Source organism: Phyllosticta citriasiana, assembly GCF_038021145.1.
Source record: "Phyllosticta citriasiana strain CBS 120426 chromosome Unknown IWZ02scaffold_1, whole genome shotgun sequence".
Taxonomy (NCBI): Eukaryota; Fungi; Ascomycota; class Dothideomycetes; order Botryosphaeriales; family Phyllostictaceae; genus Phyllosticta; species Phyllosticta citriasiana.
In genome coordinates, this window is record NW_027117278.1 from 286,724 (window position 1) to 406,784 (window position 120,061).

At 56.3% G+C, this 120,061-nt stretch overlaps 40 protein-coding genes across 40 annotated transcripts; 23 read left to right on the forward strand and 17 right to left on the reverse strand.

Moving 5' to 3' along the window:
- Window positions 1-997: 997 nt before the first annotated feature.
- IWZ02DRAFT_438291 (uncharacterized protein) lies at window positions 998-1,462 on the forward strand (the record flags this gene model as incomplete). Its single annotated transcript, XM_066766718.1, has 1 exon — window positions 998-1,462. A coding segment is annotated over one exon (307 nt), but the record flags the coding sequence as incomplete, so codon positions are not given.
- A 2,404-nt stretch (window positions 1,463-3,866) lies between these two features.
- On the forward strand, window positions 3,867-4,493 carry IWZ02DRAFT_428860 (uncharacterized protein; the record flags this gene model as incomplete). Its single annotated transcript, XM_066765945.1, has 1 exon — window positions 3,867-4,493. The coding sequence occupies one exon, from the start codon at window positions 3,867-3,869 to the stop codon at window positions 4,491-4,493; it is 627 nt and encodes a 208-aa protein (XP_066626749.1).
- A 1,943-nt stretch (window positions 4,494-6,436) lies between these two features.
- On the forward strand, window positions 6,437-7,801 carry IWZ02DRAFT_438295 (putative nascent polypeptide-associated complex subunit). The gene is made up of 4 exons (XM_066766719.1): window positions 6,437-6,552; window positions 6,667-6,748; window positions 6,962-7,135; window positions 7,210-7,801. The coding sequence occupies exons 2-4, from the start codon at window positions 6,703-6,705 to the stop codon at window positions 7,461-7,463; spliced, it is 474 nt and encodes a 157-aa protein (XP_066626750.1). The 5' UTR covers window positions 6,437-6,552; window positions 6,667-6,702; the 3' UTR covers window positions 7,464-7,801.
- A 114-nt stretch (window positions 7,802-7,915) lies between these two features.
- Window positions 7,916-11,587, forward strand: IWZ02DRAFT_438299 (uncharacterized protein). Its single transcript, XM_066766720.1, has 6 exons — window positions 7,916-8,063; window positions 8,116-10,170; window positions 10,218-10,290; window positions 10,339-10,466; window positions 10,511-11,121; window positions 11,183-11,587. The coding sequence occupies exons 1-6, from the start codon at window positions 7,947-7,949 to the stop codon at window positions 11,550-11,552; spliced, it is 3,354 nt and encodes a 1,117-aa protein (XP_066626751.1). The 5' UTR covers window positions 7,916-7,946; the 3' UTR covers window positions 11,553-11,587.
- A 1,780-nt stretch (window positions 11,588-13,367) lies between these two features.
- On the reverse strand, window positions 13,368-15,191 carry IWZ02DRAFT_369927 (uncharacterized protein; the record flags this gene model as incomplete). The annotated part of the gene is made up of 1 exon (XM_066764468.1): window positions 13,368-15,191. A coding segment is annotated over one exon (1,824 nt), but the record flags the coding sequence as incomplete, so codon positions are not given.
- Window positions 15,192-16,493: 1,302 nt separating this feature from the next.
- IWZ02DRAFT_438305 (Ser-Thr-rich glycosyl-phosphatidyl-inositol-anchored membrane family-domain-containing protein) lies at window positions 16,494-18,296 on the reverse strand. The gene is made up of 4 exons (XM_066766721.1): window positions 17,812-18,296; window positions 17,513-17,756; window positions 17,117-17,462; window positions 16,494-17,030 (listed from the first exon to the last, which is right to left on the reverse strand). The coding sequence occupies exons 1-4, from the start codon at window positions 17,923-17,925 to the stop codon at window positions 16,730-16,732; spliced, it is 1,005 nt and encodes a 334-aa protein (XP_066626753.1). The 5' UTR covers window positions 17,926-18,296; the 3' UTR covers window positions 16,494-16,729.
- Window positions 18,297-19,554: 1,258 nt separating this feature from the next.
- Window positions 19,555-20,328, forward strand: IWZ02DRAFT_2251 (uncharacterized protein). The gene has a single exon (XM_066762871.1). It carries the CDS (start codon window positions 19,625-19,627, stop codon window positions 20,261-20,263), a length of 639 nt encoding a protein of 212 aa, XP_066626754.1. The 5' UTR covers window positions 19,555-19,624; the 3' UTR covers window positions 20,264-20,328.
- On the reverse strand, window positions 20,329-20,993 carry IWZ02DRAFT_2252 (uncharacterized protein). The gene has a single exon (XM_066762873.1). It carries the CDS (start codon window positions 20,801-20,803, stop codon window positions 20,393-20,395), a length of 411 nt encoding a protein of 136 aa, XP_066626755.1. The 5' UTR covers window positions 20,804-20,993; the 3' UTR covers window positions 20,329-20,392.
- On the reverse strand, window positions 20,707-22,697 carry IWZ02DRAFT_2233 (purine-cytosine permease). The gene is made up of 4 exons (XM_066762854.1): window positions 22,305-22,697; window positions 22,035-22,251; window positions 21,218-21,985; window positions 20,707-21,157 (listed from the first exon to the last, which is right to left on the reverse strand). Exons 1-4 carry the CDS (start codon window positions 22,554-22,556, stop codon window positions 20,820-20,822), a joined length of 1,575 nt encoding a protein of 524 aa, XP_066626756.1. The 5' UTR covers window positions 22,557-22,697; the 3' UTR covers window positions 20,707-20,819.
- A 1,933-nt stretch (window positions 22,698-24,630) lies between these two features.
- On the forward strand, window positions 24,631-25,725 carry IWZ02DRAFT_466818 (DNA-directed RNA polymerase-like protein III subunit Rpc34; the record flags this gene model as incomplete). The annotated part of the gene is made up of 2 exons (XM_066768521.1): window positions 24,631-24,860; window positions 24,933-25,725. 2 exons carry the CDS (start codon window positions 24,631-24,633, stop codon window positions 25,723-25,725), a joined length of 1,023 nt encoding a protein of 340 aa, XP_066626757.1.
- Window positions 25,726-25,945: 220 nt separating this feature from the next.
- IWZ02DRAFT_2278 (alkaline-phosphatase-like protein) lies at window positions 25,946-28,306 on the reverse strand. The gene is made up of 3 exons (XM_066762914.1): window positions 26,854-28,306; window positions 26,514-26,804; window positions 25,946-26,459 (listed from the first exon to the last, which is right to left on the reverse strand). The coding sequence occupies exons 1-3, from the start codon at window positions 28,031-28,033 to the stop codon at window positions 26,167-26,169; spliced, it is 1,764 nt and encodes a 587-aa protein (XP_066626758.1). The 5' UTR covers window positions 28,034-28,306; the 3' UTR covers window positions 25,946-26,166.
- Window positions 28,307-29,038: 732 nt separating this feature from the next.
- IWZ02DRAFT_2272 (proteasome regulatory particle subunit) lies at window positions 29,039-30,596 on the reverse strand. The gene is made up of 4 exons (XM_066762910.1): window positions 30,326-30,596; window positions 29,928-30,178; window positions 29,339-29,874; window positions 29,039-29,289 (listed from the first exon to the last, which is right to left on the reverse strand). The coding sequence occupies exons 1-4, from the start codon at window positions 30,386-30,388 to the stop codon at window positions 29,144-29,146; spliced, it is 996 nt and encodes a 331-aa protein (XP_066626759.1). The 5' UTR covers window positions 30,389-30,596; the 3' UTR covers window positions 29,039-29,143.
- Window positions 30,597-30,801: 205 nt separating this feature from the next.
- Window positions 30,802-33,240, forward strand: IWZ02DRAFT_486323 (histone deacetylase RpdA/Rpd3; the record flags this gene model as incomplete). Its single annotated transcript, XM_066769247.1, has 4 exons — window positions 30,802-30,996; window positions 31,053-31,353; window positions 31,404-31,945; window positions 31,993-33,240. 4 exons carry the CDS (start codon window positions 30,802-30,804, stop codon window positions 33,238-33,240), a joined length of 2,286 nt encoding a protein of 761 aa, XP_066626760.1.
- Window positions 33,241-35,001: 1,761 nt separating this feature from the next.
- IWZ02DRAFT_368949 (uncharacterized protein) lies at window positions 35,002-36,219 on the forward strand (the record flags this gene model as incomplete). The annotated part of the gene is made up of 2 exons (XM_066764405.1): window positions 35,002-35,479; window positions 35,546-36,219. The coding sequence occupies 2 exons, from the start codon at window positions 35,002-35,004 to the stop codon at window positions 36,217-36,219; spliced, it is 1,152 nt and encodes a 383-aa protein (XP_066626761.1).
- Window positions 36,220-38,781: 2,562 nt separating this feature from the next.
- Window positions 38,782-41,392, forward strand: IWZ02DRAFT_2322 (uncharacterized protein). Its single transcript, XM_066762958.1, has 2 exons — window positions 38,782-39,416; window positions 39,467-41,392. The coding sequence occupies exons 1-2, from the start codon at window positions 39,097-39,099 to the stop codon at window positions 41,313-41,315; spliced, it is 2,169 nt and encodes a 722-aa protein (XP_066626762.1). The 5' UTR covers window positions 38,782-39,096; the 3' UTR covers window positions 41,316-41,392.
- A 160-nt stretch (window positions 41,393-41,552) lies between these two features.
- On the forward strand, window positions 41,553-42,514 carry IWZ02DRAFT_2310 (uncharacterized protein). Its single transcript, XM_066762944.1, has 2 exons — window positions 41,553-41,574; window positions 41,665-42,514. The coding sequence occupies exon 2, from the start codon at window positions 41,712-41,714 to the stop codon at window positions 42,405-42,407; it is 696 nt and encodes a 231-aa protein (XP_066626763.1). The 5' UTR covers window positions 41,553-41,574; window positions 41,665-41,711; the 3' UTR covers window positions 42,408-42,514.
- Window positions 42,515-44,775: 2,261 nt separating this feature from the next.
- On the reverse strand, window positions 44,776-45,472 carry IWZ02DRAFT_369517 (uncharacterized protein; the record flags this gene model as incomplete). Its single annotated transcript, XM_066764440.1, has 2 exons — window positions 44,776-44,996; window positions 45,055-45,472. 2 exons carry the CDS (start codon window positions 45,470-45,472, stop codon window positions 44,776-44,778), a joined length of 639 nt encoding a protein of 212 aa, XP_066626764.1.
- A 319-nt stretch (window positions 45,473-45,791) lies between these two features.
- IWZ02DRAFT_411443 (tRNA synthetases class II core domain (F)-domain-containing protein) lies at window positions 45,792-47,565 on the forward strand (the record flags this gene model as incomplete). The annotated part of the gene is made up of 3 exons (XM_066765720.1): window positions 45,792-46,173; window positions 46,221-46,675; window positions 46,722-47,565. Exons 1-3 carry the CDS (start codon window positions 45,859-45,861, stop codon window positions 47,563-47,565), a joined length of 1,614 nt encoding a protein of 537 aa, XP_066626765.1. The 5' UTR covers window positions 45,792-45,858.
- Window positions 47,566-47,616: 51 nt separating this feature from the next.
- IWZ02DRAFT_2451 (D-isomer specific 2-hydroxyacid dehydrogenase) lies at window positions 47,617-49,406 on the reverse strand. Its single transcript, XM_066763109.1, has 3 exons — window positions 48,762-49,406; window positions 48,670-48,709; window positions 47,617-48,487 (listed from the first exon to the last, which is right to left on the reverse strand). The coding sequence occupies exons 1-3, from the start codon at window positions 48,940-48,942 to the stop codon at window positions 47,668-47,670; spliced, it is 1,041 nt and encodes a 346-aa protein (XP_066626766.1). The 5' UTR covers window positions 48,943-49,406; the 3' UTR covers window positions 47,617-47,667.
- Window positions 49,407-49,862: 456 nt separating this feature from the next.
- Window positions 49,863-50,756, forward strand: IWZ02DRAFT_370002 (uncharacterized protein; the record flags this gene model as incomplete). Its single annotated transcript, XM_066764476.1, has 1 exon — window positions 49,863-50,756. One exon carries the CDS (start codon window positions 49,863-49,865, stop codon window positions 50,754-50,756), a length of 894 nt encoding a protein of 297 aa, XP_066626767.1.
- Window positions 50,757-51,117: 361 nt separating this feature from the next.
- IWZ02DRAFT_428875 (acetamidase) lies at window positions 51,118-53,056 on the reverse strand (the record flags this gene model as incomplete). The annotated part of the gene is made up of 2 exons (XM_066765946.1): window positions 51,118-52,927; window positions 53,016-53,056. The coding sequence occupies 2 exons, from the start codon at window positions 53,054-53,056 to the stop codon at window positions 51,118-51,120; spliced, it is 1,851 nt and encodes a 616-aa protein (XP_066626768.1).
- A 1,171-nt stretch (window positions 53,057-54,227) lies between these two features.
- On the forward strand, window positions 54,228-54,918 carry IWZ02DRAFT_370082 (uncharacterized protein; the record flags this gene model as incomplete). Its single annotated transcript, XM_066764482.1, has 3 exons — window positions 54,228-54,398; window positions 54,444-54,781; window positions 54,828-54,918. 3 exons carry the CDS (start codon window positions 54,228-54,230, stop codon window positions 54,916-54,918), a joined length of 600 nt encoding a protein of 199 aa, XP_066626769.1.
- Window positions 54,919-55,846: 928 nt separating this feature from the next.
- On the forward strand, window positions 55,847-58,033 carry IWZ02DRAFT_369470 (major facilitator superfamily domain-containing protein; the record flags this gene model as incomplete). The annotated part of the gene is made up of 4 exons (XM_066764437.1): window positions 55,847-56,033; window positions 56,287-56,449; window positions 56,496-57,545; window positions 57,598-58,033. 4 exons carry the CDS (start codon window positions 55,847-55,849, stop codon window positions 58,031-58,033), a joined length of 1,836 nt encoding a protein of 611 aa, XP_066626770.1.
- A 1,318-nt stretch (window positions 58,034-59,351) lies between these two features.
- Window positions 59,352-59,849, forward strand: IWZ02DRAFT_369623 (Mss4-like protein; the record flags this gene model as incomplete). The annotated part of the gene is made up of 2 exons (XM_066764447.1): window positions 59,352-59,437; window positions 59,513-59,849. The coding sequence occupies 2 exons, from the start codon at window positions 59,352-59,354 to the stop codon at window positions 59,847-59,849; spliced, it is 423 nt and encodes a 140-aa protein (XP_066626771.1).
- Window positions 59,850-60,137: 288 nt separating this feature from the next.
- IWZ02DRAFT_466831 (peptide methionine sulfoxide reductase MsrA) lies at window positions 60,138-60,899 on the reverse strand (the record flags this gene model as incomplete). The annotated part of the gene is made up of 2 exons (XM_066768522.1): window positions 60,138-60,511; window positions 60,626-60,899. The coding sequence occupies 2 exons, from the start codon at window positions 60,897-60,899 to the stop codon at window positions 60,138-60,140; spliced, it is 648 nt and encodes a 215-aa protein (XP_066626772.1).
- Window positions 60,900-62,232: 1,333 nt separating this feature from the next.
- On the reverse strand, window positions 62,233-64,729 carry IWZ02DRAFT_2483 (calcium/calmodulin-dependent protein kinase-like protein). The gene is made up of 4 exons (XM_066763146.1): window positions 64,040-64,729; window positions 63,860-63,910; window positions 63,515-63,759; window positions 62,233-63,445 (listed from the first exon to the last, which is right to left on the reverse strand). Exons 1-4 carry the CDS (start codon window positions 64,595-64,597, stop codon window positions 62,293-62,295), a joined length of 2,007 nt encoding a protein of 668 aa, XP_066626773.1. The 5' UTR covers window positions 64,598-64,729; the 3' UTR covers window positions 62,233-62,292.
- Window positions 64,730-67,745: 3,016 nt separating this feature from the next.
- Window positions 67,746-69,609, reverse strand: IWZ02DRAFT_411467 (histone deacetylase 3). Its single transcript, XM_066765721.1, has one exon. It carries the CDS (start codon window positions 69,274-69,276, stop codon window positions 67,780-67,782), a length of 1,497 nt encoding a protein of 498 aa, XP_066626774.1. The 5' UTR covers window positions 69,277-69,609; the 3' UTR covers window positions 67,746-67,779.
- A 118-nt stretch (window positions 69,610-69,727) lies between these two features.
- IWZ02DRAFT_438354 (inhibitor of growth proteins N-terminal histone-binding-domain-containing protein) lies at window positions 69,728-71,560 on the forward strand. Its single transcript, XM_066766722.1, has 3 exons — window positions 69,728-70,104; window positions 70,152-70,399; window positions 70,448-71,560. Exons 1-3 carry the CDS (start codon window positions 70,053-70,055, stop codon window positions 71,369-71,371), a joined length of 1,224 nt encoding a protein of 407 aa, XP_066626775.1. The 5' UTR covers window positions 69,728-70,052; the 3' UTR covers window positions 71,372-71,560.
- A 615-nt stretch (window positions 71,561-72,175) lies between these two features.
- IWZ02DRAFT_3131 (cell polarity protein-like protein) lies at window positions 72,176-75,316 on the forward strand. The gene is made up of 4 exons (XM_066764090.1): window positions 72,176-73,321; window positions 73,370-73,501; window positions 73,552-74,997; window positions 75,046-75,316. Exons 1-4 carry the CDS (start codon window positions 72,275-72,277, stop codon window positions 75,118-75,120), a joined length of 2,700 nt encoding a protein of 899 aa, XP_066626776.1. The 5' UTR covers window positions 72,176-72,274; the 3' UTR covers window positions 75,121-75,316.
- Window positions 75,317-76,742: 1,426 nt separating this feature from the next.
- On the reverse strand, window positions 76,743-79,566 carry IWZ02DRAFT_393747 (putative peptidase, M28 family). The gene is made up of 2 exons (XM_066765564.1): window positions 78,449-79,566; window positions 76,743-78,396 (listed from the first exon to the last, which is right to left on the reverse strand). Exons 1-2 carry the CDS (start codon window positions 79,401-79,403, stop codon window positions 76,946-76,948), a joined length of 2,406 nt encoding a protein of 801 aa, XP_066626777.1. The 5' UTR covers window positions 79,404-79,566; the 3' UTR covers window positions 76,743-76,945.
- A 495-nt stretch (window positions 79,567-80,061) lies between these two features.
- On the reverse strand, window positions 80,062-81,702 carry IWZ02DRAFT_368564 (major facilitator superfamily domain-containing protein; the record flags this gene model as incomplete). Its single annotated transcript, XM_066764384.1, has 3 exons — window positions 80,062-80,310; window positions 80,390-81,212; window positions 81,266-81,702. 3 exons carry the CDS (start codon window positions 81,700-81,702, stop codon window positions 80,062-80,064), a joined length of 1,509 nt encoding a protein of 502 aa, XP_066626778.1.
- Window positions 81,703-85,704: 4,002 nt separating this feature from the next.
- On the forward strand, window positions 85,705-86,929 carry IWZ02DRAFT_3533 (3' exoribonuclease family, domain 1-domain-containing protein). Its single transcript, XM_066764262.1, has 2 exons — window positions 85,705-86,176; window positions 86,294-86,929. The coding sequence occupies exons 1-2, from the start codon at window positions 85,878-85,880 to the stop codon at window positions 86,766-86,768; spliced, it is 774 nt and encodes a 257-aa protein (XP_066626779.1). The 5' UTR covers window positions 85,705-85,877; the 3' UTR covers window positions 86,769-86,929.
- A 1,033-nt stretch (window positions 86,930-87,962) lies between these two features.
- IWZ02DRAFT_3894 (fungal-specific transcription factor domain-containing protein) lies at window positions 87,963-91,699 on the reverse strand. Its single transcript, XM_066765561.1, has 5 exons — window positions 91,123-91,699; window positions 90,977-91,065; window positions 89,909-90,856; window positions 89,275-89,860; window positions 87,963-89,221 (listed from the first exon to the last, which is right to left on the reverse strand). The coding sequence occupies exons 1-5, from the start codon at window positions 91,276-91,278 to the stop codon at window positions 88,283-88,285; spliced, it is 2,718 nt and encodes a 905-aa protein (XP_066626780.1). The 5' UTR covers window positions 91,279-91,699; the 3' UTR covers window positions 87,963-88,282.
- A 1,289-nt stretch (window positions 91,700-92,988) lies between these two features.
- Window positions 92,989-95,403, reverse strand: IWZ02DRAFT_3188 (serine carboxypeptidase S28-domain-containing protein). Its single transcript, XM_066764174.1, has 4 exons — window positions 95,037-95,403; window positions 93,879-94,984; window positions 93,392-93,825; window positions 92,989-93,339 (listed from the first exon to the last, which is right to left on the reverse strand). The coding sequence occupies exons 1-4, from the start codon at window positions 95,127-95,129 to the stop codon at window positions 93,305-93,307; spliced, it is 1,668 nt and encodes a 555-aa protein (XP_066626781.1). The 5' UTR covers window positions 95,130-95,403; the 3' UTR covers window positions 92,989-93,304.
- A 1,523-nt stretch (window positions 95,404-96,926) lies between these two features.
- On the forward strand, window positions 96,927-99,642 carry IWZ02DRAFT_486343 (4-coumarate-CoA ligase; the record flags this gene model as incomplete). Its single annotated transcript, XM_066769248.1, has 6 exons — window positions 96,927-97,184; window positions 97,256-97,670; window positions 97,880-98,633; window positions 98,810-99,047; window positions 99,150-99,253; window positions 99,393-99,642. The coding sequence occupies 6 exons, from the start codon at window positions 96,927-96,929 to the stop codon at window positions 99,640-99,642; spliced, it is 2,019 nt and encodes a 672-aa protein (XP_066626782.1).
- A 2,067-nt stretch (window positions 99,643-101,709) lies between these two features.
- On the forward strand, window positions 101,710-102,132 carry IWZ02DRAFT_369448 (uncharacterized protein; the record flags this gene model as incomplete). Its single annotated transcript, XM_066764435.1, has 1 exon — window positions 101,710-102,132. One exon carries the CDS (start codon window positions 101,710-101,712, stop codon window positions 102,130-102,132), a length of 423 nt encoding a protein of 140 aa, XP_066626783.1.
- Window positions 102,133-102,978: 846 nt separating this feature from the next.
- On the forward strand, window positions 102,979-104,813 carry IWZ02DRAFT_486345 (uncharacterized protein; the record flags this gene model as incomplete). The annotated part of the gene is made up of 2 exons (XM_066769249.1): window positions 102,979-102,999; window positions 103,050-104,813. The coding sequence occupies 2 exons, from the start codon at window positions 102,979-102,981 to the stop codon at window positions 104,811-104,813; spliced, it is 1,785 nt and encodes a 594-aa protein (XP_066626784.1).
- Window positions 104,814-105,919: 1,106 nt separating this feature from the next.
- Window positions 105,920-107,131, reverse strand: IWZ02DRAFT_486346 (uncharacterized protein; the record flags this gene model as incomplete). The annotated part of the gene is made up of 2 exons (XM_066769250.1): window positions 105,920-106,794; window positions 106,993-107,131. The coding sequence occupies 2 exons, from the start codon at window positions 107,129-107,131 to the stop codon at window positions 105,920-105,922; spliced, it is 1,014 nt and encodes a 337-aa protein (XP_066626785.1).
- Window positions 107,132-107,423: 292 nt separating this feature from the next.
- On the forward strand, window positions 107,424-111,939 carry IWZ02DRAFT_472733 (cyclic nucleotide-binding domain-containing protein; the record flags this gene model as incomplete). The annotated part of the gene is made up of 3 exons (XM_066768975.1): window positions 107,424-107,448; window positions 108,573-111,076; window positions 111,123-111,939. The coding sequence occupies 3 exons, from the start codon at window positions 107,424-107,426 to the stop codon at window positions 111,471-111,473; spliced, it is 2,880 nt and encodes a 959-aa protein (XP_066626786.1). The 3' UTR covers window positions 111,474-111,939.
- A 2,608-nt stretch (window positions 111,940-114,547) lies between these two features.
- On the forward strand, window positions 114,548-119,844 carry IWZ02DRAFT_4294 (uncharacterized protein). Its single transcript, XM_066765985.1, has 6 exons — window positions 114,548-114,960; window positions 115,160-115,222; window positions 115,296-115,545; window positions 115,598-117,967; window positions 118,015-118,155; window positions 118,203-119,844. Exons 1-6 carry the CDS (start codon window positions 114,772-114,774, stop codon window positions 119,687-119,689), a joined length of 4,500 nt encoding a protein of 1,499 aa, XP_066626787.1. The 5' UTR covers window positions 114,548-114,771; the 3' UTR covers window positions 119,690-119,844.
- The last annotated feature ends 217 nt before the right edge of the window (window positions 119,845-120,061 follow it).

The following is a 120,061-nucleotide window of genomic DNA, read 5'->3' on the forward strand; positions in this document are numbered from 1 at the left end:
AAAACGCATCTCTCGCACAAAGTGCCATGTTGCCGATCAATAGAGGGCTCAAAGACAGACTGACTGACTGACAGACACTCGGTGCTGACGGCGCCGGCCAGACAGCTAGCTGTCTCACACCATACCACCGCCATTGATCCAACCATTCGTCGCACAACATAATGTATTACATCCCAGAGCAAAGCTGCCCTGTCCTGCCTTGCCCTATCTATCTGTCTGTCCCATGTACTCCCATCCCATCCCGCCCGCCGCCCACACGCCCTTTTGAATCTGACATCGGTGGCTTACACGATGCAACACCACACCACACCACCCCACCTCCATTACCATCGCATCGGCAACAAGGTCGGCAACAGCGTCGGCGCGGGTGCGAGAAAGAACGGGGCAAGGGGGAAAACAGATTCAAGAACGGACAGAAGGAGTGCGCATGCGTGTACTTATGCAGGGCAAGCCAAAAAGAGAAGGAATTTTTAATTCTGCACCGCGACGGCGGCGGCGTTTTTTTTTTTTTTTTTTTTTTTTTTACTTCAGGGGCTTTTGGGCTAGGTACGGATTAGGTAGGAAGGTAGGGTTAGGGCTGGGTGGTGATGCGGGTAGGGTATGGTGGGTTGGGGTGGGGTGAGGAAGGAGGAGAGGGGAGAGGAGGAGAGGAGGAGAGGAGGAGAGGAGGAGAGGAGGAGAGGAGGAGAGGAGAGAGGAGCGGGAAGGGGAAGGGGGGGGGGCCTGAGAGAGAGATCGAGATTTGTTGCTGAAGATGATGATGGGAGGAGGGGAGGGGAGAGGAGGTACTTGTATTGTATACATGTGCGTTGTGTGATGGTACCAGGTGGTGGTGGTGGTGGTGGTGGTGTAGGCATGCGCTGTAAGTAAGCGGAGTCGAATCGAATGCACTGAACACTGGGTGACGAGTCGACCCGGTCAGCTGCTGCAATTGAAGGGACGCGAGGTACAAAACACATGTACCTGCAGCCAGCCCGCCCGCCTGCAGTCGCGTTCGCATGCTTTGCGAAAGGCAGATGAAGAAAGTGGGGTTCGCGTTCGCATCTCAGATCATGCTGACCGCAACTTTACCCTGTCCTCTCCTATCCTCTCCTCTCCTCTGCAGACTCAATCCACTGTCGGCCGTTTTGAGTCTTCTGTGTCTAGTAGATGCGTACCATCGGTCAACGCAACGCAACGCAACGCAGCGCCGACAGACAGCCCAATCGTATGTGCGTACGGCATGCACGCACGCATTGCATTGTCTCTTTGGGAACGGCGAGACAAAAGCGCGGCGTGACGTGTGTGATGTGACCTACCAGTGAAGTGCCCTCTGTACGCTCCTCCCTACACACCAGTAGCACTGTGCTTTCGCATCACCATCGACCAGACCAGACCAGACCAGACCAGCGCAAAGCAAAGCAAAGCAAAGCAGCGTAAGATGGCGTCGCGGGGTAGGCAGGCGTGCAGGCAGGTAGGTAGCCAGCCAGCCAGCCAGCGCGCGCACTTCGCATCACCACGCCATTCCTGCCGCGCTGTAAATAGAGTCGAGACGGGTGCGCGCAAAAAGGGAGAGTTTGATGGTGGTGCTAGTGATGAGATCTAGATCCCACCTCGTGATTTGCGATTTGCGATCGAGCGCAACCAAACAAACCACTTCAGCGCGCTGCTGGCAGCGGGAAGACTCAAGGACGGACGGATTGACTGACTGATGTACAGGGCCATCCAGTCGATGCGTGCGCCCAGCAGATGCGCCGAGGTGGTAGAGGATGGTGAAGGAGGTGTAAGAGGGCCAAAGGAGTAGAGGGGAGGACGGGCGCGTCAGATGGTGAGTCTCAGCTGGGCTGGCCGTCGGCGGGCAGCGCAGCGCAGCGCAGCGAGCGTCATCGGCGTTGGTCGGCATTTGCACTGTAGGCGTTTGGCGGATGCGCGAAAGGGACAAAAAGATGGTGGGCGGCGGGCGGCGGGCGGATGGAAGGGCGCGGCTCTTGGGAAGTACAGCGGTCGAAGTACCTACCTGCGGGCGGCGAGGCTAGATTGTATAGGCTTATCCCGCCCGCTCGATTGCGACGGCCGTGGACGGGTTGCCGGTATCGCTGGGCTGAGGCGCGTCAGTGTTTGGTTGGGGAGGCACGGAGGGTAAACACGACCGGGAGGTTTTTTCGAGGAGGGGTGGGAGCCGCTGTGCTGCTGCCGATGCTGGTGCATTGGCTTTGTCGAGTCGACCACAGGTCGCACTGACGGCTTGACTCGAGGGCGGCAGATGTCGTGTTGGAGCTGCAGGTGGGACGGGAAGAGAAAAGGGGATGGATGGATGGACAGATGGATGGATGGGAGACTGTCTAGATGCGGAATGACTCGTTCACCGGCAGACTTCTTGTGATACTCGATCTTGATATCGACGCGCTGGAGAAAAAAAAAAAAAAAAAAACCTGCATGTGTGATTTTGATTTGAACTAGGATGCCGAGGTTGATGATGATCCTCATCAAGATGATCAACGACTAAGAGATATTATTACCAGCAGTGACGGGAGTGGGTGGGTCATGAGTCTGGGGGAATACTACGTTGTAGTTGGGAATTACACTCAATGACGTAAAGAGAAGCTTTTGTTGTGCAACATGACCACAGCTCAAACACCCCTGGCTTCGTACGCAATAATCCGTAAAGTAAACAAGACGCTCAACCCGCAGACCAACAAACAAACAGAACCCAAACGAGGCAGGAGACAATACCCAATAACCCTTTTTATTTTTAAAACACGGCCGGACCCGTAGGTCGTCTTGAGAAACAACTGTGGAAAACATAGGTAATAGTCTCGTTACTTCTGGACCGCCATTACAACAGAATGGTCGACGAGGCGAGAGGGGAGGGTGGTGGGTACGTCATAGGCTGGAGACAGGGCTTGCGGCGTTCGAGGCGTTCAAAGCGACAGCCTGTTGTCGTGCGACGGAGCCATGGCTTTGTTGTGGCGGGCACATGGTCGTTGGCGCGAATCGGGATCGAAGGTGAAATCGAGGAGAGAAGTCGAGATGGTGGTTTGAAAGTAGAAATGTGTCATAGGCGGCAACAGCAGAGAGCAGTTCAGTAGCAGGCAGGTTGACCAGTTGTGAAGGTGATGTTTTTCATGCTACTTATATTGTCGAAGACTTTGCTGTGCTGAAGAGCCTTTGGAATATTTCATCCACGCAGGGCAGGCGTCTACGATGGTCGAGAGCGAGCCACGACGGTTGCTTCCGCTATTCTCTATTTGACGCTTCCTGTGGCCATGTTAGAAAGGAAGGTGAATGTTTGGAGGATCGACTTACTCGGAGTAGGTGGAGCTACGAGGAGAGGGAGTTGAGCAGCAAGGACACGGGCGCTGAAGATACTGACTGTAGAAGCAAGGCATGGTGGGTAACGAGTAGGGAGGAAGAGTCGAGTTGAGTGAGATGGAGAAGGAAGAGCAAAGGTGGGTAAGAAATAGTGGCGGACCCAACAGCGGCCAGACCGGGTGTGGCGCGGGAGAGAGAGGACCTGGACGAATGGGTGGTGGCTGTGGCTGAGGAGCGAGCAAAAGGGGTCTGCGGACTGCCGGCGGGGCAGTGGGAGCTAAATAGGGAATAATACGAGGCCGGGACTGGATCAGGAGACAGCAGCAGGTGGCTCGCGATGGGAGGCGATCTACAGGCAGAGCATGACGGTTGCTGGTGCGCTGGTGTCGGGTGCTTGTATCGTGTGAGGGACACGGTTTAGCTTCCGGCCGCTATAAACGCGATTGGGCCCAGAGCAATGAGGACATGAGTTAGCCGCGGGTTGCGTCACAGCATAGCAGATACAGCAGACACACACATGCATGTACTTACATACAAGAGAGTGAGGGGTAAAGGAAATTGTGTTCAGGCCCGAGATGAGCGATTATCTGGCTGGGAGGCAGTGCTCTGGCTCTGGCTCTGCCTCTGCCTCTGGCTCTGCAGCGCCATCACCAGAGGCACGCCTCGTCCATCATCATAACAACTTCCTCGTCCGGTACCTTAGTGCTGACATGTGTGGGGAAAATGCCTCAGCGAAAGCGATCATGAACAGCCGACAGTCACACTGCATGCGATGCGACTCTCCCTCATCCAGCGCAACCCACGGCAACGACCCGCCCGCACGCCAAATCCTCGTCCATGACGAATTGTCGATGCGAGACGATGGTTCGCCAGAATGTCGACAGCCAGATTTGGCCTTGAGGCTATTCGCTACAAGGTCACGGCGTAATCAAAATCCAATGTCCCCCAGACTTTTCTTCAACCCCGGCGACGATCATCCGCCCAACACCCACCACAGCCAGACTACATCTCTCGGATGCTCGTGGAAGGCCTGGGCTGTCGCCATGGGCCCGAGCATGGATGGCCGCGCCGCTGCCCATTTGAATGTCAGCTCTCAGTGCGAGCGTGTCATGGTGATGATGTTTGTTGATGTGCCTTGGCAGGTCAGCCTTTATTGCTCGCCTTCTCCATTTCCTTGGTTGAGAAGCAGACGAGATGGATGAATACAGTACTGCAGTTGAGTGCAGGTCATGAGGCATTTGACCCTGGTCTCGCGAGTCGTTGGCCGGCAGACGCTTGCTCGCCACCGCAATCCTTGGCCTCTTTCGGCATCGTCGACTGCGTGGTTTTCGACGCCTGCACTGCACTGCCCGCCTCTGCTTTGATCCCACCTCCCAACGCTTCTCGTGGCCTTCTGACAGCGGCTCTGACCCTGAAACTGCTTGCTTGCGGCGTGCTCCTTCATCTAAAACACAAAGCCAGCGTCATTTTCCCCATCCCATTACGTCGATTGTGCGTGCAGCCCGCTTCAGCCCGGGGGTTTCCTTCTTAGTGTGGGGTGCGTACTACTACCTGTGTCCTCACCGCTAAACCATCGTGATGTCTCTCTATTTAATCACCTCGTCGAACCCCCACTCCAAGTGACATCTGCTCTAATCCGTCGTCATCTTTTCGTGCCTTTGATTTGACTGTCGCTTTCTTGCTTGCATCTTTCACGGGTCTTTTACCCCACGGCGTCTCGATATCTTGATTCTCCACCGCCTGCCTCCTCTTGATCCCACCTCTCCGTTAAATGCCTACTACTTCCATTACTCTTTCCTCGCCACCTCCACCAGCGCCGGCACAAGCTCGACATCCAATCCTTCTTAGTGGTCCACGTCCGACCAGTAGCGTCTCCCTCCTCTCACCTGTCCATTTCTATACTCACCTCGCACAGCAACCCTTACCTCGACTCAAACCATCACGAGCAACTACCGCAACCGCTACGCCCTCTACCTTGCAGCTCAGTTCAACATTAGCGCCGCTGCCGCCTTTGTCGAACTTGACGAGCAGTTTCGAGTCAAAGATCCATCCCACGTCTCCGAAGCAGACGTTCGAGATGTTCGAGCTCCTGGCAGCTTTTAGCGCCTTTGTGGTTGCCCTCGTCATTATGGATTTGCACTGCGGCATTGCAGAGACAAAACGAAGTCTGCGAATGGTCAAGCAAGCTGGCTGGGCTCAGTATGGAGGCATATAGCCCTTGACTTGTCATCTTCACCACGGCGTGTGGACGATGTACTGTATGATTCGCGGACGGAGCTTCTTGACGATTTTCCTTTTGGCTTGCCGGTGGCGTTTGGGTGGTCATTTTACTTCGGGCTTTATCAGCCTTTGTGGGACACTTGCATCCATCTTGTATCCGGATACGTCCTATCATAACTTGGCAACATCTGGTGCAGCCCTGTGCCTCTGCTCTCAGTGTATCCCACTATCTGTAGCAGGTCTTGGCACCTCCCCCGATGTGCGCCTCCCACAGGGATGGCACTCCTTGCCAAAGGTCCGGGGTGTAAGCGCGGGATGAAGCATTCCAGTCGCGACAAGCATCTGGAAAGAGAAAGCTTTAGCCTCATGACGCTGCGTCGACATTTCTCCGCTCGCTGTAACAAAGACTTGAGAACGCCGTGCTCATGACTTGGACCATGTCGAAACAGACTCATTGGAAGTAATCACGCTTGGACAACCATTCTCTCTGCTCTTTCTCAGGCTCCGCGCGGATCGCCTTTTGACTTTTTCCCACCCACAAGAAAATGACACCAACAGAGTCAAAAAGATAACTTCATCAACAACTGCTGCCATGACCAAAATAGAAACAAGTACGAGCAAGAATCATTGCAAGTCGTCGCAATCTCCCCCCGAAAGAGAAAAGGCCGAGATTTGACGTGCGCATCGATTGATAGCGACTTTAGGGAGAAGCAAACCATGCTGTGGGAGAATGCCATGATTTTGATGAGGCAGCTCAGCGTCTCGGCGTTTCTGTTCCACGACTTGACCGAAGCGCGTCACCCACGAAACAGGTAATTTTTCTACCACAGGACGACGTACCCTGTGGTGTCGGTGGAGGTGGCTTGTGAATTGGACTTTGGCACTGTAGAGGCAAGCAGAGATCAGTCGAGGGACATCGCGGGCATGGTGTTGCTAAAGGGTGCCGCCTAAGCGAGGCCGCACACGCCGCCCGGGAAGCCGATTGTTGAAACCATCACGAACTTCGCGCCATCAATCCATCCGCCTCATCCACAACTCCAGGTACGCCAGCGCCCCTATAACCACCCGTCCGTTTGCGCGCTCCTCGTCAATTGCTCGCCGCCGTCCGGCCGTCCCGTTTGCTCGCTTGCTGACGTCGCTTTTGTGCTGCTCTAGCCCTCTCGACCCTCCACTCTAACCCAAACCGCAATCATGGATCAGGCGAAGCTCGCGCGGATGCAGGCCTCTGTGCGCATTGGTATGTCAAATCCCACTTCTTTGCAGTCAAAAATCGGCCTTCGAGCGCTGGTTTCACGCAATGAGAGCCCCGCTAATACGATGACGTGAACAGGGTAAGAAGCTCCTACGAACTCTCACTCCCACCCTCCCCACAGACCGCCAAAATACCAAATTTCCGACACTTTTCATCTCGGCTACTCGACAAGATGGGATAGCTAATGTTTGTTGTACAGAGGCAAGGGTACTCCGCGCAGGAAGGTCAAGAAGGTCCACAAGAGCGCCGGCTCCGACGACAAGAAGCTCCAGGGCGCCCTGAAGAAGCTGAACGTCCAGCCCATCCAGGCGATTGAGGAGGTCAACATGTTCAAGAGCGACGGCAACGTCATTCACTTTGCGGCTCCCAAGGGTGAGTGACAAGGGCGGTGGATCCACGGATGCATCGGACACGCAGACCCTGGACACATAGCTCACACCATGCAGTCCACGCCTCGGTCAACGCCAACACCTTTGCCATCTACGGCAACGGCGAGGACAAGGAGCTCACAGAGCTCGTCCCGGGCATCCTCAACCAGCTGGGCCCCGACTCGCTGGCATCGCTCCGCAAGCTCGCCGAGAGCTACCAGAACCTGCAAAAGGAGAAGGGCGAGGGTGACGAGAAGAAGGATGACGACGAGGACGACATTCCCGATCTCGTCGAGGGCCAGAACTTTGAGGGCAAGGCCGAGGTCGAGTAGGCGAGTCGTTTCGTGCTAGGGTTGGCGGAATAGTCCATAGCAGCGGATGTACGAATGGGTATCATCATCTGCTCTACGTACGAGATTGCTTCCTCGGACTTGCTTGGAAAAGTTGAGGCGATGGGAAAAGCACCACGAATTCAAATCCTCGTTCCAGTCATGTACATCAAACTTGAGGATGAAGCCGCGTCCGCAAGACACGCCGTCTCTTTGCTTGGGACGCCATGAATTCAATGAATCGGTACAGACCACGTGGTTTCGGACCAGTCGAACCCTTCTGAAGTCGTGACTGAGTTAATCCTTGCCAGACCTCAAGATTGCAGGCGAGGTGGTGAGGTCAGAACGGCCATGATTTGCGGCGCGATCTAATCAATCTTATCTGCATCCCTGCCCAATCAAGTGCACGACGCGAACCAAACGCGTCCGCGCTACCTCTCCTCCACACCCTCTCCGCTTTGCCCACATCTGGGGCTTTTTTCTACCATGGCTCGCCGCCGATCCAGCTCTGAGGTTGAAGATGACGAGGTGGAAGACTCGTACGTCTCCCAAGCGAGCAAAAGGGCCAAAAGGCCGCGCTACACAAACGGCGATGCGTCCGAGGTAATTCTTCTGTCTCGCCTTCGCTCTTAAGATGTGCTAATGTCCACCGCAGTCGTCGGGTGGCCCAGTGCTTCCAAACAGCTTCCGGGCCCAGCCTGGAGAGGCGGACGAGGACGAAGACGAGGATGAACCTCCACACCAGCCAGGTTCCGTAGTCCGTATCAAGATGACCAACTTTGTGACATACACGTCGAGCGAATTCAAGTGTGGCTCGTCGCTCAACATGGTCATTGGTCCAAACGGCAACGGCAAGAGTACACTGGTCTGCGCCATTTGTCTGGGGCTCGGATGGAGCCCGCAGCACCTGGGACGAGCCAAAAGCGTTGGCGAGTTCGTCAAGAACGGAACGACTGAGGCAGCGATTGAGATTGAGCTCGCGGGAGGCCCCCAGACAGGAGGAAGAAATCCAATAATCAAACGCATTCTAAAAAAAGAGGACAACAAGTCTCTTTTCTTCCTGGACGGCCAGCCTACTCCCCACAAACGAATCACGGAGCTCTGCAAATCCTTCTCCATCCAAATCGACAACCTCTGCCAGTTCCTTCCCCAAGATCGAGTTGTCGAATTTGCCGCACTGAGCCCTGTCCAACTGCTCGAGCAAACGCAGCGTGCCGCTGCTCCCGAGCACATGACTCGCCGGCATGAGCAGCTCAAGGAGATGCGCAAGACTCAAAAGGCCGACCAGGACGCCCGCAACAGAGAAGCTGAATCCCTGGCAGGCCTGGAGAATAGACAAAATGCGCAAAGGGCCGACGTCGATCGCATGCGAGAGCAGCAGCAGCTCAAGGACAAGCTTGAAGCATACAAACGGATCCGTCCTTGTGTCAATTACCGCGTGACCAGTGAAAGGATGCGGGAAGCCAAAGACAGGGCCCGGGCATCCAAAGCTGAGCTTGATCAGCTCAAGAACGAAGTCGAACCTACTCTGCGCGAGATGGAGGCGAAAAGCGCCTATCTCGAAAGAGTCAAGGCTGCGACGAGGCGGCAAAGGCAGCAAGTGGCTCGATTGGATCAACATGCAAACGAGCTAGTGGAAAGACAAATCAAGAAATATGCGGCTCAGATTGAAGACAAGGAAAGGCAGATTGAGGCCGAGAAGGACAAGGAAAAGGAAAAGATGCAGGAGATTCGCAGAATTGAAGCCAACATTAAGAGTATCGAAAGGCAAATGGAGGAACGGCCCGAGCCATTTGATGCGGCACATTTCAGCGAAAGGATTCGCGACAAAACCCGTCGCATGCGCGAAATCGAGACAAGAATCACCGAAATTGACGACGGCGTGAGGGAGTTGAAGAACAGACAGGGACAGTTGACCGAAGACAATCGCAGAGCAGAGCAAGAAATTGAGAATCTCAATTCCCAGGCTGGACGACAAACACAGAGGCTCCAGAGATTTTCAAGAGATACGGCCACAGCGTGGCAATGGATCCAGCAAAACCAGGACCAATTCAACAGCGAGGTCTACGGCCCGCCGCTCGTTACATGCTCAGTCAAGGACCCAGCCTTTACCGATGCCGTCGAGTCGCTGTTTCAAAAAGGCGACTTTGGGGCTTTTACTTGCACCGACAAACAAGACTTTCGACGTTTGAGCGAGAAAATGGCGGAAATGAGACTCAGAGATGTCCACATCAGGGAGGCCGTCAAACCCTTATCTGCCTGGAAGGCGCCTCTGAGTCAGGAAGCTCTCACTGACCTTGGGTTTTCGGGATGGGTTCTCGACTGCATGACTGGACCAGATGCCGTTCTGTCCATGCTGTGCGATTCTGTCCGCTTGCATCAGACACCGGTCGCCCGCGGATCCCACAGTGAGGAGCAGTTCAACAGAGTGATCCAGTCTGGCATCGCTCGGTGGGTTGCAGGCCGCGTCACTTACCAAGTGTCTCGACGTAAAGAATATGGTGATGCTGCAACTTCGACCGTGACTCGCCCAGTCAATCCCGCAAGGGTTTGGACCGACCAACCGGTCGACACTGGAGCGGACCAAGAATCCCGGAACAAGATTCGCGAGATTCAGCGCGAGCTCGAGGAGATTGACAACCAACTGCAGGAGTTGAGAGAGGAGCGCCTTTCCAACAAGAGGAATCATAGCGAGCTAGAAGAACAAAAGGTTTGTGCATTGGTGCTTCGTCCACGGCTTGTTCTAACGTATTGCAGAAAGGAATCGAACATGAAAAGGGCGAGCGGCAGAAGCTGCACGCCAACTTCGCTGCGCTCCCTACAAAACTCGGTAGGTTACTCGCCACCAAACAGGTCTATTAAAGCTGACAGTATCCAGAGGGTCAGAAGACAAAGTTGGCTGGTATCGAGGAGCAGCTCGCCTATTCGAGTTCACGGTTGCTTGAGCTTAACATTGAAATCGACCAATTCGCTCTTAAGAAGGGTCAGGCCTCGATTGACTACGCCGTAAGATTACCATCTGGTGATGTGACTATCGCTTACCCTGCCAGCAATCCGTCGCCAATCTTCTCGCCGGCCAAGAGTCGTTGTACGACTGTCAAATCAGAGAAGCCGAGGCCATTTCCGACTGTGAAGTGATCCAAGCCAGGAATAAAGAGGTCAACGCGTTGGTCGAGGAGCGGCAGCGAGAATTCCAAGTCCGCGACGCCGAGTGGCGACGCCTCAAGACCGAGGCGGCCGGCTACCGCGAACAAGTCAACCAACTGGTACAGACGCGGAGCGAGGAGGAAGTAGCGCTCGTCGCCGACGTCGAGCAAACCATCGGCCTGGAAGAGCTAGAAGCCGAAATCGAGTCGTTCGGCACGCGGCTGACGCTGCTGCACGGCGGCGACCCCAACGCGATTCGCGAGTACGAGCGGCGGGCGCGCACCATTGAGGACAAGCAGGCGCGGCTGCGCGACATGGACGCGGCGCTCGAGCAGCTGCAGCAGCAGATTGACGCGGTCAAGGCGACGTGGGAGCCTGAGCTGGACGCGCTCGTCGAGCAAATCAGCGCCGCCTTTTCGTACAATTTCGAGCAGATTGGCTGTGCGGGCCAGGTCAGCGTGTACAAGGCGGAGGACTTTGACCAGTGGGCCATTCAGATCCAGGTCAAGTTTCGGTATGTCAATCAACAGCCTCCTAAACAGCACAACCAAGCTAACCCTTCTCTCCCCAATCAGCGAACACGAATCCCTCTCAATCCTAACATCGCACCGCCAATCCGGCGGCGAGCGCGCCGTAAGCACAATATTCTACCTCATGGCTCTGCAATCGCTCGCGCGCTCCCCCTTCCGCGTCGTCGACGAAATCAACCAGGGCATGGACCCGCGCAACGAGCGCATGGTGCACGAGCGCATGGTCCAGATCGCCTGCCGCGAACATACCAGCCAGTATTTCCTCATCACGCCCAAACTGCTGCCGGGCCTCAATTATCATCGCTGGATGCGTGTCCATAGTATTGTCGTTGGCGAGTTCATTCCAGATGACTTTCGCCGTCTGGATTTGGAGGCGTTGGCCGAGAGGGCCTTGGTTGTCAAGGGGAAGGCGTAGGCGTGAGGGAGGAGAGCGGGAGGGCTGGGGTGGGGTGGTTGAGGTCGTGAGTGATGGGAATGCGAATGCGAGTGGGTACGGCGTTTGGCTGGCTGGCTGGCTGGCTGGCTGGCTGGCTCTGTGGCGCAGGTTGTTTTTCTCGTTCGTGGTCTTTGGGGCACGCATGGGACCGACGGACGGACGGTCTCTATCTGGGGGTTTACGTTTCGAAAGGAAGGGAGTGAGTGGGGTACTTACTCCAGTCCTACCCACTACCACCACTACTACTTCTTACTACTCACTACCCAAGATCCTCTCTTGAAATGGCAATTCGATTGAGTACATTGCATTACATTACATCAATGCATGCATGTGTCAGCAGCCTTTTCACACATCCAGGTAGGTAGGTAGGCAGGTCGGTGTGTGGTATCTCGTCTCGTGTGTCGGGCGGGAGCTTGGAGGAATCGATCTTCGATGAAAGACGGGAATAGGAAGGATTCAATCACCGCACGTTGACTTGACTTGATTTGACTACTTGACTTGACGTGCTAGAGGTACCTGCTTGCTTGATTGCTTGATTGCTTGCTTGGATTGGGATTGATTGATTGACTGCCTGATTGATTGATTGATTGATTGGCCCTCCCGCCGTCGCCGTCAGCTAGAGGGCGGCGGGAGAAGGGGGTGGGGCAAGGTATCTTGACAAGTGTCTACGCGACAAACAGCAAGACGACGGCAAACATCTGTGCTCTGGATTCTATGTGTGTATGTGTGTGTATGTAAGTGTATGTGTGTGTATGTGTGTATGTGGGTATTCATGTGTGTTTGTATAGGGAGGAAAAGCGAGCGAGCAAGCGAATGTGCGAATGTGCGAAGATACGAAAGGGGGTATGGTTTAAACATATATGACAGGAAGAAACGCGAAACACTTTATCAATTCAATTCAGTCCCACCCATGCACCATTCATGCACTCCAGCATCCAGGCATCCAAATAAATGCCGACCAACTACCTACATGACAACACACCTCCTCCCCCTCTCCCTCTTCCTCCCACTCCCACCTCCATCTCCATCATCATCCCCCCTCGCCCACCCCTCCACAACCTCCTCCTCCCCCTCATCACCGTCACCCCCCGCAAGCGGTGCGGTCGCGCTGCGAAACCGCATGCCGCCCGTGCTTCGCACACTGCGAATCGTCGACATGCGCTGCACGTCGGTCTGGCCCTGGCCGCGAGCGAGCCCGCCGATGCGCCGCAGACTGCCTCGAATGCCGCCAGCGCGCCGGCGCGCAGACGGGCCGGTGCCGAAATCGTCGACGCTCTGCGCGGCGCGCGGGTTGGTTGCGAGAGCAGCGTGGTGAATGGGGGGCGTGGTGGGGACGGATTCGGAGCGGTTGAAGTTAGGAGAGAGGACTACTGCGGCTGAGCTGGGTGAGATGCTTGGGGACGGAGGAGGATGAGGTCTTGGCGCGCTGGATGATGAGATTGTCGCGTGTTCTGGGACAGTGGTCGGATGTTGAGAGGGCGATTCGGTGGGATACTGGGGTGATGGCGGGGGGCGGAAGGGAGCCTGGCTTGGGCTGGTGTGGTGACGGGAGCCCGTGCCCGGACGACGGCTCTGCAAAACCGGAAGCGAGTAGCGGTGCGATTCTGGTTGGGCTATCCGGGGGGCTCGCGATGTTGGATTGGCCGAGCGTGGAGCGGCGTTGGCCAGCTGTTGCGTGGAATGCCCACGGTCGAGAGGCGCCGAGTTGGGAACATTGGAGGACGGCGAAGAGTAGCCACTGTTGGGTATCTGGAGGCGCGGGAGAGTCGAGTTTTGCGCAAGTGGAGGAGAGGGAAGCGTCGGCAAGGGGGCTCCTGCAGGATGAGATAGGCTGATGCTTATGGCGCCTGGTCCAGGAGGATCCGCGCGCGGTGTGTATGGTGGAGGGGGTGGAATCCAGTTGTCAGCGTCGGACTCGTGAGGCATCTCTCGAAGACCATCTGCTCTGCGATATTCCAATGGCCGATCTGGCAAGGCTCGTAGGTGTCTTCGGTTGGCAGGTGAAGCTGCTGCCACTGTGGCAGCGCGAGTTAGAGAGGCTTGGGATCTTGGTTGTCCTTGCACGTAGGGCTCTTCCAAGGCAGTGTTAACATAATCATCGCCATCCTGGCGGGAAGAGGCAGGCGCTCGACTTGAAGCTTGCGGCGAAGTTGTGGTTGAGGACCGTGGCAGATTGTGGCTGGCCACAGCCCTCGCAGCCTCTCCCCTTTTCTGGGCTACCGTCCGCGTCCTGACCAACTCGACTTCTCTTTCAAAATCAATTTCATTCTCGGGCAATTTTTCACCCGGAAGAGTTTGATCAAGGTCGACAGTCACCCTTCCGGCCTTGGCTGGAATGTAGTTCTCCATGGTTTTGCGCAAATCAAAGTCCATCATGATAAGGATACCCTTGGTTTTGGCCGCGTCTCCCGGCATGATCGGGATGTCCGGGGCCGTGTTGCAGACCACGTTTCCTACAGCCAAGAGACGTTCAGATGTGCGGTCGTCAATTTCATCGTTCGTGATCCAGCGAAGTCCAGAAATGTCCTGTGCGCAAGTGTCTTCCTCCCTCGGCATGCTCACATAGGAACATGGCGCAAGCGGCGAGTGGTCTCCTGAATGCTCCTTCAGCTCGTTGTAGACGGCAGAGTTGGACTCGAAAGTATCTGGTAGTCTGTACACCCAGAAAGAATTGGAATCCTGGTTTTTGACGGCGACAGCCACATGATTAAGAGATGGCGAGACTGTGGGAAGGGCATCCTCCAGAGATTCGGCATGGACGTACAGGCCGGCCTCGGGTGGGTTCTCCTTGGTTTCGATAAATTGCATTCCTCCGAGATCATATATGCCCCAGGTGTCTTCTTCAGCGTCAAAAGCAAACAACTCATTGACATGGCCGGTCAGGGGATCCGGCAGAATCAAAGCATGCTTTGCAGTGTGAGCCTTTTCGGGAAAGAGTATCTGCCTTGTCCACGCTACGTGACACTCTTGCGGGATGAGATCACCGTCCTCTGTCAGGGGGCCGTCAAATGCGCCATGGACCGAAAAGACTGTCGTGGGTCGTGGGATGCGAGCAGAAGCTGTGGCAATCAAAGTTCGTCCATCATCCGAAAACATCAAATGGTCCATGGGGTCGCAATTCACTGAGCGCCGGTCGTTTTCCGAGGCCTTTTCAGCAAGCGAAACGAGTTCGATTCCAAACGAGTATCCAGTTGCCAGGACCATGCCATCCGGGGATAATGCGATTGTACTCGCATCTACTGTGAGTATGACGCTCTTGACCTTTTCCAAGCCAGGCGCACCATCCACCTGCAAGCGATACAAGTCGACCTTGAATGGGTTGGACAGAACCGCGAGCAGACTGGCATCGTCCAAGATCTCAAGCGCGACGGGTTTGCGCCGGACCTCGAGCGTGCGGATACACGTCCTTGGCAGCTTGTTTGCCTCGATTATCCATATATTCTTGGTTCCAAAGACTGCCACCATGCGTCCTTTGCGAGATATCGAAAAGCCAAACGGCTGCGGCAAGGCCGAACAAGTGGCAGTGTCGGATTCCAAATCGAATATGGTCGTTGTCGGCGGGGAATGCTGCCGCTGGCGGGCACGCAGCGCAGCAGCATCTTTGATGTCCTGGGCCATGTTCGAGGAGCCATGCGAGGCGGAAGTTGCCAAGGTGGACAGGTTCGTCGAAGCAATGCTGCGCGCGGTGGTGGCAGTGTGGCTTGAGGAACGCGCAACGCTACATAGGCGCGGTGAGGACGACTCATCGCGGTGGCTGCGCGGCTGGTCTTCAGCATTTTGGCCATCTCCAGGCTCTTGATCTGACGGGCGGTCCAAGAGTGCGCGCGAGGTGGGCGACAGGGTAGGGTCGGCGTAAAGACCCTCTTCGTCATCGAGGTCGTGGCCATGAGGGGAGCGGTCCATGGCTCGCGGGGAGTCGGCTTCAGCGCAGCATGGCCCGCAGGTGTCGGGGGCGCACAAGTGGTAGAGGTCTGGGGCGGAGCATGACAGAGAGGTGAGAGGCAAAAGGTTGCGGAAAGGCCAGAAGAAGGTTGCACCCCCAGAATCGGCGAGTAGCAAGTCAGAGAGAGTAATGCTCGACGGGCTCGAGGTTTAAAAATAGACGGACCACTCCACAATCCGCCGCCGTGCGAACATGTTGGCGGCCCGCCCCACCAGGTTGGAAAAGTCCAACACGACGGCCGCCAAACGCTTTCTGTGTCAACCTCCCGACCTTGGCCTCGTCATGTTCAGTCGGGCCTCGTCGTCCAGATAAGACCGCCTCACGACACTGACACGCCCTTGACTGCTTACTACTCGTTGATGACGACGGGGGGTTTATTCCGTCTCGTACAGCCCGTGCGTGCCGCTCTCGCCTCTTTTCCTGTTGGATTGACAAGAAGTTGCACCGGTGACACGTTCAGTACGACCTTACTTTTGGCCACTTAATCTTCTACTTGCTCTCATTGTGCATGTACGTCGTCTTTTTTTGTTGTTTATACGAGACTTGCTTTTCTGAATCAAACTGCTTCTTGCGTTTGAACAGCGGGCAGCATCAAACTACCTAACCAGAAACGCATCGAAGCCATGCTTGTGTTACTTGTATACATTTCTCTATCTTTCCTCTCTCTCTTTTCTTCTTGCCCATCGTCCTCTTGCAATCATGTAATTATCACTCATTGCTTTCAACCCATGGATCTATGCGTTCGCGCGCCGGCCACGAGACGCCAACACAAGAAAGACAGCCTTGGCAAGAGAAGCATGCAAGCGAAGCAGCATTCCAAACGCAAGCAGACAGACGGACAAACAGTGGAGGTAGCATAACACATTCATTGACACAACTGACTGTCCCGTCCCGAGATGCAGCGAGCCGGCTAGCGTGGCTGGGTATAACGAAAGAGCAAAGGAAAAAAGGTGACAACAAGAGAAAAGACGACAAGGAAAAAAAAAAAAAAAAAAAAAAAAGAGGATATACAGGCGAAGGCGTTGGAAGAAAATCATGTTTCAGCTCGACGTATAACCACTCAACCCAACCCTAGACTAAGACGAGAGAAGGGAATCGGTTGGTTGGCAGCGCGGCAGAGCCGGAAAGAAGAAGCAAAACAGTAAAATCCCGACAAATGTTTTTCATTTCCATGCTTTCCATTCCAGACCTCTCACTGCTCCCAATGGACCGCTTAGAGGGCAAAGAAGGCGCCAGCCATACCGGCAACCATGCCGACAAAGCCACCAGCCTTGACGGCCGAGGCAGCACCAGTGTACAGCGCGCCGGGAGTGGTGACGGGAGTGCCAGCAACGGGCGTGGGGACGCGGGCGGGCGTGGTGGCGCCAGCCGGGGGAGCAGAGGCGGCGGGCTGAGTGTTGCCGCCAGCGCTGGGGACGATGACGGGAGCAGTCGTCACAGCGGTGGTGACAGCAGACTTGGTAGAGGTGGCAAAGGAGATGGCCGGGGTCGAGACGATGGGAGTGGGAATAGCGCTGGGAAGGGTTAGTCTTTGTTTTGCAGTCTTGGCTTGTTTTTTTGTTTTGAGCGTGGTGGCATTGGGGGTGGAATGCAGACGTACCAGTCCTTGCAGGAAGTGACGGTGCTGGTGTAGACGGGACGAGTCACAACGCAGCCACCGTTGGAGCAGTCGAGGCTGACGCTCGAGGCGCCAGTGACGGTGTAAGTCCTGCTGCCGTGGGCAAAGGTGGTGGCCTCGGGGCAGTAGGTGGTGTACTCGGTCAGAGTCTCGGTGACGACGCGCTCACCCGACTTGGCGGGCGACGAAGAGGCCGACACGACAGCGGACGAAGTCGTGGCAGCGTTCTCAACCTTGACCGAGGCGGTGGTGGTGGTGGCGGCGGCGGCGGCGGCGCTGGAGCTCGACGAGCCAGATTTCTTGTTGGAGATGCCGAATTGGGTGCTCCCTGGAAAGGTGTTAGCCAAGTTTTGATTCAAGAGCTCAAGGGATACGCACATTGGTAGGCGCCGTTGGAGTCAAAGACAATCTTCATGCCGTAGCCAGTGTCGCCGTTGCTGTCCTCGAGCGAGGTCTCGGGGGTCCAGGCATAAGTTCCATCGTTCTCGGTACCAGTCACAATGGGGCCGACGGTGACACAGTTGGTGGAAGGACCCTTGCACAGGTAGAGCGAGACGGTACCGCCAGAGTAGGGCGAGGTCGCGTTCCAGGTAATGTCAAAGGGCTTGCCAACGGGGACGACCTGAGAGCCAATGTTAGTTGGTGGCTCACCTTTCGCAAGACGGCAGAGGACTTACGGAACCGGTACCAGGGAGGTAGATTGCGTTGCCACTGGGCAAGTCCTCGGCCTTGACGAGGGTGGCCAGGCCGGCCGTGAAGAGGGCAAAGAGGGAAAAGTCGCTGGAGAGCATGGTGGCTGAGTGAAGGACTGGGGATAAAGAGTGACTGTTGACAGAGAAAACTGCCGGCGGACGAGGTTAAGATGTAGGAAGGAGGGGACGAAGCCTAACGAGCTTCTGAAAGAGGTTGATGGAGCGTTGTTGTTCGAGACAGGAAGAAAGAGGAAAAGAGGCTGAAAAGTAATAAATGGATCGATCCTTCGGCGACAGGGCACAAAAGTCAGGATAGCCGAGGAGTGGACAGTGCCAGCCAGTGGGCCTCGTCGTCGTATCGGCAGGCAAGATGAGCACAGTCTAATCTCAAAGAGTCAACGGGGCGGAGGCATGGCGGAGATTGTGCTGGCTTGGTGGTACGGCGCGGTGTCAGCCAGCGAGGGGGGGGGGAGGGGGGGACATGGAGGCCATGGCAGAGGGCGCCAAGTTTGGGGGGGGGGGGGGGGGGGGGGGCAGGTGGGTGGCATGGCAGCGAGCGCAAAAGGGTAGGTCACGATGGGGCAGCATGGTGGAGGTGGTGGTTGATGTGATGGAATAGAGTGAGTGTTGGTCGAGCGGCCCTGGCACTGGCACTGGCAGCCAAGCCCTAGGGCCGCCCAAGTGACATATCATGAACAACACCATCCAGTCCCCAATGCGACCAGTAGACGCGAGCCGGCGCCTTGGCAGCCTCCTTTCTGTCCTGTCCCTTTCTGCCACACGCGTTGCGACCGTTGCCTCCATTGAACAGCCCACGCAGACGCTCAATCTGGTCGGAAACATGTCTCATCAGCCCTGACAGTGCCAGGACCGGGCCATGTCCGTCGCCGCCGTGTCGCGGGCCTCGATGTGGAGAGGGCATACCACCGTACCTGACGATCGCTGACTCGTGCAGCAGCCCTGCGAGGCTGTTCAGCCTGTCCATAGGTACGTACCTGGGTACCTTGGCCGGCAAACAATCACCGTTGGAAAAACAACCTAACCACCACCATGCGACGTGACTTCACCCACCTCGTACTACATACATACCGTGTGATAGTTCCTGCTTCCCACGCGTAAAAATAACCCTTTCCCACTCCCACTACTGCGGCCCGTATTGCTCCCATCCTCCGCGCCCGGCTAAGCAGTTATGACCGTTGCGTCCGCTCTGGTCATACGACAAAACACCGACCTCGGCAACTACCTTGGCACTTCACTGGCCATCTCGGGTAAGGCTGAGTACGTCCGTACAGGGCCAGCTTTTTTTTTTATCTCCATTCACAAGTTGCTGGAGTGGAGACTGCGGTTTTTTGTTGTTTTTTGTGGTTTTTTTTTTTTTTTTTTTTTTTTTTTTTTTGGTTGTTGGTATATTTGCCGAAACCGAACAGCGGCGAACACGGTCCACGACGTCTCAACGCCCGGGAATCAACTTCACACGCGCGCGCTGGCTGGCGGACCGCTCCTGCTTTCAAACACGCGTGGACGCGGCCATAAGCGCTTCTCCGCCCAGTGGCTTGCGAGGGCAGCGGGATAACCCGGTCATCCTTTGGTGCAGCAATTTTCAGGTAGGGGGGGGGGGGGGGGGGGGGGGGGGGCCAGAAATCCTTCACCGCAACACCCAATAATATGAATGGCCGCCTTGCGCTGACCAATCGCGCAGGCATGGAAGACACTCAACCTCCAAAATGTGACATGGAAGACAAGCTTCTGGACAAGCTTTCGCCAACAAGCTTCACTTGCGGATGCATGCAAGTACAACATGGACAGACAGGGTTTGCTTGCTCGCTCCCCTTTTGGTCATGCTCTCGCCTACCACCCACCCTCGCTGAAAACAGCCCAGCCGCTCACCACCACCATCAATACATATTCGGCGTCGCACAGGATGCCGTCCCATCCATCTTGCCCTCCGCGCTCATACATAGCTCCGGCCCGCCGACGTTGTTTTCGTCCGCCGCGCGCAGTGGGGGCCGCCGGGCTGGCTGGCTACGTCTGCATCCCCAGGCCAGGCCAGGCCAGGCCAGGCAGCAGAGCTAGAAGGCAAGCATCCAGGCCCAAGGCATGGCGTGGGATGAGCCCGCGCAAAAGGACACTGCCGGACGGCGGGCAGCGGCATCGAGAATCAAGGCAGTGGAATCCCTCCCCCCATGAAGCTCCTCGGCGATTTCATTGCCTATGTCGTGCGGCTTCGCTCCCATTGCCTCGGCGTCGTCGTTTGTCTGTCTGGTCCTCGCTCTCAATCAGCGGCGCTTGCAAGGCTCGAATCAAGACTTTGGCCCAAGACGTCTCCGTCTCATTTTTTATTTTTTTGGGCCAGAAGGCCGGACACGCTGCTTGTCACTGGTGGGCAGACTCTACTCCCGCTGGAGGGCTGAAGGCGAGCGGTTGTGCTGCTGACTGACCGGCCTCATGACCCCTTTTATACCAGGACCGCCGCGGACCGCCTGGTCTGGAACATGTGCACCTCGCTCGCTTCGTTCCCTCTCAACACCTCTGGCCCTCTGTTTTCATCTGGCGTGGCGAGTGTGCGTTATGAACACAGTCGCCTCGTCAATTGAGCAAGCAATCGACCAATAGCAGGAACCTGCAACGACGATGACAGCGACAACAACATCAACAACAACATCAACAACATCAAAAACTCCATGCATGCAATGCCATGTCCGACCCGGCGCAGAGATGCAATCAAGAGACATATCTCCATCCATCCATGCCCCATACCCAATGCCCATGCGTGCGCGAAAAGAAAGACGTCCGAATCATGGCAACAAACAAACAAACAAATGCCTGTCCGAGAGGAGATGACATGTAATGTATGCACCGGCGCCTTGAGTCCGTCCAGTCTATCTGTTTTATTCTTTTGACTGCCACCGTCCGTCGTCAGAGTCATCATCAACAACAACAGCAGCAGCAGCAGCAGCAACAGCATCCGGGCGCCCATTCGCCCGCGGCCCACTCTACCGTCCAAACATCTTCTTCTCGACGATTCTCAGCGGCACGTACGAGACGGCCGCAAACGCGAAGCCGAGCTCGAATCCCACGTCGCCGCCGATCGAGGGCAGGCCGGCGTGGCGCGCAATAGGGCCGATCCACCACGTCTGCGACATGCCCGTCACCATGCCCGCGACGCCGAAGCAAAAGGCCAGGATGGCCGCGATGCCCGGCGGCAGCTTGCCCGGCTTGTCGTAGTCTTCCGGGTTGTAGCCGCCGATACCGCGCTTGAAGACGAAGTGGTCCGAGACGGCGATGCCTTCGTAGATAGCTAGCCAGTAGCCGATGAAGTTCATAAAGTTTTCTGTGCGGGGTTACGTTAGCGGAGTTCAGCCTGAGGTGGCTTGATGTCGAGTTTGCTTACCAAGAACAATGTTGAAGTGCGAGTAGCCCGGGATGGCAATGGCAATGTAGACGCCGGTGCCGACGCCAGTCCAGATCCAACGGGGAATGTGGGTGGTCCAGCGGGCAAAGACTTGCACGGTCAGGGCAATGGAGTAAATGTTGGGGCAGTTGTTCGCAATGATGGACAGGGCCAGAATGACGAGACAGAACTCGCCAAACCTGCCCATCTTGTGGACGAGCACGGCAGCAAGCAGTCCACCAGTGCTGGAGTTTGCGTATCCCTCGGCATAGCGGTTGTCGCCGCCGTTGAGCTGGGTGGCAGAGTAGACGGCGATTCCGAGCATCTGGGTAAAGAGAAGGGGAAAGATCAGGCCAAGGTAGGTGCTGACAAAGACCTTGCGGCGGCTCTGGTTACTTGGCTGGTAGACGGTGTAGTCAGCTGCGTAACTGGCCCAGCCAGTCGCGAAACCGTACACTGTGCAGCCAAAGGATAAGACACCGCCGAGTTCTGATTTGCCAACTCCCATTGGGATGGACTGGAAGTCGCCGCTGTGAGCAAAAACTCCGAGAGTAATCAGGAATACGATAAATGTCGGGATCCAGGACCAAAACTCGTAGGCGTGGACAATCTTGTAGCCAAAAAGTGTGACGAGGAAGGTGCAGACAGCAATGATGACAATGCCAGCCCAGCCAGGAACGTCAGTGTTCACGGCGTGAATCAGCTGAGCTCCAACGATGGAGTTGACGGAAGACCAGCCCATGCAAGCCAGGACGTTAAAGCAAGCAACTAACACGGCATTAGTCTGAGGAATTGAGACAGTTACCAAATTTCTCACTGAGCTTCACTCCGTACCAGCCAAACCAGAAACGAGAGAGAACCATCTGGCGCAGACCGAATCTAGGCCCGAAGCCGGAAAACCAGCAGACTGGAATGATACCGAGGAGGTTGATAAAGAGGCAGACCAACATGGCATCGGCGACGCCCAGTTCAAAGAGTTCCGTTCCTAGGACACCAATGGCAAAGGACGAGACGACCATGTTGGCAGAGAGCCACTGAAGCCCCGTTAGCATGTGGACAGGAGGTAAACTGGACCACGGCCCATTACCATAGTTCCCACGTTCAAGAGAGAGGTGTCGGTGCGCTCATTTTCAGGCACGCGCTCAATGCCTCTCTGCTCAATGTTGAGCTTGCCGGCGAGCCTCTGCATGCGCGCGTAGAAGCTGTCACCATATTCGAAGCTCTCTCCAGGCACAGCATTGCCTTCGACGGTGAAGGTCGGGGTCCCGTGTTTGTTGCCCGAGTCCGCGGAGCCAACTTCAGCTTCGGCGGCCGACTTCTCGACGTCGAAGAAGACCATGGCGCGACGCGGGTGACGCGAGGTCGCGAGGAGTTTTAGTGTCGAGGCTAGCTAGCTAAAGCTCCGCGAAGGAGTTTGATCTTCAGCAGCCAGAAGAGGGTGGTGGCCAGGCAGGGAACCGGGGAGTTGGGGACACGGGAACAGAAACCAGGGAAGCAGAGGCCGGCAGAAACATGATTGAAATAACAAAAAGCGATTGACCGGGTTCGCGTGCAGCTGGCGAGCAGAGAGTGTGCAGAAGCGGATCCAGTTTTTGCTTGTCCCAATCGAAGGCATTGATGAGGCAAGGCCGAAAGCCCGACCCTTGATCAGCAAATTAGCATCGTCTTGGGGCCAGCATTCGGCCCTGCAAAAGCCTCGAGGCCGGTCGCCACGCGCCACTCGCGCTGGCTGCGTCTCAACATCGACATGCCGCCGTGACTTGCCAGGATGACGGCAACGATAGGCGCAGTCTTGGCCGCCAGACTGGGCAACTGGCCACGCTGAGGATGAGCGGTGGACCTCGATCTTTCGAGAGTTGGCCGGCGCGGTAAGATGCTGCATGTCGTGTGATAAGCCCTGCGGCGCACAGCATTTTGATGTTTGACGCTTTGGCGTAAACGGCAGGCCGAGCCTACCCAACCGAAACCCAAATTGCCAAAACCCCAAGCAACGGGAACTTGATTGACTGGCCAGGATCCATGACAAGTTTGATCCAACCTCAACCGGCCATCATTAAGGAGCTGCATCCCCTCGTCCGGCATCCAGGTGGAAGCAATCGCAGATCAGTGGGACGGCACGCGAGGAGCGGGCCCGGCCGACGCTCCCCATAAGCTATGCACGCCTATCGACATGTTGCTCCAAAGGGTGACGCAAGGCCGCCTCTCGAGTCCAGAAGCTGTAGCTACGTCCTTCGGGGTTGACCGACGCATGGAATGGTAACACAAAGCTCCTCTTGCCGTCGGCCACGTGCACAGACTGTCAATTTCCCCAGACTCCCAAGCCCCTGGAACTGCAAACACTGTGGGGTTCCCTTCACCTCCTCTGCAGTGGTCATGGCTGCAACTTTCCTCGGAATTCAGGTATGCAGTCTGCATTCACCCCGCTCGCAGCAGCGCGATTACCAGGGCTGCCGCTGTCGACTCTATTCCCCGTGAACCATGATCGGATGCCTGGAGTGCTCTCCTAGCGCGGACGGACGGTGCCACTGCAGATCGCCTGGGCAACTACAGCTTGCTGATGACTCGTGTTAGCTTGCTGTACCTGTGCTATAGACTTTGAATCACTACTGTTTCGCAGTGCCGGAATCCTTGATGTGATCTCCGCAAGGAACAGGGGACGGCCAGAGGCGAAAGAATGTTGTGCGAGTTCAAGTTACATTCGATGACTTTGAAATAGCAGACGCAATGTTTGGTGAAAAATCCGAGCCGACTCCAAGACGAATGTAGATCGAGTAAGCATTTTGGTGGAGGTCCTAAGCGAATGTGGCTGAATGCTTCTTTTCAGCTCGTGTTGCACTGAGTTGTATAGCGCTAGCTTTTAGGCTTGAATGCCACATGAACTCGATTTTCAAATTAGTAGGATGCGAATTGAACCAAAGTTGATTGGCAGTAGAGCTGAAGAAACTTGGCTGCTGACGACAGATTGCATAAGAGAAACCCCTGCTGAGGTAGAGGGATCCTAGGCTGCACCAGTGAAGAATGAGGCTGTGGGTTTCAATAAAGCGAAAGCACGTATTCATCCATCGACCAGGATGCGACAACGAGGTAAGGATTGAGACGGCAAAGAGTCTTGAAGAGGACCGGTGAGAGAAGCAGAGAAGTGTTGTCCAGATTGACTTATTCAGCGGGAATGGGGATTGGTCGGGGGTTGGAAGACCGACGGGATGCTTCACCGCCTTGGTTGAGCACGGCCCCATTGCTGAATTTCCTGGGTGCCATGCCGTGGCCGACCAAATAATCGCGTCGCATCTTACTTGACTCTTTTGATTCTGTCGCGTCCCCCACCAACATCCTTCGCACGCCCTCACGATCCTCTCCATGGTCGACAGATAGCCTGTCTGCTTGACCTCTGTCGACGAGAACAAACATTCACAATGGCGAGCAAAAAAGACCTTCTCTACGACAAGTGCGCCGAGCGCGAGCCGGGCACTATTTTCTTCCAGGAAGACCTCGTCCTGCTCAACATTGCCAAGGATGTCGAGGAGCTGGTCATGCTGTGCCAGCAGCTGGTCGACTCACACCTGTTTGAGCTGCTTGAGTCTGGCCAGAATTCATGGGACCGCACGCTGTGCTGGCGGCTGCGGACGCGCGAAGATGCAAACAAGTGAGACGACGACAAACTCCACCACAGCAAGCAAGCAAGCAAGCAGAAATGCTGACCCCAGATGCGCCGCAGACTGCGCTCCATGGACCCCAACGAGCGCGTCGTATACTCGCACATTTCCTCGACCGGCGACCAAGGCATGTGGACGCGCACAATCAAGGCCAAGACCAACTTCCACCAGACCGTCATCAACAAGGCGCTCAAGTCGCTCGAGGGCAAGCGCCTCGTCAAGTCCATCACCAGCGTTAAGAACCCGGGCCGCAAGATCTACATGCTCGCACACCTGACGCCCGCCGAAGACGTCTCGGGCGGCCCGTGGCACACGGACGGCGAGCTCGACGTCGAGCTCATCGACACAATCTCGGCCGTCATTGTGCAATGGGTCGAGGGCCAGAGCTGGGTCGAGCAGCCGCGCCCGAACATCAACAAGGACGCCATTGCACGCAAGAAGGAGGCCGTCGTCGCCGCCCGCAGACTCGACCCTACAGCCAATCCGCCAAAGTACAAACCGCCGACTGGCCGTGGAGGACGCCCGCTCGTGCCCCATCCCCCTGGCTACCGCAACTACCCCACCGCGACGTCGATTCTGGACTTCATTCGCAACAGCGGCGTCATCGAGGGCGTCGTCATTCGCGAGACGGACTTGCGCATGCTGCTGGACAATCTGGTGTTTGACGGACGCTTGGAGCGCATCGGCGCCATGGGATATAGAAGTACTAGACGGGCTCCCGAGGACGAAGAGCCGTGGGGAAACGGCCTCACGCAGGCGCCTTGCGGTCGCTGCCCAGTCTTCAACCTGTGCGAGGAGGGAGGACCCGTCAGCGCGAGCAATTGCGTCTACTTTGAAGAGTGGCTAGCGCTGTAAGCGTCGCAGCAATTGGGTTTCGGGGTGGTGCTCGTTTTCAAAAAAGGGAATTATTTTTGCATAGCGACGGCGTTTTTTGGGGGGGCGGCTATCATGAGGGCAAGCGAAAAAAAAAGTCATCAACAGGTTTGCCAAAAAAGGGGAATATACCAATAGCCAGCCAGCCAGCCAGACCAGCTTGGTTAGCTTGCTTGCTTGCTTGCAGCTTCATCCAGCGAGGTTTAATCCTTTTTTTATAATCTTTGTTCTAGAACGGGAAACCCTTTCCAACCGATCTGAACATTATTCCTTTGGAGATTTCCACACTGTTCATACAAAAAAGGGGAGGCGAACACCGCAGCAAACCAAGCCCTCCAACGCCTGATGACGAGATCGTAACCGGAGATCATAACTACAAAATCGAAAAGGAGGCAAAAGGGTTGCCATTGTGAGACCATTCTTCTACACACCGCAAACCTCGCATCTCTTATGCTTCTTGAAGTCGTGCTGGTAGTGGTCGAAGTGGTCCTCCCAGCCGTGCTCCTTGTCAGCGCTAGGCGGCGCTCCCATCCAGTCCACGGCCTGGCCCAGGGCGTTGACGAAGCTGGTGCCCTTGGCCTGCAGCTCCTTGGTGATGACTTCGACGTCGACGTCCAGATAACTGCGCAAAAAATCGCCGACCTCGGTATTCTCGTGGTTGCCAACGAGCGGCGCGGCGGCCTTGCGTGACGAGGCGAAGATGTTGACGTCGGCAGCTGGGTGTAATTGTTAGTGATCGTGGCTTCTGCTGAGAAATGCTTTCGACTTACCAGAATGGCCGTGCGTGCTCCATCCAATCTGGCTACGACGGCTAACCATGTCGGCAAAAGTGTATGGTGCGAGCTCTGGGTTATCCACAATGCTCTTGACTTCGCTGTCAGCGGCATCGTCGATGCCGAAGCCTTTCCTCAGGTTCTCCCGAACCCATGCTTCAATCGCCGGCTTCTTGGGCTGGCCGGACAAGAAGCGGTTGTAGTTTTGGCTGATGCGCTCCGCCGAGTGCGAGGCATTGGAAAGGACACCAGGATACCAGAGATACTCGGGGTAGGTAGAGTGAAGCTCTGCAAGCGGATTAGCGGCGCACACGCTATGCAAGGGACAGGAACGTACGGCGGGCAGTAGCGAGACCTCCGGTCTCGTGGTCGCTCGTGCTGACCATGACACCCTCAGTGTCATCCTTTTCGAGAAATTCCAGCACGCTAGCAAAGGCCTTGTCGTACGCCAATACTTCGTGTACCTGAGCCGCAGGGTCGTTGGCATGACCGGCGTGGTCAATTCGGCTACCCTCAATCATCAAGAAGAATCCCTTGTCGCTATCCCTGGTGGCGTCGCTCAATGCCTTCATGGCTGTCTTGGCCATCTCATCCAAAGACGGGTAGATATCTGCCTCATTGCGGCGGTCAATCTCGTAGGGAATGTCCGTCCGGGCGAACAGTCCCAGCAGGGGAAGTTTGACGGCGCTGCCATCCTTGAGTCCATCAAATCCACTTCTGCTGTCAACGTAATCAAAGCCTTGCTCTTTTGCGTACGCAACGATGTCCCTATCGTCATCGCGGCAGGATCCTTCGGTCGAGTTCGGGAGGAAGTGGCACCTCCCGCCACCCAACATCAAGTCCACCACGCGACCGAGCGGATAGTCTCCGACCATTTGTTCAGCAATCCTATCTTCCTCCGAGCGCATGTTCACATGGGCCGCAAAGCAGGCGGGTGTGGCGTCCGTAATGCGGGTCGTGACAACCAGTCCTGTCATGTACCCAGCCCTCTTCGCAGCCTCCAACACAGTGCCGCAGGGCTGGTGGTCCGGCAGCATGGAGATTGCTCCATTGTAACTCTTGTGTCCGCAAGAAAAGGCCGTCGCTCCGGCTGCGCTGTCTGTAACCAAGCTGCTCGAGCTTCGAGTCCTCGACTGGCCGATCAAGTGTCCATCGAGAATGAGCGGATTGTCGAAAGGCTCCGCATGTTCATATTGCTTAAAAGTGCGAGTCAAACTCAGACTCGTTGGACCCATTCCATCCGACACCATGAATATGAGGTTGCGCTTGCCATCAGGCACTGGGGTGGGCGCCGATGTGGTGCGCTCCTTTTGGACGACGACGGCGAGGATGATTACGATGGTTGTGGCGAGAAGGGCCCAGACAAAGAGCCCGACTTCTCGGATCTTTTGCCATTTGCTGTGCGGCGGCTCGTACTTCTGGGTGTGCTCCCCAGTAAGCAGAGCATCCTCTTCGGCCAGACCACGGTCGTTGGTGTGCTCGGAGGCACGACGTTGTTCGAACAGCGGGCGCGCCATGATGAAGGCTCCGGAAGTCGCGCGTGAGTGATGACAGGCTCACTGGCGACGGGTTCAAAGGCTCGCAGGTGGGACAGGTTCGTAAACGTCTTTAGCGTAGATCCATAGAGAGTTGCGGAGTGGTTGGTCTCAGAGGAATGCCGCCGATCATCCCCAGCCTTGGCGGTCAGCTGCCGCCAGACACACACCATCCTAGGGCGACATCTGGCGGTCACGCAACTCCATAGCAAATGGAAAACCAAGGATTTTGCTTTCTTACAGATGCACATGCTGGGCTTGTACAGGAGCAGAAAATGTGGCTCGTCAAATGTACCTGTACCTGGCTACGCAACGGTGTGGATTAAATAGTGCCAGGTCGACCTCCCCTGCAACTAATAAACGAGCGAGTCTTGACCCTGGTATCCTCACGCCCCACGAAGCTCACATCTACGAGAAGCAGAACCTATTGGAATAACGCCTGTTTGAAGCGGATTTTCCTCGCCACTTCTGGTACTTCACGACCATCCCCAGATCAAGCAAGACACTAATCAACCAAGGAATTGCGAAATGTGCAAGAAAACGGAATACCAATATGCCTGCAGGCACATCGAGGCCCACGTCGAAATATGCCGGCACAAATGCTACATCAAGCAGCATCGGAAGCAGAAAAAAGGACGGAAAAACGTCATGCAACTTGACATCTACTCGGAAACTCCGCAAATCACAAGCTCCAACTCCTGGCTATACTTTGGACGGCCGGTATCATGGATCAGAGCAAGCTTAGCCAATAAGAAGCAGGAAATGGTCGTGGACCGTTTGGTGATACGATATGACGAATGCTATGATTGCTTGGGGGACTTTATCGAGGTCCAACCGCGAGAACCACCAAGAATTGTCAAGGTGGTGAGTCCATGGTCGTAAAAGTCGACACTCACTGGGGATTCCATGATTGGCGTTGCATGGCTGCATTTCGGATTCGAGCGTTTTGTTCTCGCAATAAGCATTTCGGCATCTTGAATGAATTTGCAAAGCAACCTGAAGATTCCATAGTGGCGCTAGCCACTGTCCGTATCTGGATCTATCCTGTCCGGCGCCCCATGCTGAAAATTAAGCACAAGAAGGAATTGTCGTTTATAGCTCGTCGTCAACCTCCATCTCCCCGTTGACCGCGCCGTTGGCGCCGCCGTTCTTGGGAAGACAGGCCTCCTTGTCGATCATCTGTCGCGACACGGCGACGATGTTGTCCTCGATGAGCTGTTGGCCGACGTCCTCAATGTCTGCATGCAATTGTCAGCGAAAGTCGTCAAACAACAAGGCCATACTCACGCTTCTTGGGATCCACCTTGCCCACGTATCTTGTCTTCAATTGGTCCTTGGACAGCTCCGTCTCCTCCTTTACCCTCTTCTCGTAACCTTCTGCCAGACCAACTAATTTTTGCAGCTTGTCCACATTTCTGTCACCTTCCTGCTTGAAGTCGGCCATCTGGAGAGCCTCCGTCCAGACATGCTTGTGGAGGTTCATCAGCATGTTCTCCTCCAGGCCAGTCTTCCTGTAGTTAATGCCTATGCTGTAGTAGTGCCTGTTCAGGCCGTGAATGAGCGCTTGGATCGAAGGTTTGTTGAGGTGGCCAAGGTTGGACGTGGTTTGACGCGGCTCGTGGCCCATCATGAGGGTCTGGGCGCTGATAAGACGGAACGCATCGATGACGACCTTGCCCTTGACGGACTGAATGGGGTCTACGACGACAGCGACGGCGCGGGGTGTGAGTTGCTCGAAGGACTGTTGAGTGTTGATATCGACGCTGGAGAGCCAGCACCCGAATCCAGGATGCGAGTGGTACCATCCGACGACGGTCTCTGGCCTGCGGGGGAGCTGTCAGCTCCGTAACGACCTCTGCTCTATGCGCCTGCTTACCGTCCCGTCTGCCTTAGCATGTCCATCATCTTGGTTTGGAACACAGGATCCACAGCCTCGACACTAACACCAGTACCACTTTGAGGCATGGCAAACACGTCCACGACTCTAACGGTGTAGTCGTCAACAAACTCTCCCAGCATCAGACCCATGACTTCCATGGGCACACCGGCGCGACCGTGCCTAAGCATCTTGAGGAGGGCGAGGGAGGATATGTAAACGGTTTCGGAGTTGTCGATGAGGTTGGTGTCCTGCCGTCATCATCAGCGCGGTCCAAGATGGCCAATGTGTGCAGTGAGGCAACGCGCGCACGAAGTACCAATCCGCGTACCATCCATGAGGATACGGGAAAGCGTTCATCACTCCAGAGACTCTGGGCGATCACAGAGAAAGCATACCTGAGCTGGGCCGGCCTCTCGCATGCCCTGCGCGGCGGCGAGCATCCGGTTTAGTCGGTCCATGTTGAATGATGCTATTTGTGGGGTGAATTGACGGGAGAGGCAGGTCGAGCAGGCGGAGATTCAAGAAGCGGGGGAGATGAGAGGCTCTTGGCGGTGATGCCCTGGGAATTTGTGGTGTCGCGTTGTCGAAGATTCGATGCAGTCAGTGAAGGCGTCAGAGTAAGGTAGCTTCGGCAGCTTGGGTCTAGGTAGGGTACGGAGGTCGGCGAACCGCCGGCGCCGACGCGCTGGCTCTGACCGCCCCGCTAGCTCTGACCGCCCCGCTAGGGCCTTCTGATGTAGGCCCATGTTCGCGTCCAACGCCCCAGGCTGCTTTGCTTTCAACTCTTCGCAAGGGCGCACTCTGAAGCTCCCCAAACAACCCTCAAACCTTCTCTTGTTTGCCCTCACTTGTAATCACCTCGTTCGCAACCATGGTGGGCGCCGGTCCTCCGTTGGACGAGTTCAACACCAATGGAAGCTCTCAACCCAAGAAGGTCGCTTACTTCTACGATTCGGATGTTGGCAACTATGCCTACGTCGCGGGTCACCCGATGAAGCCGCACCGTATACGCGTCACTCACAGCCTGATCATGAACTACGGCTTGTATAAAAAGCTCGAAATATACGTCAGTGTCCTTACCTATGCACTATGCATGGGAGCTCTCACTGACACTCGCGACAGCGTGCCAAACCTGCTTCGAAGTTCGAAATGACCCAATTTCACACGGATGAGTACGTCGACTTCCTGCAAAAGGTCACGCCCGACAACATGGACAATTTCTCGAAGGAACAGAGCCGATTCAACGTGGGAGATGACTGCCCAGTTTTTGATGGTCTCTTCGAGTACTGCGGAATCAGCGCCGGAGGAAGTATGGAGGGTGCTGCAAGGTTGAATCGGGGCAAGTGTGATGTTGCTGTGAACTGGGCAGGCGGCCTCCATCACGCGAAAAAGAGCGAAGCTAGTGGATTCTGCTACGTGAACGGTACGTATGTCCTGGCTGGATGAAGAGCATGTAAACTGACCCCAAGACAGACATTGTCCTTGGAATAATCGAGCTACTCCGGTTCAAGCAACGCGTCTTGTACATCGACATTGATGTGCACCACGGCGACGGCGTCGAAGAAGCGTTCTACACGACCGATCGCGTGATGACGGTGTCTTTCCACAAGTACGGCGAATACTTTCCGGGAACTGGCGAGCTTCGTGACATTGGTGTTGGAAATGGCAAATACTACGCCGTCAACTTTCCGCTGCGCGACGGCATCACGGACGAGACATACAAGAGCATCTTTGAGCCAGTTATCAAGGCCGTCATGGATTGGTACAGGCCAGAAGCAGTCGTCTTGCAATGTGGTGGTGACAGCCTGTCGGGTGATCGGTTGGGTGCATTTAACCTCAGCATGAAGGGCCATGCAAACTGCGTCCGCTTTGTTAAGGGCTTCAACCTGCCAGTGCTGGTGCTCGGAGGCGGAGGATATACCATGCGCAACGTTGCCCGGACGTGGGCATTCGAGACCGGCCAGTTGGTTGGTTCAGAGTTGGGACCTGACCTCCCGTTCAACGACTACTATGAAGTAGGTGCCCGGCACTGACTTTTCCAAGCCAATGCTAACCGAAGCAGTACTTTGGTCCCGACTACCAACTCGACGTCCGACCCTCAAATATGGACAACGCCAACTCCCCCGAGTACCTGGATAAGATCCGCTCGCAGGTCATCGAGAACATCAAGCGCACCGCTTTTGCACCATCGGTACAAATGACTGACGTCCCCCGCTCGCCGCTCATGCCAGGCATGGATGACGAGGCTGAGGATGAAATGAACGACCTCGATGAAGACGAAAACCCGGACGTGCGATACACTCAGCACCGATGGGATAAGCGGGTGGAGAAGGAGGGTGAGCTCAGTGATAGCGAAGACGAGGGAGAGAACGAGCGCCAGGGCGTACGGAAGCAGCCCGGCAAAAAGCGTCGGATGAACATCATGGATTACCCCAATGCTCACGCAGATGACGGAGACGCCACGCCACTGGAAAGAGCAGGAAGTGCCAATGGCGCGGAAGACGCAAACGACGCGCCAGACACGGGCAAGTCTTCTAAGCGGGACAGTCCATCTGCAGGTGCCGACGATGCCACATCGCGAAGCCAAGCAGGCTCAGCCGCCGCTTCTCCCGCACCGGACACTGCAACAGGCACGGGAGCGGCTGATCAAGATGGTGATGTAGAAATGTCGAACGCACCGGAAGATGAAGCTTCTGGAACCACTGAAGAGAACTCTGTTTCTCCTGGGCCAGCCGCTCCTGCGACTGATGAGCCAAGCTCGGCTCTGACCCCTCCCGCCTCACCACCTGCAGCTCCTGCTCAGGCCGAATCAGCAGCCGCTGAAAGTGCGAGTGCCGCTGCTGCAGAGTCACCAACGACTCCCGAGGCCCCAGAACGTCGTTCGTATACTCCCCCATCGAGGGATGCACCAAGGCCGGAGACTGCTGGTGGCCAGACTTCAGATTCTCCAGGCCGTCAGGGTTCGACGGCACCGGCCGTTGCAGATGAAGACGTCGAAATGGGAGAGGCTCGGCCTGAGACGGCACGGGAATCGGATCGTGAGGCAGCAACCGAGAAGACCTCGAAGGAAGGGAGTGAGCAGACCTTGGAGAAGCACGATGACGCGGATGGTAAAGGGCAAGATGAGGCCAAAGCACCGCAGGCTGCGATGGCAGCTTTTGCACAGGACCAGAAAGACAAGGAAACTTCACCGTCCAAGGGAGAGGCGTTGGAAAAAAAGGAAGAACAAGACAAGAGTGTAGGCGAAGAAAAGAGGGAACAGGGCAAGCCACCCCAGTCTCCCAGCAAAGCTGGCGAGGGCAGTGCATAGTCTTCTGTTTGTGCTGGTGGTGCTTTGGCAAGTTCTCTCTCTTATCACTTTGTGTGCTTCATTTTTTTTTTTTTTTTTCGGTCAAGTCAGGTCACGTTACCAATGGCGTTACGAGATTCCTAGATGGACGTGGCGTGGTGTATATTACAAAAAAGGGATTTCATTAATTGTGATTACTGAGCAGAGGATTGGAGAATGCGTCTACAAGGTGAAATTGGTGTTGACAGAAAAGGAAGAGCTGCCTACGGCTTGCAGCTAGCGTTGCGATGCACAAGCTTCTCGTTGGCGACGGGTGGAGGAAGTCTTAATGCCTGATGCCTGTCCCGTCCCGACCTACATCTAACAGGTGCTCATCTTCCATTCTTTGAACGACTTCTCTAATGGACATCTTGAAAGACTTTGGGTGAGGCTGGGCAGTCCATCGCAATGGCAGCTGTACGGCATGTCTCTTCGAAACCCAACCTGGCGAATTTCGATGTTGTCCCTCACCATGTTTCTGACAACATCACAGATGCTTCGGTCCGCCAGGGAAAATTGAATCCAAGACACCACAAGAAATTCCCAGTGCTCTGGATGACCATCTAGCCAGGTTGCAACCAGGTGCCCGTCAGACGTCCGCGCCCGTGGCCGCTGTTTGGCCGACAGGAACAACGGAACCAAGTCAGGCAGGCTGAGGCTCAACGGAAGGAAAGGCCCTTTCTTTTGCCCCGGCCACGGCCCGCCACGCCCATCACCGGAATCAAAATGACGATTGACGACCGTCCTCGGGCACTTTTTTGTCGATGAGTTCCTGCTGGCCCAAGGAGAAGGCGACTCTGAAGAACGTGGGTTAGCCTGACTTGCGGGGTGTCATGGCGGGCAGCCGGCAGCACAGGCAAAAGGCAAAGCGTCGTCTCTGCCTTTTACCGCTCTTCTCTTCTTGCTTTTCTCGGTCTTGCATCAGCCAGCGAGCCTTCGGGGTCTCCACACCCGCCATGGCGTTCTCGTGTGCTCTGTCTTCTCTCCGATTGACCGGCGGCACCACAGTGAGCAAAGAGCAACGAGACGCGCAGACAGGTACAGGTAGGTAGGTTGTCCGGCGGACACGCAAGCAAAAAAGCACTTTCGTCTTTGGTTGGTTGTCGGCATGTCTATGGTCTGGTTCCAGACTTTGGCCGCTGGCCCCCCACTGTGTGCCACCAAAGCGTGGCTCGTGGCTCTCGCTCGGTCCCTCACTTTTTTTTTTTTTTTTCTCCCCGCGTCTCGTCTTTCTTTGCACGTCTTATGGTTGGCTGGTTTGTTGTGGGCTGGCTGGCGCTCTTCTACCGTCGTCGTACCGCGTTTGCTTTGCTTTCACTTTTGTCTGACGTTCGTCTTCTTTCTATTTCTTCTCCCTTTCTTTCGTTTCTTTTCCCATTCTCTTTCTCCATCTCGTTTACTGCAGCCCTTGGCCTGTTGCTCCACCCACGCTTGCATACCTACCTATCTACTACACGACTTGGGCTCGCCACGCAATGCATTCCTTGCTGTACCTCGGCCATCCCACTGTTCCCCAATACATATGAGCAAAAAAGCGTGATTGAACCGCTATCCCCACCCACCTACTCTGCCCCTTAGCAGCCAAAGTAGCGCCAGCTCTACCAAACCGCCTGCTCGCCGTTGAACGTCGTCGACCAGATAGCCGTCAATCCACCCCTGTTCCTGCATTCCTGGGTTCCCTACGAGACAGTCAGACAGTCAGACAGGCAGACCGCCAACGATCCCGCCGCCATGGACGTTACCATGGAAGCCGGGAGCCCTGCCCTGAGCGCCTCGACCCCATCCATCGCCTCCTCGCCGTCGGCAACGAGCTTTGACGGAGCCGGCACGCCGGCCTCGTCCACATCCGCATCCACATCCACGTTCCCCCCTCCCGGCGCGCCGTCCTCGCATCTCTTCGAAGTGCGCGAGACGCCCTTGGCCGGGCGCGGCGTCTTTGCGACGCAGGACATAGCGGCGGGGACGCACCTGTGGACGGCGGAGGCGCCCAGCGCCGACGTCATCTTGCGCGAGTACCGGCGCGAGCTGTGCGGGTGGTGCTTTGCGTACGACCGCGGGCGCGAGTGGAAGCTGCGGGACAACAGCGTGGGGTTTGCGTTTTGCGGCGGCGCGTGCCACGAGCTGTGGTGTCGGCAGCAGGGGGAAGAGGGGGTGGCGGCGTGGAGGGAGGTGGAGAAGTTGTGCAAGGGGAGGCCGCGGGAGCAGGAGATGGCGGATGCGGGTATGTTGGCTTTGCGCTGTGGGAGATTTCCGCCAGTTGGCCGTTGGTGTTGACAGTCTACCGCAGATGCTCCCATCCCCACCGTCGCCGATATAGACGCTGCGTGGGATGTGGCTGCGCGCACAGCCTCTCTCATCCTCACGGCTCGCAGCAGCACCAAAACGGCCAGCAAGCCCTCCAAACGCGCCCTGGCCTCGATCCTCAAAACGCCCGCAACACCCGACACGCTCTCCTTCCTCCTCAGCGGAATCCTCCTCCGCGCGCACCGCCCGTCCTCGTACGCAGCCGTCAACGCCCTCGCCTCAAACCCCACACCCTACAAATCCCTCCTCGACCTAAACCAACACACAACATCGTACCTGCAACTCGTAGCATCGGTGCCCGAAGCGCTACTCGCGGCGGCGACGCCGTCGACGTGCCGCACGCTGGCGGCGCGCGACAGCCACAACAGCTTCGGGCTGCGGTCGCTCGACGACCCGGACGGGGCCGAGTTCTTCGGCTTCGGCGTGTGGAGCGACGCCAGCTACTGGAACCACGCGTGCGCGGCCAACGTCGGCAAGCGGCGCGAGGGCCGCGCGTGGGGCTTTTGGGCGGATGGCGCCGTGGCCGAGGGCGAGGAGCTGCGGATTAGCTATCTGGGGGGCGAGGGGGCCAAGATGGAGAGGGGGGAGAGGAGGCAGACGTTGAGGCGGAATTGGGGCTTTGAGTGTGCGTGTGAGTTGTGTGTCGGATGTAGGTAGGTACCTTTGGTGAGGTGGACGCGAGTGAGCGAGGCAGGCTTTGATGTGCCACCTCACCGCGCGAAACCAACAGCGAAAGTGGAGGAGGAGATGCTATGACGACTCGGAGAACACAATGACGATGGAGAGGATACAATTATGATGACGACGACCACCACCACCACCACCACCACCACCACCTGCACCGCTGACGAAGAATAGCCAGGCAGAAGAGGCACAAACCGCGCCGTGTGCGACTGCGACGTGCAGTCAGCGCCGACATCTGCGTGCGAGTGGCAGACGTTACGGGCAACGCATTTACAGCACTCAAAAGTCACGGAAATCAGCCCAATGTCATGAAAAGCCATCAGAAAGAAAAGAAAGCACATGGACTCGCACATGTGTAGGAAACAGGACAAAATCTAGACCTACCATGTAGACCGATAAATCAAACACCACACAGCTCTTTGTCCCCTCATTCCTCATGGACCCCCCTACCTTCATGGTGCTCGAAAGAAGGGGGGAGGGGGACCAGAGGCTAAGCAACGCGACACGACACGACACGACACGACACGACACGACACGACACGACACGACGCGAACGCGCCGCGTGTGCCGGTATCTAGACTAGGTAGTCCAAGAACGCAAGGCAAGGTAGGTAGGTGGCTGAAGGGGCAGCAGGCGGACTGGGCAGGGCAGGGCAGTCCACGACACGAGACCACCGGACAAAGATAAGGTGGGAGAAGGGGGGAACGCGGAAAGGCGTGAAGGTGGGCGGAAATTGCGCCGTTGGCGCGCGGCGTAGGGCAAGCAAGCAGGCAAGCACGCCAGCATGCATGGTGGACGGGAGGTGCGGTGGAGTTGGAGGAGGATGGATGGTGGTGGAGCAGCGGGGAGGCGTCCTACTTGCACACGATAGGGATGGTTAGGCGATAGGGTTGGATACTGAGGATACCTGGCTAGCTAGATAGAGGAAATGTACTATGATGGCGGTGGCGTTTTGCCGAAATTTTTTTTTTTATTTTTTTTTTCCCTTTTCTATTTTCTGCCTGATGTTGTAACATACTACTTAGTCGGAGGAGGACCTAGTCAGTCTGAGAAGAACGAAGACGGCGGGCGTGTCGAATGTCCGACGAGACGCCGGTTAGGAGCAGAAGCACAACCTAAGTCAGGGGCGGGAGAGGTCGCGTGGGAGATGAACGAATACAAGAAGCGGTAATGGAGTCGTGTGGGCTTCAGGCTCAGGCTCAGGCTCAGGCTCAGGGCTGGCTGGCTGGCAGGCAGGCAGGCAGGCAGGCAGGCATTTTTGCCGTGATTGCTTCAAGGGCGCGGCAGGCGCCTGGTCTTGTCTTGCCTGGTTGGTTGCCTGATTGGGGATAGGGGCAGCAGTCAGTGGACATGCAAGGTCGGCAGGTAGCGCGAGGAATGGGAATGAAGATGAGGGAGGATTTTTTTTCTTTTTTTTTTTTGAATGACAAGCTTTTTGCGCGAACCCTTGGATCGGACGAGAGAATGGGCGAGATCAATTGATGCCAAAAACTAAAGAAGGAACACAGGGCACGGCACGTGCTGGAATGACGCAGGCAGGATGCGATGCGATGCGATGCGGTGCGGTGCGGTGCGGTACGGTACGGGACGGCAAGGTAGGTAGGTAGGTAGGTAGGTAGGTAGGTACACACTCACAAGAGTGACAGTAGTGATCTTTGGTGGTAACCAAGCGTCGTCAGCACCCGTTTCAGGACCGAGTGCGTCGAAACGACATATGGCGGATCGAGGTTTCGTCGCGAGCCGCTTGGATTGGACCCAGACTTCGAGTACTCGAGTCTCGAGCACAGGAGCACATCATCAGAGCAGAGCAGAGCAGAGCAGAGCAGAGCAGAGCAGAGCAACCGAAGGCCTAAATTGAGAGCGGCGCGCCTTGTTGTGGATTCATCACCACCGCAGCACCACCAGGGACCAGGACTAGGCCGCCCGAAATATTGGCGCTGGCATTTACTGTATTGCCATTGCCATTGCCACTGCCACTGCCACTGCCACTGCCACTCAGGTCCGCCGTCTGCTATTTTGGTCACCTACAGTACCTTAATGTACCTACCTGGCTCGTCGATGCATCGTGTACATCAGCATACAGTACGAGTAGCAGCTTTTTTGACCGACCGACCGACCGACCGACCACGGAGCGGCAGAATGAGTGCGCTCGCTGTGGCTCTGGCTCTGGCTTTGCCTCTGCCTCTGCCTCCCTCTGGCATCTGCCCGCGCACGCAATAGCTGCACACACGAGAATCGCCGCAGCGCAGGCCTGATCATCTCTCTGGCCCTGTGCCTGCCTGGGTGGCTCCCTCCCCCGACCGACTCCCACCGACGCCGCCGAACATCAATCGCCTCTGTTCCACCAACACCTCACCTCTCTTCCCTTCTCTGTCCCTCCCTCCCTTTCTTCATCTCATCTCATCGCCTCGCCTCGCCTCGCTTCGCCACTCCAACCCATCTCCTTTTCATCCGCGACCACGCCTGCGCAGCCCTCCTTACTCGCGTCCGCTCGCTAGCCCGTCCCCCCCCCCCCGAGCCCTGATCCCTTTCTCGCCCGCCAGCTGCAACCGGCTCTCCCCCAGCACCCACACCGTTGCCTGCCCACACCGCCCGCTGTTCATCCGCTGTCCCACACTTACTTCCCTGCGCGCGCCATTACGACGACCTGCAGCGCAAAGCCTCCCGCTGCGTTTCACCCTCCCTCCTCCCTGCCCGACAACACTCGCTCCCTCCGCCCGGCCATCCTCGCAAAGCCAGGCCCACCGTACATTATCTCCCCCTACCGCCTCCCACGTCGTCAAGATTCGGTTTCGCAAGAACTCGGTGCGAGGGGAGGGGCTCAACGATCCTCATGCTCAACCCGGAGCCATGAAGTCGCCTCTCTCTGCACGTTTCCAGAACATGAACCCCATGAAGTTGCTGCCCATCAAGGCAAACTTCTCTTACGAGAAGCTGCCCGGCTACGACAATGGCAATGGCGCCAAAAAGTACCGCTGGCGCTCTCCCAGCCCCGGCGGCGACCGCTTCACCCTCCCAAAGCTCAGCTTCTCGCGCGTCGTCCTCTTCGCCGTCACCGTCGTCTTCTTCGTCGGCCTGCTCGCCACGGGCGGCTACAGGCGACACCAAAACATGATACATCACCAGCAACCTCCGCCAAGAGAACTCTTCCCGTGGGAACACTTTCCCAGGTGAGTCGCCTCGACGCCCATCGCTCTCGACCAAAATTCTAACCCGTCAGATTAAATGGCTACTACAACGGCCTGCGAACCCTCGTATCGCTCAAAGACCACACCCCTGAGCAGCTCTTCGTCCGCCCCGACTCGGAAGCGCCTCTGGACACCTTTCCATCGGCCACCCAAAAGGCCAAGTTCAACCTGCCGCCCGAGCCCTCGCCGTCCGCACGCCCATTTCCCTTCAGCCCTTATCCTCCATACACATCGTCCGAGTACCTCAAGGAATTTTACCCTGTGCAAGAATGCTACCTGGACGAGGGATTGAAGACGCCCACGCCCGACATTTACGCCTACCCTGGCATCCCGCAAAACATGACCAATCCCTTTTTTGGTTCCTACGAGCAGCTCGGCATCGCCCGCGACATGTGCTACGAGCGCTACGGCCGCCTTGGTCCGTACGGCTACGGCTACTCGCCCGAAGAGGGTGGTTTTGGCCTGGCAGACAACTCGGAAAACGTGGGCGCCGAGAGAGTCTGGGAAATGATCAATCCGAAAAAGGTGGATTACAGAAATGTCGATTGGGGTCGTGCGCAGCAGGACTGCTACGAAAAGAACAAGATTCGGTTCGACGACGAAGAAGCGACGTCATCCGAGGGCCACGGCCAAAGCGGTAACAAGAAGACCAGGCCCAGGACTGCATACGTGCTCCGCACTTGGACCGGCTACCAATACACTGAATGGCAAATCATGACGCTGCGGGCCATGATTAACGAACTGTCGCTCAAGTCTGGCGGCGAGTACGATGTTCACCTGCTCGTCCACGTCAAGGACGACAGCATCCCGATCTGGGCGTCCGACGTCATTTACCAGCGCACGCTCGAGGAAAATGTACCCAAGGAGTTCTGGGGCATTGCCACTCTCTGGTCAGAGCAGCAGATGCGTACGTACTACCCTGAGCCCTTCACCGACAACCTCGAAAACGACTCTGGCCTGCCTGTGCATAGCGTCTACCGCGGCGCCCACTTTGCACTGCAATGGTTCTCGCAGCAGCACCCTGAATACGACTTTTTCTGGAACTGGGAGATGGATCTGCGGTATACGGGTCATTATTACGAGTTCCACGAGCGCCTCGGCCAATGGGCCAAGCGTCAGCCTCGCAAGGGCGCCTGGGAGCGCAGCTCCAAGTTTTACATCCCCGACGTCCACGGCAGCTGGGACAACTACACCAAGATGGTTGAGGAGGAGATCATGCTCGGCGAGGACAAGCCCGTCTGGGGTCCTCCTGAGTACGAAGCCAGAGAAAGGGTCCCATCTCCTCCCGGAACCAAGCCACCTACATCTTACGAACAGGACAACTACGAGTGGGGTGTCGGCGAGGAAGCCGATCTCATTACCTTTAACCCATTCTTCGACCCGGAAAAGACGAACTGGGTCTTCCGCCACGACATTACTGGTTACGACCTCTCCCTTCCCCCTCCGCCCCGCCGCGTCGCCATCATCACCGTGTCGCGGTTGTCAAAGCGCCTTCTCAACCTCATGCACGAAGAGACGTTCCGCTACCGCCACACCATGTTTCCCGAAATGTGGCCGCCGACAGTGGCCTATCACCATGGCCTCAAATCTCTTTACGCGCCGCACCCCGTCTTTTTCGATCGCAACTGGGATCTCGACTACATGAACCAGATTTTCAACTACCCCAAGAAGGACGTCGACAGCCCATTCGGCTGGGGCGAGCACAACCTGCTTGGAAGCTCGTTTTACTACAACTCGGGCTTCTCTGGCGCGCTCTTCAGAAGATGGCTCGGCGCATCCGAAAACGGCGAGGGCGGTCGCTACGAGGAGGAGAATGGGAGCGGCCGCATGTGCCTCAGCGGCATCTTGTTTCACCCGATCAAGTTTGAGAGAGGCGACTAAAAAGCGAAACAAGCAAGCGCCTTTTCTTGGGAAGCCCCTGAGGTTAGGGAATGGGTAATAGTGTGCGATTGCGCCTCATGTCTTTTTTTGGTTGTCCTTTACGTGTTATATTCTGCCGCGCAGCACATGTCATAGACCATGCGAATTATCTTTTCAGTCTCTGTTCGTTGTGGAGCGCGCTTCTTCTCTCTCTTTTTTTTTTTTTTTTTTTTTTTCCTCTCTTGCTTCTCTTTTTTTCTCCTTTTTCTTCTTCTTCCTCGCTCCCGCCCTCCCTCGTCCTTCTCTCCCGCTTCCATAGTCTGGCCATTGCGCGCGGGTTTTGGGATTCCTTTCCTCTTTTTCTCCTCTTTTTCCTCCCTTGTTCCGCCACACCACAATCATAGGGTCGGAGTTTGGATGGTGTCGCTTTTTTTGCTCCTTTTTGGTAGACGACGTTCTGTTTGCTGTCACGCCTCGTCGACGGAATATCTACGATCTGCAGTTTTGCAGAAACTCCAGAAAAAACTCGTGGTTGGACAGACAGGCGAACAAACAGACAAACGGACGGATGTCAGATGGATGGATGGATGGATGCGTGACGGGTTGACGGACAGAGACGAAAATAGTGGGATGGGACGACATGATGATGGCAACACAGGCGAGGTTTTTCGTCTGAACAGCTTTCGTCATTGTCGTTGTTGCTGTTGCCGTCACTGTTTCTCTCGTCCATTGGGAACCCGAGTCGAGTCGAGTCAGTTCGTGTCTAGCGGAGCTGTTGTCGTCGTTGCTGTCTTGGGAAGTGTACCTCTTGGATGGATGATGGCAATGGATGGGATCGGTGGGTGCGCGCGCGCATCACTTTGCATATATTCCTGTCTGTCTATCTGCATGCCCAAGCCACAGCCACTGTTTTCGCGAGACCGGCTTATCCATCTTCTCGCCTCAATCCCTGTTTTACAAAAAAACAATAACAGCGGAGGGGTGGAGGGGTTCGGTTCCGGCGCCAGCGACAGTGGAACACACGGTGCGCAATGGGCAGTGATTGTAGTAGCAACAGCAGCAGCAGCAGTAGTAGTAGTAGCGGTAGCTACGCTTGTAGACAGTGATAGGTAGCGACGAGTTGGGGTGTGAATGGGTGTGGGGTGTGCAATACCGCAATTCGAACCATGATCACTGAAACTATCCCTGCATCTACTCTCGTGACTTTTTCGGGTGTCGGTGGTGATTTATTGACCTACCACACCCACCCACCTTAGTTGCTGGCCCGTCTGTCCCTCTGTCCGTTTGTCCGTCCGTCCGTCCGTCCGTCCTCGTGTCGTTCGTGCGGCTACGGATCAGACGTGTATGCACTCGCTGTGTAAAGTATCGAGAAGCGCTTGCTTGCGTTCACGGGTTCGGTTCGTTTGTCTGTCCTTTTTTTTTTTTTTTTTCTTTCTTTCCTTTTTTTTTTTTTCTTCTTTCGCTCTTCCTTCTTTCCTTCCTTCCTTCCTTCCTTCCTGCCATCGACTTGCCATCGACTTGCCTCTCTCTGTCTCTGTGTGGAAAAGCGTGGCTGGCTAAGAGATGGTAGGTAGATGGTAGGTAGGTAGGTAGGTAGGTGGGTACATAGGTAGGTGGGTAGGTGGGTACATAGGTAGGGAAAATGTATCATTCAGCTCAGGCACCCAAGTCTATTGATGCGCTGGCTAGCCAGGTAGCTAGACCAACCACCGACCCAACCAACTGCCCCGTGGCCAATCATCGTGCTGTGTACGCAGGAAGGAGGAAGGGAGGGAGGTGGGGTTGGTGAGTCGGACGCGTGGGACGCTTACTTACCTACTCACCTGTCTAGCTGGGGTAGTAGAGCGCCTGGTGAATGGGGCAGAGACATGGCTTGGTGGGCAGGTTGGTTCGGTAGTTGGTTGGTTGGCTGGCTGGCTGGCTGGCTGGCAAGTGCAGCTATATCGCCGTGTCCTGGGAGAGCGTACTCAGGTAATCAAGGGGGAAAGAAAAGATGGATATACAGAGAGGGCAGGCGGAACGGGAGGGAGCTGTCTATAGTGCTGTACTACCGTCTGTCTATGCATGACAGTAATCGACCAGACGCTCGCTTTCCGAGAGAGAGAGGAACAAAGGGAAGTCTACCTGGTTGTGCTCCAACCACACTATACATAGTTGTGGTACCACCAAGCAACCCGTCATCCATCTGATTCCTTTTCCCATTGCTCCTCACCTATCAACACAAGTCGCACCGGCAAACCAGACAACCCTGCTACGTTTTGTTCGCCTACCAAGCCACCTCTTACTTACCCACCTACCTACCTAGCCACACACATAACCACAGCAACCGTGGCCTACAAGCCGGAGGAAGACAACGCCGTCCGCCCGTTGTGGCTGGGCCGTCGGTCGTCGGTCGTCGGCTGTTAGATATGAAACAAATTTCCCGCAAAGGAAGTGAGTGTGCGTGGCGTGGCGTGGGCGGGAGGGAGGGAGGGAGCTAGATTAAAAACGGTGGCTGTTAGGTAGATGAATAGGTAGAACGTGAAATGAGTGAGTGCGGTCGTGTATCGTTATGGACCAATACATCTGCTGGTTGGGGTGGGCGAGTGGGAGACGGGTGCTGTGGATAGGTTGGTAGGTAGGTAGGTAGGTAGGTAGGTAGGTAGGTATTAGGGCGGTGGTAGGAGGCAAGTGGTGGCTATGCTTGTTTGCGTGGTTTGCTGGGGAGCCGGCAGGCAGGCAGGTAGGTAGATGATTACGGGCGGCGGGACAGGCAATGGGCAGCAGTGGTTAAGGGCGAGCGTGATGCCCATGCCACGCACGCATGGAAGGACTCAATGATAGATGCCAAATAAACAGGGAGCGCGTCGACCGGAGGTGCGTCCGTGGATCGCGGCCGGCGCGGTAGAGGGGAAGTGGAGGGGAGACACGTGTTTCTATTTCGAATGCTTGCTTGTCTGTCTGTCTACCAAGGCACGTCTAATACACATGTATGCAACACGGGTCTGGCCGCTGCTGGTCAGCCCGCAGCGCATTCGCCAACTCTTGCGTGCTTGTAAATGATTGAGCGCAGCAACGATAGTTCGGCTGCTGAGGATGCCATGGTGGACCGCAAAGACGCTCATGGCCAAGTTGTGTAAAAGCATGGGAGCCTCCATGCAAGACATGGGAACAGCGTCTGGCAAAAGACCGTTTACCCATGCTTTGCTCTGCGCCGCCGGAACTCCAAACGGTCTGGCGTTGGCGTTTTACATTGCAACGCTTGCATCGGCCGCTGCTGGTGGCTGCCAACCCTTGCTCGCCGTCTCGATCGGATCGTGGAAAAGATGCTCAACATGCCGAGGTCTGCTCTGCTCTGCGTGCGTCCGCGTTGCTGTCGCAGTCATCTCGTCTCGTGGCTTCGTCATGGTTGGTTGGTCGGTCGCTTTGTTGTTGCGGCTCCCCTGCTGCTGAATCATTCTTGAGCCTTCCGACCTGTCGTTCCTGCAACCGCCCATCGACGTCATGTCTGCGGCTTTCCATTCGCTGGTTGCGGCACTGTCGCCGCGTCCGAGGCGCGCTGCTCGGATCCCGGTGCCCATGATGTGATGTTGCGCAGGGACTCGACGTATCCCAGTTTCTGCCCACGCAGCAGGCCCGTCGCATCTTGCGCGAGTCCATACACCAGGCCGAGAAGCAAGCCCGTTTTGGCCGTGCGCGCTGCCGCAGTAATGGGGAGGCGATCTGTGGCCCTCGCGTCAGCCTCACTGTCTTCTTGCACCTGTTCAATGTCAACACTTACTCCAAAGACTCCAGGCACCCGCCGTCCCCAGTCCCGCGACCACGGTGCTGCCAAAGTCCCCCCTGGGCTGCTCCTTGTAATCCTGGCCCCCTAGCCCCCTGAGTCTGTCCACTGCCTGCTCACACATGAGGAACCCGCCCGCCCAAAAGCCCGTCCTGAACCCCGCACGTAGCCCTTCCCGGATGCCACCCAGTAACGCAACATAGTTCTTGCGTTTGTGATAGAGGAACCACCCCGCGGGATCGTTGGGCAGGCGGTGGGCGTTTTCGGCACGGAAGCGCAGCCCGTGTGTTGTGATGCCTTGCGAGAGGCCGAGGAAGAAGCCCGTCATGGCGCTGATGGAGCCAATGGTCACCAAGCGCGCCTCGTAGGACATGGCGAGGCGGCTATTGAGTGGTGGGAGGCGCCGAGCATCCATAGGGCCTTGTTCTGTTTCTACAATGACGGCGTCGTTGTCTGGCTGTAGAGTGGGGAGCTCGGCGGGCATCGTAGCTGGCGGGGAGTCTGGCTGCGTCGAGGGTTCATTGTCCCTGGAGGATGTAGATGACTTCCAAAAATCGAACATTGTCAGGGTCTCGATCAAACCGAGTGTTGCTTGAGGAGTCTGGAAATCAGTTGCCGTTGAGCTGTCAATGGAGTGATGGTCAAGGCGGTGTGTGGGGTGGTGGCAGAATCTTTTGGGACAAGCTACGACTCATCGCTGCCAGCCGACGAAATCCCCATATTCAACCCCGCCGCGCCGCCAATTGCTTCGCCCTCCACACACCCAATTCGCCTCTTCGCCCTCTGCACCAGCGTTCCAAAATGGTCGGCCAGCGCGGGCCAGTTCCTGTCCCCGTCAAGGACGGCGACCGCGATGTGACGCAGATAATCCTCGACCTGCTCGCCGAAAAGCCCCAGATCCGCTCCGATGCAGACCTCCCGCAGACGTCACAGCAGGACGTCAAGGCTGCCTTGGACAGGCTCGCCTCTAGGTCCATGGTTACGTACCAGACGGCCGAATCAGAGCAGGTCCTTTTGACCAAGGAATCGCAAACAATAGTGGATGAGGGCTCCCACGAGTGGAAGGTCTGGGACGCGGTCAAGAGAAATGGCAAAGTCAGCATCAAGGAGCTTCCGGTATGTTTGACAAACTCGCTAGAGAAACAAGTGCTGAGAAGGGACAGAGCGTGGTCCACAACGCCGATGTCAAGATTGGCCAAGGCACCGCCTTTCGCAACAAGTGGATAAAAAAGGACGGCGACTCGCTCGTGCCGCTGGTGGACGAGGTGCAGGACACTACGCGCACCCAGCTGCAAAAGATTGCCGAAACCAAGAGCGTGGCCGAGGCCAAGACGCTGGCCGACTTGAAGAAGAGGAAGCTCGTTACTACCTCCAAGGTCTTTACCTATACAGCGGAAAAGGGCTCCAAGTATGCCAGGGAGATTCCCGTCGAGCACACCGATCTCACCGCCGACATGCTGGCGGACGGCTCGTGGCAGACTGCCTCTTTCAAGCCGTACAACTTCAATGCGCTGGGCGCATCGCAGAACGCGGGCGCTTTACATCCTCTGATGAAGGTGCGCGCCGAATTCAGGAACATCTTCTTCAACCAGGGCTTCGTCGAGATGCCCACATCACGGTAGGTCCAGCCAGCGAAGGGAAAAGTGCAGAGTTAACGGCCGCAGCTTCGTCGACTCTGGCTTCTGGAACTTTGACGCCCTTTTCGTACCGCAACAACACCCCGCCCGCGACATGCAAGACACCTTCTTCATCTCGGACCCTGCCGCCGCCGACCTTCCCCGCGAGGACCCCGCTGCCGAAAAGGCCATGAACGAGATGGAGGAGGGCTCCCGCCGCCTCTATGCCTCATCAGACCCCGAAAAGAAGATTAAGCCGCGCGACTACGAACAGTACTGGAAGAACATTCAAGATGTGCACCAAAAGGGCGCCTTTGGCTCCATCGGCTACCGCTACCCGTGGTCCAAGGACGAGTGCCTGCGGCTGGTGCTGCGCACGCACACGACGGCCGTGTCGACGTGGGTGCTGCACCGGCTGGCAGAGGACCCACGGCCGGCGCGCTACTTCTCCATCGACCGCGTCTTCCGCAACGAGTCGGTCGATGCGACGCACTTGGCCGAGTTCCACCAGATCGAGGGCGTCATTGCCGACTTTGGCCTCACGCTCGGCGGCCTGCAAAAGTTCCTCGAGTCCTTCTTCGCCCAGATTGGCATCACCAACCTGCGCTTCAAGCCCGCCTACAACCCCTACACCGAGCCGTCCATGGAGATTTTCGGATACCACGTCGGTCTGGGCAAGTGGGTCGAGATTGGCAACTCGGGCATGTTTAGGCCCGAGATGCTCCTGCCGATGGGCCTGCCAGAGGACCTGCGCGTGTACGGCTTCGGCCTTAGCCTGGAGAGGCCGACCATGATCAAGTACGGCGTCAGCAACATCAGAGACTTGCTGGGCCACAAGGTGGACCTGGGATTCATCGAGGGCAATGCGGCGGTGAGACTGGACAAGAACTAGAGTTAAAAAAATGGAGCTAGACGACTTTGATCATGAAGAACCAAAAACATTCAAAACTTTTTTTTCAAGAACAAATGGTGTAGTTGCTTTTTCGTCATCAATCTACAATTTGGCCTTGTCATCAAAAAAGTGCAAGTTGACGGGCGTCACAGCCTTGCCCGTCTCAAAGAAGCTCATAATGTTCTCAATGCCCAGCCGCTCAAAGCCGATATGGCTCTCGACCGAGGCGCCGGCCGTGTGGCTCAGCAGCTCGACATTGTCCATGGCGGCAAGCTTTGGGTTGACGCGGGGCTCGTCGTAGTGGACGTCGAGACCGGCGGCCTCCAAATGGCCGCTCTCGAGGGCCTGGACGAGGGCGTCCTCGTCGATCAGCTTGCCGCGCGCAATATTGATGAGGCGCGCGCCCTTCTTCATGCGGCCAAAGTGCTCGGCGCGGACGACCTTGTCGCCGCCGAACGGGGTCGCGACGACCAGAGCATCAGCATCGGGCAGCATGTCGTCGAGGCGGTCATAAAACTTGGCGTCGAGCGGACGCTCGACGTCAGCGGGGAGGCGGCGAATGTCGTGATAGAGGATGCGCATGCCGAAGGCGGTGTGGGCCTTTTGGGCGATGCGGTGGCCAATCTTGCCCAGGCCGATGATGCCCAGCGCGTAGCCGTTGGGGTTGTGCGTGATGGCGGCAATGTTGCGGTTGGCGTCGACGAAGCGGTCGACCTGGCACGAGCGCGCGCTCAGGCTCGACCAGGTGAACTTGCGGAACGTCGACAGAATGAGCCAGATGGCGGCGTCGGCGACCGACTCGGTGCATGCGGCTGCTGCGTTGCAGTAGATGATGCCGCGCTTGGCCAGCGCTTGCGTGTTCACCCAGTCGAAGCCGGCGCCCGCTGAGGCGTAGATTTTGCATGATGATGGGAGGAGCGCGCTGGTCTTGCGGTTAGCTTCCAGTTGTGCTGGCAAGTCTTTCCGCAGGCATTGATGCTCGGGGAATGTTCTTTGACGTCAGGCTCCATGTCGTCGTACACATGCGGGAAAACTTTCCCGATTCGGCGTGCTTGTTGTAGTCGAGCTGCGTGGAAGATGCGGTGGTTGGAGGAAACGACGTACATGAGCTCCTCGTCCCAATTGCCCATTTCTCCTCCCGTGTCTGCGACGCCTGTCAGCCGGGGAAAGATGAAGCATTGGTGGACATAACGTACTCCAAAACGGTCTGTACATTGCAACGAAATCGCCAAACTTCTTGTCCTTGAGCGCCTGCTTGAATTCATCCCGGCCCATGCTGTAGCTCCGGCGGATTTCGAACTTGTCCTGGAGCTTCTTGTACGGCTCATGGTTCCATTTGATGTCGTCACCGAGGTGGAGAACAATTGGCTTGCCCATGGTGGAGTGTATTCAAAAAAGCAGTGCACAGAAAGAACGCGAGAAAGATTCAAGAGCGACAACTCGCAACGGCAGTAGGTGCAAGGCGCAACCAGATAAGTAAGAGCATCCGGAAACTGGGTTCCAAGGGTCCATGGCGGAGAAAGCGTTCCCCACGGGCTCCTCCTGGTCTTCGCCAGCCAGGCGGAGGTGCAGCTCTCCCCGGAAGTCACAGCTCCATGTCGTGTCGTGCAGCAGAGGGAAAGCCATCGGGCCGGCGCAGATGCCGACGCCAAGCAATGTGGTAAGCGAGCCCCCGAAACTTGAACAAAACGGCGTCGGCCTCTTGTTCTCTTTTTCTTCTCCATAGAAAGTTGAACCAACCCAGAAAATTTGACGCCTCGCTCGCACTCATGCGGTTCACTCACTTCGCCATTAGTTTCGGCTTTTGATGCGGTGGACTGTGCTGCATGACTGCGTGAGCCTGGGGTTGTATTAGCTGGGGAGAGCAAAGCATTTTCCCGTTGTCAAGAAGCAGCAATTTTTTTTTTTTCTTTCCGTAATTTGCTGACTCCCGTTGAAACGGTACACCACGTCATGCATCCACCCACCTGCATTAAGTTGTTCCTTGCCTTTTCTTCCCTCTCCCGCGCTCTCTCGCTCCGCCCGCCACTCGCCACGTCCAACGCCACCAACTGTCAGACGCTGCTTCACCATTGCATTGCCCTGACTACCATACCAAGCTGTCCCAATCCATCCACTGCTTTGACTCCTCACGCCGCTCTCGCTCCTTAACATTGCTACCCTCCGCTCTCCTCCCTCCAGCGTCAAGATGGCTGCTTAAACTTCTAGGTCGCAAGTCGACCGCATTGCCACCACTGCTGCTGCTCTCGTGCTTCTTTACCCAACTTGTCCGGCCGGCCGTCCGTCTCGTCGACACCATGCCCGTCCTAGCCTCCATCAAGACCGAGGCCCCGTCCGCGGGCGCCTTCACGCAGACAACGACGACGACAACAACAACAACAACAACGGCGGCCGTCTCCAAGTCCATCATAACTTCCAACCACCACCAACCGCAACAACCGCAGCAGCCCTTCCGCCTCCTCGACCTCCCCGCCGAAGTCCGCCTGCGCATCTACGAACACATCCTCCTCGTGCCCCACACAATCGACCTCGACCCATCCAACACGTACACCCTCTCGCCGCGCCTCCGCCTCCTCCTCGCCTCGCGCCAGCTGCACGACGAAGCCTATCGCGTCTTCTACGGCGGCAACACGTTCCGACTCTTCCCCGTACACGGGCGCTTCATCCACACGCGCAAGCCGCTGCTCGCGCGCCTCTCGCCGCGCTGCCGCGCCGCCATCACCACCGTCGAGCTGCGCCTGGGCCCCGGCTGGAACGGGCTGCCGTCGACCTGGGGCGACGTCGCCAGCCCGCTGCTCGGCCTCGCCGACGCCCGCGCCTGGCGCTCGCTGCGTATCTTTGTCGAGTGCGACCCGGCCGGCGACGACTTCTCTGCCGGCTTTCGCCGCAGCGCCGACTTCTTCACCGGCTGTCACCGCAGCGACGACTTTACGAGATTCTGTGCCGGCTTGTTGGCCGACCTTTTTCCCAGGGTCCCGAGTATAAGCAGTGTCGTGTTTGATGGTTTCCCCGGTGTGGCCAAGAATAGCCCGTTCATGGTCGAGTTGATCCGCGTCACGCGCGCTGAGGGCAAGCGCATCGAGTGGGGTCCGGAGCGCGGGTGGGCGAACGAGAATGTCGTCAAGGAGTTGGAGGCGAGCATTGCGTCGTTGAGGCTCTGGGCCACCCGATTTGCTTCTCTGCGGTACTGAGGGTGGGTGGATCTTGCTCTGATCTGATTTTCGATGACTGTGGGTTCTTTGCTCTTGTTGGGTGGGTGACTGACTGACTGACTGACTGACTGGCATTAAGCGTTGATCATTGCGCGTGTGTGAACATTTAGGGTGTGGGCTGCGTTGTGTTTTTTTTTTTTTTTTTTTTTCTCTTTTTCTTTCTTTGCCATTTTGAATTCATGTCAATTTTTTGTATGGCCATGGCATGGCTTAATGTAATGACAACCACCAATCACGATACGACAGACTATCTTGGGAATATCAAGCAAACCAAGCAATTTACCCATCATCTCTCCCATTCACTTAACCTCCGTCTCCATCACCCCAGCAACCCACACCTCTAATCCACCTCCAACAATTGATAGCGGCCGCCATTCCGGTCTAGCGCTTCCTCGACGCGCTCCATGGCAACGACGACCTTTTCTTCCTCGAGCCGCTGCCCGACGACCTGCACGCCGACGGGCAGGCCCTCCATCTTGATCGCGTCGTAGTGCGCGTAGGCGCCGCGGGCGACGCCGTTGAGCTTGCGCGCGCTGAACGACGCCGGCAGCGCGTCGAGCACGCGGTCGACGTGCGTGACGGGGAGGGGAGGATACCGGCGACGTAGTCGAGCTACAGACAGACAGTCAGTCAGACAGTGAGTCAGGCATCGAGCCCGTTGAGTGCGTGGTTTATTGTTGTTGCAGCAGTATGTCCGCGTCGATAGTGGTGGTGTGTGGGGATCCGAAGACGGGGTCAGGCAGGGAAGCAAACTCACCAAGTTGAAAAGAAACGTGTAACCGCAGCTGCTGACAGCCTGCTTCATGCCATCGTGGGGGACGGCGGGGGTAGCATTGGGGACGGTGATCAAAAAGTCCATCTGCGCCTCGTCGCGCCACCACGCGTGCCAGCGCGCCTTGTACGCCTCGCGCTGCGCAACTAGCTGCCACTGCTCGTACGCGCTCTTTGCGTGCCATCCGTGTAGCAGCTCCGCCCACAGCCCGTCGCGCCGCACGTACTTGACCCACAGGTAGTGCAGGTACTTGAGCGGCCGCGGCAGCCGCACGTAGAAGCTTAGCTGCGCGGCCCCCGCGTCGTTCCACTCGCCCGTCCGGAACCACGACAGGAATGTTTGGCAGCCGTCAGAGTTGAGGAGGTGGGATGCGATTTTGAGCGCCTCGAAGCATGAGGGAGGCTCCACGTCGTAGACTTCGTGACCCTCGGCGCTCAGCGCTGCTGCGACTTGTTGTAGGGCGCGCGCGCACGCTGGCGAGGGGTCCACGACGCCGTCGGTCCGCAAGACGCCTACGCGAAGCTTCTTCTTCTCCCGGAACTCTTCCTCGACGTGATCGCGCCATTCGATGGGGTGTACAGAGTGGTCGTACTTCCACGGCTGCATCTTGATCAAGCTGCGCGTAAAATACGTCAGGTCATTGAGGGTGCGCGCCATGGGGCTAAAGACGCTGGCAATGCCCTCTTGACCTGGCATGCTCGTGTCCATGCCGGCCTTGGGCCAGCGTCCTGTCGAGCAGCGCAGCGAGTAGCAGCCAGAAAAGTGCGCTGGCACGCGCACTGAGCCTGCTACGTCCGAGCCAATACCAATGCGGCTGCCACCAAAGGCGAGGAGAGCCGATTCGCCTCCTGTCGACCCGCCAGGAGAATATTTCGAGTTGTGTGGGTTGGTTGTGCGGCCCCAGACGTCATTGGTAGACTCGAAGGACAGCAGCGTGACGGGCAAGTTGGTCTTGACAAAGGGAATGGCGCCGGCGTCCTTGAGGAGCTTGACCATGGGTCCGTCCTTGGGGTACGGTTTGCCCGTCTTGCTCGAGTATCCGACGCTGACGTCGAAACCGCGCACCGCGATCGAATCCTTCAGCGACACGGGTATGCCGGCCAAGGGCCCGTTGAGATTGACTTCGCCATTAACGACCCATTCTTCGGCTTCGGGGAACAAGACCTCGGTCAGGCAGTTGGTCTTTTCGTGCGCCTTGACGGCGACTTTGCCGTACGTGCGCAGCACATCGAGGGGGCTGGCGACCTGCTTGTGCACGTCTTGTACCAGCTCTTGGATGGGCTTGCCGAGGATTGTTCGTTCGGAAGGCGACAGTGGGTAGAGATAGTCGCGCGGCAAGGTGGCAATCTTGGAGGCGCGATGGGACTGCTTGCGCTGGCTGTTTACATGTCAGTTGTCAATTCAGGGCACGCGAGTCGTGAGGCGTGGGGGAAGATGCGGGGTTGTGGAGAGGTTCCAGCACGTACCAGTCGCGCCTGTGCTGAAAGTAATCGAGCGGGTAGACCATGCTGCTCGAGGCGCTTCAATTGGACTGTTGTGAGGGATTGGGGAGAAGAGATTGGAGCATCTCAGAGGATGGAGAGGCTCGAGAATGAAGACGGGGCTGTCCGGGAGAGGCTCAGCGAGCCGTTGAGCTGTCGTGCGGAGTGGGAGCTTATCACGCCCGCCCTTTCGCGTCGACTTGCCTTTTAGGTGGTTGCAGGTGTCAAGTCCACTTGACAGAATATTTTAGTCGTCTCCTGCAGTAGCCTCGTCTTTGGCACGTCGCTCTTTGCGAATTCCTCACTGGTAATTCCAACGGCCTTGTATCACTCATTCAACTCGGAAGAAATTGGCGCCCATGGAAAGGACTGCTCGCGTGAGCATAACAGCAGACGTCATAGAGCACTCATCCAGATGATGCGCCGTTCCGCGCGCCATGGCTAAGAGTCGAGACCTCTGCGTGAACCTCTCCACTGCAACAGCGATCCTCCGCCAGCCATGAAGTGCAAACTACAGGTCGGCAAGCCTCAGATCTCCCGCGGAGCTGCGTTGAGACATCCGGATGGTTGCCTCGTTGACTGGGACGTGGAAACAGATGTAGCACCAGACACAAGAAACAAATCGAGGTGGCTGTGCAGCGCGAGTTGCGGGCGACGATTGTGTCTTGACTGGTCATCGTCGTCGCTGGCGCTTTGTGGTGGCCCTGGCGCGAGCTGCTGCCCCCAGCCGTTAAGCGCCGCGCTGGTGGGCCACAAAATCCTGGACCAAGATCTAGACGTTGCTTCATCTGGGGATGCCAGATCTAGTGTGTCGTTGATTTTTGATTGGCTCCTCGAGCGTCTGTTGAAGATGGCCGTGAAACCCTCCCATGGCCGTTCAACACCAAAGCAGCAAGAATAGAAACAGTCTGTGCTGTCTGAACCTGTCTCTCAACAAAGGTAGGAGAATGGGTATAAGAGACGAGAAGGTCGGCATCAAGTCAAGATCCATCGAACCATCCACTTCACATCGCAGCAAACAGCCAGCTTTCCTTCTCCTGTTTCCTTGCTCTTTTTATCATCTCCTTCGTCGGTTTCTTTCTGCAAACGCTCCTTGAAGCTCCTTCAGCTAAAATCACTCCTTAATCTGCCGGCAGAGCCCGACTCTTAATTGCTTTGACAGCATTCCCTTTCCATTTTTCATCCTTTATTTTCATCATGCCTGTTCCCGCTTACGGAGCTGCTCCTTTGAGCAAGACCTTTGCCCTGGTCAGAATTTTGGAGGTTGTCAGCATGATCATCGTTGTCGGGATTGCTGCCAACTTTGTCAACGACATTGTCTCGAGTGGCATTGAGCCGCCAAAAGAAGTGGTGGGCACGCTCGTGGTGGTATGTCATGCTCTGACGAGAGACGTCAAATACTGACTGTGACAGACTTGCTTGGCGACTCTCTACTGCGCCGTCAGCATTGCCTTTTTCTGGTCCGAGGCCTACCTGGGTCTCTTTGTCATGGCAGGCCTCGACTTCCTCCTTCTGATTGCCTTTATCGTTGTTGCCGTGTGCCTCGGCAAGCCGATCTCATTTCTCAACTGCTATCGGCTCTCCAACGCGTCCAACTCGCAGACGGCTGCGTCGGCCTACACGTATGTGACGTCGATAGCGTCCAAGCTGAACGTCAGTGGTTCGCGCTTGAGCTTGGCATCATTTGCCGGAGCGACAAAGGCCAACTGCTTCGAAACCAAGGCCATATGGGGCCTGAGCATTGCGCTGTGGTACGTTGATCGAATCAGGGCGGGTATCAAAACTGACTCTGTGCAGCATTCTCTTCAGCACGTCGTGCATTCTCCTCCCCACGCTCTTCATGAAGAACAAAAAGGCAAATGCCGGCCCTCCCAAGGACGAGCCCTAGACGGATAGATATCTGCGGGGTTTGGGGAACTTCAGATGCCGAGAGTGTGTCAAACACGAAAGGAAACTTGCGGAAGTTGGTGTTCATAGACGCAAATGTGAAGGGAGAAAAAAAAAAAAAAAAGGAAAAGAGAAGGTTCATGTGAAGGTTGGAATCGTCTACAGATTGGGAGGTCGAGCATGGCGAGGCGTTGGTTTGGGCTTCATTACTTCGCTTTTTCCTCTCGCTTTCGGTTCGGTTTCCGTGTTGACAAGGGTTACCAGCGTTGTTTAATGTAATAGCAGGGACATTATTACAGGTTGGCGTTGGCTGTTGTTCACATTGAGTGGGTGGGTGGTGAAATATTTGATGGGCGACACAGCATACCTAGCTCGTTGCCTAAAGCAGCTAGGCCGGACAAGGAAATAGGCGGCTCTGGGTCTAGAAGAAGGCGGCGGCACCTCTGACCCTCAGCTATTACTCGACCACAATTACATACCTGTCCGTACTTATGACTATCGCATCGCATCGCATCGCATCGCATCTACCGGCTCCCTCTTCTTCTCCACTTCACCTTGTACAAAATCCTCTCTCTCCGTCCCTCGCCGTTCGCCCCAGGCCAGGCCCAATCACCCGCCCACGGAACAGGTCTAGAGCGAAACTCGCTACCCGCAACTCGTCCTGCGCCGTCAGCCCAACCACTGTAGCCATCACGCGCCCACCTGCTTTTTTTCCTATTTCCGTCTCGCAACACCTTCCGCTGCTGATTCTCATTATTAATTTTTTGCCCATTCCGTCCTTTATTCCGCCTCTTTTACCACCTCCAATTCTCTTTCACTCGCCTCCGTCCACCAGATTTGTCCCGTCCATCTCTGCCCTACTATTTAACCTCGACTGGCCACCGGACACAGTTTGAGAACAACTACGCACCACATCCCGAGCAGCGGCCATGTCGCTCGTCCACCGCTCGGGCTCAATCGAGCACATCGAATCCGGCTGGCGCAGTCGCTCCGTTTCGCCCGCCGGCAGCCATCGCCGGACGCTGAGCTTCAACCCCGTCGACGGTGGCGCTTGGAGCCAGCCGGCCCACGAGGAGCTTGTCCCCGCATTCGAAGTGAGTGGGACCAAAAGAGCATGTGAGTACCATTTGTCCCACGAGAACGCTTGCCGCTGTTTTGCAACAGGCAAATGTTGGCGAGGAGGAGCGATTGGGGCTACAGACGGCCTGGCGCGATTTGCATGACCGTGTCGAGACGTCGCCCGTGGCGGCGGCATGCGGTGGGGAACGAACGCGTACGGGCTGGCGGAGCTGCTGGCACATGACGGAGAGGGCGCTCTGGCGCCGACTTGGACGTGGTAGCGCATACTGACGGCGTTTGATGTGTTTAGTGCAGGTCGTGGCCGCCATCGTGTATTGCCTTTTTGCAGCAGGCATTGTCTTTGGGTATGCGGCGCTCAAGCCCGTGCTTATAGAAGAGGGCGTGTACAGAGATCGTTGTACGCAGGACGAACTGGAGAACGGCGCACACGTGTGCTACGAGCAGGAGCTGAGGTACGTTGACTGCCTCCTTGACGATTTCTTTACTAAGCTGTTCCAGACTCAACTTCATGTTCACCGTAGCTGCCGTATCTACCAACGTCTGTGCCTTGCCAGTCGGCGCGGTCCTCGATCGGTTTGGCCCGCGAGTTTGCGGCATCATTGGGGTCTTTTTTCTCACAATTGGCGCTCTCTTCTTTGCATTGGCAGCAGACGCGTCGTTTGACGGCTATATACCCGGCTATCTTTTCCTCGCCCTCGGTGGTCCTTTTGTGTTCATTTCGTCCTTCCAGTTGAGCAACACATTTCCCAAGTACTCGGGTCTGATACTGGCCCTGCTAACGGGAGCATTCGATACCTCGTCCGCCCTCTTTCTGGTTTACAGATTGATTTACCAGGCCAGCCAGGGCTCCTTCACCCCGAAGAAGTTCTTTCTTGTGTACCTCGTTATACCCGTCTACATCCTCATCATACAACTCACTCTGATGCCGCGCCACTCGTACGAGACCGTTGGCGAGCTCATCACCCGCAGCGGCGACGCAGCAACCGACTACCACGACTCGGATGAAGACATTTCGGACCCAGAAACGGTCGAAAATCTGCGCGTCGCCCGGCGCCGGCGCCGCGAAAGCGTCGCTTCCGAAGTCACGGCCCTCTTGGGCAACAAGGATGCTGTGGCTGCACAGACGGAGACGGAAGAAAAGCAAAAGGAGGCCAGCGGTGTCTGGGGAGCACTTCATGGCCGAAGCGCCGCGCAGCAGATCAAGTCTCCATGGTTCGTTCTCATAACGCTCTTTACCGTCATTCAAATGACGCGCATCAATTACTTTGTGGCAACGGTGCGAGCGCAGTACGAGTACCTGCTGGGCGACTGGGACGCGGCAGTACAAGTCAACACATTCTTCGACATTGCGCTTCCCTTGGGCGGCGTCCTCAGTGTGCCCTTCATTGGACTTGTCCTGGACAACACTAGCACGCCGTTTGTGCTCAGTCTGCTTGTCGTTTTTGCCACGACCATCGGTGTTTTGGGCGTCATTCCGCAAATGTGGGCCGCCTACGCCAACATTTGCCTTTTTGTGCTGTACCGGCCTTTTTACTACACCTGCGTCTCGTAAGCTGCCCCTCTCCCTCACCATGACCAACCAAGAACTAACCCGCCACAGCGACTACGCCGCCAAAGTCTTTGGTTTCGCCACCTTTGGCAAGGTCTACGGCCTCATAATCTGCCTCGCCGGCCTCCTCAACTTTGCGCAGTCGGGCCTCGACGCGCTGACGCACCGCGCCTTTGACGGGAACCCGATCCCGATCAACGTGCTTCTGACGGCGTTGGCGGCCGCCGTCGGCACGGCCCTCGCGCTCTTCGTCTGGCGTCGCAGCGGCAAGCTGGAGCGCGAGCGCATCGAAGAAGAGGCCGAGGAAGCCCGCGAGTGGCTGATGCCCGGCGCCGACGGCGGACGCGTTAGGAGCGCTGTTGGCGGGAGGGGCCTCGCGAATGCGGGGACGGGCGCGGAGGTCCGGCAGGCGGATCTGGTGGGGAGGATCGATTACGGGGCTGTTGGCAGCGTTGCCGTGGCGAGTCCGACGAGCTCGACGCCGTGATTGGGACGGACCTGTGAAAAGATGGTGGCAGTGGTATATACGGGATAAATAATCACGTCTTTTGTACCTGCGCCCTGCATCTCTTCTCGTCCTCGACTCTTCTCTTTCATCCCTACAACCTCATTCTACTCGCGTTAGGTTTCTTCGTCGACTGCGTTGGTTGCAAACACGCCAGCAGCATTCTTCCCAAATGACGAATCCAGCGCGCAAGCAACGCCATTTAGCGCCTTTGCTTCAATTGAGCAATCAGGCGTCCAGACACTCGGCATGGCAAGCAAGATCAGTCGCCTCGACGCGCAGTCTCTGGATCAGCGAGATAGACAAGTTTGTCCATAGTTTCGTGTCGTCGGCGTTGCAATATTTGAAAGAATCCGCCATGCACATATTCGGAAGATTTGGAATACTCGCACTTGCATGCCAAAAAATCAGATGCCAACCAAAAAGCTGCATGGGTGGATCAAGTAAAAAGCCTCGCTCGCCCTCGCAGGTTGGTTTGAAGGGACTCGACAGACGCCACGACAGAGCATAACATATGCACAAATGAGAAAGAAAAATTTGGAATTTGAGAATTGCACTCACTCAGGGCGCAGGCATGCATGCATGCACCGAATCATTCACAACTGGCGCCAGCGGGCGGCACGATGCCCCGCACCACATCTGACATCATCGCGGGGCAGCTGGCTGGCTCCATCCAATCCAACCAACCTGCCGTTCCCCCTCGCACACAGCAAAAGGATTTGAAAAAGCGACATCGGGGAGAGCGAGCGTCTTTCGATTGGGAGCAAGTCTGTGCTGATTTGCGTGGCTGTTTCTGCAACGGAGAGTCAGGAAGGCAGGAGAGCGCCGGGAGCTGCTGCTAAAGGTGTTTATTGGTGGTGTGTGTCGATGAGAGAGAGAAAGGGAACTCCTGCGTTGTCTACTTACCCACCTAACAAAGCAGCGTTGGCCTTTTGCCCTCGACACAGAGTCCTTGTCTTGCTCTCTTATCTTTCTTGCTCCAACGATTGAGAGGCTGGAATTGAAAGCTTTGCGGTCAATCAATCTGATTCGCGTCTCGTCTGCGTCGCCGCAGTATATTTGATTGATTGACTGACTAATTCAACTGCCGCGTTCCATCCCTCCCTCCCTCCCTCCCTCCATCCATCCCATCCCGTGCAGCAGACTCGACCGCTGCGTCGGGGTACCTTACCTACATGCAAAGTCTACGGACCGCGCAGCAGCCAACACACCCCATCCTCATAGATATTAATGCGAGGAGACACGCCCTCTTCTACCTCTTCCTCCACTCACGAAGACCGCCTCCATCGCCTCTGCCATCATGACGACGTATCACGGCCAGTGCGCCTGCGGGCAGACGCAGTGGCATGTCAAGCTCGAGCCGGACCAAGCGAAGCACATCGTCTGGTGCGTCGCCATGTCCTTCCTTCTCCCCTCCCACTCCTCCTCATCCAAAGGCAAACCCGCTAACCCCAACCGCAGCCACTGCAACACCTGCAAATCCCTGTCGGGCAGCACCTACACCCTAAACCAAATAATCCCGCGCGCGGCCCTCGCTTTCAGCGCCGGCGGCGACGCGCTGAAGAAATACACGTATGCGGGCGAGAGCGGTAGCGCCGTGCACTGCTATTACTGTCCTAATTGCACCTCGCACCCCTTCCATCACCAGACGGTTATGGGCGATGACAAGGTTGTGCTCAGGACGGTGTTGCTTGAGGGAGGGGACGGGTTTGAACCCGGGGCTGAGATCTTTGGGAAGGTGAGGTGGGGGTGGGTGAAGCAGGTTGCCGAGACTTTTGAGACGTTGCCGCCGGAGTGAGTAGGAAAGGCGTCGGTGAATGGTGTTGGTGATGATGGTGATAGGTCGAATGATGACGAGGCTAGTGGTGGTGGTAGGTCCGGTCGGGCAATTGATGTCTTTTCCAACAACTTGAACACATTTTGCTTTCTCCTCTGTACAAAATTTGCGTGAATTCTGTTGTGTCTTGATGTCTTTCCCTCAACAACCCCCAGTTCGCCTCCTCAATACAGACTGAACATATGCCTTAGTTCCTCACCTCGACCAGTAAATCCCACCCCCACCCCCCAAGCTAGCTTCTCCATCTTCTTACAACTGACTCTCCCCCTCCGGCCGACTCAACGGCTTCAACTTCCTGTCAAAATGCGTCGGACACTCATAGCCGCCAGGGTTCTTATCCAAGTACAACTGGTGATACTCTTCAGCGCCCCACCACTTACCGGCCGGCACAATATCCGTGACGATCTTGCCATTCCACCACTCGGCATTGGCGCGGGCGGTGACGTCGCGCGCGACGGCCTCCTGCTCCGGGGTGTGGAAGAAGATGGCGCTGCGGTACTGCGGGCCCGTGTCGGGGCCCTGGGAGTTTAGCGTCGTGGGGTCGTGGATGCGGTAGAAGTATTCGAGGAGCGTGCGGTAGGAGAGGGCGGTCGGGTCGAAGGTTATTTGGAGGGCTTCGGCATCTGTCAAACCGCCCGAAAAAGAAATATGTGTATTAGCAAAAACAATAACCAAAGATCGCAAGTACCACCACTCAGAAGGAGTAGCGAGGGACATGTGTAGGAAGAGAAACGTACGACCCGTCCGCCCGCCACACACGGCGCGATAACTCGGGTGCTCGGTATCACCTCCCGTGTACCCGACCTTCGCATCCAGCAACCCCTTCCCCTTGAACGTGTGTCGGTACTTGTGTTCGACGCCCCAAAAGCAGCCCGCGGCCACAGTCGCGATTTCATATTTCGTGCCTGCGGCGGCATCAGCGCCGCTGCTGCCGCCGTTCTCGACGACGCGCAGTGAGGCGCCGGTGGTGGAGAAGGGCCGCATGAGCCGCGAGAAGAGGGACGATGCCATGACGCTTGTTGCTGCGGTTGTGGTTGTGGTTTGTGTTGTGGGACTATTGGTGGTGGCGAGGTAGACGGCCAAGGCGAGGAATAAAAGGGCGGAGAGAGAGCGAGACCGGAGGAGGCGAGGAAAGATCTAGACTTGTTCGAAGAAGGCGTCGTCGTCGTCGTCGTCGTGAGATGGATTCCTGGGAGAGTTCGGAGTCGTCGGCGGATACACAAGGGCAGTACCAAGTGGCGATAAAACTGGAGCGGGTAGCGTTCGAGACGTCCAGGCGTTTGATCCGTGTGCCGCTTGATTTCGTCAATGGACTATAGATCAGCTTCCAACGCAGAGATTCCACAGATTTTGGTGGAAAAGTGCACTGACTCAGCTCCATCAATTGCACCACCATTCTGCTTTCGAATTGCCGTGTTGCGCCGATGGCGTCATGGATCTCCCGGCTGCACTGCCCTCATCCCAGAAAGGGACATGGACCTCACCAGCGCCAGAATCGGGAATAGCCCGAGTACCTGTAGCGCGTGTCGACCCCGCATCTGACAAATCCCCGCTCTTGTGTTGCCCGCTGCCATCGCTGTAGGCGTCGGACGAATTGGCTGCTATGTGGCTGCGGTATCTGATCAGGGAAGTATGCATTTACGACTACTCGTCATGCTCTGCAGTGGTTGCATCCAAGAAGCTGTCGTTACTGTAGCTGAGCTTTGGGAGCTTTCAGTCATTGCCACTGTTGTGCTTGAAGTGTGCCATTCACCAGGGCGGATAGATCGACTTGGCACAATAGAATCAACTACTTTCATCCTTCATTCTCACTGTCTCCCGACACTTTGCTCTGCCCTCGCCAACCACTCATCATCCCCATGCTCCATGAAACCGCCGTGGTAGTCTCGCATTAATCAGAAAAGCAGGAAAGAAAAGGGGGGCTCGCTGCTGAATCTCAGGGCATCGAAAAGAGAGCAAAGAGAAATGAGAAAAGAGAGCGCCGTGTCCTTGCCTTGCCTAGCCGCATCACCATGTGATGAGAGCCCGCACTGGATTTGGAAGAGAAAAAGAGGAAAAGAAAAAGAAGAGCGGGGGTGTAAATCCTATCCTGTTTCCACCTTTGTTACTGCCCTTGTCCGCCGATCCGAAGGCTCCAAACATCGAAGCAGCAGTCGCTTCAGAGAATCATGATGATGGTGTGATCGTCTATCGCGAGTTGGTGGTGAAGGTTGAGTCGAGCAATGCCTTTGCAGGCCGCACTTTGGAAGAGAACAACAGCGAATCCTCTGTGGAGGGCATGTAGCTAGCCGGCCGCCAATCGGTCGCTGGATAGCTGGTTGATCCTCTTCTATCCAAGCGACAATGAAAAGCTACGGAGTGGAGTTGCAAAAGGAACGTCGAAACCAAGGCGTGGCCAATGTATTCAAGGCCCTGTCGCCGCAACTTGCTCTCGCAAGCTGCTAGGCTCCGGCTTTCGCTGCCGCCTGCCGAGGAGCGTCGCATTGTCGAGGCTCAATTCAAAGGGTCCCTTGCTGCGCACCTGGCGCTTTGCAGCGGCTGCGACGCTAGGAGAATGCTGCCCATATCCTCGCTGCTGGCCTGCACTGGTTGCCTGCTGCCGTGCTTGCGCCGCCGCGCTAAGCGATGTGTTTTTCATCTTTTGCTCCATCGAACTAACATCGGCAGCCTGGCTCTTGGGCAGCTTGGCGGGCAGGTCAGTGGCATTGGCGTTGTATGGTGCGCTTTGGCCATCTTCCTCTTCCTCGTACAGGTCTTCTTCGTCGAGAGCGTTGAGGCTATTCATGGGGTTGGCGCCGCGGTATCCTTGCTTGAAGTTCTTGCGGCGCTTGCCCTCTTCCTCTTGTCTATGCACAGCATAACTCACGTCAAAGACTTCGCGCAGGTTGACTGCACCAGGCGAGCGGAAGTCCATCCGCCGGCCGCCAGCGCTGGGAATGTCGTCTAGGTATGCGAGTTGGGCTGGGGGGATGTTTGATGCTACCGACGGCGGCTGCTTCTGGAGTGGCGTCGCTAGCGGGGGTGCATCGGCAGCAGCGTGCGTCTCTTCCTCAGACTCGCGGATCCAGGGATGGTTGAGGAATTGCTTGATATCATAGCGCTTTTCGGGATCCACGGTCAACAAGTGCGACACGAGATCCTGGGCCGACTTGGAAATGTCGTCCCACCAGGGCGATAGGAACGTGTACTGTCCCCGCGCGACCTTTTCGGTAAGAGTCTGGATGCTCTCGTCGTAAAAGGGAGGAAAGCCACACAGGAGCGTGTAAAGCACGCAGCCCAGGGCCCACATGTCGACGCTCTTGGAATAGCGCTCATCCTTGACGATCTCGGGAGCCGTGTAACCAACGGTGCCGCATGGCGTCATAGTTTGGCTGTCCCAGATGACCTTGGACAGGCCAAAGTCGGCGATTTTGATGGTGCCGATGCCGCCAGCACCAATACCCTTGACGAACTCGCCCTCGTCCACCTTGTCCTCCTCATCAGAGGCCTTGGGCTTGGGGTTCTTTGTGGGGATGAAGGGTGCTGGGTAAAACAGAAGGTTCTCAGGCTTGATGTCACTGGAGGCATGACGTCAGTAATGTGATGGTGGGGGCGAGCCAAGGGACAAAGCAGGGAGCATGACGAACCGATGGACGACTCCGGCCTCCTCGTGCAGATACTCTAGAGCCTTTGCAACTTGGACGATGACGTGACGTGACAGATTTTCGCTAAAGTACGTGAGGCGCACTATCTGGTGGAAAAGCTCTCCGCCAGGGCACAATTCGAGGACAATGTAGTAGTATTGCCTGGATTCCGAAAAGTCGACGAGCTTGACAATGTTGGGATGGTCCAATTGCCGCATTATTTGGACCTCTTTGAGGATATTTGCTCTCTGCACGAAAGAGTCAGCCCATGTCAAAGGAAGATACATACGATTGGGAGGGGATGCGTGTCCTCAGCCGCCAGCACGCTCAAGTCAGTGGAATGCGCACCTCCACAGTCTTGGGGACCTTTTTGACATCCGGATGAAGGTGTTTGTCGCCCTAAGCCACCACCACGTTGGCACGAAGTTGCAAAGGGATGACGACAGAACGCGCAGCAAACACACCAACATTTGGACACACTGGCGACAAACAAAATGGACGGGCCACGAAACAAAGACGGCCACGTACCTGGTTCGCGTTCATCTCAAACTTTCTGACGACCTTGATGGCACACTCGGGGTATTGGCCTTGGCTGTCCTTTGCACGGTAGACGTTGCTGAAGGCGCCATCGCCCATTTTCTCGATCAATATCCATCGGTCGAGGCCGGGGTATCTTGGCATCTTGCCCTTGCTCTCGCGTTCCTCGGCGACGATGCGCTCAAGCACCGAAGGGTCGTAGGCAGCCTTCTTGTCTTTGGCGGCGGCTTGTGCCTTGTGATGATCTCCAGCGGCTCGTGCAGCAGCGTCACCTGCGCGAGCAGCGACATTCTGGTTGTTGACGGCAGCAGCCGAGTAATCTGCCTGAGGAACGTGCGCTTGTTGCAACGGTTTGTGGTCGGCGAAATTGGGATCGCTCACGGCATAGGCGTGGGTTTCGGGCTGGGCTGGTGCGTGGTTGCGCTGCTGCTGCTGGTGGTGGGCGTGAACGGGGGAGACGTTGGTCGTGGGCTCGCCGTGAGGCGAGTGGGCGGCGCGAGCCTGCTTCCCATGGCGGAGGAAGTTTTTGAAGTTCTGTATCGTGGCCATGTTCAGTGTCGAGGTAGAGGTGAAGGTGGAGGAGGAGTTGGAGAACAAAGCAGGCGCAACAGCGCGTCGGGCAGTGTGTGTAGAACGAAAGAAGATGGAGTGTGGTTGAGGCTTGGAGAGGGAATGCTTGTCGGGCGAATGGGAAGAGAAGAGGAGCGGAGATGAAGAGAAGTCGGGCGGTGGTGATGGAGAAGAGAGTGGACGGCGGCGGGGAGGGGGATGGGTGAAGGTAGGTAGGCAGGCAGTGTCTTGAGAAAGGGTAGGTATGACGAGTGGGCGGAGGGCCTATGACATAGGTCTTCCAGGCAGGCAGGGCGCGCATTTCGGGTGGCAGCGAGCACCGTCTTGGTCTTGGTCTTGGTCTTCCTGGTCCGCACCCCTCCAGGTCGGCCGGGCACCCAAGACGTCTACCGCGTGGGCTGAAGCAGGATTATTCTCACCTCGATCATCGGCATGCTGTCTGTCTGTCTGTTTCTTCTGCTCCGTTTCACTGTCGTCGAGGCCAGTCGGTGAGAGCGGCAGAAGGTGGCGGGAGGCGGTGCAGGACGAGGGAAGACGACGGGAGCGCAGCACGCTGACGGAAGGCTGAAGGTAGAGGCAAGGGAAGGATGGTGTTGTTGATGCGGCTCTCTGGGGGCCTGGCAAGCATAAGAGGTGGGCGGGCAGGCGGGAGATGGGCACAAGTCATAAGTCATATCTACGTCTGGGTCAGGCCAGGAGGGAGCACTGGGTCATTGGGCATTGAGAGGGAGAGAGAGAGAAAGAGAGAGAGAGAGAGAGAGAGATACGAGCAGTGGTACCTGTATGCGCCACAGAGCGACGGCGCGGGCGGCCGACTGGCCAGAATACATGAAGCTATAATTTGATCCCATTTTCCATTTGCATCAAATCCCCAGACCAAGGCAGGACATGGACCTGCATGACGTAAGCCCATGCATCTCAACTCTCCCGTCAAGCACCAGACATATGCATCCATCTCGTCTCCAGGTCCCTGACGGGCAGAGAGATGATCAAACCTCAACTCAACGACCACCGCCGTGCCATCTTGCTCTTGCTCTTGCTCTTGCTCTCCATTCACGCCAGCTCCTCCGTCAACACCGCGCCACCTGCGCTCAAACACGTCACCGCATTCTTTGCTCTCCAAATCCCCCTTACCGCCCGTCGCCCGCCGTTTGTTCCAATCCTCACGCCCTATCCTCTTCGAGACCAGCCCGCACGCGGTGGCTGTTGGGCCTCATCTCGGTCCGATGCATGGTGGCATCATGAGGGTGACGGGAACATAGATGGCAGCCAAAGGGTCCTGTCGCTCGACTTTGCTGCCCGGGCATCCGATCCTCTGTCGTCAGACTGTTGGAATCGGCAAGGATCATCCACACCAAGCCAAATGTCACTGGTTCTCTTTGCCTCGCCTCAGTCCTGCTCCCGCCAAGTTCGCGACGACCTGAACTGGTGACGTGAGACTTGACGTCCGGCTCAGCTCTGTACCGGTCCGGCACGCTTGCTCTGCCATGCTATTCCTGATCTCCGTCACTACGTCAACTCGCTACCCTCCACGGCCAATGGCTGTCCACACCCAAGGCGTGCCGCAATGCTGTGCACAATTCTCTCGCCTCTGCTATTAGTTTTCCCCTTCTCGTGGCGCCTGCACATTGACTCAAGCCGTTCCAAGTGCCTGGCCAAAACATCAAGAGGCATGTGCCAACGACCCGACGCAACCGGACATGCGCGACATGGGCCGTGCTTGTGGATTTTTTCCGCCAGGCGTCAATCCGCAAAGCGCGAGCGCCGGCGCTCAAAACAACGGCCCTGCCATCGGCCTGGAGGCGAAAAGCGCACTAGCGCGAGCCCGGCGCCGGGAACTACACAGCAAGCGTGGGCCACCTGCTGCAAGATTGCATGTTTGAGCGGCAGAGATGATCCCAGGAGCACCAACCTTGCCGCGCTGAGCCTTCGCTGCTGTGAACGGGTGCGTGGAGGAAGAAACAAGAACGCCAGTTTTTCTCCCGCCCGCCTGTGGCCACTCAAAAGCTCAAAGCTCAAATAATTTTGCTTACCAACAACCCAGCCTGCCGGGGTTCGGCTGTCCTGGAGCTAAGGCCACCACGCGAAGCTGCATGTGGAGCCGCACAAAGCCCACAACCCTTCTCCACCCCCACCGTTGGACCCTCCTCAAGTCCAAACCCCAGTTTGTAGTCATTAGAAATTTCCGTGCGCTCCGACCCCATTGACACGCCCTTCTTTACAGCCAGGCCACCAACGGCCAAGGCAGATCAAGAAGCAAAGCGCATTCGATCTCGTCCATTCGGGTGTCCGAACTCTGGATTTCGACTGAGAGAACGGTATACATGAAACGACGTGTTTGGCCTCTTGCAGATGACCCCGCTGACGAGATGGTGCGGTCGACATGGCCACAGCCAAGAGCGCGGTCGACAGATGCTCTGCCCTAGGTCCCTCGACTGTGTCAGACACGACTAATCAACCCTGTCAAAACGAGAGTCGGGCTTGCGGTCGACGTCAAAGCACCATCTTTTTCTATATCGCAATTCTAAAGAACCACCCTACTCTACAGCGTAAATCCAAAGCAACATCTTTACTTCTTCACAATGTACACACAGACTGTAAGTTCATCAGACCAACTTTCCATCTATTCAATTAAAGCCCTCAATGTCCGTCCAAGTCGTGATAACTACTAGTCTCACAACAGCAAACTCACTCGCCAAAACGCAACACATCTATCCACCGCTCAAGCGGCCCAACTCCTTTCTCTTGGCCTGACGGCTTCTCCGATCCATGTCTACTGTCAAAGAAACTGTAAAAGCATCCCATACACAAGAATCTCCACTGACTAAAGCATCGCGGATCCACGCCATTCTTCACGTGCACAGTCCTGACGAAATTTCTCTACGCTTGACGCTAAATCTTTCTCACTTCTGTGAGCAAACCGTGTATGGCCATGGCGGGCACGGTGGCTTGGACTGGCGCCTACCAAGCATGTGTACCGACCTGGCTACGTGTAGGAAGAGCAGCGAGAGGGCAAGGCATACAGGGATAGGGATCCGATATCGATGCCTTGGAACATGACCGACTTAACGCCCGCTTCAATCGTGTAGTTTTCATTGTAGATAGATAAATAGCCTACGACCATGCAATTGCTTCATGTTCTCTTCAACGCTTTCACCGCTTTAGTGCACAATGCTCCTATACTCGCCCCTGCGCCCCGTCGCGCGCTCCTGTCTACGCCGCTTAACCTCATCCTGAATACCTCTGTCCTCCAGCTCCTCACGAATCTCAGCATCGACCTCCTGCTTCGCGCGGAGCACGGTGCCGAGCTGGGGGTATCGCGCCATGGAGACGACGGGATGATGCATGACGCAACGGAGCTGGTCCTCACAGCGGGCGGCGCAATTCTCGAGATCGCGGCGCTCGTACGTCTTGGGGTGGGAGAGGCGCTTGATGTTGAGCTCCGGGTAGAGCAGGCCGGTGCCGTGCGCGGGGCCCTCAAACGCCTGCCGGTACGGGATGTAGCTGGGCAGCTCGTCGTGCAGCGTCGCGCCGACGCAGAGCGCCGTCTCGTGGCACCAGGTGCGCGCCACGTTGCGCGGCGTGTAGCCGCCGCCGCCCAGGATCAGAATCGGCAGGTTGTGCGATTTGACGAACTCGACGCATTTGCCGTGCGCTTTGATGTTGAGGTTGAATTTGCCGAGACGGTCGCCGCCGAGCGAGTCGGCGCCGCATTGTAGGACGATGACTTGCGGTTTGTAGATTTCGATTGTTCGCCCTGTTATGCGTCGGAAGAGCCATTCGTAGTCTTTGTCGTCGATGCCGTCTTCCAGCGGGACGTTGAGCGAGAAGTAGGCGCCGGGCTCGGTGTAACCCTTGGGTCCTGTGTCGTCGGGTCCGCCTGTGCCGGGGAAGAACTCGCCGTACTTGTGGTAGGAGAGCGTCATGACGCGGTCTGTGTTGAAGAAGGCGGCCTCGACGCCGTCGCCGTGGTGCACGTCAATGTCAATGTACAATACGCGTACATACTTTTCCAACAGGTGCTGAATAGCCAGCACGATGTCGTTGACGTAGCAGAATCCCGATGCCTGTCGCTTCTTGGCGTGGTGTAGGCCTCCAGACCACGATATTGCAATGTCGGACTGCCCCGAGGACAGCGAGTGCGCCGCCTCGAGCGTCGCGCCTGTGCACAGAGTCACGTAGTCCCAGATGCCGTCGAAGATGGGGCAGTCGTTGAATTCATCGGTGAAGACATAGCGGTTCAGCTCCTCGCGATGCCGCTTCTGTATGTCTGCTGGCGACTTGATGTAGCGCAAAAAGTTGAGGTAGTCGTTGTCGTGGAACCGCGCCAGCTCGGACATGGACGCTGGTAGCGACTCATTCAGGTCCATGGCGTAATGTAGACCGTACCCGAACACCAGTTGCTTCGTCAGTTGCAGCCGCCACGGCTTCATCGGGTGTTTGCTGCCAAAGTGATGCTGCTCCACCTCCGGATTGTAGTGGAATGACACGGTGTACCCCTGCGGCCGCTCAATCCCGTTTTCCTCGGCCTCCATCTGGTGCACGCGCTCCTTGTCGGCCGCGCTGAGCTTCTTGTAACTGAGATACTCGACGCTCGTTGTGAGCGGCGATGGGTCTGGCGCTACCCATGCTTGCACGATTTCGTTGTTAAATGCCATCTCGAGGGGGCTGGGCGGACTCCGCCCTCGCGCTCTCTCTGCGCCGAGAAGTTGCGCGAGACTGAGGCAGCGCAGGTTCAAAAATATAGAGTTTCAAAGCCTTGCGAATGATTCCTTGCTCTTTCTTGGTACAGCAGGTGATGGATTTTGTGCTGACAGCTGGCCTGTGAAACTGATGGGTGTCTACTATGACAGCTTTGAATTTCTTGGTTTCGGTGTTGGCCTGAAGGGGCAACGTGTGAGAGGTTGGGCTACTGGAAGAGATGAAGTTTGGCAAGTGAAGTCTGGTAGGTGCAACACGCCAGCCAGGAACCGATCTGGGGGATCGTTCGGAGATGGAGACGAGATTGACGGCGGGCGCTAAGCCCAACTTGGATGCGGCTATCTTCCGCTCACCGGATTTAGACCACTCACGTGATGAAGCCTTCCTGTCCCAAACGTCGCGACGATCAGAATTCCGAACCGCTCGCAACTCATTTCCACCAGCCTGATCACTGACACGCTAACGCTTCTACTTTTCAGTAGACTCTATTCGTCCTCTTTGGCTCGTACTGGAAGTGTTGGTTTTGCTCTAAATTTTCTTCTGTTTTCCCGCCGTCGCTACAGACGTCTTGCCATCCATCAAGTGGTTGCGCTTTCTCATCGCATCTTCGTCGTCGCGTCATCAGCCTCTATCTCTCCTCTGACTTTATTCTCTGATCGGCTCATCGCGCCGCTCTCTTCGCACCTTCGGGAGCTCGTCCCTCCCTTAAGTATCAGCCACCAAATCTCTCACCATGGCCCTCACCGACGATCCAGCCTCCGTGCTCGAGATGTTTATTCATGATGGTACGTCACTCGTCCAAAACTCACGCCTCTTTACTGACATTCCCAAGTTGCGAATTTGCCTGCGGAAGTGACCCACTTGTATGAAGAGATGCAAGCCAAAGAGCACCAGATTCAGGCTTGCTCCAACATAATCGAACGCCACGACGGCAGCCTCCAGAAATTTGTCAAGCTCAACTCAAGCTTGATGAAGAACCCTAAAGAGGAGGCATACAGCAAAATAATCCTCCAAAACTACGACAAGGCACAGTTGCTACAAGAAGAGAAATGTGCACTGGCCGAAAAGGCTGCTTCACTTGTAGGTTTCGTGGTTTTGTCATAGAGCTGTGTTACTGACGCGGCGCAGCTGGACCGCCACGTAAAGCGTCTGGACATCAAAATCAAGGACCTGACAACAGATGGCTCAATAGCGCATGACCCTCAGCTCCCCTCTTTGCTGCGTGATTCTCCAGGAAATCTCGTGCCTCCTGTGTCATCCAACGCAACAGGAGCCAACACTCCCATTCCTTCCCTGTCCAACACCAAAGTATCGCAACCGCTCGCAGCCTTGACGATGCAGAGGTTGGCACATGTGACAGGCCAAGCACGAACTGTCGGCTCTCCTGGAGTCGGCGGCTCTGGGACAATACTTAACCAGGGCAACATGCCTCCTGGATCTAATTTGGCAGCTGCTCAAAACAGGCAACGAGAAATGTCAGTGAGCAGCGAGACCAAACGACGACGCCTACACCTTGGGTCCATTCCCTCAGCTATTTCCTCGCTCGCGCGCCAGTCTTCGATGGGTCCTGGAACGCCCAAGGTCGCAACGCCAGGTAGCCGTGCTGGAAGCGCCGGGCCACGTCCAACGAAGAAGACCAAGACGGTACTTCCTGGCAAGGCCAATCGTAAAAAGATTGGAAAGGCAGGCATCTCGAAGAAGTCGGCGCGCAGGCTCATGGGAAGCACGCGAGCATCGCCATCAACGACAGGCGACGACGAAAGCGTGCTCAGCGACGGTGATGGCTCAGACGAGGACGCGTCGGCGCTGGGCCACGACGGGGCAGCAGACGACGAGGGAGCCGACATGGAAGAAGACGCAGACGACACAGCGTACTGCATTTGCGAGCGCGTCAGCTTCGGCGACATGGTAGCATGCGACAACCCCAAGTGCGACATCCAATGGTTCCATTGGGAATGTGTGGGGCTGGCGCAGGAACCCAAGGGCGAGTGGCTGTGCCCCATCTGCGATCCCAACTCCAAGTACGACAAGAAGAAGAAAAAGATCCGGTAAGGCTGCGTCAGCAAGGTTACGATTGGAGAGCGAGACGCTGGCCATGATGCATGATTGGTGTTCGCTTAGGGGCGCTGGCAGCAGATGGCGCGCGACGACGACGACGGAGGGCTGGGATTGGCAATGCAGACGGAGGATTTGTAGACGTCAAATATTATACCCATGGCAAAGAGTCGAATTGAGCAGACGTTCTAGAAGCGGTGCCCGCGTATACGCGTTGGCGGAGATGTGCCTAGCGTCCGCAGAGATGGGCGCACCAAACGGTCAAAGAATGATTGCGACTGGGGACCCCTGGCCCCCGCGGCGTTGCGCAGCTCATGCGAAAGCACAGCATTCTCCCTTTTCTCACAACACCCTTTCTCCCTTCTCAGTACTTACAACACCCTCAAACGTCCTTCGCCACAACGCTCGTTAGGTCTCTGTTGTTGACAGTTGGACCGGGACTTCCCTCCCCCCAAACACTGCACGCCACACAATTACACACATACCGCCCTTGCAGCCGCTATCGATTGCGCCGACCCACCGACCAAGCAAGCCCCCTGACGCCGTGGGCCATCCCAAACAGCTTCCATTCTGCTTCCCCTCCTCCTCCTCCCGCGCTGCGTGTTGGACCTCTCCGGCCCCTGCCATTCGCTCAACCCGCCCGCGCCGTTGTGCAAGCCGCGGCTGTTCCTGAACTAACGCCCCCGCCGCGCGCCGCCGGTCTCGCACCAAGGGCGCCGCTCCATTCAATTGAGCAAGCGTCATAGTTCGTTTGTTGTGCTCGATATCGCTCACTGCTTGACATTTCATCTTGGATGCCGTCGGCTCTCAAGTCGCGACTGCCGCCCCTCTGAACCACCCACTCTTGTACCAGGGGGACCTTGTTGCGGCTAAGCGCATACTCCAAACACCGCAGGCTTCATGGCTGGTCACAGTCCGGTATCCCCCATTTCGGTTGAGAATGCCAACGCCTGGTCTCCACCTTCGAAAAACCTCTACGTCGGAGGCATCGACAGCCCATACTCGCCCAGCATACTGCCAACCCCTCGAAACCAGCTCGCCACGCCGCCTGCTTCCATCCACACTACCATTAGCAACGAAGGAGGGATGCCCAATGGCTTGGCAAGACCGAACGGGCAGCCTTCGCCGCCCAGTTCAATCGCCCGCTCGAGCGACGGCGGTGGACTGTACGCGCGCAGCCTCCGGGACCGAGAGAGTATATCCAGCCGGAAAGCCCTGATGCTGGAAGAGTCGCTGTCAGACCACTATCGCATACTCAAGGCCTACTTGGCGCCGTGGCTCCGAGACGAGAAGGGCAACCTACGTCCCAATCGCGCTAGAGACAAGCTGCTACGCTTGTCGCCTGTGCAGTTCCAAGAGCTCAGCACCGACGTCTACGACGAGTCGATCCGGAGAGAGGACGAGCGCAGAAAGGGCGGCCCCAACAACCCAAACAATGACACGCCGAAATTTTTGCCGCCAAAGAGCAATTACCACCCTAAGCGCAACCAGGCGCGGCAGAAGCTCTCAACACTTCCCATTGAGCGCTTCCGCCAGCTTGCCACTGATGTCTTTTACGAACTCGAAAGACGCTTCCCCCACTTCGTCGATCGCCCCGACCTGTCCGTACCCGTGAGTCCGACTGGCAGCGTGGCAAGCAGTCGGGGCCCCGGTAGAAGAGGGACACCAAGCTCTGGGAGCATGGGAAGAGGGCCCCCTCCGCCTGGCTATCGTGGGCCTCCTCCGGGTCCTCGCGGGCCAGGTCGAGGTCCTCCAGGTCCGATGCCGAAGCAATCACAATCACAGTCCAACACCATTGTGCCCACAAAGAGCACGCTAGTCGAAGACGACGATGATCCCAGCGGCATAGACGACGATGAGGAGGACCATGACGCGTTTGGGCTGGAGGATGCTGTCCGGAGATCGAGCCGGAGGACCTCTGGTAGGAAGAGCGCGGCGGCTCAGGACGTAAGGCAAAAATAACCCCACGAAAAGGCCGAAGCTCACGCTAAGCAGGACAAGGTTGTGGCGGACCTCAACCTTGAGATTGTTCAGCTCAAGGAAAAGTTCGAAGAGCTTGAGATCAAACTGAAAGACCGCGACGCTGAGATTGAGAACCTGAAGACTAAGGAAAAAGACAGGGATGATGTAAAAGCTGCTTCCTTGCAAATCATGGCTTGGCACTGACATTTTGACAGAAACTCAACAAGAACGAGCCGGACGATGAAATGGAAAACAGATTGAAGCATGCACAAGAAGTCAATGACTCTCTGAGGATTGAGCTCGAGCAGGTCAAGGCCGACAGCGAAGCAAAGGTACGGGAGTTGCAAGCGCAGTTGGAAAAGTTGGAACAAAGTCGCGGTTCCGAAAATGACAATGATTGGAAACAACGCTACGAGCTGTTGGAAGCAGACTTTGAAGAGCAACAAAAGGCTACGGAAGATGTCCGACGGGAGGCTTTTCAATTCCTCCAGGAGATGCGTTCTCTTTCCGAAAGGAGCCAGTACCATCTTGAAAAGGAGGAAAGGCTTCAAAACTCAGTCTTCCAGCTGGAGGCTGAGGTCAAGGAGTGGAAGTCCCGCTTTGCCCGCGCAAAGGCCCAGGTTAGGCACCTCCGGAGCTCTTCTGCGAGCACCAACTTTACCCAGGATGCCTCTATTCACACCAAGGACGGTGACATTGTCGATCCGGCTGGAATGGTCAAGGATGTCCACGTCACAAAATTCCAGCTTAGCATCGATCAGTTGTTGCAGACTGCACGCAAGGCCGATCCGCAAGACGTTGTCGAGTGCATGAAGGATGTCATTAGCTGTGTCAGGACCATCACGGCAGATGTTGAAGTGGGTTGCCACTCTAGCGGCGGAGAAAGCGATGACGAGGGCCATCCGAAGAAGCAGCAGAAGCTCACGTCTCGGGTTTCCGCTACGGCGAACAACCTTATCACCGCTTCGCAGAATCATGCTGCCTCGGCTGGTCTTTCGCCAGTTTCTCTTCTCGATGCCGCCGCATCACACTTGACAACTTCTGTGGTGGAGCTTATCAAGACTGTCAAGATCAGACCTACCCAGCCAGGAGAGGAAGACTACGAAGTCGTCGAAGCCCGACCTACCCATCTGAGCAAGAATTACTACGGCATGTCAAACGGACGCCACTCTCGTCATGCGAGCGCTGTCAGCATAGATTCGACAAGGTACAGTCGTTCCGTAACCGGCTCTCCCCGTCCTTGGTCGTCGAGGAAGTCCGAAGGCCCAAACGGTCACCTGAACGGATCCATCTCCATCGTCAGAGAGACTAGTGGTCTCGAAGAGATCAAGACCTACCTTCAGGACCAAACCACCGACCTGGTCAACAGCATCCAGCCACTGGTTCAGGGAATTCGCACAGCGCCCTCCAACGGCCCCCTTCCTCAGTCCAACATTGACACGTACGTCAACGAGATTAGCCGCACGGTCTATGAAATCAGCTACAAGACCCGTGAAGCCATTGAAAATGTCCACAACCCGGCATTGTCGAAGCATGCCAAGCCTGTTGTTGAAGTGCTCGAAGACTCTCGCGAAGGCCTCGTACAGGCCTCGGGCGACCACGAAGGCATTCAGAGGGAAAAGATTCCGCCGCTTGCCTTTAAGATTGCGCGGGCCACAAAGGTATGTGTAACAGATCGTTCGTCTTGTTAGGTACTAACGATAGGTCAGGAACTCGTCGTCCGGGTCGAGCGCATTGACAACCGCGAACTGACCGAAGACATGAGCGTCTCAAATGATTTTTAAGAGCGCCCTTCTTCGCTGCCGCCGAGCCTCCACTGAGCTTGTTCTTCACGATAATCCTTGGCATAGTCCTCGTGGCATGCATTGTCAAGGTTTTCTTTATATCCCCTCCCAAACCACCACCTCCACCTCCACCTCCTCCACCCCCGCATATTCATCTTCGTTCTTTCCACTTGCTAGCCTACATGCGTGTATAACTGATATTGTAAAGCCTGTTTGTGTCGTCTTTTGCTGTATAGTCGTCTTTTTTGAGTCGTTTGTTGCTTCGTTTTCTCTTTGCTCTTGCCAGTGCAGTTTCAGCGGACGAGGGGCGCCTCTCTTCTTACTTACGCGCTCACGTACACACGTACCTCCCCCATTTTGCCCGTCATCATCTTTCCATCGTATCTCCGAGCATGGTAGTAGTGAGCATGCATTTTCCAGCGCGCGCGAAAAAAAAAAGGTTCTTTCGGGGGCTCGGCGGTTTTCGTCGTGCTGGCTTCTTCTTCGTACGGATGCTCCGTATGTACGTTCGCGGCTCGCTCTTCCTCTACTCCTTGCTGTTGGAGGAAAGTGTCCACTACACACATCTCGTATCTTTTTCTTCTTCTCTTTCTCATCTCTCGTCTTACTTTTTGTTTTGTACTATCAGGATTAGGATTCGAGCGGCTTCTGGGTATTGTGGACACCTGGACATTGTCCTGGAGGGATTCTCTTCGTCTCTGTCTTCGTTTTAAAATTTTTCTCTGGGTTCAGTTCGATGGATGGATGGATGAATGGATGCTGATCCAATCGACTGACTGTCTTCCCCTTTTTTTGAGATCGAGGTGCCGCAAGCAGAAAACAGGATGTACAACTCTTTCCTGCGGCCACCACATCTTGTTTAGTCTTCGTTTGTTATCGGTCAGTCAGTCAGTCAGAAAACAGAAAAGTCTTGTCGTACCTAGTCACCATACCTTACTTTAGCCCTCTTCCACTTCGTCGTCTTGGCCATTGCGCCTTACTGGAGGACGCAACTAAAGTTAAATTTTTTTTTTTTTTTTTTCGTCGTTGTTCTTTGCACACAGCGCACTCGTCATTTGGCTCCTGCCCGACTTCTGAAATTGCTCGTCATTTGCATACATACATACATAAATGAGTTTGTCTCTTCTTCTTCTTCAATTTCCTCTTCTCCTTTTTCCTTTTCTATCCACCCTCTTCTCTCCGTCGTTCGATGGTTCAAGTTGCTCTCCAGCCGTCTGTCGTGCTACTCGTAACTGCGTGCGTCTCTCTCGAAATTGTACACCAACCGACCGACCGACCGACCAATTGAAATTCGAGTTCGCTGTCTGTGCCAGTCACCCACTCTTTCTCTTCTAAATGCTGGATACCTACCTTACGTGTGCAGAGCTACTACCTACGGAGGTATCTATGTTTCCACCCTTCTCCTGCTCCACCAACAGCCAGCCAGCCAGCCAGCGAGTTCCTTCCCGACCACAAAGGCAACCACGAACACGCCAGATCGAAGACCGTTCGGCTTCGCTCCCGCGCACCTTCATTCACACAGATGGGACAAAAAAGCTGGAACAGGGGACGAGGAAGCCGTCGATGCCTGAGGTCTAGTACGATAGGGAGAGAGATAGAGGAGAAGCACACATCCGAGGTAGATCCAAAGACGAATTGCTGCATTTCGGTCTGGTCTGCGCCCAGCTAAGTACCCTACCGTACATGATGACGACAAAAGCCAACTCATCCCGCACATTCATAGCATCCATGATTCCAAACCCAAAAAGTCGCCGTTTCTTTCGTCCAAATCCATACACCCAACCACTTGCATTACATCATATCTGCAATTTGAACGATCGCAAAACTACTCATTCAAATGTTCGGCCGCCGCCTTCAACGAGCCCTCGATAATACCAGCCCACCTCTTAGCGTTCTCCAAATTGCCAGCTTCAACCGACTCGACGAGGCCAGGGAACGTGGCGCCGGCGTAGCCGGTCCACAGGCCAGGAGCAAAGACGACGTGCTTGAACCAGGAGCGGCCGTCGAGGCCGTCGGGGTGGAGGAATTGGCGCTCGAGGTACTTGTATTTTGCGTTGACGGCGCGCACGCTGTAGTAGAGCTTGACCTTCTCCCACCACTTCCACCAGGGGATGTCGTGGTCGTCGATTTCCTGCTGCAGAGCGGCGGCCGTGGCGTCCGTGTCTGAGGCCGCCTTTTCCAGCTTGTGCAGGGCCTTCTTGACGCCCTGGAAGATGGAGGAAATGTCCCAGTCCTTTGTGCCCTCGGTTTCGGCGGCCTTGGCTTCGACCTTGTGGAGGTAGGTCTTGAGACCGATGGCGTAGTCGGTGGCGTTGAAGGGGATGATGGGGCGCTCGATGACGTCGGCGGCAAGCAAGCCAAAGAGCCGAGTAGCGGCGATGTGGTATTTGAAGCCCGGGTCGCCAAAACGCTCCATCCAGGCAAACGAGTCGTAGTTGGAGTGGTAGTGGTACACTGCGGATTTCGAGTTGGTGGTGAAGCCCAAGTCAACCGACGGAATGCCGGCAAAGTCCTGGAAAGCAGTAAAGTCTGAACCAGAGCCAATGGTACGAATGTTCTTGTCCCAGACGTCCCCAATGGTTTGGTTGACGACTGTTTGGTTGGGCGACTGCACTTTGAAGGTAGCCTCCGTCAGTGCCTTGTTGAGCAGCGGGGCCGCTGAAGTGATGAGGGAGGGGCCACTCGCGCCAATATCAATGTTAATGTATGCTACGGCGGACTCGGAAAGCCAAGGAAGGTATTCTTCGACCCACTCGGTCGACCCGATGAGACCATACTCCTCACCATCCCAGCTAGCAATGACAATGGTGCGGAGAGGCTTCCAGCCCTGCGAAAGGGCGACTCCAAAAGATCGAACAATCTCATTCATGACGGCCGAGCCAGAGTTGGGGTCTCCAGCGCCGCCGGCGATCCAGGCGTCACGGTGGTTGCCCAGAACAACCACCTCGTCAGAAATTGTGCCGTTTATGACGCCAATAACATCCCACTGCGGAGTCGTGACGTATTCTTGCTCATTCACAAGGTTCAAAACAACATTGTCGGGCGAGGGACCAATATTGTATTTGATGCCCTTGTATCCAAGGCCACCGCCTTGCCAATACTTTCCAAAGCTATCAGCTTTGGGCCCATGTCCGTGCAGGGCCTTGAGCAGTGGCAGGGCATCAACATAGGAGATGGGAATCGAGGGGATAGAGGGGATCTTGCCCTTGATATCTTCACGAGGAGAACCGGGCTTGGAGGGGTAGCCTGGAGTGGTAGGATCACCAGGCTGAACACCTATTACACCGTCAATAGCTCGATCTGAAAGAGTGATATCGCCATTGCTTACTCAAGTACTGAGTGCTGCCTCTCTGGACACTGCTAGGGTTTCTCGCAGGGCCCTCGGGATAAGTCTTGTAGCCATTTGCTTCGGTGACCTCGCCGTCGTCGCCGGGATCAGAGTACAAGACTACACCAACCATTCCCAGGTCTTCGGCTCTCTTGACCTTGAGACCACGGAAGATAGCACCGTACTTGGCAATCGCAATCTTGCCCTCCAGGCTGACATTGGCTTTGACAAGGTCCTCAAAGTCCCAGTATGTCCCATAATTGACGTAGACGAATGGCGCCGTGACATTACCAGACGCACTGTAACCGTGAAACGTGGGGATTCTATCAACAAGGCCGCTCGTCGGGTCTTCTTCCAAGACTTCTTCCTCGAGGCTGGCTTCGTAGGCGACTTTCCACGCAGACGTCTCAGCATGGCGCTTATCCTTCGTGCTCTTTTCCAACAGAGCCAAGCGATGGCCAGCAGGGTAGTTGAGATAGGTGTCGTAGGCGACAATGTCGACCTTGGAGAGGCCAAAGTCCTCCCACTTTTCCTTGGTCCATACCGCCTGGCTCAGGTTCTTGCCGGCCAAGTGCGGCCCGGCGGTGTAGTATTTGCTCCACTCCCGAGCCTTTCCAGCATCTGGAGTGGTCTGCAGAATGTCTTCAAGCTCTGCAAAGCTTATGCCCTCGGTCCGCGGCCATGCGTCGCTAAGACCCGGTGGCGAACTTTTGGAGATGGGGACTTGGTGCGTGGAGACGGCGCTGTCGCCAGGGAAGAAGGGAGGCAGCAGGAACAGAGAGGCAACGACGGCTCCGAGCACAAACGCTGGGACAATGGCGAGAGTGTAGGTACAGGCGCGGCGCAGGTTGTGGTGAGGATATCGTGGAGGACGCGGAGCTACGGGTACGATGGCAATCAACGGCGTGTGTTCGTCGGCCATTGCGGCTCGCTTTTCAGCGTCGGGCGTGATCATCAGGAGCGGAGGCTGGAGTGGGAAAGAGTGACAAGACTCGACTGCTCCATGGATCGAGGGAGGAGCAGCGAGGACGTCGGATCAAATAGCACAGAGCGGTGTAGTCCGACGGTGTTGACGATTTGGGCGGCGGGAATGACGTGCACGACAAGTCGTGGCCGGGGAGCTACGGTAGCCAAGGTAGCTCAGGCCGTACCTTAAGGTGGGGGGTCCAACGGCATGCGGAGGCCCAAGCCGAGCCCCGCGATAGCAAGACAAAAAGCTTGTTTCGACCTCGCTGTGTGCTCCTATCACATCTCGTATCCATTCGCCTTGCATCCACTGTCCTCCAACTTGCTCCAGTTCTGCCAGGGGATCAAGATCATCATCTCCATGCATCACAAGAACTCTCCAGCCGCTGGAAGAGGCTGGAAGAGGGCGATTCTGGCCTGTGAAATCACGCGAACAATACACAAGGGCACGACATTTCTTCAAATTTCTTCTGCCAACGGATGTCTTGTTTGAGAAGAGCGTTTGGAACATCGGATCTCGCGTTGATTTGGCACTTTTGCCGCCTATAAACCATTCCCTTTTCATGCACCTATGCAGCTGGCGTCGCCGGCGCTCAGATCCCGCAACCTCTGCACATCACAAGCACACCTCTCAGTCTTTTATCCTCCTACAACTTGATGACATATCTGGTCCGCAGCATGGCGCCGTACTTGACAAACAGCAACGGAATGGGAATCAGAGCAATGGCGACGAAACCCAGCAGTGAGTTGCCCCAGCCCAGACCCAAAGCACGATACATGGGCTGGCCGGCCAGCGGGATGAACGCGGCAAAGATGGATCGCAGAACTGTGTTGGCTGCCATGGCGCTGGCAGCGTGCATCGTATACACGTCGACTAGGTACGTGTTGGGCGCCATCTTTGCTTCGCATTAGCAAAAGAAGTGGACACACATGTCTTCTCTTGCACAGAGAAGAGACGATGGAGTCGAAACTTACGAATAGCAGCATCAATCCGAACCCGATGAATCCCGTGCCTACGATAGGCACGATCCAGTGCACCTGATATTGAGCGCACCACCCGTAGATGAAGAAGCCGACTGGCATCGTGATTGCGCCGGGGAACATGAGCGGAAGTCTGTGCTCAGGGACGAAATCGCCTTTTTCCAAGTGCGAGCGCGCGGTGCGGTTGCCATAGACGGTGAATGCCCACTGACCCAACACACAGCCAACGCCGATGCCAATGTAGGTAAGCCCGGCAATGCCCGCGCTGAAGCCGTACGACGATTGGAAGACAATCGTAAATGTCGTAAAGAGGATGTAGAGGTACGAGTAGGCGATTGCTACGTACAGGGAAAGCAAAAAGACAATCGGCGACAGGAAAAGCATCTTGGCCGGGCGGACGATGCTGCGCAAGAAGAGGCCACGGGCTCCCAAGCCCGGGTCGAGCTTTGATCGCAGCGCCTTGTTGCCCGTTTGCTTGCGGAGGCGCCGTACTTTTGCGTTGAGAATCGCCACCGGGTACGTCTCGCGCATCAGGATGAAGCCGGCTATGGTGATGACGCCTGTCGCGATACTGACGACCCAAAACACCCAGCGCCAGCTGACGGCTTCCGTGAGGAAGCCACCGCCTACAGGACCGATGACGGGAGCGATGGTCGGTCCAGCGACCCAAATTGCCATGGCTGTCCCGCGGTCCTTTGGAAGCACCAGGTCGGCTATGGTGCCACCTCCCAGGGTCAGGGGTGCACCGCCGACTGTGCCGGCCAGGAAACGAAAGACGATCAACATGGCGAGATTTTTGCTCAAGGCACAAGCAACCCTGTAAGATGTCAGCAATTCAATTCTATCCAGATCGAGGAGGCAGTGACTTACATGAAGATGATGAAGAGAACACTGCACACATGATACAACGGCAGTCGACCGTACATCTCGCTGAGCGGCGCAATCATCAACGGCCCAAATGCAAAGCCGAGGACGTAAATGGACACCACGAATCCCGCCAACACCTCACTGTCGGACTTGAACTCTTCCATCAGCTCGGGCACGCCCGGTGCAAACATGGACGATCCCAGAGGTATCAAAAACGTCAAGGCCGAGACGATAGAGATCATAAGCCACTTGCGACCCTTGGGCCAATTCATAGGATTCGCCGGATCGTTTGGTCCATCCCAGTCGACGACGTTGGGATCTGCTGCGTAGGGGTCCTCGGCCGCGGGCTCGTATCGTTCGGGCAGGTTGAGCGAGCTGGATGCCGTCTTGAAGGATGCGGTGCTCTGCTTTTCAATGTCCAGATCATCGTCGACTTCCATGGCACTTTCCCCCCGTCTCTCTCCTCTTGTTCGCCGCCGCTCCTGCTCCTCCAGCGCGGCCTTGTAGATGCCATAGTCGGACGTGACGAGCACGGCGCCCTTTGTGCTGCTGCCGCTGGACCGATGTTCGGATGCGACTTCGTACTTTTCATCTCTGTCTGAGAGAGAGGTGTCTGAATTGAAACGCGCCATGGTCGGTTGCGAGGGTTTGCTGCGGCGACCAAGAGGTGGCGAGGCGACAGAGGTCGGAGAAAAAATGGCAATTGAGCTAAATGGGGGAGATGTGGACTCGGAGGGCTTGCTGAGAGCTTTTATCTAATGCTACCCGACAGCAACAGCAGCTGCAGAGGCAGCCTTTGGCTTGGCGGTGCCCGTGGTGTCGTGATGAGGCTGAGACTACCTAGCTTCCGTCGCCGCGGGCAGTACCAGCACAAGCAGAATGCAGGTAAGCTGCGCGAGCTACAGATGCAAAGGGGACGAAATTAACGGGCGCTTTTGCCGTCACCGCGGCTGTGAGGACGGAGGGAAGAGGTGTACGCCAAAAGGCTGACGTTGACACGGCGCAAACGTAGGCAAGGCGCAAGGAAATTGCATGGAACGGTGGCTCTTGAAGCAAAGCAAAGGAAAGAGGAGAGATGGACGGCGTTTGTGCAAAAGCCGGGGAGTCAAAGTTTGTCCCACGGCGTCGCTGCTCGTCGTCCCATTGCACAGGCTCGGACAGAGCACGAAGCCAGATGCCGAGCTGGCGGATGCTCCCAACCACCCTCCCAGGTCGATCCCCAGGATGCGCGTAGCACAAGGCACACGGGCCCCGCCCTTTGCTCCTTCTTGGTCGCCTGTGCCGAACTCGACTTGGGGGTGATGAGCAGTGGGGAAGTCCAGAGGGCCAAAGCCACCAGCTCCACGATCCAATTGGGGGCTGCGAGCAATCAGAGCCGAGCCGCCTTAACCTGGAGTTTGTGATGCGCCACAAACCACCACCACCACCACCACCATCACCAATGGCTGATGGCTGTCTTCCCGTCATGCGGACCGTCGCGCGCGTGCCGGTTAGCCGACTAGCGCGGCGCCTCTCTCCGTGTGCGACGTCGGATGGTCACTGCCATCTTCAATCCTAGAAGCAGCAATAAACAGTCGGAGAGATGTCTGCCCTGGTCGAGGGGTCCATGTAGAGGGGTCAATGTGCCGCTGCAGGTTACACTGATCAATTGCCGCTTCCACGTGCCCTGCAGCTTGGGAGTGTTGCAGCAGCATTATTCTTCCTCGACAACCTGATTTGTGCTGTCCTCTTTGCTGCAAACGGCCATCTGTGCCGCACAAGTCTGACTGCTTGCGGTCCCTGGTTTCGCCCTCGGACGGCAATGCAGCCGCCCGTACATCTGGCATAAAATTTATGCCTTCTTTTCTGTACTCGCTGTCGATTTCTTGTGCTTTTGCAACCACAACGCCGCTGCTGTGTGCTGCGAACTTCGTATCTGTACCCTTCACGAGCATGCTGCGGCGCAATCCTGCCCGACCGCCATCTGGATTGCAATCATCATTGATGCGGTCAAAGTCGCCGGCGAATTTTCAGCGTCATGTGCTCTGCACGCTGCGAGGTAAATGCTCGATGCATAGTATCTGTACTTTGTTGATATCCCTGTTGCGATCTCGGCCCGCTCGAGTCACGTCATCATCAGCAGCAACCTCTTCTCATCACCTCTCTCCTCGATCGTTGGAACAGTGATGATCAAATTGCTCAATCCAGCATCGCTTACCAAATGTTAGGAAGCATTCAGCCCCCTTGCGTTGCTAGCCGCACCCAAAAAACCAGTATGCCACGAGGTGTCAGTCCTGTGCAACCATTACTTTTCAATCTTGATAACAATGTTGCCAATCTCTTTTTGCTTTTTGCAGCGTGGCCAGCGCCTGCGGTGCTCCGTCAAAAAAGAACGTGCTGGCAACCATTGGTTGAATGCCGTGCTCTTCGATAGACTCGACGAATCTTGAGTCCACCTCGGCGCTCCCAAATCTAACGATGCCTCGGACTAGGCGGAGGTCAGCTTGGTCTCGGAGTCCTCTGTCGGCATGTCAATCTTACACCAGTCTTGCATCTCGACCAGATGAAAGGAACGAATTCCTTTATTCCCGCAGTCAGCAAACACACCTAGGGTTGACAACAGGCCGCCATCTCTGACGACGTCTAGTGAATGCTCTATGGTCAACGAACCACCGACATCGACGACATGGTCGAAACCCTTGTTTGTTCGTCACAATGTCTCTTCGGTCCAATTAGGCGCTTTTCCGTAATTGATCGAGTGCTTGGCGCCAATTTTCTTGACAAACTCAAGCTTATGGTCGAATGAAGACGTTGCGGTGGCGGTAGCACCCGCGGCTGAAGCTGACATCAGCATCATAATCAGACATGCCGTTGGCATGACGCCGCCGTGATCAACGAGCAGGAGCTGAAGATACACATGTAAGAGAAAGAAAAACAGCCAGAACTGAACTGTATCGCGAAGCAGCTTTTCCCGCTCTCTGGAACAAGTCGCTGATTCCCTTTCATGTACCCATGCTGCCCTTGGACAGAGAATCATAAGAAGTCAGCCAAGCCGTGGCGTATGCGGCTGCCTCGACCAGACTGACATTGGTCGGCGCTGGAAGCTTCAGAGGTTCGTCTCGCACGAGGTATTTCTGCACGAAGCCGTTGCAGTCACCAGCGCCAAAAAAAAGCCATCCACATGATAGATGGTTTCTGAGTCACCCACAATCCACATGTTTGGAATGCAAGTAGTACGCGTGCGCCGACGCGTCCTGTCCAGGTCCAGGCTAAGCCAGTGTCCGTTGTGATGATGATACCTGTGCCGTCGCGACAGGGCACGAGGTTCCCCTTTGTGGATGAGAAAGAATCTGGCGAGTGGTCGACTGTCACAATCTACCAAGAGTCGATCGAGGTGGCAGCCATCCGAGTCAGCACTTCCACGGGGTCAGAGTTTGGGACAACATGAGAGATCTGACAGAGCTTTCTCAGAGTGATCAAGGCTCCTGCGCCTGTGCAGCTTTGAACAGATGGAATTTTGCTCTTTATGTCTTGAGGGACGTTTTGACACAGATGCAGAGACTATCCGCGCCTCGACTCAAACGAGACATGGACAGCTTTAGCACAAACAGTTCAAGGGACGTCTTGTTCGACCTGTCGTTCCAGGTCTGAGCTTTGTAGCACAAATCGCGGCGGTCATCATGGCCCAACCACGCGATACCAAGTTCAAGTCCTTTCGAGTGTTCGAATGCTCAACTTGCAAAAGTCGGACCGCATCGGCGCGGCCCCTTCCAAGGACGCCATGCTGATTTTCCAGGCAACTGAATCTGCAGCCATGTGAAACGAGTCCAGCAAAATCTCCTCTCGAGTGTTTCAACGCTGCTGTTACGAACTCGTCTCCCCCGCTCATGGGGCTGGCGCCCACGCAGGCTGACAAATGCGCCGCTCAATGTGGCAGGCCAGCAACACCGTAGACAATTGAGAACGGATTGGCAGGTCATATGATGGCTGTGGCGACGAAACTTCCGCGATTGGCGGGTGGATTGGCGCATCAAATCTTGTGGTTTCCAACCTGGTCTATGACACGTCGGTGGATAGTCCGTGGTTGAGTAACCCGGAGCGTCAGACCTCGTGGATGCTGGTGGAGATTTGCTCATCGCGAGAGTAGATCATAGGGAAGCCGTGGCCTTGTAACAATCTCCATTGGCATTGTTCTACCCGCTGCTTTGGAGCGACAGTGTTACTCGAATCCGCGCAAAGCGTGCTGATATGCAGATGAACTTTGCTGCGGCTGAGGCAGCCGGGTGGATGGTCTGAAGGGTAAGAGCGTGAGCAACGCGAGAAAGAACATTTGAAGTCGTGATTGAGAAAGATGAGTGAGTTGGAAAGGAAACGCGGCGACGTAGAAAAACAAGCAGTCGAGCGCGTCAAACTTCACCCCACCTTACGCTAGTTGCTAGCGCTGTCGATCACGCGCGTCGCGGACAACGCGAATTTCATCGGCAACAAACTGCACCTGCGGAGTACGACTCCACAACTAAAAACATCCAGCCAGCACCCTAATACCCACCTTTATTCCTCCTCGCTCAGCTTCGTTTTCCCATTTGTGCTCTGTGTGAACCTTTCGACACGTCCTTTCTTCCTCCTCGCCCGCTCAATGCCTCTCGACACATCGGCGTACTCGCTTGCGCTGCTCCGCCTAGACGGCCGGCGATGGAACGAGCTGCGGCGGTTGAATGCGCAAATCAGCACTCAGGCGGCGGCTGATGGTTCCGCATATCTGGAAATGGGCAATGCAAAAGTGGTCTGCGTGGTTACGGGGCCGACGGAGGGGCGTCGAGCGGCGACCGGAGCAGCTGGCGGCGGCGCGGACGGCGACAGAGCAAATATCGAGGTCGAGATTGGGTTCGCAGGTTTCAGTGGGGTGGACCGCAAGAGGAGGACGAGGGGCGACAAGTAAGTCTCTCAGTACCCACTGCGCGGGTGCGCACACACACCGGAAGGCTGTTGGATCAAGACAGTGGACTGGAGAATAGACATGCGAATTGGATATGGTGGCTGACCAGACTGCAGACGAACAGCAGAAATGCAGCATACGCTTCACTCCGCCTTCGCCTCGACCCTACACACATCGCGCTACCCGCACAGCACCATCACAATCTCGCTGCACATCCTCTCGCAAGACGGCTCACTGCTCGCCGCCTGCATCAACGCCGCCACACTAGCCCTCATCGACGCCGGCGTGCCCATGTCCGACTACCTGGTCGCATGTACAGCCGGCATCGTGTCCAGCGACGCCAACAGCGAGGGCGCGGATCCCCTGCTCGACCTCAACGCCCTCGAGGAGTCGGACGTGCCGTTTTTGACCATCGCCTGCCACGGCGAGACGGAGCGCGTGGCCGTGTGCGTCATGGAGACCAAGGCGCCGCTTGCACGGCTGGAGCCTATGTTGGCGGTGGGCGTGGACGGGTGCAAGCGGGTGAGGGGCTTGCTGGATGAGGTGGTGAGAGCGCACGGAAGGAGAATGGTCGAGGGGAGCTTGGGCTGAACAGGGAGGAAAACGAGATGGAAACGAAACCGACCGGAAGACCTCGGTCACTGTTTACAGACGGGAAAGCAGGCATGTACAGCATCAGCATCCCATGGCATCAAAAGAGGACCAGCGGGCGGTGGGCTCCTACCCGCTTCGCAAGGAGTCAAGAGCTGAATGATTTTAACAACAACCCAAGCAAGCCACGACATCAGAGTCCAGTCATGTCGGCACGACATAACCCTTCACCTCCTTTGACCGCTGCCCACTTCTATCCAGACACCCATTGGCTGCTGTGAAAACCCGAGGACATAAGAGATTTGATACTCCAGCAAACGTATGACCAAAGCATGGGATACAAAGTTAATGCAGGACTCTCGGTGCATGCTCTCTCCCGCCCTCATACCGTGTCCAATTTCGAGTTTACAAACTGAACGCATGCATGTGATTTCCAGCGACGTGAACATACATACATACGTGCCCATGCCCCGGCGGGAAACCAAGGGGCCACATCAGAGTCCCTACACACGAGCATGCGCACTTGCTTTTCGCAAACACATCAACATCTCACTCACTCACACTAAACATCAAGCGCCAAACGTCAATCAAACATGAGAGCTTCGCATTTCTCTTCTTTCCGCAACCAATGTGCGCCAGCCAGCCGCTAATTCTAAGAAATAAATGGCCCACAGCGCGTCAATTTTACCATTGCCGAGAAGACAGAGAGACAGATGAATGAATAAAGAGACATGACCGGAAAGATGAAAGATGTGAGCAAAGGGGAAAAGGTTGGAAAGGAAAAAGGGGAAAGAAAACCAGAGGACGAACAAACGCCAGCCAGCGCACTCAACACCGCCATCGCCGTCGCCGTCGCCAGCCAAAGCACTGCCATTCACGCGCGTGGCAGCAGATAGACGGACAGACAGACTGACCAACAAAACTTTTTCTTTTCTTCTCCTCCGACACACACGCACGACCCAACCGAATCGAAGCCAACACACTATTCAAGCGAGTAAGCGAGTAAGCGAGCAAGGAGAAATATGGAACAGGGAAGGGAAACGGGAGAGAGGAGTGGCAAGGGAAAATAGGGACAAGGAGAATAGAGACAAGGAGGGAAAAAAAAAAAAAAAAATTGAAATTGCCACCACCGAGAGAGATCCGTCCGATAAGGGTTCGCCACTATCTAGGTACGAGTATGGGAGAGGATAGGGAGAGGGAGGGAGGGAGGGACGGAATAGGGAGATTGACCGGCCGGGTAGGTAGGTAGGTAGGGAGGCAGGTAGGCTTGCGTGCGCGCGCGCTGAATGAGAGAGACAGACGGACGGACACGGACACCGAGAGCAATGGTCGCTGGAAAGATAAGGGAGAAGGGGGGAAGATGACGGCAAGGAGGCAAGGACAGGAAGAGTTGAGCAGCGCAGCGGCAGCAACATGGAACAGAAGCATTGGCGAAAAAACAGCACTCTTCAGGCAAGAAGTGGTGCTGCTGGTTCTCAATCCATCGTGTCTAGCCACTCACTATCCGCGTCATCTCAACAGCCATTCGTCGGCGCCATCGTCGTCGAGTCCCTCTTATTTACACCCTGACACACCGCACACTGGCACTGCGGGTGATGTACGCCCGCCGCGCTGGTCGAGTGCATGTGCGGGTGTGGATGCGAATGTGGATGCCAATTTGGCCATGCGGCCGTCGTCGAGCCATCGCTCAACGAGAGGCCGACATCAAGATGATGTTGGTGGTGGTGGTGGTGGTGGTGGTGATGGCCAGCAGACGCCGGGGCGGAGCCATCCGCAAACGCCGCAAAGCTGGGATAGCTCATCCACGACGTGTCGGGCATTGTAGTTGTCGCCGTCGGTGTGGAGCTCGCCATGGTCCAGCCGTTGTGCAGGGTCTGCGGCGCCATTTGCACGGCGGCCGTGGTGGCGTTGTTAGTCGAGTTTGAGAGCGCCGACGCGGCCGCAGCGCCGTTCAAGACCATGGATGCACTGACGTCTGCGCTGCTGGGAAACTGCCACACGCTGCCCGTCGTCCCGTTTTGCGGCGGGAAGATGGGTGTTTTCGACAATTCGCCGTTGCCTGATGAGTCGGACTGCGGATCTGAAAGCGGCGAGGCGTTGCCGGCGCTGACGACGTTGCCGTTCAGCTGCGGCGGATTCGTACCGGCGTCTGAAGCCCTATTTGGTCGAGCTTGCGAGCGCTGACGCGGCCGCTTGAACGATGTTTGTGCTTCGCCGTCGTCGGTCGATTGGCGCGAGGCGGGGACGACCGAGTTATCTCGTGGCGGGCTCTTTTGACTGATTTCAGATAGGACATGTTGGAGTATCATACACATGCGCTCAGCGGGGCAGAATGTGCTAGACATTTCGCCAAGCACGACGACCATGCACTTGATGAACTTGAGGATGTTATTGCGCTCCTTGGTCTCGCGCACAGCAGCAAGCTCAGCAACGAGGGCGGTACACGCAGTTCCCTGTTGATCTGTCAGCACGCTCTCCATGATGACAGGGCAGGCGATGGACATACAGCATTTGCCAAAGCTCCGCAGAATATCTGCCACAGGGGGAATCGTTGTCGGTACTGCCAAAAGTTCTTGACGATGGCAATGGCGTGGGAGGTACACGCCTTGCGGGACGACACCGCTGTACTGTCTGCGGCAAGTTCCTTCGAAGCTGGGTCATCGGACTCAATGTCCTCATACCGCGCAAACGGTCTCCGGAGCGAGATATGAACACAGTGATATTGCTGGTGGAGGATGAAAAAGGCGCGATGGCCATTGGTGATATTTTCTTGTTCCCACTTGAGCTCCGGAGGAAGACGTGCATACCACAAAGTCAATTCCTTGTCCAAAGCGGCCAACTGGCGGTAAAGATCTCGGTCGGCTGGGTTGGGAGATGGGTGCTTTTGCACAATGTCCGATGCCCTGTTCCCAAGTTCCATCAACTCGATGAGTGCCTCGTAAGTCTTGGTTTCCAGAGAAGGCTCGGAGCCATTCGGCATACAAGTCCCCAGTCTTTCGAATCGTTTGGCCAGAGTATAGACTTCTAGGTCCGCTGTTTTGATCGATGTTGGTCGGCCAAGGAACATCGACCAATACTTGTCAAACACAACACTGCCATTGTTAGTAAATTCCCGTAGATGAAAAAATAAAAATACTCACCAAGCCCAAAGCGTTAGTGAGCGGACCTCGCTTTCTCTTTCTGACAACCCAGAGGCCCGTGTATCCAGGTGAAGCCCAACGTCAAAGGCAAGTCTGACAGCCATTCCTGATAGCAGCCAGCCAGAGTGATCTCGCCCTACTACGCATTCGCAGTTGGCTAGCAACAAAAGCGCTTGAATCTGGGATATCCCGCCCGGCGTCTCTAGCTCAACATCCAGCATGAACTTTGCCTCGTTGTAAAAGGTGCTTTCTCGCGGTGCAACGGTGAGTTTCTGAATGTCCGGCCGCGACTTGTCCGAGTACCGATACGCAACGGATAGGATGGCAAGGTGAAGGAAAGGCGAGTAGAACTGAGAGCGGCCATGCTCGTAGTCGTCTAGGAAGGCTTCCTGGTGAACGGTATGCAAGACGGAATTGTAGTGTCCAAAGAACAGGTCAAGGAGATAGTTGTGCGTCTCCTGGGGCAGGTGCTTCAGAGTCTTGGAGCCCCGCCGCGTGAGATCCAACCGCGTTTCCTTTGCCGCCGTTGCGTTGAGGGCATCCGACCAGTTCATCATGGACCCGAAATATCGAACGCAGCCCGTCGTTGGATCCAGCCCCAGGTGTCCTCTGCTGGATAAGACTAAGCTCACGAAGCTCTTGCGCTCGCCGGTCGGCAAACACAGCTTCGTTTGTGGAGCCTGCCGCAGAGCCCTCTCATCTATCGAAAAGTCTCCGCAAGCACCCTCTTCCGCGTCACTCCGTCCACGCTCTTCGATGAAGCCATTTGTGCTCAATTCCGGTTCACTTCTCCGTCGCTCGGGGGAGGTATCTTCGCTGCCCGGGAGGCCGGGCCTGATCCTTGGGGGGTGGATGGCAGGTGGCGGCTCGATGCCCTTTTTCTGAAGCAGCTCCTCGAGCAGAGCTATGCGGTCGGTGAGGGAAGCGACGTAGGCGCGAGATATGGGTCTTGTGGTCGGAAGCGTCAGTTACACAAGAAGACAAGCTCCCAGCCACGGGAGGATGGAAGGGACAAACGGCGCGCGGCCTCGGTCGCGGCGGTTAGGGGCACGCCGCGGCACCACTTACTTCCTTCGCTCGTCGTCATTCTTGATGATGCAGGTAGCGCCTGTCCGCTTGCAATTCACACACTCCTTCTCCCCCGGGTTGATAACGCACTGAAGGCGGCGTCAGTCAGTCGTGAGCTGTTACCAGGCGCGTGGAAAGCAACCTACGCGAATACGCCGATCTCGACACGACGCGCACGCAATAGAGGCCCGGTGGCGCGCCTTTTGCGCTTTGGGGACAGAAACTCCGTTGGAAAGACGCTCTGAAGCGACGCCGGTGACGCCGTCGACCGGTTTTGAGGACTTTGTCGCCGAAACTTGCATTTTACGTGGGGATGTAAACGTCCATTCTCAACGGGTACTGTTGTGTCACTAAACGTGCGCTGGTGGGTCTTATAGCGGATGCGGCAGATGGGAGCAAATTAGGAAAAGCGTGGTTCCCGCCGTAGCAGTACTGCTGGCCTTCGCCACACTATCACCACCTGCGAGCTTCTGCTTTGCTATATACATTGGGGATCCATGAGCGGACGGGCGCTAACCCTCTCTCCCCAAGGCAGGCTGCATAAGGCTCGACCGATATGATCCGACGTGGCCTGCCAAAGACGACACGGAATCAACAATGCCCCTGCTTTGCGACGATCAGTCTTAGCCATGAAATATGTCCCGAAGCGCGCGGGAGAATGGCCGAATCAAAGAATGCTAGACGGGTCGAGCGGCTGGGAAGGGTTCACCAAGGGTCTTGAGCTATAGCTTGGTCGCTTGTTGACATCTATAAGCTTTGACAAAGTCCACTGCCTGACGACCAGCCAATCTGTTGGCCTCCTTTGCGACGGCCTTGGACTGTGGCTCAAGCGGACAGGTGGGCGCCGTGGAGCCTGGCAGATGGACCATACCTTTTTCCCTCGAGCCATGTCCACATGCTCCTGTCGCCCAGCCCTCTTCGCAACCTCTTCCACCCAGGCATGTCTACAAGTACTACACTCCTATCACAAACCACCAAGTCGATGAAGCAGTCATCCAACAAACCAGTCCAACACGAGGCACAGAAGAACGACCGTTTGTTCCTTTCTTGGGCCCAAGTGCAAGACCTGGAATCCTTGTCTGTCCCACGCCAGCGAACTGCTCCACGTGCGAAATGACACAGCGGCCAGGCCAAGCCAGCAGGCATGCAGCTAGAGAGCCGCCAAACCCTGACATCAGTGGCCACTCACGATTCGACCAAGTCGATATCAACAGGCCCTGCTCAGAAACAGAAATCACCCCATGCATGCAGACTGTGCTTCTCCACGCCGCGCGCTTCAGGTGGCATATTGGGACCGAGGGCGCTGTTGCTCACCCTTTTTGACATCCTGGTCTTGAATCCCCCACACGCACGCGCGAGGGGCCGTGGTCCGCCTGCGCTCGCGCTGTTGCTCCGGCCATTTAGACCATCTGTGTGCGGCCCAGGAATCGGGGAACAGGGACGGGACCAATGCTTGTCGGAACGCCCTCTTGGGCCCTCGATGGCGATCTCCTTGATGCGGCTGTCGAGATCGGGACCAGATAGATGGCCGAGAGTTTCCAAGCGTGCCACACTCGAACCACTCTCAGTTGCGCTTTTCGGTGCTCCCTGCTCTTGGCACCCTCTCACACGGTTCTTAAGGGAAGAGAAGACGCTGGCTGGTTCGTCCGTCATGCCTGGACATGTTTTGATGATGAGTTGTGGTCGTGTCTCTTAAAAATGAGATAACCATTGCTCATCGTGACAATGACTGGTCGATGCAAGTACCATCGAAATGGTGTTGAGACTGGACATGGTGTCACTCTGACGATTTTAGAAGCAAGCGCACAAGATGCAAGGCTCCACACAACAGCAGATGGGCGTTTGTGATTCGCGTGCGCAAGCGTGCATACCGGTGGGCACGTGGAGAAGGTTGAAGATCATGGTGTTTGGCGGGGGACAAAATCAGACCATTTTCATGAGTCGCAAATTTAAACTTTTAGGGAACCCCGTCCGCGTACTACATTCGCCAAAGCTTGGTCCAGCAAGGAAACACAGGTACTTTCTGAGACTGTAAAACGCTCAACTGCGAGGTGCGAACCCGTGTCGTGGAAATGACCTTGGCTTCTTCGTGGCATGAAGGCCTCCAACTGAGTAGATTTGGATTGAATTCGCGTATTATTTACTCAATGGGGCTGACGTCGGGCTTGACATGGCTCCCGTGCCCAAAACGGCCGGGCAACTCTCGAGATTGGATTACACATACCAAACCCGGGAGAGAGCACGTGGTCCAGGCATACAAGCAACCGAGGATGGCTTGCAGTCTGAATTGCGAAGAAGAGAAGCAGGAAGGTTACGCACATTGGACCATCATTGCTGTAACCTGGCCTGCTTTGATTCCCGTTCTGCAACTGCCGGTCAGTATCAAGGGCGGACGTTGTGATGACCAAGACATACCTCTATAGCTGCGCTGAGAAGACCACTCCTTGAGCCATTCCAGCACAAAGTCATGTTCAGCTTTTTGAGCGCTTGCTACTGGAGCAGGCGGGAGATCCGGCTTAGTCTCATTGGGGAATAGGCCGTTCTCATCCCAATGGTGAACAGCATCCTGAATCAGGAGAAAAGGCTCGCTGACCGTTGAAGTTCTGTTAGGCGCAGCAGAGGCGTGGGGGGTAGCTTGGCGCCAGGGATCAGCTTCGCCGTCGATGATGGCAAGGCGAGGGTAACTCAGGTCGAAGCCCCCATATTTGTTGATAGAGTCAACATCCGGTGGGGTTGTGATATTGAAGGCATCCCGGCAAACAATGGACAGGTAGTCAAGGTCAAGCAAGCGCGATACCAAAGGCAGCTGGTCGCTCGGCACACCGCTGCCGGTCTGAAGGTAGCCCCATCTAGATGTCCGAGTAAGCAGGATTTTCGGAATCACAGCGATTGGACGACATACTGGGTGCAGTACTGATACGGCCAAGCGCGCCAAGTTTGAGAAATGTCGTCTTGCGCATAGTATGTGGCATTGTGGTTGGAGAAGCAATAGTCCTGGGACTTGCCGACGCATTGCGAAACTTGCGTAAGGTTTACATAGCCAATGAAGTTGAGCAAGCGAGGCGCGAGACGAGAGGCTTGATCGGAGTATCCACCGGCATCCAGCAAATCGTTAGCGGTGGAGTTCAAGGCTGCGGTGCCGGGGTACAGCAGTGAATCAGAGGTGACGTTGGCGCAGTACTCTGAAAAGGATGGGTCATTTTCCTCCGGATCCCAGTTACGGCTCTGCCAGCCGGAGATGCCGTAGCTGAGTAAATTGGCAAAGTCGTCATTGTACGTCAAGTTCCCAAGCCCAAATGCTTCTTTGAGCTTGGCCTCGTATGATGTTTCGTTTTTTCCAATGAGGATGTTGTCCACGACATTGGTCAATTCCTGCGTGGTTTTGACACAGTTTTGCGGAGCATGGAGCCTCTGAGCCTCGTAATACTCCCAGTAGTCATAAATAGCCTCCGTCACACCCGAGGATGAGATGGCGCCGAAGAATATCTCTGGGTACAGCTTGCGGAGAAAGGCCACGAAAGCGCCGGCATAAGAGCCTCCGTACGCAATGTAAGGCGTATCAGGAGCGGTCAAGGTGAGATTGTCAAGCCCTGGAAACCGTACGTTCTTGGCGAAGTAAACGGTGTCGGCCAAAGCTTGATCGGTGGTCAGGAAGCGAAGATTTTCTGTGCTAAGGTCTGGGACCGGCCAGCTCTCTCCGTAGTACCGGTGTTCCAACACGACGCCGATTCCGTGAGTGGCCTTGGCCAATTGATACAGTATTCCTTTCTGAAGGAACGGCAGGCGATCCTCTCCACTGGTTTCTCCGCTCTCGAGCAATATGACAGGCCCACCAGCCTCGTAATAGGACGCGTCAAACCAGTATCGTAGGTCGAAGGTCCCATTGCTATGTGGCTCGTACATTGAGTCATTATGGAAATGGTCTATCGGCACCGATATGTTGTAGGCAGGGAACAGGGTGGTCGGGTCTACGGTGAGACGGTTGGTCTTGGTGCTTGAGAGTTTGGTCTGAGTGAAGTCAGTCGTTTTGGCAGGGGAGCAATTGGAGGCCAGCGCAGACCTGTTTCGAGATATCTGTAGAAAGGCGCGAGACGCGAAGACCATGTCCTGTGTGCAAGAGGCAGAGCAATGCCGCAAGACGGACCAGCGCCATGATGATCACGCAGCGTTGTAGCGTCTAGATCTTGCAGCAAGGCCGGCCGAAGGGAGGACGACCAACTTCAAGGTCGGATGTGGATGAGCAGGTGAAGAGCGAGGCCGTGGCATCATGACGAGCTGGCACGGGTCCGATGATATGTGTAGATAGACAGAGGCTGGGACCAGGTTCACAACCGGAAGTCGGGTGATTGGTGCTAGACCCCACCAGGCAGCTGGAAGGTCCAGAGATGTCATGTCGCCGGGCCAGCGACAAAGTCATGTTCGGCTTCTTCTGCTTTTTCTTTTCCAATGGCACCCATCTTCATCCAAGGAATCCTCAGACTCCTCAGCCCAGTTCTTCGTGGCAATACTCCTTGCCGAATCTTGATCTGGCTCGGCAGACGCTGACTTTGTGGAATTGCTGACAGCAGCAAAGGTGGGCGTACGGTACATGTACCATGCAGCTGTGGATCGGCATTTCTGTGCCTCCCCGAACTTCGAACGCCTCTGCTATCTATCTGCGTTTGACCTTCCTTTTCAAATAGTCCCCCCCGAGCGCGACCTCTCAGCTTGTGATGGTCATGATTTTGTCGCCAAAAGAAGACGCCGGCCTTCCACTCTCGATTGCGCCCTTTTCTGACTTTGCAATCTGAGAAGTGGTTCCTAGCTTAAATGTCGTATCTTCAAGCACATTATCCAGATTCCTGCTCTTGCATCTGGTCTTTTTGGATTGATTTGTCGTGGCCGAAAGCGCGCCGAATCTCATCTCATGCCTTGAGAAGTTGCTGTTGTTGGTACCTGACAAGGCAAGGTCGGCAAGTCCACTCACTGTAGTGCCTCGGCTACCACTGCTTCGCGGCGGCTCGCACCGCCCGCCCACCCGGTCTCCCCACTCCCCGTCTCAACCGCCCCACCCACGACCTACCCAATGGGTGTGGTATCAACCGACGATTGAGACGTGCGCTTTTGATGAAGCGAGTCTCGATGTGCGAATTTTTTACTAAACAACTACTTCCAATCTCCTACGTCTCTGTTCTTCCTTGTTTTGGCATTTCAACTCGGCACCGACCGTCGACTCGCGTCGAGAATGAGGCTGAAACGAAGCACACAACACTGATGCGGCGCAGGTGAGACAGTTCCGATGCACCGAGAGACGACAGCGATCAGGTGCAGAGGCAGAGAAGAGGTGAATATCGAGACTTCGACAAGGACCTCTGCGAGAACCCACATGACGGCTATCTGCACCACAAGCAGGACTATGGATTGATGATTACACAGAGGCGCATCACCAAGTTGCAGCGCTGTTTCGCTTTGAAAGAATAATCACACCCCATACGGAGGATTTTATGGACCCGTTCTGTGCTCCAGCAACACATCGTGCTCCACAACAGCAGCTCATGTGGACACCAACACTGCTTCGCTTCACGGGAATCAAGGCCTATATCATCGCATTGGTGGATCCAGCGGTGGTGTATGTGCTGGATCAGAAATGTTGCGCTGCATCGATTCGATTCTCTCCGTCCTCTTTTGATGCCTGTGGGTTTGTTTGGATTGAACATGAGGCCATGGGCTTTTTTGAAAGTCTCGTTGTCTTTACTGTGCTATTATCACTACGCAGGCAGTTGGTCAGCCACTGACTACAGCGCTTCACAAGCATTATTAGCATGGAGACTTCGCAGTACAGACCCCCGGCTTAGATGTAGGGCTTATTCGCCAGAGATACACTTGGCAGAGACGCTGGCGGTAGGGCTGAAGCTTGACGAAATGGCTGTTCGGCAAGGTAGGCGAAAGGTGAAAAGCATCAAATTCCACCATGTCTTCCGTCAGGGAATTCTCCCGCTCGACCTGCACTTTCCATGTATTTGAGAAATCCATGACTCTTCATAGTGCCTCGGCTGCCACTGCACCGCAGCGGCTCGCGCCGCCCGCGAGTCTTCCCCGCCTCTCATCCCCGCCACCCCACGACCCCACTCTGCCGGGTATCGTGGTATCCGACAGTTGTACTTTAACCGTTGACCACCAGCCAAGATACCTCAAGCACTCTGCCGATACCACGGGAAAGACGCGCATTGTCAGTATCAATCACTCCAGACCGCAATCGCAAAAGGCAACTGACAGTCGTCCGACTCAAGTCGTCCTCAGAATCGGGAACTCTTGCCAAATTGGAAAGAGCAAGAAAACAAGACCGCGGTCATGGTTCTCGAATCGCCGCACCCTCGCCTCGTCCTCCCGGAATGCAACATTCTCGACTACCTCTTCCCTTCCAAAGCGGCTCCGCCACTGTCGTCTTCGTACGAGCCGCCCGTCCGCCCTGACATTGACGAGAACGAACCCATCTGGCTCGATGCCGCAACACCGGAGACGCAATCGCTTACGGCGGCGCAGATGCAGCTGTGGGTGAAAAGGTTCGGGTACGGGTTGGAAAAGCTTGGAGTGAAGAAGGGGGAAGTGGTGCTGGTATACACGCCAAACCACATTTATGTCCCGGTTTCCTACATGGGCACTGTTGGCGCGGGCAGGGTGTTCAGCGGCGCCAATCCGACTTACAGGGAAGATGGTATGTTTTGCACTGTTCCTGGCTGTTTGCTTGCCTTTCCGGTTGCAACACATTGCCGTATCCTGAATTGACACTCCTGAGCCGGTGCCCTGCGCCTCCGCACATCATCGGTCTACGGACTGCTCGGGCTCTGCTTCAAAACACCCTTAGGGGTTGTGATCAGTCATCTGAAAAGGATCCGAAGATGAAACACTGAAACTTGTCCTCAGAACTTGCCTATCAGCTATCCAATACGTCGGCCCAAGTGCTGCTCGTGCATCCGTCCCTCATCGAAACGGCTACAGTCACCGCGACCAAAGTTGGTCTCGCAAAGGATCGCATCTTTCTCTTCGACGATGTCCGGAAAGAGCCCATCAATGGCATCCGCGACTGGCGAGACATGCTCGGAACGCCCACCGAGGCCTCGTCCTACCAATGGGCGACCTTATCGCCTGAGGAGGCGCGCAAAACGATAGCAACAGTCAACTACTCATCCGGGACGACGGGACTGCCCAAAGGCGTATGCGTGACACACACAAACCTCATTGCCAACGCGGCGCAAATCATGTACACACGCACCATGCACAAGGGGCGGCCACTCCCCAAGGAGCGCTGGGTCATGTTCCTGCCGCTGTACCACGCGTACGGGCAGATGTTCGCCATGCTGCTGGCCATCAAGCTGCGGACGACGGTCTACGTGATGAAGAGCTTCGACTTTTGCGCGTTACTCCAGACAGTGCAGGACCGCCGCATCACCGACCTGCAGATCGCGCCGCCCATTGCCGTCTTGCTGGCCAAGCGGCCCGAGCCGGCGCGCTTCGACTTGTCCAGCCTGCGCGAGGTGACGTGCGGCGCGGCGCCGCTGGGCCGCGAGCTCGCTGAAGAGGTGTCGAGCCGCTTCAATGTCCTCGTTCAGCAGGGATACGGCATGACGGAGTTGACTTGCGGAGCTCTAATGCCCCCGGGAGGCAGGCGGTTGCAAGAGTAAGTGCATTCCACCTCTTCAGCCCCTTTATCTGCGTAGACGGAAAATAGTAAATTGGTGAGACGTGGGACGTGAGATGAGATGAGAAAGTCGACGCAGTACCATCACTTCCCAACCAGCCACCTGGCACCGCATGTAGGATCCCCCACACGCTCACAAAGCTGACCCGCTCCAGCACCGGCTGCGTCGGCCACCTGCTCCCCAACATGCAGGGCAAGCTGATCGCGGACGACGGCCGCGAAGTTGGCCCCGGCGAGCCGGGCGAGTTGTTCTTCCGCGGGCCAAACGTGTGCTTGGGCTACTGGCGCAACGAGCAGGCGACGCGCGAGACGCTGAGCGCCGATGGCTGGCTGCGCACCGGCGACGTAGCCGTCAAGCGCGACAGCCGGTTCTGGATAGTCGATCGGAAGAAGGTGCGTAAAGTAGAGCATGAAAGAATGCGCCTACAGGTGTTTGAGCGGCCCTCCGGCTGTATGTGTGCGGTCGTCAGCTGACTGGATGCTGCTGCTCGATAGGAATTGATCAAGGTCAAAGGCTTACAGGTCGCGCCGGCCGAGCTGGAAGCCGTGCTCTTGGAGAACCCGCACGTCGCCGACGCGGCTGTCACGGGCGTGCAAGTGTAAGTGTCCCCATCCCATCCCATCCCATCACACGTCCAACAGATCTATCTCATCTCATCTCATCCGTACCGTCGTCCCCTTGCTTTTACACACATATACCCCGCCGCCCGCTTACCAACACCCGCAACCCCTGCGTAGCAACGAGCAAGAACACCCCCGTGCATATGTCGTCTTGAAAGACACGGCGCGCGGCCGCGTCTCCGACCGCGAAATTCAAGCGTGGATCGCGACCAAGGTTGCGCCGCACAAGTGCTTGACGGGCGGCGTGGCGTTTGTCGACGTGGTGCCCAAGTTGCAGAGCGGCAAGATTATGCGCAAGGTGATGCGCGAGTGGGCCAAGAGGGACGCTGAAGGGGTGGGGAAGACATTGATGAGGGCGAAGCTGTAGAGAGGGAGAATGTCGAGGGTAAGTGATTGAAGAGATGGAAGGTAGATCGGCGGTGCTGGTTGCGGGTTTCAAAAAGCTGTGGTTTGGAGGGATAATGAATGGACTTCTTTTTGCTTGTCTGAGAAAAGTAGGACGAGTCCTGGCATTCTGATAGGCTTGTGGATAGGGAGGTATGTAGGTAGGTATATAGGTACTACACAATCACGTTCCTTATTTTTAGATCATCTCGTCCCAGGCAAGCCACTGTATATAGCATGTCAGATTGACTATATGCCACCACATACAAGCCAAGCACACCAGCAGCCGCACAATTTTACTTTTCGGCAGGCTTGAGAATCTGCAAGTCAGTAGCTCCATTCCCAGCAGAGGCCCTCTCCCCTAGGGGGGTTAAGGTGTTGGATACGCTTAACGACACAATCTGGAACGCCGTCAGGCCTGGGGTGATCGGCAAGTTCCCTGCAGGAGTCGCGGGACAGCGGAGCCCGCCGACAAGAAGATCGCCAGCATGGAAGCACGTCGATCGTCGGGGGGGGGCAGCGGCGGGCGTAGGTGGCACAAGCTCGAGCACGGGGGACCTCGGTGCCAACGACAAGGTATATACAATAAACCCAGATGGTGCTCCGATTATGGTTGGACGTGAGGACAGAGAGGCCTGGATAATCAGGTCCGGGTGACAGAGAGAAAGAGAGAGAGAGAGAGAGAGAGAGAGAGAGAGAAAGAGAGACAGAGGAGAGGATGACCACGAAAAACATGGCAAGCAGAGCAAAAATGCCTCGCGAAGAGTCGACAGCATCATCACATGCAGCAGGAAATGGAGTGCCTTGAGCTGGATGGACCCTTATTCGCTCGCGGTCTCTCTCGCTTAGCTTAGTCCGGAGCCTTGAGCCAAGGGAAAGGCCCCGTCAGGGATCTGTCAGCTCGCTCCTCAGCCCGATGGAAAGCAGTGGTCAAGTACGGATCAGAGGGGGCGCAATGTTCGGGTCCAGAGCCGCCAAGGGATGCACACGCCCAGCTTAACCTTGGCCTTTTGGCTACGGACCGATCCCGAGGCTACAGCACGTCAGGGCTCCTTTTGGTGGGGTCGTGGCGAGGCTACTGTAGCGCTGCCCGGGGGGAGGACGTGTCTTTTGTTTCCGCTGGCGTGTTTTAGCGTGCCGCTGCTTACTGTTGCGGAATGGAGGGGAGCTGGAGCTGGAGCTGGAGCTACATATGTCGAAGCGTTGGATGTGGAATGCCACAAGGCGTGGGTTGCTCGTGCAGCCATGTCCTCCACAGACGATGAAAGCGTAATGCACATGCTTTTGGAGGCTGTTGGCTGTGGAGAGTGGCATGGATGGGGAGCTAAATTCGATCAACGACCATAGCTCGAGCTGCCAGCTGTCAGTGTTGCGCCGCATTCGACGGCCGCGAACCCCCCTCATTGTCAGCCAAGCCGCTGCGGTCCGTCTGTCGTAAGCAGCAAAGGTTGGTTGTAATCCCCGATGGTTTCCCCATCTTACGGTCGGACTAGAAATGGTGGGCCATACGGCAACGGCGTATTTCGGCCGGCATGAAACGGGGCCCTCAGACGAGCGGCGGTGCAACGCCTGTCAGAGACACGTAGTTGCTGGCGGAGAAACAGCTGACTGTTGCGATGGAGTCTTGCAATTGGGCCTTTTTGCATTCGACATGGGTGTTGCACAGCAGCCAGGCACACAGTGTAGGGTTGGTGGTTGGAGTCGGGGAGCTAGTGCGGAGCCGTCCGCCGTCCCGAATTGCCAAATTGGGATGCCCATGCCACCCTTCCACCCCTCTCCGCGCCATTCCTCAGCGCACTGACGTCCGTTTACAACCTCATCCAGTCCCGACGGCTGCTCTCTGGATCTGATGGGGAGCCGGAAGTGGCTCGGCGCCCTCTGTCCGCCGTGGTGCCGTTGCCAACAGCTCCAGACCATTTCCTGAGTTGCAACGGCCCACGGCGAGTATATATGCAGTCGCCATGGCAGCTCTCCCCTGGCTCGCCATCAGCAGCAAAAAAATAATCCAAAACATCCTCCTCACCTCAAATCCAACCACATCCATCTCATCATGTCGACCACGACCATCTCGACTCCTCTGCCCGCGGGCGTCACGCCCGAGCAGGTCATCAAGGCTCTCCACAACCACGACCTGATGATCAAGACCCTGACGCCGACGCTCATCTCCCACGAGCTCGAGTCTGGGGATCCCAGCGGCACGGCCATCTACAGCGTCACCGACAAGAAGCCCATTGGGCAAGCAACGTACAAGATCACCCTGACGACGGTCCCGGAGGGCGTCGACTCGCTGATTGACGCCAAGCCGCCCACCGGCCAGCTCAAGGTCGAGAGCAAGTGGAGGGTCGTCGACGGGCAGCTCAAGGAGGACGTGGACATTGACGGCAACATGGTCACCAAGAAGATGGCCAAGGGCAACGTGGAGAAGCAGCACCCGGAGCAGCACGCATCGCTGCTGGAGGCGGCAAAGGCCTAGACCAACAACGGATCGACAGGGAGCGAGCGAGCGAGCGAGCCAGCCAGCGTGGGGCGACATGTCGAGTAGTCGGGGCGGAATGGGTGGTGGTCGAGTCGATGCCTAATGGAATGAATGAGCCTGTATCTGCCCAAATTAATGACGATGCAAGCTAAGATCTTGATTCCCGACATTCAATATAATATTTGTGTATTGAGCGAGCGTGCGTGCCTGAGTTTGTGACTTTGATGGCGGGGCTTGGGAGACGTGGGGCTTGGGGCGGTCGGGGATGACCTGGTCGACGGAGGGCTGAGCGGCTGGGAGAGCAGCGTGGTCCACTCGCGACCCTCTCGACGTCCACGCGACAAGCAGCTGCACAGAGGGTGCAGATGTGACGGGGCGTTGCATGAGGTGGCAGCCGTGGTGTAGGCGTGACGAGGACGTCAGAGGGCCCAGATGAGTCGAGGTGGTTGGTCTTACAGCCCGAGAGATCTCATGTCATTGCGCATCGCCGTCGTAAGGTTGCCGTGCCCGCACACTCGACTCGACCAAATCCCATCGTCACCTCTTCTTCTTCCTCCTCTACCGCGCTGCAGTGCATGTTTCCCTGGCCACTCTCTGTTCGCTCTGCACATGAGTCGCTGCCTCGTTTTCTGCCCTCTTCTGCCTCGCACTGCCCATCTGCGCCTTAATTGTCCCCTTCGGCCGACCATGGATGCAAACGCTTCCTGAACTCAAGCCCTTTCACTCTCCTCTCCCTCAAGTATCTTTCTCACACCTCTACGTCGTAGGCTCAACGCAGCCTTGCGTCACATTCGTATGCGCTAGCTCTTGTGCGACCTTGCGCTCACTCCCCGCCGCATCAATATGCCGGGAGAGGAACTTCTCGTGAGTGACCTCGACGCTCAACTTTTTTTGACCGCCGCTTATTTCCCCAGGATATTGGCCTCGATGGCCTTGACAAATTCGTCAACAGCAAGTACTACGATCGGGCCTACGACAGCTTCCCGGCTGCCAAAAGACGTCTATCCCGGCTGAGGCACAGACGCCGTAGCCGAGGCCAGGCTGACCAGCAAGAAGTCGTTGTTGACACAGACGGTCCTGCTCCCAGAGATGCAGAGTACAACGGCCATGCCAGAAACTCGCAACGGGATCAGGACCGAGGGGAGAGTATGGAACTAGTTCGCTATGAAGGGCGTGAAGATGACCGAGAGGCAGCGCCGCCGCCGCCGCCGCCGCCGCCGCGGAGCCAGCGCGCAAGGTCCACCGTCTATGAACAGGAGCGCTGCAGGGATCATTCTCCCAGGAGCATGCGTGATTATCGACGCGACTACGACGAAGCTTCCCTGCGCGGCCCGCGTGAACCGTCCACTGTCTACCACGAAGAACGGCCCCGGGAGCAGCCCAGCTATCGAGTTGAGGCCGAACGATATGATGACGAATTTTCCCGTCCCAGACGCCTGCGTCGCCCACCGCCTCGAGATCACGATTTCGATTATCGTGGACGGCCTCGGGACCGCCGCGACGTGCCCCGGTCATATGACCTTGATCTTTCTGACCGACGACTCCTGTCACGCGAGATCATCACAGAAGAATACTGGCCTCCAGACCAGCAGCAACAACAGCAACGAGCACGCTCCGAGTACACGCGGACAGAGGCGCCAGACCGCACACGCGCCCTCTCCGTCAGTGGCCTCGAGCAGAACCGCGAGCCCTTTACCAACCGCTACTACCAAGACGACACAGACTCTGAAGACGAGACGGCGCGTAACCGTAAGGACTTTACGCGCGCCTACGTCGAGACGAGCGCCTTCAACAACGTCGAAGCTGCCGCTGCCCGCGCCGCCGGCAACGGCCGCATCTCTCCAGCCACCACGAGCGACGCTGCTCCAGCGCGCTCGTCCTTCCGCCGCGCCCGCTCGCGCTCTACCCGCCGGCCCACCTTTGTCGAGCCTTTGCCGTCGCCCCCGCGAAGCCCCATCCCTGGCGCCCGTCCCGTCGGTGACTATATGCCGGCGCCACATCCTCGCGCGGCGGCCGCGGCGGCGGCCATGTCGCAGAGCCGCGCGCTGATTCTGCGCGGCGAGGGCGAGGGCGAGCTCGACGGCGAGTCGTCGACTGTGGCCGTGTCGCGCGCTGGTGGTGGTGGTGCTGCTGCGGACGAAGTGCGGTATCGAAGCGGACCGCGATCCTTTTCACACTCTCACCATAGCATCGACCGCGCCGAGTGGGACAGAGACCGAGAACGAGGCACAGGCATCGACCGCGTGCGCCGCGGCAGCGTGCGCAGCGTCCAATCATCCACGTACCCAGCATCACGACGTCGCCCTGCCGAGCGTGAGCGCGAGCGCGATCGCGACCTGCTGCGCCCACCACCCAGATCCACCACACCACCGTTGCCGCGCGCGGGCGGCCGCGGCCGAAGCAGCAGCAGGCCGCCGGGCGGGGGCATCGCGTCGACGGCGCTGGGGGCGCTGGCGGGCGGGTTTGTCGGGACGGAGCTGAGCAAGGGGAACACGCTGGCGACGGTGGCGGCGGCGGTGGTGGGCGCAATGGGCGCGCACGAGGCGGAGCGCAAGTATGAGAAGCGCAAGGAGAGCAAGGGGCGGCGGGAGGATGCGGGGGCGTATGCGGCGTTGGGGAGTGAGCGGGAGCGCGATGAGTGGGATTGGCAGCGGAGGACGAGGAGGAGTAGTCGTTGATGTGGTTGGTGAGTGGGTGGGTGGGTGAGTGAGAGATGCGTGTGATATCCGCCGCCATCTAGAACGGGCAAATCTGGGGAATGCCTGTGGTGTGGTGATTATTCCCCACAGATCTACGTGCGTACGTGCGTTCGTGCGTGCGTACCTTTTCGATCCGCGCCATCCAGCTACATCTCTCTGTCCATCTGGCTGGCTGGCTGGCTGGCTGGCACTATTTCCTACCTTTCCCTTTCTCTCTGCCTCCCCACCACTTTCTTGCGCTCTGATCCATCTTGATACGTCTCGGCACTTGATCATCTTTCTTCTCTTCTCTCCTCTTCTTCCCTTCTTCCCTTCTTCCCTCCCCTGCAGTCCCGATACGATCGTCTTTCCAAGCGCGGCGTCCGTGGCTCTCTCTGGTCCTCAATCGATTGAAGCAAGCAAGCAAGCAAGCAAGCAAGCAAGCAAGCCTCATATCTCAAGAAAGAAAGAAAGAATGAATGAATGAATGAAGTTGATTACATTTCGCCCAACCTGACCCAACTCAATCCAACTCTCTGTCTCGATAGATTGCTGCTTCGCTTTTGCCTTTGGTTTGGGTACGTACGTACGTACGAGGGCGATGAAGAAGGAGGCAGCGGCGGCGATAGCGGATGGATGATGGATGATGGATGAGATGGGGATGGGATTTCCTGGCCGCGCAGGCACTTTGTTTCTGCGTTATAGGGATAGATGGAGGCGTGGAAGTGGCGGTGGTGATGGTGAGTGGTTGGGCGGAGGGACGGATGGATGGAATGATGGAATGATGGAACGGTTGGTAGTGCGTGGCTGGCGGGCTGGCAGGCTGTTCCTGATGGTCTGCAGAGTATGCCGCCGTCGTGTGGATAGAAGGGCGGGAGGGATGCACCGTCCACGCGCATTGTGTATGTATGTAATATGAGACCGATACCTTGACCTTTGAGAAGTGGAGCTGTTGAGACAGTAGGAGCGCCGGACGCTCTCAAGTCCCTCTGCTGCACAACAGGAGCGAGGTCGCCATGTGCCATGTTGGAATTTGGATGGAGGCAGTACAGTACAGTACAGTACAGCCAGCCAGCCAGCCAGCTTCACCATCATCGTCACAAGCCTCAAACCTCAGCACTCCTCCGATCTCCTCTGCTCAACCCACTGCCAAACACAGTGTCCAACCTGCCCTCCCTGCTCCAAACAATCTCGCCATCCGCGTCTACCCCTGCCCCCTCACCTCTCCTGACCCTCCTCACATACCGCACCCGATGCAGCGGCACCCACTCCTCGTCGGTGCTCTCCTGCACCCAGCAGTTCGCGCGCAACTCCTTGATGCCATCGAAGCGATCTGCATAGCCAACGACGTAAGCAGCCGGGCCACCCAGACTCTCGTCGTGCGCTATGCGCGCGAGGACATCGTGAATCGGGCGCAGTTTCGCAGTAGCAGCCGCATCGCCACTTCTACGCAGAGCCTCGGGGAGCGGCTCTTGCGGAGAAGCGCGCGAGAAGGGCACGGGGATGTGCGGGTCAGAGAGTGCCAGGTTACGCAGCGTGTCGGCGAGCGCCGCGACGGCAGAGAGAGGGAGCGCGGCGTCTTGCGGGCGCGTGGCGTCGAGCTCGGCGCTGAGGAAGACGCGACCGTCGTCGTCATCGTCGTCGTTTTCAGCGCGGGCAAGGACATGGTGTTGCAGAGCGTTGCTGGGCGGCGACGGCAACGCGTCGCGCGAGAGCAGCCGCGCGTTTGCCCACACGCCGCCGCCCGCGGCGCGCATGTGCGGCGCGCAGTAAGCGATGAAGGACAGCAAGCCGCATTCGAGGCGCGAGGGCACTCCTTCTTCATCGTCGCCGGCGAGGAGCGAGAGTTGCATGCCCGGGAGCTCATAGGTCTGGTCTTGCTGGATGCCGATGATGTAGCGCCAGGGATTCGAAGCGGTGGATGGAGCGAGCAGGAAGGGGTAAGGGTGGAGGGTTAGGTCGGGAGAGGCGGCGTGGATTTCTGTGGGGTGTTAGCGTACGCGTCAAGTAGGTAGGGAAGTTGGTCATGAGATGCAGCGGTGCTAGTGCGTAAGGTAGTAGTAAGTGGTGGATGGAGTCGGAGCGTGACGGTGTCAGTAGTGGCATTGATATGGGCGTCTTTTGTCTTGGAAAGTGGAGATGGTGATGGACGTTTGTAATGGCTGGAGTGTTAACAAACCGGCGCACAGGACGAGGATACACCTTGCAAGCCACCTGAAGAATCGACTAGAGAGGCCAAGGCTCGGATTTGACTTGTGTACGGCGACGACAATGAAGATTTTGTGGGTTTGAAGAAATTCGGCGAAATGGGCATCCATGGTGTTGGGGAAGTCGTAGGGAGGCGAGTGAGAGATGGAGTGGTGAAGCAAAAATTGCAAAATCTGCTGTTTATAGCTCACTCACCTGTTGGCCCCCGCAAAGTGAAGGCGCAGGATGCAGATTCATCGTGAGTCACTCACTTCTTGTGAGTTGCCCTGGGATGGAGTTGATGCTGGTCAGCGCCGAGTCACAGACACAAGCGGGCTGGTCCTAGAGCAGATCAGGCAAGGAATGTCTGAATGGGGATAGACTGGTATTAGTGGCTGTAAGGACTGGCTGTCAGAGGCCACTATGCTGACTTGGAGACGCGGTATTTGTGCGTTGGTGCTTAGTCACATAGCCCTGTTTCCGCAACCATCGAGACCTGTTTCAGCGGCTGAAGAAGGGAAGAAAAAAAAAAAGCAAAATAAAATAAAAAAAAGAAAGTAAAAAGCCTGGCTGGCGTTGAGCCAAAAGCCATGTATGGCCGACTCCCGTCCATGGCTTCTGCGTGCGACAATCGTTTTGGCTTGGTCCCTTGAGCCTCAGGCACGAACCCCTCCACATTGACCTCCCTGTTAACACAGTCACGACAGCGGCCAAGGCGACGGACAGCCAGCCCAGGTCAGGTCGACTGAAGGCAGGGAACCCCTTATCATCGACCGACGGATGACATTGAGAGCTTGGAGCCTCACGCAGCAGCACCTTAGTGGCCTCAACTGTCTCAGCATCTTCACCATCCAGCTGCACTATATCGTTTGCCCTGCCCTGCCCTGCCCTGCCCTGCCCTGCAGCCTGTGTCGCATTTCGGTCTGTGGCCCGCTTCCAGAAGCGTTTTCGAAGAAAAAAAGACGTCTGCTTCCATCGCATCGTTATCGCGTGCCCCAGTCCCACCTTGCAAACAAATCCCCGCCGTGACCAATCCGAACGACACCCACCTACCACCTACCACCTACCTACCTACCTTACTTGTCCACCTACTTTTTCGACTCCTCCACTCCTTCGCGACGACATCCTCTCACCACTCCATTCCTATCCCTCGTCGCCGTTCTTGTTCCGGCTTCCTTCTCCCCGCCGGCTGCTGCCGTCCGACCGTGCTGTCCTGCGAAATATCCGCTCCGCTCCAAGTTCCCCTCGTACGCCCAGTCCCACTGATCAACGGTCACCGCTTGTCTGCCAACACCCTCGCCTGCCCATTCCTTCCACACTCCCGCCTATATAGCCGTCGCCCGGCGGCTTCGATTCCATAACCGTTACTCCGTATTCGAGCAATGTTGCAACGGGTGTTTCTCTGACCTGCTTCCAATCCTCCCCGCCTTACGTAACCCTTCTTGGTCGCCCTCCTGTCCCTCCTAGACGACGACGCGTCCCCTCCTCTCACCATTCCTCCCGAACCCCACGCCCCTCGCCTCGCGCGACGACGCCGTCAGCCTCAGATGCGGCGACACCACCGGGCCCAAGGCCCGACCGTCTACGCCAACAAGATGAATGGCGGTCCTGTCCCCGATCCCTTCGCCTTGATACGCGCCTTCGACTCCGAGACAAACCCCACCAAGCCTGTCCGTCCATCGCCTCTGGCCGCCTCCACCATTCAGGGTCTGCCTCTGGAGCTCATCGACCGCCTGCGCTCGTTTCCTCTGTTCCAATCCGCTCCAGACACGTTCCTTGCCGCCATCGGCGCCCACCTGCGCCCCCAGCTCTACTCGCCACACGACACAATCATATCCGAAGGCGACGATGCCAAAGCAATGTACTGGCTGGTGCGAGGCGCCGTCCGCGTCACCTCGCGCGACGGCGAGAGTACCTTTGCTGAGCTCAAGCCCGGCGCCTTCTTTGGAGAAATTGGCATCTTGATGGAAATACCCCGAACCGCCACCATTGTTGCTCAGATGCGCTCAATGGTCGTCCGCTTGGACAAGGGAGACCTCAAAAAGGAGTTGCCCGGCTTCCCCGAGGTCGAGCAGTCCATCCTGGATGAGGCTAAGGAGCGATTGGCCATTCTTGAGCGCAAGAAGAAGGAGCTCCGAGATACCAAAAAGCACAACCGGGCCCCCTCGCGCAGCGTCAAGCGGCATCGGGAGACGTCTGATGGCGACGTGGAAATGGGCGAGGCCGGTGAGCTGCGCGACGGAGAAGTCGTCGTCAACAGCAAGAAGCGCAAGTCTCCGAGCCCTGGTCTGGCCGAAGCAGCCGCTGCCAGTGCGCTCGGGAGCGGCTCTGTAAACGTCCGCCAGCTGCTCAAAGAAATGCCCCTCTTTTCCAGCCTGCCGTCAGACATTCTGCACTTTCTCGGCCTCAATGCCTCACCTAGGACATATCCGCCCTTTACCGACATTGTGCAACAGGGCTCGCACGGCCGCGACGTCTTCTTCATTATTCGCGGCGAGGTCGAAGTCGTCATTGAGCGGCCGCCGGACGAGGCCACGCGCAAAAAGCAATCCAGCCCCAAAAACATCCAACACGTGATTGCCAGACTCAAGCAGGGCCAGTATTTTGGAGAGGTTGTCAGCTTGGATCTGGCGCCGACGCGAACGGCAACTGTTCGGTCAATTGCGCTGGTCGAATGCTTGACAATTGGCGGCGATGTTTTGAATGAATTTTGGCAAAAATGCTCGCCCGAGCTGCGGCAACAGGTCGAAAACACGGCCAAGGAGCGTCTCGAGGCGCGCAAGGTCGACGTCCCGGGTGACCAAGACACGGCCATGCCAGATGCTTTTGACGGCACCCCTGCCATCAACGAGCTCGCGCTCATTGATCGGGCCCCAGAGCGGAGGAAGAGCCTGCCGGCCGTCATGTTTACCGAGACCAAGGACTCCACCTTCCCCCTGAGACCGAAGGAAGATGATTTGCTTATTGACCACTTTGACCCCGACCCGTTCCTCAATGTAGACTTGGAAAATGCGCGCTCGAGATCTCGGCGGGCGTCCCTGGCACCACCGACGCCAGGCGCGCCTCCAGTGCAAGAGCCGGCCCAGGAGACACTCAAGGGCCGGGAAGGTCCTGCGCGCAGCAGCCCCAGCCCAACGAGAAACGGTTTATTACCTTCCCCGATCTTTAAGCAAGAGGAGCGCCTGACACCCGAACGCTCAAGCTCCTTTAAACGCCAAAAGGTGGTGCGCAGGCCGAGCCGTAGGGGTAAAGGAACACTGCCCGACGTCATCTTGGTCCGAATCTTTCAGTACCTTGACATCAAGGAGCTCATGCATCTTCGTCGCGTGTCTATGCATTGGCTCAAAATCCTGTCCTCATCGCCCAGTCTTTTGCATACGTTGGACCTCGCTCCTTATAACCGCCGCATCAACGATCATGTCATTACGAAAATCATTTGTCCCTTTGTCGGCCAGCGCCCCCGCTACGTCGACATTAGCAACTGCTTCCACCTTACTGACGAAGGCTTCACCGCGCTTGCCACCACATGTGGCGCCAATGTCAGACAGTGGAGGATGAAGTCTGTCTGGGACATTACCGGACAAGCCGTCCTCGAAATGGTGAACAAGGCCAAGGGCCTCGAGGAGGTCGACCTCAGTAACTGCCGCAAGGTGGGCGATAATCTCCTCGCCCGCGTCATTGGCTGGGTCGTGCCTGAGCTGCCCCCAGGCTACTTGCAACAGGCGCAGCAGCACCACATGAACGGACGCTATGGCCGCCGGATGCAACAGCAGCAGGTTCAGCAGCTCCCGCCCGGGACCGTCGTCGGTTGTCCCAAGCTAAGGAAGCTCACGCTGAGCTACTGCAAGCACATTACGGACCGCAGCATGGCGCACATTGCAGTCCACGCGAGCACACGCCTCCAAGAGATTGACCTTACGAGATGCACGACCATAACAGACCAGGGATTCCAGCACTGGAGCGTCTACCCTTTTCCGAACCTTACCAAAATTTGCCTTGCCGACTGCACGTATCTTACGGATAATGCCATTGTGTTTTTAACGAATGCCGCAAAGAACCTCAAGGAGCTCGATCTTGTAAGCACGCCGTATCTGTCATGAATTGCCAGTGCTGATCATTTAGTCCTTTTGCTGCGCGCTGTCCGACACAGCCACCGAGGTCGTTGCTCTGGGCTGCCCGTCGCTGACGCATCTCAACCTCGCCTTTTGCGGCTCTGCCGTCTCCGACTCGTCGCTCCGCTCCATATCGCTTCACCTACTCGAGCTTAGATATCTCTCGGTGCGCGGCTGCGTGCGCGTCACGGGCACAGGCGTTGAAGCCATTCTCGAAGGGTGCTCGGACCTGGACGACTTTGACGTGTCGCAGTGCAAGAATTTGTCGCGATGGCTGATGAACGGCGGCGTGGCGCGCAAGGGGCGCGGCGTCAAGTTCAGCACCGTGGCCGACGGGCGATGGCGGGCGTCGCGCTTATGAATCACCGACCAAGAGGAAAAAGAAGAGGAGGAGAAACGCCAGCGCCAGCGACAGCGACAGCAAGCTGCCAGGCCGCCGCCAACGCCGCCAACGTCAACCAAGCGATGGCTGGGGCTTGGACGGCGGTTTGGCGGAGGCGGCTGGCGCTGGTGGGGTTGGTGGCAGCGGCGTAGGCCGTCTCGTGGCGCCGCGAAAAAAAGGTCATGAGAGAATGATACGAATCAGTAGGGAAAGGGGAAAAGTCTTGGTTCCCTTCTATATGTTGCACTACGAATGAATCGACCATGACAAGACCATCATGGATGAAGAAGAAGAAGGATCTGGACAAAAGAATTGGGCGGGGATTTGGTTGGCTGGCTGGATGGTTGGAGCGGCATGACATGATGCCCATGTCCTCTGGGTGAGGGGAATCATTTTTTCTTGGGATTGGGCGATTTTTTCTTTTTTTTCTTTTTTTTCTTTTGGGTTTTGGGGGGGGGAGGGGGGGAACATTGCTATATTGTTGTTGTTGTCGTTGTACTACCATCACTCATCGTCGTCGTTGTTCGTCGTCGTCGTCATCATCATCATCACTCATCATTACCCGGGGTTCGGCGTCTTGTGGTGGGCAAGAAGAAAGAAGATTTGGATGCCATTTTTTTGTTTTTCTCCTCTATTTTGCGCTTTTCTCTTCTTTTCTCCTTCACATTTTTCCTCTTCACGCCGGGATGGACACGATCGAGCCACATAATGCTTTTGCTGCTGCTGTCGTTATTGTCGTTGTCGCTGTTGCATGATAGGTTGATGGATGGGAGGATAGGTGCGGGGCGCATTTTGGGATGGCGTCTTCTTCTTTTCCCTGCTTCTTCTTCATCTACGCGCGACCTACCTATCTGTCTACCTGTCTGTCTGGTTGGCTGGCTGGTGTGGACCAAGGCTTGGACATGCCGACGCTAATGGGCCTCCCTTTTTACTTCGCTGTTCCTTCTATCGCTCTCGCTCAACGGACCCCTCTTCTCCTCTCTTCCTCTTTTACCTTCTCGTACAATCTTTGCATCGTCAGTCATGGTCGTTATGGTGGCGGAGCAGACGCGGTTGCTATCACAGCGCACCGCTCCATCCGTACTACTCATCAATGACTTAACCTATTCTTTATGGCAATTGATCCGATCACATGCGCTGTGTCGTGGCCTCTCTGTGTGGTTCGCGCACACATCATACATAAGCGTGGTGATGTAGCGTAAGCATAAGGCGCGGGTGAGGTGCCTGGCCAATCATCTTGCGATCATCTGCTCTGAAATCACAAGCACCGGCAGACCAATGTCAACGTGAGCCGGATCGGGCCTTTGACTTGTGGAAGTACTTTGAGTTGGCGCGGGTCACCCGCGACTCTACGCGACGATGTGTGCTAGTCATGAGAGGCCCGAAGTGGGAGGAGTGCGGCTCTGGTCAAATCAGTTCTCGTTGTGGCTTCTTTGCAGCATAAAAACAACCCAAGCCATCCATTCTTGTTTGTGGACGCAATTGCAATTGCGTTGTCTTAGATGACAGGCGGAGGTAGTTGATGTTGATAAACGCATGTCAGGCCCAACACTGTAAGAAAGCATTGTGCGGTGCCGGACCGAAGATCTGCCGGCTTGGCGGCCAGTTAGCTGTCGACGACTGGAGCAGCCCAAGCTAGTTAGAACAACAACCTCTCAATCCAATACAAGTCGATTACTCAGAACGCTTTGTTAGACTACGTCATCACAGCGGGTTGAGAGACCAAGCGACTGCTTTCAAAATTTTTCCTCTTGGCGAACAAAGGCTTCGATGCAGCTGGGAACGACCTTGGCGCGGCACGACATGTCCACGATTTAGGGTCGAGTTACCCCATATGACAGGCAGCTGCGGAGCGTGATTGGCGAAAAGGCGGGGCGCGGACAAAGTTTAAATCGAGGAGCCAAGAAGGGGGTTGACATTGCGCTGTCATCAATCCCTTTCGAACTCCTCCTGCCGAGAAGCCGACACTTTTGTACAGACGGCGGCTGTCTTCGGAAGGCGAAGGTCCGAGAGTGTCGACAGATGATGGCGAGTTTGTTGCCCTCGGCCGCTCCATGCCGGGTGGAAAGCTGTAGCGAGATGGGCATGGTAAAAAGGGGTTCAGGGGTGATTTGTCGAGGGTGAGTGCCAGTTGAGTGCCTTCGCGAGAGCAGTCGGTGATTTCGCTTACCTGAGCGGTTGGATTGAGCGTCGTGGTGCGTTGGGAATGTGGCTTGGTCGACAGCAGGCAGCGGAATTGTCGAGTGTCCAATTAGGGTTCGGGCGGGTATAGTAGCATCTTCGATTGACCAGGCAGTGTTTGAGTTTGGTTGGTGACAAACGGGGCGGATTTGGTAGTGCGTGGCTTCTTGCGAAACCCAGGGACGGTCGGCGGGTAAGCCGAGGGGGGCCGTCTGATTGGAGCCCCACCGGCAGCGGCGCACCGCCAATCCAGCTGACGTCAATCGACTCAACCCAGATAAAGTTAGTTCCTGGCTTCGGTTGGATTTTCGAAGAATGTGTCGAGCTGTTTCTGTGCCCTCTGAGCTTCCAGAAGGGGTGGATCTCCACGGCTATCCATTCAGTGCGGGGGCAAGGCGACACTTTCTCCGCCGGCCGGCCCACATGGCGGGAGAAGAGGCCAGCCGTCTTTTCGGTCTGGAGGCCATGCAGCGTGGTGCCGCGCAACAGGCGGGTTGGAAGTAATGAATGACCATGGCGTGTGTGCGTGAGGCTGGAGGCCACCTCAGGTTGATCCGCAGGGGCCTGAGCGATCAGCGTCATCGTTGCCGTCATCCATGTCGGTGGTGATGGGCCCAGATGTTGCGACGTGGATTCTCTGCCTTCGTTTGGTGCTAGCTCAGGAACAGCAGACTCAGTGCCGTTGCGCAACCACCAGAAAACCGGCTGAATGCTCGTTGGGCGCTAGAATATATAAGAAACGCTTGACAGCGCGGCCCTGGCAGTAGTTGACAAGCTGTCTCAAGGCGATACACAGAAGAACAACTGAGTAAGTTTGGCTGCCGCGTTGCGTTGCGGGGGGCCCAGCGCTAATGGACCAAGCACAAGCTGCGTGTGCCTCTTGGCTGCCTTTCTCTGTCCCCCTCCACCACCTCCCGATCGCCCGGCTCCAGAGCTTCCAGAGCTCGACAGGCCACCACTCGCTCATCTCGTCACCTTTCCACCTCGTTCTCTCCGTCGCCATTGACCCTGCCGTGCCCTTCCATCGACCTTCGCTCCCGCCCATTCATAATACACATCACCAGCTCCCGCATAGGCCGACCTCTGTGCGGGTGTCATGGCTTCGAAAAATGAGGCCGAGCTCAAGCAGCAGGGGGCCGTCGAAGCTGCCCAGGACCCCAATTCAATCGTCTCTCCCGAAGATGCCGAGGAAAAGGTGGTCAAGGAGGCGAAGAAAGCCGGTGGCGCTGCTCTAGCCTTTGATCCTGATGCTTCGCCAGAAGAGAAGGCTGCCCAGGCCAGATCGGTGAGTGCTCTGTCCTCGTACAACGGCGAACCATCTCCAGCTTTGGAGCTTGACTGCCCTTCGCCCCACCTCGGTCCTCCACGCCCGCGCATGGCTGCGCTCGGAGACAGCTTCCTCGTCCACGACCATGGCCCTCTCGCGCTGAAATTGGCGCCTGGTCGTTGCATAGATCAAAGCACTGACGTGTTGCTATTGCCAGCATGTCCCTTCCGACTTTCACCATGAACATAAACCAAAAGCCACCGCCCTGGTCTCCGATGTAGTAAGTCGATGGATCCTCAAAAGCCATGCGTCTGTTTCGCCACAAGACCACCGTTCCGCTAATCCAAGTCCAGGATGACGGTACAGGTCCAGACTACAACCTTCCCTCGGCCGACAAGGCTGTTGCCGCAGAACCTCCAACCCCCACCACCGACAAAGCCGAAACAAACGGACACGCACCGGAAGAAGATGACGAAAAACGGTGGGAAAGGGTCGGCTGGGCACCACAGTTTGGCATGCCCGGCGGAGACGTCGAGGATGAGGGCACATTGCTTGACCACCAGACGTGGATAGAAGGAAAGCTAGACGAGAAGTTTTATGGAGGTACGTAGGCGACAAGTGGTTCGGCAGGAGAGTGCAAGCTGATACTATTCAGATTGGTATCACAACGCCGGCATCATCGTTTTCACAGCCCTCATGACCTACGTTACAACGCTGCTCGGCGGCGGACTGGGCTGGATTTTTATCATCATGGCCTTTTGCGCCACATACTATCGCACCTCTATACGGCGTGTGCGTCGCAATTTCAAGGACGACATTAGCCGCGAACTATCTCGACAACGCTTGGAGACGGATACTGAGAGCTTGGAGTGGATCAACAGCTTCCTCGTCAAGTTCTGGCCGATTTACGCGCCGGTGCTTTGCGAGACCATTGTCAATTCTGTGGACCAGGTCCTGTCTACCTCCTGCCCGGCTTTTCTGGACAGCTTGAGAATGAAGCTCTTTGTGTTGGGAACAAAGCCTCCGCGCATGGAGCACGTCAAGACGTATCCCAAGGCACAAGACGATATTGTTTTGATGGACTGGAAATTCAGCTTCATGCCAAACGACGTCTCGGACCTGACGGCACGCCAAATCAAGAACAAGCAAAATCCCAAGGTTGTCCTTGAGGTCCGCGTCGGAAAGGGCATGGTCAGCAAGGGTCTTGATGTGATTGTCGAGGACATGGCCTTTTCGGGCCTTATGAGACTCAAGGTCAAGCTCCAGATTCCTTTCCCCCACATTGAAAAGGTGGAATTCTGCTTTTTGGACCGTCCGCACATTGATTATGTCTGCAAGCCTTTGGGTGGCGACACCTTTGGATTCGACATCAACTTTGTTCCCGGCCTCGAATCGTTCATCCAGGATCAGATCCACGCCAACTTGGGACCAATGATGTATGCGCCTAATGTCTTCCCGATTGAGATTGCCAAGATGCTGGCTGGAAACCCAGTGGATCAGGCCATCGGTGTCGTGCAGGTCCAATTCCATGGGGCCCAAGGCTTGAAGAATCCCGACAAATTTTCTGGCATCGTCGACCCATATGTCACCTTCTCCGTCAACGACCGAGATGAGCTTGGTCGCACCAAGACGATTTTTGAAAACGCCAACCCCAAGTGGAACGAAACGCACAACATCATTGTCACTTCTCTCACTGATCAGTTGACTTTTCATGTGTACGACTACAACGAATACCGCAAAGACAAGGACCTTGGACTTGCTTCCTGGTCACTCGATAAGCTCGAAGAGATTCACGAGTATGAGAACGAGGTCCTGGAGGTCATGGCCAATGGCAAACCACGTGGTATCATCCACGCTACCCTCCGATTTTTCCCTGTTCTCGAGGCTATGAAGACTGAGGATGGCACCGAGCTGCCTCCACCAGAGTCTCTTACTGGCATTGCCAAGTTTACGGTTGAACAGGCCAAGGAGCTTGACGGCAGCAAGAGCATGATTGGACAGCTCAACCCCTATGCGGTCCTGCTATTGAACGGCAAAGAGGTCCACATTTCCAAGAAATTGAAGCGCACAAACAACCCAATCTGGCCCGACGCAAGCAAGGAAATGCTCATCATGGACAGGAAAAAGGCCAAGCTGGGTCTCGTGATCAAGGACGACCGTGACCTGGCCGCTGACCCGATTCTCGGCAAATATCAAATCAAGCTTGAAGACATGATGCGCATGATGGACGAAGGCAAGGACTGGTTCTCGCTGGCCGGCGCAAAGAGCGGACGTGTCAAGATGAACCTTCAGTGGAAGCCTGTTGATCTCAAGGGATCTCTCGGCGACTCGGCGGGCTATCTCAAGCCTGTTGGTGTCATGCGAATTCACATCCTCAACGCACGGGATCTACGCAACGTCGAGACCATGGGCAAGTCCGATCCATACATCCGCGCTTTGCTCTCGGGCATCCAAGTCACTCGAACCGTCACTTTCCAAAACAACCTCAACCCCGACTTTGATGAAGTCCTCTACGTGCCTGTTCACTCTGACCGCCAGGTCATTGTGCTGGAGTGCATGGATGAGGAAGGCTTCGGCAAGGACCGGCCCCTGGGCCATTTGGAATTGACCGTCAAGAACTTTCTGCACAAGGAAGAAAATGGTGAATTCGCTGTTCACGAGGACAAGACCATCAGGTCTGGTGGACTCAAGACTGGCCCCACGGCTAGCTCGAGGGGTGCCATCAACTACTCGACCTCGTTTTATCCGTTCTATCCTGTCGCTGATCCCGAAGAAGACGACAGTGACAGCAGGAGTAGCATGGACACCCGCAGAGGCCACTCTGCTAAGCCCAGCAACGCATCATCTCTCCCCGATACGCCGCTTCGAGCCGAGTCGACGAACGGTAGCACCACTGACCTTGCCAAGAAGTTGGCAGAGGGTGAGAAGGAGCAAACGGAGACGGCCTTACTCCAGAAGAACTCTATCGACCTCAGACCTAAAGTGGAAAAGCTTGTCCTCACGCCGGACAACCTCCAAGAATACGGTACGTCTTGTGGCTCCATTGCATGCATCACTTCTGACCATGAACAGAGTCTGGTCTTTTGGTTTTCAAGATCATTGACGGTGAATTGACAAAGACGGACTGTTATCTCGAGGTTCTCATGGACGACAATGTCTTCCCAAGCTACACTTCCACCAAGATTCGGTCAAAGCAAATGACTTTCAACGACAGTAGGTTACACTAGCTTTTAGACTCGACTCTTGCTAATTGTGTACAGTTGGCGAGGCAATGGTGCGCGAACTTGACTTTTCGCGAATTACACTCCGTCTCATAGAGCACGCCGACAAGAAGGGTGAAGGTGAAGAGGACCACGTTCTTGGGAAGCTGCAAGGCGCAACCTTGGATGTGCTCAAGCGCTGCCTCTACACCCCAACCCAGCTTACCCTCCGGGATAAGGATGGCCACGAAAGCAAGATCACTGTTTCTCTCAAGTACATGCCCCTCAAGATGGAGCTCGATCCATCCGAGTCCTTCAACAACAGTGGCAACCTCCGTGTCGACGTTCTCGATGCTGCGGATCTGCCCGCTGCCGATAGAAACGGTTACTCCGATCCATACTGCAAGTTTGTTCTCAACGACAAGGATGTCTACAAGACGAACAAGCAAAAGAAGACGCTGCACCCCGCTTGGAATGAATTTTTCGAGGTGCAAGTGAGGAGCCGGACTTCCGCTAAATTTGAAGTCGTTGTCTACGACTGGGACTTTGGCGACAAGGCCGACCTTTTGGGTTCTGCCCCCATTGACCTGACGCAACTCGAGCCATTCAGGCAATCCGAAGTCACGCTCAAACTGAACGGAAAGAGTGGAGTCATTCGACTTAAGATGTTGTTCAAGCCTGACTACGTCTTGCGCTCTCGCCAGGGCTCATCAACGTTTAGTGGCACCTTTGCCGCGCCAGGAAAGGTCATTGGAGCACCCGTCAAGGGTGTTGGGAAGGGTGCGGCATTCGTCGGTGGCAATGTCATCAAGGGTGCTACCTTTGTCGGTGGTGGAGTGGGCAAGGCTTTCAACTTTGCTCGCCGCCGCAAGTCTCAAGGTTCTCCGGACTCGGACGACGAAGAGGTGCCCGCTGCCGTCGCAAACGGCGATCGTCCCCCAAGCACTCCGCCGCAGGTCAACGTCGACGGTCAAGAGCGGGATACCCCCGGCACTCCGCATTCCCGTCACAAATCTGTCGGCGCACCGTCTCTCTCGGGAGTCAGTGTTACCCCTGGCAGCGGCGAGCTTGGCCTCGCCACCATCTCTATTCTCACGGCCATGGACTATCCCGCGTCGGCCAATGTGCGCGTCCACATTTCCAAAGCAGACAGCAAAGGTCACATGAAGGAGGTGCACAAGACCAAGGACGCCAAGTCTCCTAACGGCGCTGTCGACTTTGACCCGAATCGCGAGACCGTGCGCACCCAATGCGCGGCGGATACACAGTTCAAGCTGACGGTGCGCGACCACTCGACATGGAGCGCAGACGCAGAGCTTGGCGAGGCACTTTTCTTCCTCGACGACCAGGGACAGGGTGGCGAAAAGATGGTCAAGGCTGGGCCAGGCTCCGTCCTCTTGAGGACGAGCTTTGTCCCTGCCGACCAAGCAAGCACGCAGGGAGACGGGCCAAGTGGAGCAAAGTCAACCAGCCCCAAGAGCGTGAGGAGAGGTATGCTGGCCATGGGGAGCCGACGTGACAGGAGCGTGACGCCCAGTGGGCACTAAATTGGTACGACTTGAATGCAAAAGGAGTACTCTGCTTTTGGGATTGAGGGGCGGGATTGGAGTTTGCGTATGAAACAAAATATCCAACGAGCGTTGGGTGGATGGGCGGTTGTGTTTATATGGAGATGGACGGAACTCTCGGCTTCGTTCCTTTGCGACCCGTCTTTCCTGGCACTGAGAGGCTTCCATGGCGGCCTGGCGTATTATTACTACCTGTCCCTTTCTTACCTTCACTGTCTCCTGTATAACGTCTCTTCTTGTCGCAGTCTTGACCTTATACCGGTGGAGCGGAGGCCGCTGAGGCTGGCTAATGGATTTCCTGTTCAGCGGATACCACACTGCATCCCATCTTTCATTAACTCAACGCGATCG

What these genes read in the sequence shown, in the direction of transcription:
- IWZ02DRAFT_2278 (XM_066762914.1), bottom strand. Translation starts at nt 28,033, where the DNA reads ATGGCGCGCCCGCTGTTCGAACAACGTCGTGCCTCCGAGCACACCAAC. An exon ending in AGGTCTCGCTACTGCCCGCC is followed by an intron (nt 26,805 to 26,853) that starts GTACGTTCCTGT and finishes ATCCGCTTGCAG; the next exon opens with AGCTTCACTCTACCTACCCC. An exon ending in GAGCACGCACGGCCATTCTG is followed by an intron (nt 26,460 to 26,513) that starts GTAAGTCGAAAG and finishes AATTACACCCAG; the next exon opens with CTGCCGACGTCAACATCTTC.
- IWZ02DRAFT_2251 (XM_066762871.1), top strand. Translation starts at nt 19,625, where the DNA reads ATGGACAGACAGGGTTTGCTTGCTCGCTCCCCTTTTGGTCATGCTCTC.
- IWZ02DRAFT_2272 (XM_066762910.1), bottom strand. Translation starts at nt 30,388, where the DNA reads ATGGACCGACTAAACCGGATGCTCGCCGCCGCGCAGGGCATGCGAGAG. An exon ending in GAGAGGCCGGCCCAGCTCAG is followed by an intron (nt 30,179 to 30,325) that starts GTATGCTTTCTC and finishes TGATGACGGCAG; the next exon opens with GACACCAACCTCATCGACAA. An exon ending in ATGCTAAGGCAGACGGGACG is followed by an intron (nt 29,875 to 29,927) that starts GTAAGCAGGCGC and finishes GCTCCCCCGCAG; the next exon opens with GCCAGAGACCGTCGTCGGAT.
- IWZ02DRAFT_3131 (XM_066764090.1), top strand. Translation starts at nt 72,275, where the DNA reads ATGGCTGGTCACAGTCCGGTATCCCCCATTTCGGTTGAGAATGCCAAC. An exon ending in AGGAAAAAGACAGGGATGAT is followed by an intron (nt 73,502 to 73,551) that starts GTAAAAGCTGCT and finishes ACATTTTGACAG; the next exon opens with AAACTCAACAAGAACGAGCC. An exon ending in AGATTGCGCGGGCCACAAAG is followed by an intron (nt 74,998 to 75,045) that starts GTATGTGTAACA and finishes ACGATAGGTCAG; the next exon opens with GAACTCGTCGTCCGGGTCGA.
- IWZ02DRAFT_393747 (XM_066765564.1), bottom strand. Translation starts at nt 79,403, where the DNA reads ATGATCACGCCCGACGCTGAAAAGCGAGCCGCAATGGCCGACGAACAC. An exon ending in AGGCAGCACTCAGTACTTGA is followed by an intron (nt 78,397 to 78,448) that starts GTAAGCAATGGC and finishes ACGGTGTAATAG; the next exon opens with GTGTTCAGCCTGGTGATCCT.
- IWZ02DRAFT_2310 (XM_066762944.1), top strand. Translation starts at nt 41,712, where the DNA reads ATGGTGTCGCTTTTTTTGCTCCTTTTTGGTAGACGACGTTCTGTTTGC.
- IWZ02DRAFT_4294 (XM_066765985.1), top strand. Translation starts at nt 114,772, where the DNA reads ATGGCTTCGAAAAATGAGGCCGAGCTCAAGCAGCAGGGGGCCGTCGAA. An exon ending in CCGCCCTGGTCTCCGATGTA is followed by an intron (nt 115,223 to 115,295) that starts GTAAGTCGATGG and finishes ATCCAAGTCCAG; the next exon opens with GATGACGGTACAGGTCCAGA. An exon ending in GGACAACCTCCAAGAATACG is followed by an intron (nt 117,968 to 118,014) that starts GTACGTCTTGTG and finishes GACCATGAACAG; the next exon opens with AGTCTGGTCTTTTGGTTTTC.
- IWZ02DRAFT_438354 (XM_066766722.1), top strand. Translation starts at nt 70,053, where the DNA reads ATGGCCCTCACCGACGATCCAGCCTCCGTGCTCGAGATGTTTATTCAT. An exon ending in CGAGATGTTTATTCATGATG is followed by an intron (nt 70,105 to 70,151) that starts GTACGTCACTCG and finishes GACATTCCCAAG; the next exon opens with TTGCGAATTTGCCTGCGGAA. An exon ending in CCGAAAAGGCTGCTTCACTT is followed by an intron (nt 70,400 to 70,447) that starts GTAGGTTTCGTG and finishes GACGCGGCGCAG; the next exon opens with CTGGACCGCCACGTAAAGCG.
- IWZ02DRAFT_3188 (XM_066764174.1), bottom strand. Translation starts at nt 95,129, where the DNA reads ATGGCGCTGGTCCGTCTTGCGGCATTGCTCTGCCTCTTGCACACAGGA. An exon ending in CCGTATCAGTACTGCACCCA is followed by an intron (nt 93,826 to 93,878) that starts GTATGTCGTCCA and finishes TCGGACATCTAG; the next exon opens with ATGGGGCTACCTTCAGACCG. An exon ending in TTCTCAGCGCAGCTATAGAG is followed by an intron (nt 93,340 to 93,391) that starts GTATGTCTTGGT and finishes CGGCAGTTGCAG; the next exon opens with AACGGGAATCAAAGCAGGCC.
- IWZ02DRAFT_438295 (XM_066766719.1), top strand. Translation starts at nt 6,703, where the DNA reads ATGGATCAGGCGAAGCTCGCGCGGATGCAGGCCTCTGTGCGCATTG. An exon ending in GCAGGCCTCTGTGCGCATTG is followed by an intron (nt 6,749 to 6,961) that starts GTATGTCAAATC and finishes GTTTGTTGTACA; the next exon opens with GAGGCAAGGGTACTCCGCGC. An exon ending in TCACTTTGCGGCTCCCAAGG is followed by an intron (nt 7,136 to 7,209) that starts GTGAGTGACAAG and finishes CACACCATGCAG; the next exon opens with TCCACGCCTCGGTCAACGCC.
- IWZ02DRAFT_2483 (XM_066763146.1), bottom strand. Translation starts at nt 64,597, where the DNA reads ATGGCCACGATACAGAACTTCAAAAACTTCCTCCGCCATGGGAAGCAG. An exon ending in TTGAGATGAACGCGAACCAG is followed by an intron (nt 63,911 to 64,039) that starts GTACGTGGCCGT and finishes GTGGTGGCTTAG; the next exon opens with GGCGACAAACACCTTCATCC. An exon ending in GAGGCCGGAGTCGTCCATCG is followed by an intron (nt 63,446 to 63,514) that starts GTTCGTCATGCT and finishes TCATGCCTCCAG; the next exon opens with TGACATCAAGCCTGAGAACC.
- IWZ02DRAFT_2322 (XM_066762958.1), top strand. Translation starts at nt 39,097, where the DNA reads ATGAAGTCGCCTCTCTCTGCACGTTTCCAGAACATGAACCCCATGAAG. An exon ending in CCGTGGGAACACTTTCCCAG is followed by an intron (nt 39,417 to 39,466) that starts GTGAGTCGCCTC and finishes CTAACCCGTCAG; the next exon opens with ATTAAATGGCTACTACAACG.
- IWZ02DRAFT_3894 (XM_066765561.1), bottom strand. Translation starts at nt 91,278, where the DNA reads ATGCAAGTTTCGGCGACAAAGTCCTCAAAACCGGTCGACGGCGTCACC. An exon ending in GTCGAGATCGGCGTATTCGC is followed by an intron (nt 91,066 to 91,122) that starts GTAGGTTGCTTT and finishes CGCCGCCTTCAG; the next exon opens with TGCGTTATCAACCCGGGGGA. An exon ending in AATGACGACGAGCGAAGGAA is followed by an intron (nt 90,857 to 90,976) that starts GTAAGTGGTGCC and finishes TCCGACCACAAG; the next exon opens with ACCCATATCTCGCGCCTACG.
- IWZ02DRAFT_2451 (XM_066763109.1), bottom strand. Translation starts at nt 48,942, where the DNA reads ATGGGCAAGCCAATTGTTCTCCACCTCGGTGACGACATCAAATGGAAC. An exon ending in AATGTACAGACCGTTTTGGA is followed by an intron (nt 48,710 to 48,761) that starts GTACGTTATGTC and finishes CAGGCGTCGCAG; the next exon opens with ACACGGGAGGAGAAATGGGC. An exon ending in AATTGGGACGAGGAGCTCAT is followed by an intron (nt 48,488 to 48,669) that starts GTACGTCGTTTC and finishes CCGCAAGACCAG; the next exon opens with CGCGCTCCTCCCATCATCAT.
- IWZ02DRAFT_438305 (XM_066766721.1), bottom strand. Translation starts at nt 17,925, where the DNA reads ATGCTCTCCAGCGACTTTTCCCTCTTTGCCCTCTTCACGGCCGGCCTG. An exon ending in ACCTCCCTGGTACCGGTTCC is followed by an intron (nt 17,757 to 17,811) that starts GTAAGTCCTCTG and finishes ATTGGCTCTCAG; the next exon opens with GTCGTCCCCGTTGGCAAGCC. An exon ending in CTCCAACGGCGCCTACCAAT is followed by an intron (nt 17,463 to 17,512) that starts GTGCGTATCCCT and finishes ACACCTTTCCAG; the next exon opens with GGAGCACCCAATTCGGCATC.
- IWZ02DRAFT_2252 (XM_066762873.1), bottom strand. Translation starts at nt 20,803, where the DNA reads ATGGGCGCCCGGATGCTGTTGCTGCTGCTGCTGCTGCTGTTGTTGTTG.
- IWZ02DRAFT_3533 (XM_066764262.1), top strand. Translation starts at nt 85,878, where the DNA reads ATGCCTCTCGACACATCGGCGTACTCGCTTGCGCTGCTCCGCCTAGAC. An exon ending in AGGAGGACGAGGGGCGACAA is followed by an intron (nt 86,177 to 86,293) that starts GTAAGTCTCTCA and finishes ACCAGACTGCAG; the next exon opens with ACGAACAGCAGAAATGCAGC.
- IWZ02DRAFT_438299 (XM_066766720.1), top strand. Translation starts at nt 7,947, where the DNA reads ATGGCTCGCCGCCGATCCAGCTCTGAGGTTGAAGATGACGAGGTGGAA. An exon ending in CAAACGGCGATGCGTCCGAG is followed by an intron (nt 8,064 to 8,115) that starts GTAATTCTTCTG and finishes TGTCCACCGCAG; the next exon opens with TCGTCGGGTGGCCCAGTGCT. An exon ending in CAGATCCAGGTCAAGTTTCG is followed by an intron (nt 11,122 to 11,182) that starts GTATGTCAATCA and finishes CTCCCCAATCAG; the next exon opens with CGAACACGAATCCCTCTCAA.
- IWZ02DRAFT_2233 (XM_066762854.1), bottom strand. Translation starts at nt 22,556, where the DNA reads ATGGTCTTCTTCGACGTCGAGAAGTCGGCCGCCGAAGCTGAAGTTGGC. An exon ending in TCTTGAACGTGGGAACTATG is followed by an intron (nt 22,252 to 22,304) that starts GTAATGGGCCGT and finishes ACGGGGCTTCAG; the next exon opens with TGGCTCTCTGCCAACATGGT. An exon ending in CTGGTACGGAGTGAAGCTCA is followed by an intron (nt 21,986 to 22,034) that starts GTGAGAAATTTG and finishes ATGCCGTGTTAG; the next exon opens with TTGCTTGCTTTAACGTCCTG.
- IWZ02DRAFT_411467 (XM_066765721.1), bottom strand. Translation starts at nt 69,276, where the DNA reads ATGGCATTTAACAACGAAATCGTGCAAGCATGGGTAGCGCCAGACCCA.